General features: G+C 39.8%; 2 protein-coding genes across 5 annotated transcripts; one reads left to right on the forward strand and one right to left on the reverse strand.

Annotated features, from left to right (window-relative positions):
- Positions 1 to 11,155: 11,155 nt before the first annotated feature.
- Positions 11,156 to 111,382, reverse strand: LOC147267556 (cytosolic 10-formyltetrahydrofolate dehydrogenase-like). 2 transcript variants are annotated; one of them, XM_086198468.1, is made up of 24 exons: positions 111,282 to 111,382; positions 106,152 to 106,188; positions 105,171 to 105,316; positions 103,471 to 103,705; positions 103,201 to 103,366; positions 95,556 to 95,657; positions 94,517 to 94,606; positions 88,084 to 88,221; positions 34,789 to 34,914; positions 34,608 to 34,699; positions 34,362 to 34,509; positions 34,155 to 34,274; positions 31,507 to 31,634; positions 29,416 to 29,566; positions 29,231 to 29,301; positions 24,973 to 25,078; positions 24,766 to 24,853; positions 24,189 to 24,282; positions 24,007 to 24,106; positions 23,819 to 23,917; positions 20,227 to 20,392; positions 19,970 to 20,075; positions 19,065 to 19,264; positions 11,156 to 14,443 (listed from the first exon to the last, which is right to left on the reverse strand). In XM_086198468.1, the coding sequence occupies exons 3-24, from the start codon at positions 105,295 to 105,297 to the stop codon at positions 14,388 to 14,390; spliced, it is 2,709 nt and encodes a 902-aa protein (XP_086054594.1). In that variant the 5' UTR covers positions 105,298 to 105,316; positions 106,152 to 106,188; positions 111,282 to 111,382; the 3' UTR covers positions 11,156 to 14,387. The 2 variants fall into 2 exon arrangements, with proteins under 2 accessions (XP_086054594.1, XP_086054595.1); XM_086198469.1 differs by having other exon boundaries at positions 106,156 to 106,188; positions 111,282 to 111,299.
- On the forward strand, positions 51,393 to 78,371 carry LOC147267557 (uncharacterized). Of its 3 annotated transcripts, XR_015112047.1 has the most exons (3): positions 51,393 to 51,614; positions 60,786 to 72,481; positions 75,437 to 78,371. XR_015112047.1 is itself a non-coding variant. In XM_086198466.1 (2 exons), the coding sequence occupies exons 1-2, from the start codon at positions 51,416 to 51,418 to the stop codon at positions 76,219 to 76,221; spliced, it is 984 nt and encodes a 327-aa protein (XP_086054592.1). In that variant the 5' UTR covers positions 51,393 to 51,415; the 3' UTR covers positions 76,222 to 78,371. The 3 variants fall into 3 exon arrangements, 2 of the variants coding, with proteins under 2 accessions (XP_086054592.1, XP_086054593.1); XM_086198466.1 differs by lacking the exon at positions 60,786 to 72,481; XM_086198467.1 differs by lacking the exon at positions 75,437 to 78,371 and having other exon boundaries at positions 60,786 to 73,199.
- Positions 111,383 to 144,179: the final 32,797 nt, after the last annotated feature.

A 144,179-nucleotide genomic window follows, 5' to 3' on the forward strand; every position in this document is an offset into this window, starting at 1 on the left:
GAAATCCACTGTGCACGACATAGTCCACAGAGTCAGCAAGGCTGTCATTGCCATCCTGGGCCGCACCATCTGCTTCCCCACTCCCGACCAGCTGGAAAACAATGTACCCCTTTAGTATGTGAACATACTAGACACTAAATGAGTCACAACAAAGCTTATTTCCTGTTATTCTCATACGTTCTTCACTCATACGCGCATTTTATTGTGATGGGACATCCTATATTATGATATATAGTTAGTCTATTATAACTATGTATATTTAATGACCTTAGCACCAGCCGCCATTATTTAGAGCTCCTTACTGCTCCTTAATAACACATACCACATACGTAGACAAACACACAACGTTGTAAACATATATATATATACATATATACGTACATGCATACATATATAAATATATATATATATAAAATGAGCTCTTTTCACGTGAATAACGATTTCAACAGCCTCTTGCTGCATAGATATCTCTCGTCTTTTTTAGTTTTTTTTTTCCTCCATCTTCCAAGACAACACAAGAATTGCATGGAGGGAGCTTCCAATACTACACAAGAATTACATGGAAGCGTTCCCAAGACCACACAGGAATTACATGGGAATTGATGGTTGCGACCACACAGGAATTACACAACTTTTTTAGAGATTGATTCATAACACCGTACTTACTCATTAAAAAATAGATGGAGCGTCTGCTGTCCGCCACCCGCTCCTGACCTCAGGCGGGATCCTGTCCTCCGTTTGTCGGAGCAGAACTTTCCCTGAGTCGTATGAGACTCCTGCCGGCAGTTGACCTTCAGTCCAGGTTCAGGCATCAGTCAGCAGAGCGTCCATCCCGTCCTCGTCGCCAAATATGTAAGGGAAATTCTCCTTGTAGATCGTTGAGAGTTGCTAATTCTCTGAAGAATCACAAACTCGGTGTGATGAATCAAGTCTCTTTAATGTATGCAGCATGGAGAGAAGACTGCTGAGTGTTCTCTCCTGATCTGTAAAATGATCCAACCTTTTATACCATTCAACAGCAAAGGGGCAGATGATTTCCTCATCAAAGCAATGACTGTAGGGTATAGGAAATAACACCTGGCTCTCAAAACAGTCATGGGAAAACCCTGCTCTACAGGACGGAGAATGGGCCAGATTATGAGAAAGTGCTTTACATTCAAGCATACACATACAAGTTAGGGTCGGCTGCCAGTGACCTGGAGGCTGGTGTGGAGGTGGAGGTGGAGGTGGAGGTTGGGGTGGAGGCTTGTGTGGACGTGGAGGGCAGAGGGGAGCTGGAGGATGGGGCCAAGGGGATGACAGTGGCTGAGGGTGATGAGGGTACAGCAGCATCCTGGCCAGCTGAGGTGATGAGGCATGGTGGTGTGATGTTTGGCCTCTTCCCCAATGCCTCATCCATCAGCATGAACCATGGCCAGGATCCTGCTGTATCCTCACCACCCTCAGTGCTGACACCCATTCTGGGAGCCTTCAGTCTCTGTAGGACATTAGTACATGGATATTAACCTCAATGATTAACAGGACAGCAGAATGTTTACGATAAATGTTGGCTCAACATACCCTGTATTGTTCCCGCAGGTTGTCCCATTTTTTTCTTTGCCATCTCAGCTGTTATGTGCCCTGGTAGGCTGGGGCTGTCCTGCAAGAACTTCCTCAGGCCAGAGAAGTTATCACAATTATTGCAAGTTTGTAGCTGATGCACATGGATGTAAATTTTCATATACATGACATGATCAAGAGCAAATTGCCTGTAAAGACCCACCACTTCAGGTTGGATGGAAAAACCATGTCCAACACACCATAGATGACATCACACCAACATCACGTGACACCTCTGATGAAGGCTGCAGAAGCAAGGTAAAAACTGTAATTTCAAAAACATTTCACATTTCAGGCCTTAAGAGAAGGAAAAAAAACTGTTTTAATGCCTGTAAAGACCTTTGACCTTTGTGAGGCCAACCTAAGTGAGGGCAACAGTGCGTATTTGGGGCAGCATTTGTCTTTTTCCATTAGATATGACACTGATTGTGTGTGGTCAGTACATCTGTGATTTACACTTTCCTCCATCCAAAATACACAGGGTAGCAAGGAAGTGGAACTGAATCAGACTTTTCATCATGATACAAACAAATAGCTCGACTCACTCAATCATTAGCTTTCTGTAGTGCTATTCAAGGATGCCAAGTGGCAGTACAATTACATTTCGCATTGTTCCCTCATGTGATGATCAGTAGCAGTTGTGCTCCCAAGCACTGGCATGCACTGAGTAGGCATATATCTACCCAAGTAAGTTGACTCTTGAGTTATGCAAATATGACAACCAGTAATTGGGACATTACTGCAGATTGATGAGAGAGTGAATTCATTGTAACTTACATCTGTACTGTAGCGGTCTTGCCTGCTCCTGCTGCTCCTCCATGGCTTTAACACTGCAGCCAGCCGGTTGCATAAGAATGGGAGACTGTCGGTGGCGCAAACTTGGCTCGCGCGTCCACAGGTTTTTAGGGGACAAAGAAGAAGTCCACGGTGCATTGTGGGCCATAGGTAGCTCCGTAGGATGCACCTGAACCGACGTACAATGTGGACGTGTTTAGGCTGGAATTTAGGTTGCGAAGTAGGTCGCTACTTGTGCCAGTTGTGGTTTCGGACAGCCTACGACCTACTCTGTGACCTACGATCCGACCTACTTGGCAATTTAGACGCAGCCCCTAACTTGAGTGAGAAGGAAATATGTCGCATTTGCTGTCGCATTATTTGATTATGTACGAGGCCAGTATTCCATTAAAGCATGTATCCTCTGACAAGATCTTATTATTTCAATTTAATATTAAACTGTGAAAAAGTCATTTAAAATGCATAATATATGTATGAGATGAATGAGGGAATTGAAAGGAGCATTTAAGACCAAAATCCATTGATTTTTAATTTAAATTTTGATATTGACTTTAAACTTGTGCTTGCCAAAAATGTGTCCCAGGTTTTTGTCAACACAGTCAGATATTTATAAATAAGCATTTAAATCAGGCAACTACATGGTCAGCCATATTCCTGGGGCCCCCTTCCACTCTGCTGCATCTACTGAATGAGGCAAGATCCTACAAGCTCCTGCAAGTTTGCTATTTTTTCAATAATTTTCACATATTTATTGATATTGCTGGTGTCACAACCATGATGCATCAACACTGTCTCTTTTGTATAAGGAGAATTCTTCTAAATTAGGTCACAAATTTAAGCAGTCTAAGGAGTCACAGCTAGCTTGCAATTGCGGGAAAACAAAATGGCTCCTGTATAGAATTCATGCAGGGTATCTGAAAAAGTGTGTTTTTGTCAACACTGTCAGATGTCAATACTGTCAGATTTTCTGTCTGACAGTGGTGACACATAGTATGACAGTGTTGACAAATCATCCTCAGTGGAGGCTGAAATATAATTTATGATTACAATAAAAAGCATTAGTAGTAATTTGTGTGTAATATTGTTTATTTAACATCTTTCTTAATTTACATAAATATTTCTTCTACACATATGTCATATAGGCCACATTTCCTAGGTGTGATGTGCGTGTGTGTATGTATGTATGTATGTATGTATGTATATATATATTCCCATGCATAATGAATTAATAAATATTGTTTATTGTTCAGTTCAATTAAAGTTTACTTTGCTTATTAACTCATTCAAAATTCATATGGTTTATGTGTACATTAGCACATTCTCTTTTGCTGACCTACATAAATTATTTGATGTTTTTAACAAATCTGACTAACTCATAAAAATAATTTTGCTTTAATTGAAGATTTACTGATGAAATACTAATGTTGCATGCATTTTAGGAAGTCATGGTGATGAACAAAGGAGAAGAATTAGGGAATATCAGTGAAAGTGGAGGGAAAAAATATATACTGATCCAGAGTTAAAGGAGGAATATCTGAGAAAGGAGAAGCAAAGTTGGAAGAGGAGAGTAGAGGAAGGGAAGATAAAGATTGTTGGTGAAATAAGTGAAAGAGAAAGGAGGAGGAAGTGAAAAGCTTGGAGAAGAAGTCAGCATGTGTCAAAACAGCGTAAAAGAAAAGTAGAACACTCTGACACTCCACCAGATAGTCCAGTGGATCCAGTCAATATACAGGAGCCAGCTCACAGTCACCAGGCTATAGCAGGGGAAAGAGAAAGAAAGAATACAAGAGCAAGATACTCAAGAGAGATGAAAGCTTTGAAAAAAAAAAAACTTAAAATATAATTAAAGAGAGAGACAAAGTAAAAAAGCGTTGGCAACGAGAGAAAACTAAAAATAGGAAAACAAGAATCACCAAGAAAAAAACTGAGCAGATGCTACAAGGCAGCAAACTCCAGAACCGCTCGGTCAAGAAAACCCTGCTCTTCCACAACTGTCTGATTGAAGAATTCAATCAAAACAAATATAATTTACAGTTCCCCGACAAGTCTTCTAAAAAAAATCAAACAACTCAACTCTGTCAGGAAGGGTTCTTAAGAAGTATCACCTGATAAACCAGATAAAGCAATTAGGGCTGACATGTAACACACTGCGGAAGAGAAGAACTGCAGATAAGAAACCAACATATATTCACAAAATAACCCAGATAGTTAAGGATTTCTACCATAACGCTGCACGAATGACGACAGACAAACAGGAAACAGTAACAATAAAGAAAATGAAGCATCAGAGGATGATTTTGACTGACACAATATTCAACCTCCACAGGGAGTTCATCAGAAAGGAACCAACTGTAAAAATCAGTTATTCGTCCACCTATGCTTTACATCCATTCTATGTGACTGCACCAAAACCATCAGATTGAAAGACATGCCAATGCCAGTACCATGAAAATGCAAAACTGATGCTTGAGGTCGAATGAACTTGGATTGTTTTAATTAATTTAATGTTTATGCTTTCTAATGTTTATGTTTAAACAATAGCCTTCTGTTACAGTAGCCTACTAGTTTACATTTGGCTATTCATTATTGTTGTTAAATATAAAATGATGAATTATTTTTTGTTGTACAAAATAGTTGAAATAGTGAAAAAATGAAATTGGTTGGCAGTAATGGATTTGAATGATTAAAAAAAAAATTTTTTCTGTTGTAATCAAGCCACTGTGACAACTGTTTGGACTATGTCACCACTGTCAGACTGTCACCACTGTCAGATGAAACGTTTCTGTTGTTGTGAAGTAGTATGTTTACAACCTGTTGTTCCAAAACAGCTGAGTTATTAAAGGAATTGTTCTTTAAATCAAAGAATGTGTTCACTGATATTAAAAAATGTTATCTTTTATGTCAAATTCAAATAATAAGACTCACATGAGGCAAGAATTTTCGAAGTGCACACATCAAACTGCATAAAAAGTAATTTAAATGGAATATTCAACATTTAACAATATTATTGTGTACTTGAAGTTGAAGACACAATTTTTTTTGAATGCTCTAAATCTATATCAGACCAAATAAATAGGAATAATTAGCTTTTATTGTGTCTGACTGTGTTGACAAAAGCAGTAAAGACAAAACACATATTTTATGAAAAAATTACATAGTCAGGAGGTTTGCACTGAATCATTACTTGATTGCTGAGATCTTCTTTAAACATATAAGTATAGATTTCTTATCGTTTATTATTTTTCATTTTCAAAATTAAGACCCGTTTTATCCAAATTCTCAAGAATCAGTGAGGGGCAGCACGGTGGTGCAGTGGTTAGGACTGTTGTCTCACAGCCAGAAAGTTCTGGGTTTGAGCACGGGGTCTTACAGCATGGAGTGGGGACTAGGCTAATTGGATACTCTAAATTGACCATAGGCGTGGCTGTGAGTGTGAATGGTTATCTGTCTATATGCATTGGCCCTGCAATGGACTAGTGACACATCCAGGGTGTAACTGCCATTTCCTGCAAGGCTTCTGGGATTGGCTCCAACCCCCCCCCCCCCCCCCCACCCTGAACAGGATAAATGGTAGAAAATGGAGGGATGGATAGATGGATGGAAAAACTATTATGGGAGACAAACTCCAGGGAAAGGTGAAAAATTGCGACTATAGAGCCTCATCCTGGGTGCCTTGCAAATTTATTTAAGCAGGATGAGACATAAACAAGGTGGCACGGTGGTGGCGTAGTTAGCACTGTTGCCTCATAGCAAGAAGGTTCCAGGTTCAAGCTCTGGCTCAGGCACGGGATGTTTCTGTGTGGAGATTGCATGTTCTCCCTGTGCCCGCATGAATTCTCTCTGGGTACTCCAACTTCCTCCCACAGTCCAAGTGGTGACAGGGCTAATTGGATACTCCAAATTAACCGTGGGCGTGGCTGTGAGTGTGAATGGTTGTCTGTCTATATGTGTTGGCCCTGTGATGGACTGGCGACCAGTCCAGGTGTACCCCGCCTCATGCCCGAAAACTGCTGGGATAGGCTCCAGCCCCCCCGCAACCTTTAACAAGATAAGCAGAAGAAAATGGAAGGATGGATGGATGAATGGATGTTTTGTTTTGGCCATTCAGCTGGGAGCAGAAAAGTTTTTCTGTCTGATTGACCTCCTCTGTTTTATAGGTCTGACTGTTTCACAGCATGCTTTGGGGCCTGCATGGTCGCTCACGTGTAGTGACCATGACCTAAGTGTTTTAACACCTTTATCTATTTGTTTTCTTTGATTATGTCATTTACAAATTAGTTTGTTAAACTTTCTTTTGTATTTTGGTATCCTCCTGACCAACAGCTTTGGATTTGAACAAGAGAGTTTTTGCTGTCCAAATGTCTGACTCAGCGTTGCCACTGCTCTGAGGGAAACCCGTTGATGAGGTTTTTATCCATTTTTGTTGCAGAGCGATTATGTTGAGCCTGTCTTCAGAGTAAGTGTTGCACCATATTCACAGCCTCTAATTCAGCTTCCACTGAGTCATAGGCTGAACACAGGGAGGCCGTGATAGTGAAATGTCTCTTCCTGGAACGTAAACAACATCCAAGTCCTACTTTTGAAAGCATTCAATTCTCTGAAGTCTTTTGGGTGCACTCAGAACTGGTTTTCTCATTATGGCTATGGGTTTATGAATACTTTCCAACAGAGACTGCATTTGTAGGTGATCTTGTGGAACTTCTCCATGCTGAATACCATAGCTAAAATGGCTTCTTTCTTCCTCATGTTATGCTGTCTAGTTTCACTCACAATCTTTGTGTGTCAGCTGCCTCCACACCTCCCACTGGTCAGATGATTGGAACTTGGCGTTTTCATTTACCATACTCAGGAGCCTCTGAGTAGCTATCACATTTGTTGGAATTGGAAAGTGTTGGATGGTATTTGCCTTCTCAGGAACTATTTTTTGTTTCATCAGCTGTCAAAAAGTGTCAAATGTGCTGTATGCAGCCTCCTTTTGCCCCCATTTGAACTTGGCAACATCTAGTTTTATGTTCTTTACTTTGCATCTGTTCAGAAACAGTGCCAGCTTTTCATCATGGACACACTCAGCTGCCTGCTGTATGCCTTCTTGACCTGTGATTAGCCCCTACTAGCGATAATGTGCAGACGAGGAAGCTCCCCCAGAACCTGTGTGAGCTTTATCTGGAGGATCTAAGGAGCTGCATCACTCCCCATTGACAGAGCCATATGAAATGTCCAAAAGGAGTGTGAATGTTGTGAGGTAACTGGACGCTTCTCCCTGTGTGACACACTAGAAGCTCCGTGTGACATCCCTGTATAACTCAGAACTTAGACAGGTCTGGAAATATGTCCTCACTTGCTGGTTTAGTGACTTGGTAAGCTGATGATGCTGCCATATCATTAGAATGTTTTACACAGTTGTTACTGGGGGCACCACTCATTGTATTTCTGTTTCGTCCAACAAGAAATGATCAGTCCCAGGGTATAGCGTATAAATTAGTCCTTTGCAGACCACTGGCTTGCATGTGTATACATAAACGAGGTGGAACACTCATTGGAAATTTAAGAAGATTTAATACAATTAAGAAAACATTTAAGACAGGGTAATTATTCCAGGAAAGCAATTAAGGCACATGTGGAGTAGCAGATATGAATCAGCCTCGATTTATCTGAGCTTCAAAGGGGACGGCAAAGTGGCAGGTAAAAAAGTGTGCAGGATGAACAATAGTGACCTACAAAAACTACTGAATATGAGGCTGACCAAGCTCGGTAGAGCCAGGAAGAGTTTGGCAGTGAGAGAGGAGTCGAGGCCTGAATGGATGTAACATTGATCTTTGTTATTACAACAGTAAGAAAACCAACGTAACTGGCTTAAGTTCTCAGCTGGATTGCTCCCATCGATGTACGTTACCTCTCCAACGAACTGGTGGGAGAATGGCCTCCAAAGCCTCCGCCTAATCGACTGTGGCTCCCGCTGAGATTAGCTCAATGTAGAAGGGAAGCATGTTGATTTGCTACCGTCTGGTCTCAGGCTGCTGGCTGCCTTGACAAAGCTGCTCTTCTCAGGCACAAGGTGGCTTCTATCTGGTCTGGTCAGGATGGAGATTTAAGGCTCACGGGAGTAGTATAGCGAGCGTGAGCTGTGATTGATGATAAATTATGAAACTACAAAATCAAGAATGAGAAGCATGTTCAGCTCTGTGTACTTAAAAAACCTTTCCAAAGTAATAATTGGTGTGAAAAAAGACAAGAAGTTCTATTTAAAGTTAAAGAACAAAGAAAAAAAAGTAGAACAGAAAAGGGGAGAGATGGACCAACAACTCTAGGAGCTCACGCAAAAGAAAAAAAGAGCATGGAAGACCGTGTGAGCAAACGGATGGTGTCATGACTATTATAGTAAACTAGTCCGCCCCGGGGGAATGACCTTTGACCTGTGTGGGGTTGTTGGCCAATCAGCACACTTTGCCGTCTTCAATACTTCTCAGATATCAACATATTAAGCTGGTTGAACAGATAGCAATCATACATCACACAGACAGATCACCTAGAGAATAAGATTGCTACGAGTTATGGCAATGACAGTGAAGAGGCAAGGAAAGCTTAACAACAGACAGTGAAAAACATTCTAAACATCATGTTTATGCGGGTGGGTGTGTGTTTATACGTGTACAACTGTGTGTGTGTGTATGTGTGGACAAAGTAATGTGAGGAATTCTGTGACAGAGACTTCAGTTACATCACTTAATACACAGAGTCCAGGTTTCTCCATGGATGTCTCAGTTCGTATTCAGTGATGATAATCCCTCTGGAAGCACTACAGTCAGTTGTAGTGTTCCACAACGGTTTGTGCTTGGACCAGTCCTCTTCACCCCATACCTTCTTCCTCTAGGTCACATTATAAGGAAACACTCGATTAATTTTCACTGTTATGCAGACAATATGCAGCTGTACTCATCAATGCAAAAAAACCCTGACAAGACCGAAGTTATTGTGCTGGGCCCCAAAAAACCTCAAACACAATCTAATGAGAAAGGCACCCTGGATGGCGAGAGAGAGAGAGAGAGAGAGACAGAGGGAGAGACAGAGAGAGGGGTAAACCCCCCAAAAATGTGTATTCATACAATTGTGCAGTATTCTTGAGAATCAATAAACAACTACAAACAATCAACTTTAGTAGTTACGGCGTAATGCCGTATTATAGCGTCTGCTGTTCACAGGACTTCCGTCACAAAATAGTGCATTCGTAGACACTATATAAACACAACTAAGCTATTTCTCTGCCCAGAAAATGCATAGTTAGGGGAATCGTTACTTGGTCGGTAAGGTATTCAATCTCCGCTGGTCCGGGGCACGTGGGTCCGGCTTGGGTAGGAGGGTAGCAGAAACAGTGGTGGGCAGCCTGCACGGATCTGCTGCAGTCGACTGGTGGAGGGGTGAACAAGCTTGGCCGAGCCTTCGTTCACCAGGGATCCAATTCACGTAGGTAGCGTGGCTCAACGGTGTCTCATCTGGATATGTGGACAGGGGGTGTCCGCCTGCGGAGTTCACACCGTCCGGTGCACTGCCAGACCGAGGTGTGAAGAGAGCGAGCCTTTCTTGGTCCGGTACCTTTATTTGGTCAGGCCGGTGATGTCACTTCCCGTGGGACCATACTGGCTCTCAGCCAATGGCGGTGCGGCACGCGAACATCCGGTCAATTGGGGCGTGAGTTTGGGGGGGGGGGGGTCAATGGCCAGAGATGATCCCCTTTTTACGACCCTTTGTTTGAGATCGTGTGGTCATTCCGAATGCAGGTTTCAGAAAGGGGTGTTAGGCCTCAAAGCCTGAAAGTCCCTTCTTCAGATGCTTTAATTGTCAAATCTCTGAATTAATCTCTTCTCCTGGTTGTGTTGGCCCAACACCTGTCTCAAAAAGATGCAGAAAAACTAGTCCATGCTTTTGTCACTTCCAGGCTGGATTACCGCGATTCCCTCTTATCAGGCTGCACCTAGAAGTCCCTCCAGACTCTCCAGCTGGTCCAAAACGCTGCTGCCCACATGTTGACTAGAACTGGCAGAAGAGACCATGTCTATCCTGAAACTCTGTGTTTCCACAGATCCACCAGAGATGCTGAACCAGTCTGCCATCCAGTCCCCCATCAAGCTGGCTTGCTCTCCCTGCCTCCCCTTCCAGAAGCTTCCTTCTTTAACTGTTATGAACATTTCCATGTTTCCCACATTCCCATTGTAAACTGTTTTCTTGTCTGTAACAACATCTACATCTCTGTCCGTCCTGGGTGAGGGATCCCTCCTCTGTTGCTCACCCTGAGGTTTCTCAGATTTTTCCCTGTTAAAAGGGTTTTCTATGGAGTTTTTCCTCAGTCGATGTGAGGGTCAAAGGGCAGAGGATGTTGTTATGATTCCATGTGAAGCCCTTTGAGACAAACTGTTTGTGAAAATGGGCTATACAAATAAAATTGCCTTGCCTTGTACTGCCCTCTCTGCATTGGCTCCCTGTCCAATTTAGAATATAATTTAAAATTCTTCTAACACACAAAGTCCTCAATAATCAGACCCCTTCATATCTGACAGAGCTCATAGTCCCCTATTGTCCAGTGTTGAAGTACGCCGACTTCACCGGGTCCGTTGATGAGAAGAGATCAACTGGAGTCGTGTGCTTTAGACAAATCAACACTTTATTTCACACAACAAAGCAGACACAGATATATCTGGATACCCCACTACATGCACCTTGAGAGTGCAGCAGAGAGTCCGAATAAGATATTCACAAACAGTGAATATATGCTTGAAGCCACACCTTTTTTGCATACGTAATTTTACACTCATGCATATCACACTTCTTGATTAGTACTCCTGCCTCCTGCACAGTCAGGTCGTCTTGTCCTGTTGTTTTCGTCATTCAGCCTTGACAGTTCGGGCGCAACTAGCAGCCTGCACAACTTAACATAAACAATCACATCATGTACTTATACACAATCAACTCCTGATATAATGGTGCCATATGAACAGAACATGATCAAAAGCTCATTTTCTCACACCAGCTAGAACCATTTGCTCCCTGGATGCAGGGTTACTTGGGGTTGCTTGAGTTTCTAAAAGTATGCGATGCAGACACCCTTCTACATTTTAGAATAGTGTAGTGCACTAGCCCCCTTTTCCCTCATCACACTCCTCAGGATGTCTGGAGTAAATCCCTTCAGAACAGTCAACCTAAAAAGATAAGCTGGAACTTCCCCTCTCTGGCCTTTTATAATGACAATTAACCCTTACATAAACCAAGAACTTCTACTTCCCCTTCCTTTTTACGACATCAAGCCATTTGTAACAATCAAGATGGTGGTCATCCTTGATCATCAAGACTCTCATTCATCCTGACCAAGGAAGTCCTAACTCCAGTCAGGAGAGCTAGCCAAAGGGGGGTCTCTTACCTCTCTGCAACCTCTACCCCCGCAGGGCGTAATAAACATTTGCCTTGTGGAAGAGACCTGAGATTATGAACTGGGGATGCATTGTCTCATCATGTGAAGATGCACCCTCTTTCTTGGGATCTATGAGTTCTTAAACATTCCAGCATCCAATTAATTACGTTGATTCGAATGTTCCTGTGATTAAAAAGTTCTGTTTATCCCATTTAATACGGTAACATCAGAGGAGTATTGAGGACGGCAAAGTGTGTTGATTGGCCAGCAGCCCCACACAGGTCAAAGGTCACTCCCCCTCAGCGGACCAGTTCCCTATAATATTCCTGACACCATCAGTTGGGTTGGGTTCGGGGGCTCTCTTCAGCGCTTCTTGTTTTTGCGCGCGAGCTCCTAGAGCGGCTGGTCCGTCTCTCCCCTTTTCTTTTCTATTCTACTTAATTTTTGTTTCTTTGTTCTTTAACTTTACACAGAACCTCTTGTCTTTCCTTGCAATAACTTTTCCTTTAGAGAAGTTTTTTTCGGTACACAGAGTTGAATGTGCCTCTCATTTTTGAGCTCGTGAACGCATCGTTCTGCGTAGCATTTAAATTCTTGATTTTCTATTTTTGTAACTCATTATTGATCGTGGCTCATGGTCACATTACTATTGACCTCCCGAGAGCCTCGCATCTCCATCCTGACGAGTGGAGAGAAGCCACCTTGTGCTTGAGAAGGGCATTGCATCAAGCCAGCCAGCAGCCTGTGACCAGACGGTAGCAAATCAACGCGCTTCCCTTCTCCATCCAGCGAATCCCAGCGGGAGCCACGGTCATCGACGCAAAGGCTTTGGAGGCCGTCTTCCCACCAGTTCATTGGAGAGGTACCATATATTGACGGGAGCAATCCAGCTGAGAATGTAAGCTCCGTTGGTTTTCGCGCTGTCACAATGACAAAGGTCAGTGATGCATCTATTCAGGCCTCGATCGCTCTCTCTCTCTCTCACTTCCAACTTCGCCTGACTCCTTGGAGTCAGCTCAATGTTTATTCAATAGTTTTCTTTTATTTGTGGGTCACTATCGTTCATACCACACACCTTTTCACCTGCTACCTTTGCCGTTCACTTGAATCTCAGATAAATCTTATAACTCATGTCTGATACTCCACGTGCGCCTTAATTGCTTTGCTGGAACTATTATTCTGTTTTACGTGTTTTTGTTTTTGTATTAATATCATATAAAAGCTCTAAGAAGAGTCCCAACTTGTTTTTATATTTGTATGCAAGCCACTGATATGCAAACAACTCATTGATAAACTTTAATCTGAGACTGATCGTTTCTCGGTGTACGAAACTAAATTACGAGTGGTGCCCTGAATAACTGTGTAAAACATCCTAAAGCTACTGCACCACCGTGCCGCCTTCCATTTAATTTATTAAAGGAAATTTTAAAGAAAGCTTCAAGTGTTTTTGAAAGGACAGTGAAAGTATAATTGCCAAAAATGTGAACACCAAAACTAGTTTTTGAGAAATGCAATTTTCATTAATAACAGCCGTCTTTCTTTTTTATGTAAATCTCCAGGCTGAAGAAATTAAGAGGGGTGGAAGTAGGGAAAGATTGTTTCCGATTGTTCAATGTCCAACAATCAAAGAGGGTAAAGATGGGATTCACGTAGTTGATTAAAAAAATTCTCGTGAAGGCCATTGCCTCTTCTGGTTTAATATCAGGAACAGATACAGAAATGAATAATTTTTGGATCAAACATACACAGATATGGAAACAGATTATGATGTCTTTTTGTACCCCTACTCTGAAGAAACATTAACATTAACAGTAATGTGGATTAGTGGACAAGGAGAAGAATGCTGCGATACACAGGATTACCATGTTCTCAAGGATACACTCAATATTGCAAGTGCTTGTGTTTATTAGACAGTGTCGGAATTCTCAGTGATTAAAAGCATAATTTTGTGTTGTATTCCTGAACCCCATATATCTGAGTTACAGCATCAAACATGGATTACTTTGGGTTTGACATTGCATCTTTTAAGGAATGAAAAAATGTTTCTTATACAGACAGTTGAATCCATTTTTAACTGAAGCAGTTACAGCTACAAACCTTGTGCACTATTACTGTTACTATGGTCCTCCAAGTGAAAAGGGAAATGATTCATCAACACAGCATTGCTGTGTTGTTGATGTCACAGGATGTTGTTATGATGCCATGTAAAGCCCTTTGAGACAAACTGTTTGTGAAAACAGGCTATACAAATAAAATTGCCTTGCCTTGCCTTACCTAGCATTAATCAGCAGAGCTACTTAGTTTCTTCATTGGTTAGATAGATTTTCCTTCCTCATGTGAACATCAGGAATATTGCAAAAATTATTAAGACCCTCAATCACTGGCATCAATGGTTGATTTGAAACAATCATGAAGAAAATTAATTGTAATTCATATATTCATTAAAATATGTAATGTTATCAAGAGGACTAAACACTGGCATATTAGACGAATTACACTTTTATGATCAATAGGCAGGAGAATGACAGCAGTCTTGAATCAGTTTTACTCCATCATTCACGTCCCTCGATGGGGACCAGATGTCTCATTTGCATCAGTACTCAATAGTCACTGTCTTAGTCTTCAGGTATTCGTTGAGGGCCTCTTGTCCTGATGGAGGGAGAGACCAGCAGTTAGTGTGACTGATAGTGAACATTGTCCGCATTCTTCCTGCTGTGTATTTTGTTTGGTTTATTTTTGGAACAAGCTGAGATTGAAAACATTAGGCTACCAGTAAGGTGGAAACAAACGATAGGTTTTGATGTTCCACAAATAGCACAGAGTTGAGAAGATCTGCTTTAAAATATTTACTAAAGACATGAGGCACACTCATTCATTCATTAAAATTGCCCCCTCAAACAAATGTCTTGCCCCCTCAAATCAAAATTTTAGAACCCGCGTTGTCTCAGGTTTCCCGCGACCATCCTGTCGCATTCCGATTTTGTCATTGTGCCACCTGTCATGCTGTCATTGTGGAAGCTCCGGGGAAAAAAATAAATAAAAAAAAACGGACTGGCTGCACTGCCAATCTGCTCACTCACTCTCAGTAAAGTTTTGGCCTCTGCCTTAAGATCAGTCTTCCTGTTGATGTTCCTAAGACTATTTCACTCCTTTTCCCCCCAAACAATTTACTTGCGTATGATCTTACGTGAATGAATCTATGCTTGGGAACTCCCACCACATCTTTTTATCGATCGAGGCAGCATACTGGCAAGACTGTGAAGTCCGCGGCCTGCTCATCATCCGCGGTGAAGAGGAGATCCGGCTACAGATTTCTGGAACCATACGGGTCACGGTGACTTATGGGAACATAACCGGCATTTTGTAAGCGCGATGACGTACCAGAGAGAAAAACAGAGGTACACAGCCCTTACAGCGGGAGCTCAGACCTGCTCAGTGTCTGCTGGAGGCTTGAATGCGCCCTAATGTCGAACAAATTCAGGTACAAAAATCAGCTTTAACACGCGTGTTTCAGTGTATAACGGGTATAAGTCACTCAGCTGTGTGTGTGTGTATCTTCTCGGGCTGCGCAAAACACATGCGCGAGCACACATCCCTCCCAAGCCCTCAGCACTCAGTCAACATCCAATCACTGTTTGGAGCAAATGACCCAAGACGTAGGCTGCGTCCAAATTGCCAAGTGGCAACCTACGTCCTACTGTTACGACCTACCGCTACAGCCTACTAGTACAACCTAAATACAGCGGTACCACTCGGACACCCTAGAAGATTGGTTGTGAAGCACGACCTCTGCTGGCAGAGCACAGATACTGCAAATAGGTAGACAGCACCAACAAAAGCCCCACCTACTGGCCTGGCTGTCAGACTGCACTCCGCTCTGAACACACCTTTCACTCATTCTCTATTATTAAGCACATTAACGCACCTGCAAAAGTGTGTTCACACCGCGTCGCGTTTGGTGTGAACACACTTTTAGTCATCAACAATGACTATAAATGTTGGTGTTGCATAAGAATGGGAGACTGTTGGTGGCGCAAACTTGGCTTGCACGTCAACAAGTTTTTAGGGGATGAAGAAGTCTGCGGTGCATTGTGGGCCATAGGTAGCTCCGTAGGATGCACCTGAACAGACCTACAATGTGGCCATGTTTAGGCTGGAATTTAGGTTGCGAAATAGGTCGCTACTCGCGCCAGTTGTGGTTTCGGACAGTCTACGACCTACTCTGCGACCTATGATCCGACCTACTTGGCAATTTGGACACAGCCGTAGCCTGAGCCAGCCTTGTGTCAGGGTTCAGCGCAGACACGGACTAATGCTGCGTTCTTTTGTACTCGGATTATGACGTTTCTCTTTGTCTCTCTCCCTTAAGATAACAATAGATTACCCACAAACTGAATATGGACAAGATTTATTATAGTAGCTGAAAAATCCCCTGGAAAAGACACAAATGAGATGATTGGTTTCCCCTCTTCTCCGCTCTTTCCCTCCTGAGTCCGTGCTCTGTTTGTGTGCAGGTTCACACAGAACTTGGCAAAGGCCCCTGAAATATTCCTGGTAATGTGATCGGCACATTAATGACACGTTCGATGAGAGTTAACCAATGTTTACTGAATCCTTAGTGGGGCAGATAAAGCACAGTCCACTGCTGCGTGTTACATCAATATAGGTCCGGGTTGCGTGCTGAGCTTACATAGGATGTGTCCGAATTGCCAAGTGGCAACCAACGTCCTACTGCTACGACCTACCGCTACAGCCTACTCCTAAAAACCTAAACACGGCGGCACCAGACACCCTAGAAGATTGGTGGTGAAGCACGACCTCTGCTGGCAGAGCACAGATACCGCAAATAGGTAGACAGCACCAACAAAAGCCCCACCTACTGGCCTGGCTGTCGAACTGCACTCCGCTCTGAACACACCTTTCACTCATTCTCTATTATTAAGCACATTAACGCACCTGCAAAAGTGTGTTCACACCGCGTCGCGTTTGGTGTGAACACACTTTTAGTCATCAACAATGACTATAAATGTTGGTGTTGCATAAGAATGGGAGACTGTTGGTGGTGCAAACTTGGCTTGCACGTCAACAAGTTTTTAGGGGATGAAGAAGTCCGCGGTGCATTGTGGGCCATAGGTAGCTCCGTAGGATGCACCTGAACCGACCTACAATGTGGGTGTGTTTAGGCTGGAATTTAGGTTGCGAAGTAGGTTGCTACTCACGCCAGTTGTGGTTTCGGACAGCCTACGACCTACTTTGCAACCTATGATCCGACCTACTTGGCAATTCCGACGCAGCCATAGTTTGTACACATATTGTTGCGTATCACTCCAGCCCCCCCACTCACCCTCCCCCCAGCTAAACATCCAATCACTATGAGTATGCAAAAAACCCGGGGTCAGTTTTTTTTCAGAAGGTAGGGCAGAACAAACTGAGCAGACGACTGCCGGGGACTTTGAGGAAACAGAAAATCTCCGTTGTCAAAATCATAGCGACTCGTGAGATAATGAACAACAACTAAATCAATTTTATGTTGTTGGCTGTCAAAATCTGGATGAATATTTTATTTTATTTATTTATTTTCTATTTATGAGTTTTGTTTTTCAAGACTTGGAGAAGGGATTTTTTTTAAATAACTTGGCCTGCCCTTTTTAGTTTTGTTAATATTGGCAATAGTGAGAAATGTTATTGTTGGGTTTGAATATATTTGATATAGGCCATCCAATTAAGGTAAATGTCAAGTTTTTAGTTGTTGCATTCTGATGAGAATTTTTGTTTTGTTTTATTTTTTAATATTCCCCCTGAGGGATTGCCACCTTACTGTGGTCAGGGGGTTTGCGTGCCTCAGTGACCCTAAGAGTTACACCAGCAGAAACTTAGCCAACAGGTGGGACCAAGTTGGACAGGTCTTAGGGTAAATGTCTGATAAAGTGCAATCCAATTCCATGACAAAAACAATTGTTCAGAGCCCATCCCCCCAACACCACCATCACCACCACCACACCCTTTCCCGCCTCTGTCACCACCATGTGCCCCCTTATATATGCCTGTCTAGAACTGGCCCTGACCGTATGCATATTTTTACAATCTATTGGGTAAGAAAAAAGTTATAAAATTGTTCAAACCTCAAATCTTTTTTTGTGAATCTAATTAAATCCTACTTGTATATTTTGCTTGGAGATGTAAGGTGCTACAAGCTTTTGCTTTTACATGAATGTTACTGGAACATGATCACTGATAATAATGGGGTAGATATCTTAGTCTGAAATATCTGGTATAATTAATTTATGAGTCATAAAGAGTCAATGTGTGAATAAGAATGGTGGGCCATTGAGAAAAAGGTATATCATCTGAAAGTTAGGTGTTGTAATTGCCAGCTATTGCCGAAATCGCACTACAATGACCCTGGTATGTAATATTGATGAAATCACACATATCCTACTTATGGTATTTTGACTTATGTGTGAGACTGAATGTACAGTTTTAAGGCTATTTTATACTGTAACTTCTAATTATGTATCTAAGCGTTGCCACATACCCCACACCATGCACTCTCCTAGAAATGTAACCATGCATCCTACCAACACCAACCCCAACAGCAGTGGCCATATTGCTACATAACACTTCCTCCTGAATTTCCTCACATTCATTTCCACACCATTTCACCCTCTGGTCTGAGTTTTTTTTTGTTTTAAACATAACATTAATATCAGTCACTGAAACAATTGTTCAATGACTAATACCTATAACTCCCAACACTATTTGCTTTGTTTCAGCTGCCATAGTTAAAAGAAACCCAACCCAACACAGCAGGATAGATACCCTGCAACCAAATAACATTTAAGGTTTTTTATTGTTAGCACAGGAAGACCAATGTAGACATATGTACACTCACTATGGTGCATGGTCCATGTATATTGTGCAGAATTATAAATCAGCCTTTAGCATCCAGCCCACCTCTGGATAATGTGCCCACACACAGGTACAAAAAAACTGTGTGGTTTACTTTTAAAGTGTAGATAAGTTACAGTGACTGTTCTCATCATCTATGTGGCTGTATTGTAATTTGTTGTATTGTATTTTATTGTACTATGTTTTAGAGTTACCTGAGGGACTATAAATTAAAATTAGTCTTCTACCTCTTGGCTGACTACATGGATATAAAAGCTGAAATGTGCACTGGCCCTCTTCAATAAATGAATAAATAAATAAATAAATAAATACTAAAAGAGCAGGAGCTGTATAGCTTATAATGGAAAAAAGTTTTTCTCACCCAGGTCTTTGCCGAAGCCAGACTGTTTGAATCCTCCAAAAGGTGAGGCCACGTCAGTCTTGTTGTAAGTGTTAACAAAGACTGTGCCAGCATTTAGCCTTTCACTGATGTACAATGCTTTGCTGATGTTCTGTGTGAAAACACCTGAAGCCAAGCCGTACTCCGTAGCATTGGCCCTTTGCAGAACATCTTCGACATCTCTGAGGCATAGAGACAGAGGTGAGACAACCACAAAGAAATAAAAATAAAGAAAAAGCTAAGAAAATGTATCCAAAATTTGAATAGCTTGAAAAGGTAACATGAAATGAAAAATACATATTCCCATTTTCAGTCCTGCATGCATGTATTACTTATTCATTTATCGCTTGATATATGACAAATATTTGTCATCAGATCAGCATCAAAACATTTGTTTTAAAACAAAATCCCTGAATTTTCTCATCCTGTTAAAAAAAATCTAACATTAGAGGACTCATCCTGCCCTCAGGGCCATATACTAATTATTATTATTATATTATCATTATATCCAACAAAAACAATTTTTATGCTCTCTGCAATTTGTCCTGTCATGTACTGCCTGGCCCAAAATACTTTTATTCATTGATGGATATTGTGAAAGAGATGATGGTAAAATTGTTGATTGTTTGAATACCCCATATTCCAGCAAAAATAATTTCGCTATCACAACTTTATCTATTTGATCTAACAAGATTTTAGGTCTTGGGTTGCAAGATTAAATTATTTATCCCCATTTGTTAGCAGAGAACTCTGTAGAGCACATGCATTATCATGCAGGGGATGTTATTCACATTTGGTGCTAAAGTTTAATGTAAAAGATGAACGTATTCATGACACGTTTGCCTCTTGCTTCATGATTTAACTGGAAGTACACTTTGATTGCTTACCCGCTCTTGAACATGGAAATGATCATGACCGGGCCAAACGACTCCTCTTTAGCAATGTACATGTGATCTTGCACATTAGTGAACACCGTGGGTTCAAAGAAGAAGCCTGGTAGAGTCAGAGCAACACAGAACATCATAGACAAATTAAACAGAAGTATTCAATCTGGTTGTCCACCATATCATCAGTGAGTCACCCACACTTGCTGATATGAGACTTATGACACCAATAAGTGTCCCCTCAGGCAGTGCTGCTTTACCTGGTCGCTGCACTTGCTGGCCACCACAGATCAGGTTGGCTCCCTCCTTCACACCAATCTGACAATATTCTATCAGTTTGTCCAGGTGGGCTTTGTGGTTCTGAGGGCCATGATCTGTGGAGCGATCAAGTGGATCACCAATCTTCATCTTCTTGATCTCCTCAACCTGTGAGGCATAAGCCATTAAAAAAAAACCTATACAGTATTAGTCTACTGTGGTAACTCACACTTATATTAGTCTACTGTGGTAACTCAATCGTCATTTTAATTCATTTTCATTCTATCACTAAAGGCGACACGGTGGTGCAATGGTTAGCACTGTCGCCTCACAGCAAGAAGGTTCCAGGTTCGAGTCCCGGCTCAGGCACGGGATCTTTCTGTGTGGCGTTTGTATGTTCTCCTCGTGCCTGCGTGGGTTCTCTCCGGGTACTCCAGCTTCTTCCCACCGTCCCTTGACCATAGGTGGGAATGGTTGTCTGTCTATATGTGTTGGCACTGCAATGGACTGGCAAGGGTGTACCCCACCTCTCACCCATAGCCGCTGGGATAGGCTCCAACCCCCCCCCCCCCCCCCCCCGCGACCCTTAACCCTCACCATTGACAACACCTCCGTTTCCCCTTCCCCTCAGGTTAAGAGTCTGGGTGTCGTCCTCGACTCCACCTTATCATTCCATACCCACATCAACAACACCATCCGGTCCGCCTACTTCCACCTCCGGAATATCAACCGTCTCCGCCCATCTCTCACTCCCAACAGCGCTGCAATCCTGGTCCACTCTCTCGTCACCTCCCGTCTGGATTATTGTAACTCACTTCTTTTTGGTCTCCCACACAAACTCCTCCATAAGCTTCAATTGGTCCAGAACGCAGCTGCCCGAATCATCCCCAGAACCCCTGTCATCAGTCACATCACCCCCGTTCTACATCAACTCCACTGGCTTCCCATAAAACACCCGGTGACTACAAGATCCTCCTCCATACATTCAAAACCATCCATAACCTCGCGCCTTCATACCTGTCAGACCTTCTCCACACCAACATTCCCACCCGGTCTCTCAGGTCTTCCTCCTCCATCAGCCTCAATGTCCCCTCCTTCCGTCTAACCTCCATGGGGGCTAGAGCCTTCAGTTGCTCTGCCCCTCGCCTCTGGAACTCCCTCCCTCCTGACATCAGAAACATTGACTCCATTGACACCTTCAAAAATCATCTCAAAACTCACCTTTTTAGACAGGCATATGGCTGAATGCCCTCTCTTGTGCTCTCCTAGGGACTTCTGTTGTTGTTCTTTTAAATCGTGCATGTTTTATTTTATTTATTTATCTATTTTAAACTGTTGTACGGTGACCTTGAGTGCCTTGAAAGGCACCTTATAAATAAAATGTATTATTATTATTATTATTATTATTATTAACAGGAATAAGCAGAAGAAAATGGATATTGTGTCACTAATCATCAACTTAAGTCTCTCCAGAAACACCTTGCGAGGATGAATGTGCAATTTGTTTTGTTCCCTCCTCTAGCCCCCTTGTGAGAACTAACATGAAACCAAAGGCAAGGTGGAAATAAATACGAGAGAGTAATGACAGAACTGTGGATATTTTGGTTGTCTAAAAAGACTAAATCAGAGATGTGAACCTATAAACATTTTATGCTGAGGAAAAATCTACTGAAGATGCCTAAACTGTAGAAAATGCAAAATGCAAATATTGATGAAAGGGAGCATAAATGCAGGGGTTTTCAAATTTCTGATGTATTTATCTAAAACAGGGACAGTACATATTAATGATCAGTTGCATGTAAATATGGAGGATTATAGCCAACCCTGAATGATACTGCTGCTGGAGAAGGCTACAGACGTGAAGAGGCTCAAGTTTCCACCCCTAGCATCCATCCATCGTCATCTTCCGCTTATGCCTTACTAGTAAGGGTCGCGGGGGGGCTGGAGCCTATCCCAGCATCTATGGGCGAGAGGCGGGGTACACCCTGGACAGGTCGCCAGTCCATCGCAGGGCCACTATACAGAGACAAACAACCATTCACACTCACATTCATACCTACGGTCAATTTAGAGGATCCAATCAGCCTAGTCCCCAAATTGCATGTCTTTGGACGGTAGGAAGAAGCCGGAGTACCCGGAGAGAACCCACGCAGGCACGGGGAGAACATGCAACTCCACACAGAAAGATCCCGTGCCCGAGCCGGGACTCAAACCCGGAACCTTCTTGCTGTGAGGTCACAGTGCTAACCACTGCACCACCGTGCAGCCCACCCCTAGCATAACTATTAGTATTAGTAGTAGGAGTATTCATATTAGTATTCTCAATACTGTACTAGTATTAACATAATCATTGTGTTTGTATTGTATTTGCTAGCACATAATTGCTCATATTATACTAAAAATTGATATTGTTTGCTGTGTCCCCTGTCCCTGTCTTTCTATTTGTCTTTCTCCTTCTAGCCTGTTCATGTCTGCATCTGTCTCATTCTCTGCCTTTCCTTTCTCTCTTTCTTTATCTCTGTCCCTCTCTTTCCTTCTCTGTATCTGCATTTTTCAATTATCTGTCTTTGTCTTCCTGCTCTCTTTCCCCCAACCTGTCAAAGTAGACGGCAAGTCCCACTGAGCCTGGATCTACTCTACATTCCTGCCTCTTCAAAGGAAGGTTTTCATCACCGCTGTTGCAAGATGTGTTTCTTTATGTGTGCATGTTCTCCCTGTCCCTGTGTGGGTTCTCTCCAGGTACTCCGGCTTCCTCCCACAGTCCAAAGACATGCAAATTGGGACTAGGCTAATTGGATACTCTAAATTGACTGTAGCTGTGGCTGTGAGTGTGCATGGTTTTCTATATGTGCTGGCCCTACGATAGATTGGTGACTTGTCCAGGGTGTACCCTGTCTCACGCCTGAAAGCTGCTGGGATAGGTTCTAGCGATGGCTGATTGATGACTCGTCCCATAGAATTTTGATGATTTAACTAGCATAAGCTCAATGTATGATGTGTGGCCTTGGGAACTGGAAAGCATGTCACTGTTTTCTGTCAAACTTCCTTAAAGCTTGTGAATTATTTAAACTTAAGCTGTTAGCGGTTGCATATGTAAAAATAAAACATGCTACTGCATACACTAACATGATATGTAGGTGGAGAGGCTTGCAGCATGTGCCAACAGTTGGTTAGCTGTATGACTAGCATTCCATGCTGCTACTTGATTGCACAGGATTTCACATACCATACAAAGGTAAATCCCTTCAGAACTACAGTACATTCATTTGTCATACATCCTAACCTGCACAAATTTTCTTCCTAAGGAGAGCAAGTGAAGGTAGCATATACCTTGCAGTTTAGCTGTGTGCACAGTAGCATTAGTAGTATTAGGCAGTGCAATAATATCAAAGAGTAGAATCTGACTGTTACAACATGTTAAAATGTAACTAGCTTAGTCAGAGCAAATCTCTGAGTTGGTCAAGTTTAACATTATCATCTCCAAGTAAATGGGACAAGCCAAACACTTACAATGTGTAGTTCCATATACTGGTGCTCATTAATGTGTGATGTCCCTATCCAATCAACAAATAAGTAAAAAAACAAGTCACATACCACTTTTTTCACAAACTGGTCATGAATGCTGTCTTCTACAAAAAGTCTACCAGCTGCAATGCAGTTCTCTCCCTTGTTGAAGAACACTGAGCTCATGCCCTGAAATACAAAAGAATATAACAACCAATTATAATTATTTAAATGTGCATCAAAATTATAAAAAGACATCCTCTAATGAGTGAACCTACCATGCGCACAGCTTTATCCATTTCACAGTCGCTGAAGATGATGAGAGGAGATTTTCCTCCCAGTTCTAAAGAAACTTTCTTCACATTGCTGACTGCGCAGCTTAAGATAGAAGGCAATATACATATGAGCTGAGATGTAAAAATCTGCTCAGATAGTTCTTTAAATGTAGACTACCTCTCACCTCTTCATGATGTGTTTACCGATTTCAGTGGAACCTGTGAAGCCCATTTTACGAATGTCAGGATGGTCAGAGAGACGCTGACCCACCAGAGCGCCTACAAACAGTAATTTGGCTTTCATGACAATTCCAGTGATATTGTGCAATTGATGCTTGACAAAACTCAGAAAGAGCTGCTTGTACTGAGTGTTTATGCTTAACATGGACATAATTTCTTAATTATGTTAGAAGTGGGATTCTATGGATTCCACCTTAATCAAGTCTGAATTCTCCCAAAAACAAATTTTCTAGGAAATGTTATTTTCTATATACAGTAATTTTCCAAGAGTATATATCCTCCAAACTTCTCCCACATGTTCTTGAATGGCACAAAATTGATACAGACATAATATTAATGATCAGCTCATCCTCCCTTTTTGACTAAAGTGGACATCAATTTCGTCAGCATCCAGCTGGCTATTGACACCTTCAGCTCTGCAGTGTAAATTTCTTTGCTACTTCACTCATGCATACATATTCCAACAATGGGAGTAGTCACTAAACCAGACATGCTCAAAGATAAACAGAAAAATGTTCCTACCTGAACCAGGTAGAATGTTAATCACTCCTTTGGGCAGTCCAGCTCTAGCTGCCAACTCAGCAAACTTCAGAGCTGTCAGTGGAGTTACCTAGAAACAGACACAACTTACTTGCTTGCTTTTCAACTGAACAGTATGACTACGAACTACAAAGCCATTTCCCCACAGTCTTGTCTAAATGCAGATCAACTGCCAGTATGCATGCTGACCTGTGCAGGTTTGAGAACAACTGTGTTTCCAGCTGCCAGGCAGGCAGCTGTCTTCCAGGCCAGCATCATCAGAGGGTAGTTCCAGGGAATCACAATGGCACACACCCTAAGTAAAAAGAGGGGGAAAACATGCCATGCCAATGACCCTGCTTCACATTGGTCTATTAGCTATTACAAATATTCTTTAGAAGGTCCCTGTGGAGGTGTATAGCCAATCATATCTGATGCTAGTACTATGACAGTCAGCTTGTCAGATGACTATGGACAGTCACTAGTCAATCACAAGGTTGACTCAGATACATGGATAACACGTAGCTCACGATGAAACCCAGGAGGTGGAAAAACTCCATTGAGCAAATAAACCAAACAGATAGCTTGTAGCCACCCTGTCATGTCCAAGTAGTCTGGTTGCATTTTTTTGTTTGTTTGTCTTGTGTCTATTGTTGTGCGCTGAAGAGCGAACTGGTCAAAAATAATGATAATTGATAATTATGAATATAATTATCGATTAATAAATAAATTACTAATTAATATTAAATATTAATTATACGGGGCACCACCCTGATGAGGTCAGGGAAACTATAATACGACCAAACTTGTAACAGTTATCAGTCTTGAACAGAGTTTATCTACTAAACAGTCAATATTCTGTAACATTAACTACCTAGGGACAGCTCTGATGTTGAAGGATGAGATCCGAGCACTGGCTATTGCTTAGACACGTGACCACAAGTTCGTACACAAAAGACACTACGACTTCTCTCATATAAGAAAAATATATTTAATAACACCGTGTATCAATCAATCAGCAACACGTTGGTACAACTTTTATCTAAACGAAAGACACAAGTGATAATATGTGTGTGTGCGCGTGTGTGTGTAAACGTGTGTGTGTGTGTGAGTGAGTGAAGAAGGGGAGGGGGGAGTATGGTTGCCTAGCAACCAGTTAGCGTCACAGCAGGGCTAAAAGCTAGGCTAGTTAGCTGAGGCTAGCTAGCCGCTAGTTAGCACCTTGGAGGTAGAACTTACGGAATGTTAATAACTAAGCGGAGCGCTTAGCGAGAGAGAGAGAGAGAGAGAGAGAGAGAGGGAAGAACAAAGATGAACCCAAAAATGTGTGTGTTAACACACTTGTGCAGTATTAATAACCGGTAACGCCTTCTTGAGAGGTCACGGTTATTAATAACTAACATCAATAAATAATATATAATGCTATGTAATTTCTGCTAATTACAGGACTTCCATCACATAAACAGAACATTCATAGACATTATACAACATACAAAGCTATTTCTCTGCCCAGAAAATGCCTAGTTGAAGGAATCCTTACTTGACCCGGTGGAGCGGTAAGGGATTCAGTTTCCGTGTTCCAGAGCGTGGTTCGGCTCGACCCGGAAGGCAGCAGAGCGGCGGCGGGGCAGCCTGCAGGGTCTGCTGGAGTTACTGGTTGGAAGGATGAAGAAGCTGTTGAGTTTTCCTTCACCAGGGACCAGTTCACGCGGGTTGCGTGGCTCGACGGTGGCTTCTCTGGACGAGTGGACAGGAGGGAGAGAGTTGTCCTTGTGGGGTCTCTGTCGTCGCTGCACTGTACTCGAGGTCCGAGGTGGAGAACCGGAGGATGGGATCTTCTGAAGACTTGCAAACCACCCAAGGGAAGAAAACCACCGAGAGAAGATCACCGAGAGGCGAAAATCACCGAGAGAGAAAGAATCTTCTTCGCGCTGAAGTTTTATAAGTGGAGGCCGAAGATGTCACTTCCTGTGGGATGATACTGGCTCTCAGCCAATAGCATTTTGACAGGTTCTTGGATGTGGTCAGTGGCCAGAGTTCTCAGAGGGGGGCCAGTGGCCAGAGTCATAACCTTTTACGACCCTTTGTCTGAGAATATGTGGTCACTTGAATTCGGGCTTTGAAAAGGGGTGTTAGGCCTCCCAGGCCGAAAGCGTTTCTTCAGCTGGACTAATTGTCACATCTCTGAATTAATCTCTTGGTCTGGTTGAGTTGGCACAACACTATGTTTTCTTGTGGCTTCCTGTTTTATTTTGACATTTAACTCTCCTCTCATTTCAGGTAACTTCCTCTTCCCCTGGTGTGTTTACTGCCATCTGATTATCTTCCCTGCCCTGATTGTGTCCACCTGTTTCCCATTACCTTGTGTGTGTGTATATATAGTCTGTGTTTCCCTTTTTTGCTAGTTTATTTTGTCTGTTGTGTCAGACCTTTCTCACCTTGTTCCCTGCCATGTACCTTGCTTCATCCAAGTTTGTATTTCTTTGCTACTTTGTGCATTCACACCTGTAGTCTTGTCTTTGGTTAATACTTTGTCTTGCCAGTTTTTCCTCATCACAGTGATTGAGTTTTTGTAGTTCAGTCTTTTCCTCATAAAGTGTGTTTTTTTTTTATTTAGTTTTACTTTACATATAAACATTGTTCTTTTTGAACTTTGCCTTTGAGTCGTGCGCTTGGGTTCTTGTTCTAGTCCTAAGATTTGTAACTGCATGACTTGAGCTCCCAATCACAAGACAACTGCTGTATTTGTACAGCAAGAGCACATAGGTCCCTTGAAAAATCTATCACCCCAATCTATCATTATGGTGACATGACTGTGGAAACAGGTGAGCAGATTATTGAGGAAAACTTCTCCAGTGAACTTTCATCACTTTTTCCCATAACAGATTGGACTGTGGAGCTCTAAACTGGAGGAGCTGTGCGTCTTCATGGGACAGGCAAGAGAAGCAAGTGAGCTGGAGCGCTCCTTTAAAGGAGGCAGCTGGGATTTTGAATGTTGCTCCTGTCAATGCACCTGGCTAACATCCACTCTCTGTCTAACAAAATGGATTAGCTGCAGCTTCTCAACAGAGTAAACAAGGACCTTGGCAGATCTGCTGCTGTTTGCTTCACCAAAACCTGGCTAGGAGCACACATTCCAAGACTACAGGAGCTCTTCCATGTGAACTGCATCACACAGCTGAGCCTCAGGGAAGAGAATGTTAGTATACGGATGTCACAGTGTTAACGAAGTCATGCAGTCCTCAATAAGAAAAACACTGTTCATAAACTGCAAACCATTCTGTTCATGGTGGGAATTTTCATTCATTCTGGATGGTGTTAACATACTACCTCAGCCCTGTGTCAGTGAGGCTTTAGAACACCTGGCTTACCAGATTAAAAGGTGGAGAAAATACCCCGAGCTCACTGCTCATTGTTCTCTGGGACTTCAAAAGAGCAAACCTAAGCTATGAACTGCCAATATACAGACAGCATATTAACTGTCCCACCTAGGATAGTAATACATTGGGCTAATGCTATACAATGTTAAAGATTTCATATTGCTGATCACCAAATGGCCCATGACTTGAATGAGTTTTACCGGTGGATTGATAAGCCCCCCCCCCAACCAAGTCGTCACACCTCCAGCTCCCCGCTGGACCCCCCCCCCCCCATGCTCCTCTGATATGTAACCATGTCACTGCCACCTGCACTAAAGATCTATGAAGAGGATGTGTCTCAGCCCCTACAAAATGTGGAAGACCTCCAACTTGGATGGTGAACACATTCCAAGACTACTGAACCTCCCATTTGAAGCTTCAATAAATCACTGGGGCTGTGTGAAGTACCTTTTGCTTCAAATAATCCATCATTATCTCAGTCCCCAAAGAAAACCTCCCATCACAAGATTAAATGACTACAGGCGTGTTGCCCTGACATCTTTGGTGATAGAATCCTTGACACTCAGGGCTGCAGAGAAAATCATCAGTGTTAGCCTGCCCTCCATCCAGGACCTATACACCTCCAGAGTTAGAAAATGAGCAGGTAACATGTCTGCAGACCACATCCTGGACACAACCTCTTCCAGCTTCTCCCCCCTGATAGGTGCTACAGAGCACTTTACCTCAGAACATCTAGACACAAGAACAGTTTCTCCCTATAGGCCATCACTATGATGATCTCTTAACAATTTACATGGTGTCAGGAACCTCCCTGTGCAACAACCTGTTCACTGAGTATCTTCTGCTAACCAAATGGTGTTTTCTGATTCTTCATGAAAAACCTGATACTTCATTTTAAAAATCCTAAACTTTTCTCAATACTATTCGCAACATTTTGAAATTTCTTATGACTGTGAATACGGATGGTTTAAAGCATTTTTTAGGGATTTTTGGTAGATTTTGATATTGGAAGAAGCATAATATAAGTGTCACACTCATTTTATACAACTAATAATAATGAAAATTGAATAGAGTATATGATTTCTCACCCTATTGGTTCCCTCTTTGTGAAGGTAAGGTTCCTATTTGGTCTTGCTTGGTTGATGGGGATGGTGCTACCCTGCAAAAAGTGTATTTGTTTGTGTATTTACATTCAATTATTTCATGTCATATATCTGTATAATTTGCTGGTGTTTATTAACTATTTGAGTCACAACACTAAAGTGTCTCTTACTTGGATTTTGTCACACCAGCCAGCAAAGTAACGGAAGGTCTGTATTGACATCCCCACGTGAGTCTTGAGGGCCAGTGTGTAAACGGCTCCCGAATCAACCACTTCAATAGTGGCCAACTCCTCCTGGTGCTGTTCCATCAGGTCAGCCAGCCTGAAGCAGGAGAGACATAGGATTATCTACAGCATGGATAATGATTATGTGGCAGTAAATGATTTAATCAGCTTTGCCCAAAGACACAAAGTGGTATCGTGCTTTCAAAAGCAGTGAACTAAAGCAAAACACGTGCCCAGTAGTTTGATAATAAAATCTCTCAATATTACTACAAGGACTTCTTAGGGTCTCAGGAAAAGTGGACAGGCTTTCTGATTTCCAGCTAATCAGCTAGTGAGCAACCCATTAAGGCACCAACCCTGCCACTGTTTTCAAGAAGAATGGGTCATTCAACTAGTATCTTGAGAACTAAGGTTTTCCATGTGCAGAATCATGCACATACTTGTTGGACCACAGCCTTGCCCAGCGTGAGAGAGATATACTAAGTAAGGCTAATGTTTAAGGCTGTTTATGGCCATCTTTTAACACAACTATATCACTATGGTCACCTATGCTGCCAGCCTAGTAGCACTAGGGCGTAGCAGCTCTAGGGTCTGGCAGGGTTTTGACAGCCAAGGACTGAATAATTGACAAGACAGGACAGATAAGGCACACAAAAATATAGAACACTGGCATACAGGAAAAAATACCAAAATAAAACAGGACCTGAACTAACATAGAAATAAAAACTGGAAAACACTGGTGAACAAAAAGAAACATTCCATTTTCTGTCTTTGTCTCTGCTCCACTTTCCTGCTCTCTTTCATCCCAACCAGTTAAAGCAGATGTCTGGATCTGCTTAATGTTCCTGTATGATAAAAGGAAGATATTTGTTGCTACTGTTGCAAGATGTGCTTGATCATAGAGAATTGTTGGGTGCAAATTAAATGAGGAAGTGGGGCACTACTACTACTACTACTACTACTGCTCTACTTATAAAGTGTCATGAGATAACATTTGTTTCAATTTGGCACAATACAAACAATTGACTTGACTAAAGAAAACAGCAGCGACTAAGTCCAACTAAGTTATTTATTAATTAATTCTTAGTTAATCATTCAATCCACGTGAATGTAGTTAGGACATGTTGAGTTAGGAGTTTGTGTCAAAATTGGGTCATCATTTAAATACAGAGATTCTGAGGAAACACCCAAAGGGTCATTTAATCCTATGGTGATTGTAAGAACCTTGGTGGGTTGGTCACCTAGTTGCCTGGCATTTGTATGGGTGTTGAGACGTGGATAAAGGCCTTTGGAGATAAATAACAGACACTCTGAGGACGTAACTGTTCAACACACCACTGATAGTGGCCATGTCGGGCCTGGAGAGAAACAGACTGACAAGATGGTTTGGGAGGCTAGAGAGAACAGGTAGAATACTTCTGACCCATGATAGCTTTTTTTTAATGCTGATTTCTGGAGTGAATGATGAAAGCGTGAGTTAGCAAGTGTATATGAACTTATAACAGGAAAAGTAATAAGAGTATATATGTTGCTTGCAAGATAATATACGATTTTATTCACAAGATAATTTGGAAATGAATTTGGACAAAATTAGGTTTATGGTAGCAACAAATGCAGAACGACAAGGCCTGAAGATAAGAGAAGAAACTATCTAGACACAGGTGTAATCTGAGATCTAAAATATGAAATGAAAACTTGGTAAATTGTAATTGATTTGATGATATTCCAATGATTATTTTAAAGTAGATTCTTTAGAGTGATTCTTTATTTTCTCTTCCCACAGACAGCCTTTGAGTAACTATATATTTTTTTGTAAAATGTAACCAATGTGCATTATTAAGAGGTCACTGGCAATCACACAGCCTAAAGGGTAGCCATTGTTGATCTAAGCACACATCATACATACAGAAAACATACATACATACATCACAAAAATTCATCATACATCAGCAGAGATGAACTTGAAGCTGCAGAAAAGAAGTTAAAGCTACAGACAAGACCTTAAAGCTGCACAGTTAAGCAACATAAAATACAGACTTGTATAAGAGTCTGCCTCTGTCTCGTGGATTCATTTTGCCCCATTCCCCATCTTCAAAGGCCTCCTTAGCAGCAGCCACAGCCTTGTCTACATCACTTATCTGGGCCAGAGACACATCACAGATTGCCTGCAAGACAGATAGATACAAGCACACAATCACATTGGCAGCAGAGAAAAGCGTTACTCTGTGGAGGAAAATGCTACTCTGTGGACCCACAGCCAGTTCAAATATCTCATTTATAAATGCTGTGTACTTTCAAATTCATGCCTGAAACTGGCATACAACAGTTGTGATTTACATATCTTGACAGGAGAATGTGAACACAAGCAAACTATGACCCATCTGTACAGATATTTTGGATGTGGGAAACTGGGAGTGCAGGTAAGGAGGTGGTGGATTGATATCAGAAGCAGTAATGATGTCTCTCATTTAAGTTCACTTCATATCAAATATTGATTTACATTATCATTAACCTCCAAAACAACAGGAGTTTAAATGTAGAATACTTGTGCTTATGGTTCACTGTAACTGTTGGAGAGGCATCTTTGAATCGGAAATTATATTAAGAGATCAGATAAAGAAGGGACAACTGCACATTATCAGCACTTGGTCTTTTTTACGGTGCTGTTTTAATAGCTAACATTGTTTTGGTCAAAGACCTTCTTTGGGTGTAAAACTGAACAAGAAAAGTCAGATAGCTTCTGAAGAAAAGACTAACAAATCAGGTCAATGAGTGAAATTGTTACCATCTGTGGCAGAGCACATTCTACTTTCTAATGCTACCCATACATCAGAAGACTGAGATTTTACAAAAACTGTGGATCTTACAGGGTCACTATTTACAAGACCACAACTAGATTCTTTGAGCAATTTTTTCTTTACATATATCCATCCATCCATTTTCTACCACTTATCCTGTTAAGGGTCGCAAGGGGGCTGCAGCCTATCCCAGGAGCCTTAGGGCAAGAGGCGGGGTACACCCTGGATGGGTCACCAGTCCATCACAGGGCCAACACAGATAGGCAGACAACAATTTTCCCTCACAGGCCACCTACGGTCGATTAGAGTTTCTGAAACACAGATTCCCCTCTTGCATGTCTTTAGACTGTTGGAGGAAGCCAGAGTACCAGGAGAGAAGCCATGTAGGCACAGGGAGAACATGCAAACTCAACAAAGAAAGTCTCCATTTGCATATGCAGCATATTGGGGTTAAAAGTTTTAGGAGACATCGGGTATCTTGTCATTAAGCTATAAAAAGACAAAATAATCACAATTGAGCCTATTAACAGTCTGCTATATATTTCATCAGTGCATTTTTTTTCTTTCACATTTCTCATTAGTGGAGCCGAGAGGGGAACACTGGACAAAACTATTGTGATTTGATTCAAAGAGAGGTAGGGGAGCGGTTTCCTGAGTATGAAGCAGTAACCTGTTTTGTCTTGCAGGTAGTGAGGTGGCAATGAGCTTACAGACAGCCTACCGCCAACGCTTTCTGCATCACTGGTGCAATGCTCAGATGCTCCTTCTCTCAGCTGGTTCCCACAGCATCACATGGCGCCTACAGCTTAAGTCACGGTGGGGCTACGTCATGTCAGCTCTGCCAGTTTAGTAGCATTTCGCAGACCTTACCCCTCACCTTAGCCGGAAATTGTAATTTAAAAAACAAAGAAGAACTGGTATTTTGGCAGCCAGTGGGGAGTTTCTCATCTTTCAGTAGTGGGGGTAAACAGTTTTATTGAAAGGCTCACTACTCTTGAAGAGAGGTTCTTATAACCCAAAATTAATACATAAATAAACCCGCTGACAGTATGAGGGACCATTTCTGCTCCAAACACTGGACCATGTTGTGTGTGTTGCTGTTTGAACACATGTCCATCCATCCATTTTCTACCACTCATCCTGTTAAGAGGCATGGGGGGGGGGGGGGGGCGTGTTCCCGAAACACCCTGGATGGGGTGCCAATCAAACGCAGGGCCAAAATATATAGACAACCATTCACACTCACAGCCATGCCTACGGTCAATTTAGAGTATCCAGTGAGCCTAGTCCCCTCTTACAGTACATGTCTTTGGACTGTGGGAGGAAGCTGGATTACCCCGAGAGAACCCATGCAGGCACAGGGAGAACATGCAAACTCCACACAGAAAGACCCCATGCCCAAACCAGGGCTCGAACCCAAAACCTTCTTACTGTAAGGCAACTGTGCTTACTTCTGCACCACTGTACCACCCTGGAACACATCTCTTCAGAGATTAATATTACTGAACCACTACAGAAAAAAGATGAACATATAATGTCAAGGAATACCCACTTTGGACTGACCTGAAAACTCTTCTATGTATACATTTCTCCACATTTCAGCTATCAGATCAGGCTTCAAGCCAAATACTGAGTTATACCTATAGTCAGCCGTGGCACAGAGACAATGCAATAAGCACCAGGGTTGTGAAAAGAAGCCATTTTTGTTTTTCTCTTTTTGCTTTAGTCAGCCCCCAGCTTAACAAAAAAAACTCAAAAAAGAAAGAAACACAGGGTTTATATCAAGGTGAGTGGCAATAAATTTTGTTTGTTTGGTGGAACAATTTGATAAAACAAACTATCAAAAGATACAGATACTGCACACACACATGGTGTGGTTATGCTTACTGTGCCATCCGTAGGGTTGATGCTCTCGTAGGTTTGTCCTCCTGCTGCATCAACAAACTCTCCATTTATGAACAGCTGATGAGGTATCTTAATTGTCATGTTGTTGATATTCTTCTCCACCTGAACAAGTGAAATGGGTCATGACTTCAATGGGTCAAACAGTAATAATACAGTGACATCTGTTCTTAAAGAAAATTAAACACATACATATTCAACTTGCAGCTCCTCTTCATTGTCCTCCCCTCTGAGCTTTCTTACACACAGCTGGATGAAATCATGGAAGGTGGTGTTCATGTAGACCTCCTCATTCTGGAGCTGGCAGCTCCCAACACGTAGTTTCACCTCCTCCACAAGCCTGTAGATTTGTTACTTTTGAATGCTTGTGGCATCATTATGATGACTGAAACAAATTCTTTCCATGCAGACAATTTGATCTTTACCCCTTTTTATTACCTGACCACATCCATGGAAGCAGCCCCAGACTTGAAGAAATCAGTGGAGTCATCAATCTGACTGACATTAGTTAGAATGCTCTGCCACACTGCCTGTGAGGAGAAATTACCACAGTTTCACATGCAACTTCTGAATGAGTTTTCTGTACAGTCTCCTCCAGGTAATCCGTGAGAACCTCTACCTTCATCTCTTTGGCGAATGTTTTCTCCTCCTCTGTGAGCTCCACAACAGTGCTGCTCCTAGAGCAAAAGTACTGTGCTGCAGGTATCATCTTTCCATCCTCAAATTGCAGATTCTTTACAAGCAACTACAGGGTTAAAGAGTGAGAGAGGAATATTACATATGACATCATGAAATCATGACTGAATATTATTTCAGGATGTTTCTTGGTCCAGGGACTCGTCACACTTTGAGTGACCATTTTCGTCAATTTCTTTGGAAAGACTTAATGAAACATGAATAAAAAATGCTTTTAAAAAAAATCAGCAACTTTTTACAAAAACTTCCCAATACTACTACTGGGGAGAAGACAAACCAGCTAAATGAGAGAAAGCGATGGAGGCAGAAATAGACACATCATTAAAATAACAGTGTGGGAAGACTATGTAATTGATGGCACCAGAGAGACTAATACATTATTTGGGATTTGGGTTTGGTGCTGGAACTTGGGACAGAAGATTAATGAAAGACAGAGCTAGCCGATAGCTGTATCTAGCTCAGGAGCAAAGGAAGAACTGGACAAGATGATGGAGCACAGACAGAGACTGAAGCAATTGTGAGGAGTTGTACAAGTGTCCACCACAAAGCTGTTACGGACAGATGAGGAAAGGTAAACAGGAGAGGATAATGTGAATTGTGACTGTCTACAAGAGCTGCTATTCATGTTGTTGGTTAAGGGACAGCATCTCCTGGATTTGGATAAAGAAATTGAAAAATGAAATACTGATAGACAATCTACCGGCGAACATAATGAAAACTGTGGACTACCATGACAATTTAAGTCTCTGGAAAGCTCTTGCAACAAGCCTAATTCAAAGAGAAAAAGCAGTAGCAGCCCAACAGAGCTTGCCTTGGCTGAATGATGCAAGTACACATTCAAGCAGACTAAACAACAGACCATCAGTGAAGTTACTCAAGCTGCACATAAATAAATATTAAATAAATAAATAAATAAATAAATGAATATCTCAAGTCATACATGGTGGGTCAAGCAGCAAGAGCAGGGCTAAAAATAACAGAGCATGACACGCTGAAAGAGAGGTTTAGAAGACAAGAAATTTCATGGTACAGAGGTGCGCATACGTCAGATGTCGCAGGTATGCTCCTTGCAAAGCAAACAAAGTCATAAAACAATTAATTTAATTAAGCTAAAGTACTAATTAAACCTCACCAACCCCACAGAGGAACAACTGAAAACGAAACGAGCTTTGCAGAAATGAGAAAGTTGCTCAACAGTTTAATAAGATATGTTGCAGCTGTCCAAGTACAGCAGCAAACAATTCTGTCATTGGTGGAGGATGTGAAGACTATCAAAACAAGCATTTGACCAAGCAGAATGCAGAAATTGCCAGGAACACCTGATTACTACAAATCAGAGGAAAATACAGTCTATGTGGACATCAAACTGCAAAATCTTCATCTAACTTTATGGGTCTACATCAGAGCAAGCAAAGCTCCTGGGGCCTCATGTATCAATACTTGCGTGGATCTCATACTAAAAAAAACGGTGGTCGCAAGAATCCCGAAAGTTGCGCATGCAGAAAAAAAATCCAGATGTATCAATCTGTGCGAGCGCCGGAATCCACGTACGTTTCCTTGATACATCCCAATCAGCATGGAATTGAGCGCAGATGTCGGAGTGACTGGACCCTCCCCCGTTACGCCCACCTATAAATACTAGACCTGTCAGTCGATTAAAAAAATGAATCCGATGAATCGCATGATTGTCCATAGTTAACTCACGATTAATCACATATTTTTTATCTGCTCTGAATTTACCTTAAACTGATATTTTTCATTTTTTTAATTAACCATATCAACATGGGAGTAGGCAAATAGTTGCTTTCTGCAAATGCAGCATGTTTATTAGTGTTGGAGCAATGTAATGGCCAGAAGTACGAACAAAACATCCATCCATCCATCCATCCATCCATTCATCCATCCATCCATCCATTCAATCATCCATCTTCTCTCTCTTATACTGTTAAGGGTGGTGGGGGTGGAGACTATCCCAGCAGCCTTCACCCTGGACGGGTCACCAATCCATGGCAGGGCCAACACATATAGACAGACAACCATTGGCTCTCACAGCCACGCCTACGGTCAATCTAGAGTCTGGATTAACCTGGTCCCCTCTTGATGTCTTTGGACTGGGAAGGAAGCCGGAGTACTGGACAGAACCCACGCAGGCACAGGGAGAACATGCAGACTCCACACAGAAAGACCCCATGCTCCAGCCGGGGCTCCACCCACAACCTTCTTGCTGGGGGGCCACCATGCTGACCACTGCTCCACCGGGTTGCCCCAAAACAAAAGATGCACAGGGTAAAAAAAAAAATAATAAAAAAATTATAAACTCAAGCCCAACAAATATAATAGTAATGATTACTAGTACTAACTGAAGTACTTGAACTATTAAGCCATTAACACAAAAGGATGACCCTGATGCATTGCATCAAACTGTGATGCACAGAATAAATTAAATTAAATAAAAACAATGAATAAGTGTGCATTAAACAGGAGGCAGTGCAACACAGAACAGGACTCAAATGACATAGTGGGGATATTGCGGGTGGTGGACGCCTCCAATGGTCGTGGTTTGTTTTACGCCAGAAGGGAGCGGAGGGCTCTCTGCATCAGCTGTGTGCTTCGAGGACAAGTGAAACTGAAGACTGCTCGTGCTCCGGTACAAACTAAATTCAGCTGTTCAGTGTATGTATATCACTTTTTTCCTGTCTGCCATCTGGCATGACTTTGAAATTGAACTTTCCATGTAAAACTGACGTTTTCTTTTCCATGTTAGTCCTACTTTAATGCTCATCTGCTCTCAGTTGTTTGTTTGTTTTTTGTTTACAAGCTGCAACCGGCTGCATGTCGCGTGTGTGATGAATGGTGCGTTCACGTCTGGTTTTCCGTGAACTATGGCATGGTCAAAGGGTCAAAAAGGACTGTGCGCATTAATCACGATGAAAAAAAAATTGGCGATAAGGGGACGATGGATTAACTAGTTAATAATGCGTTAACCCTGACACCTATAATAAATACAATTTTTTTTAAAATAGGATCTCCGCTGTCCACACTCACAAAACAATGTCAAAGAAAAAGAGGTTCACGGCATGTGAGCTGGAGGTGCCCGCTCGGGGAGGTGGAGGAGAGACAGCAGACAGCAGATTTTGTTTGGCAGCCTGTCCAGTGGTGTCAGTACAAAAAAAACCAAAAATGTTGTGAGTGGTATAAGGTGTGGGAGAGGGTGAACGCAGTGGGTTCGGAGCAATGCACCCCCGCGGAGATTTTTAAAAAAATGTGGTCGGACCTGTTATTGGCTAAAGTTCCCTTCTAATCACCAGTGTTGTTTCTCATCATGTTCATACATCTTAACCACTTCTAATGACGGAAAGAACGAGTCACTACGTGTGTATGAAGTTTTATGATGATGGTAGAAAACAGTGTTCGCTCCGTCCTTAACTGAACGATCAAAGTGATACAAAGCTCAGTTTTCCTCACTAAACCTGTGTGACCATAACTACGTCATAAGCTTGCACTACTGCTAGCGCTCTGAAAGATTTCCTATCTCTATATTTAATGCATGTCTGCAATTCTAACTTCCTAAACAATGCAAGCTAAAGCAAGTGTATGACTAAATTCAACACTGCGCAATCACTAAATGCAATAACTACAATAATCAATTGGCTTAAATCTAAATTTAAACAACAATATAGAAAATGGCACTAACAGGACCTCAAGGTGGAGGTCAAGCGGCGTATAGCTGCCCTTCGGAGGAGTGCTGGCCAGACATTGTGAGGGTCAGGGAGAGGGGCACCTGATGGAATTTCAGCAGCGGGTGGCGGCAGTCATGGGCAGCACCTTTGTGTGGGGGGATTGTCGCCACCACCCACGCTGACTCCAAGAGCCTGGAGGGTAAGTGGCAACTCCATTTCTTATGCAACATTTCCACATGCTTTGCCACAGATGTAAATGCAACAAATACACAGAATCGGCCATTTAAATAAACCAGTATATTTAATGTTTAACAGAAATTGATCCGTCAGCCATGCCGCTGACATGCAGCACCCCTGCCGGCTCCCGTGCCAGCCCATCCGCAGGCTCAGTCATCCGCCAGGACCAGTGGCATGGGGGCCACCCGTTCTCTGGCCCCAGCACCAGGCCGGCAAGCGGCGGATGGTTCTCCAGCCCACCCGGACCTAGCGGCACATCCTCCAGCCCACACGGTTGGAGGGTCCTCACACAGGCGGTCCTGCAGTCGCAGGAGGACATTATTAGGGGAATAACAGGGATCAATGAGTGGCTCAACCACCTGATAAATGTTCTGGAACGTTTAGTGGACGAAAAAAATTAATCTGGCTTCATGAATCGTGTAGCAGCTTCTTACCCATTCACATTATGGAAATGAAATTCTGGTGTGTGAGGACGGCTGCCCGGCCAGGATCGGCGTCCATCCCTCCATCCTCTGTGCATCGCACATTGACTGAGTGGAAAACCTTACGATGAACATAAGCATATTGCTCATGGAGGGGAGCGCCGATTGCAGCTTTTGCAGGAGGATGGCCCGCGGTCGCCGGAACCCGCTCATCAGCCCCCTGACCCCCAGACAAACTCTGCCCCCTGGTGTCCAAACCAGCCAAGAAAAAACAACCAAGTCCATGGCTCTCTGAAGTTCTGAGAGAACAAAGAGCTGGACTCAGGGCAGCAGAAAGAAAGTGGCGTAAATCCCAAGAACCCACTGACTTGTCCTTATACAAACAGAAACTTGCTTCCTTCACCTCATGCTTACAGTCCGCTAAGAAAGCCTTCTATCAAAACAAGGTCTGTGCCACTTCTGATTCCAGAGAACTGTTTATGGCGTTTAACTCCTTGCTTTCTCCTCCAGTTGCTCAGCCTTCCACTGCACTGACTTCAGACATGTTTGCCTCCTTTTTTACTGAAAAGGTTGCTGCAATCAGCAACCAGTTCTCTGAGCCTGACCAGTCCAGTCAGCACCAACCTGCCACTGCTGCTTCACTCTTCTCCTTTGTTCCTCTGAGCGAAGATGAGGTCTCCAGACTTCTCCTAAGCTCAAAACCTACAATTTACCTGCAGTCACACACATTGTCAATTCCTCCCTGGAAACTGGCATTTTTCCTGCTACTTTTAAGCAAGCCCGTGTCACCGCACTGCTCAAAAAGCCTAATCTCAACCCCGCCAAGGTTGATAACTACAGGCCAGTATCACTTCTGCCATTCCTGTCAAAAATACTGGAGCGCTCAGTATTTAACCAGGTCTCTGAACATCTGCGGAACAACAACCTTCTTGACTCTTTTCAGTCTGGCTTCAGACTGCACTCCTGTCAGTCAGTGAGTCACTGAGACTAGCTCGAGCTGCTGGTCAGTGCTCTGTCCTACTTCTGCTGGACCTGTCTGCTGCCTTCGACACGGTGAACCATCAGATTCTCCTCTCCACACTCTCTGAGCTCGGCATATCTGGTTCTGCCTTGTTGTGGTTCAAGTCCTACCTCACAGGCAGATCCTTCAGAGTGTCATGGTGAGGAAAGGTGTCTAGGTCACATGGCCTATCGACTGGGGTTCCTCAGGGGTCAGTGCTTGGTCCCCTTGTCTTCTCTCTGTACACCATTCTCTTGGTGCAGTGATCCACTCCCATGGCTTCTCCTACCACTGTTATGCTGACGACACTCAGCTTTTCCTCTCTTTTCCACCTGATGACAGAACGGTCTCAGATCGTATATCAGCGTGTCTGGCTGATATCTCCACATGGATGAAGTAACGCCACCTTCAACTGAATCTGCCTAAGACTGAACTTATGGTCTTTCCAGCTTGTCCATCTGTTCAGCCTCAGGTCAGTGTCCAACTTGACTCGAGCCTACGTGTGCCCACAAAATCAGCCAGAAACCTGGGTGTCATGATTGATGACCAGCTGACCTTTAAGGTTCATGTGGCCTCAGTTTCTCGCTCTTGCCGTTATGCCCTCTACAACATCAGGAAGATCAGACCCTTCCTGACCCAACAGACCACACGGCTTCTGGTTCAGGCTCTTGTCATCTCATGCATTGACTACTGCAACTCTCTTCTGGCAGGCCTCCCTGCATGCTCATTCAAGCCTCTGCAGATGATCCAGAATGCAGCAGCACATCTGGTCTTCAACCAGCCCAAAAGGGCACATGTCACCCCGCTGCTGGTTTCTCTTCACTGGCTTCCAGTGGCAGCCAGAATCAAATTCAAGGCACTTCTCTTGGCTTACAAAACAATCACAAGAACGGCTCCAGCCTACCTGGAATCCGTGATCCAGGTCTACTCTCCTTCTCGCCCACTACGCTCTGCATGCGAAAGAAGCCTGGTGCTTCCAGCCCAGCACTGCTCCAAATCTCTAGCCAGACTCTTCTCTTCTGTTGTTCCCAAATGGTGGAACGAACTACCGAACTCTGTGCGTTCTGCTGAGTCCCTTTCTACTTTTAAGAGACAATTGAAGACTCAATTGTTCAGAGAGCACCTAGACACTTAACCTGACTCTTCTCCTCTTTGTCCTGTGGGGTAGAATAAGTCAGAGGGTCCAAGACCCAGCACTTAGTGATTATGTAGCACTAACTGTGTTGTGTGATGTTGTATGTTTGTCAAAAAAAAAAAAAAAGAGGGTGGGGGGGGGCGATACTTCTTCTGCCACTAGATGGCAATACCTGTGATCAAATCACAACTGAAGCACTTTTGCGCTTACTATGGGTTTCTCCTTAAGTCTGAATTCTTCCTTGTGTTGTACGTCGCTTTGGACAAAAGCGACTGCTAAATGAAATTGTAGAATCGTAGCCACTGGTTAGAACTGTGTTGCAAGTCCTCCCGCTCCCTGAAATGTCACTCCCATCTTATTGCACCGTTTGCCACGTCCTCCAACAGCGCAAGTGCTGACATTGTAGAAAATGTCACATTCAGCACAATCGTGAAGGCTCTTTTATAGCCACTTAGGTAATGCCGACTTGTGTTTGTGTTTATGGCTTTTTTGTGCCCGATGTATGTGCAGTTGTCAAATAATGTCAGTTACCAAACACTGCCACACAGTGTCGCCAACGGACCAAAGTGCAGTCAACGCAAGAATCGGCTTTCCGCCAACTTCTACGGCACCTCCAGAGTTGGTGTGAAACAGCGCAAGAATTGACAAACTTTTCGCATTTATACATCTGAATGTGAGCACCGATCCTGGCGTACGCAAGTTTTTCTTGCGTAAACAGTGTTGATACATGAGGCCCCTGGTCATGTGAAGCTTGGTGGATCTGGATAAATTCTAATGACTATTTTTTATGGTAGGATCCTTTTCTCTTCTGCATTAATACACTCTTTGCTCTTTTTTACACAAATGGAAAAGTCAAGGTTATATTTTTACCTTCTTGGACATTTTTTCCCCCTCTTTTTTGGACTGAGTTCATATGCATTACGGAATACATGGAGACTGCCATGCAGCCTATACCTCCTTGTCTCTGTGAAGTTTTTTTTTTCAACATGACTCTCTCCTTTTTGGAGCAACATCCTTTTTCCTCCTTACTGTGTGGCTGCGTGTGCACTTGTGTGCGAGTAAAGGGGTATGTGTTCTCGTGAATACATGTGGGCACAGAAGAGTTTGTGTGAGGCTGTGTGTGCGTGTGTGGACCCTTCTCCCAGCCTAATGTTGTGTGTGTATGGGTGCATGCGTATGTGTGTGTGTTTGTGTGTGGATTAGCTATCTAGTGTGAGTGTGTGCTGTTGGGTGGGTGTGTGCGAGTAAGTGTGGGTGTGTGTGCCTGTCTTTATTTGTGCAGATCCAGTGCCTTGTTCAGTGCTGCATGTGAGTGTGCATGTTTCAGGGTGGGAGTTGGCATGGTGGTGCAGCACTGTGGCCTCACAGCAAGAAGGTTTTGGGTTCAAACCTCGGCTCGAGCACAGGACCTAAGTCCCCAACCAGGAAACACCACAGTAAATATAAACATCCATCCATTTTCTACCGCTTTGCTTGCAAAGGGTCATGGGGGGCTGGAGCCTATTGCAGCAGCCTTCAGACGTGAGGGGGGTACACCCTGGATGGGTTATCAATCCATCACAGGGCCAACACTGAGGTGACAGTGCTAACCACTGCACCACCATGCTGCCCTACTTGTAAAGTGTCATGACATAACTTTTGTTGTGATTTGGTGCTATACAAATAAAATTGATTTGACTTGATTTGACTAACATATTAGAATGCATGAGGATGCAGTGGTTAGCGCTGTGGCCTCACAGAAAGAAGGTTCTGGGTTCGAGTCCCAGCTCGGGCACGGGATCTTTCTGTGTGAAGTTTGCATGTTCTCCCCGTGCCTGCGTGTGTTCCCTCCGGGTACTCTGGCTTCTTCCCACCATCCAAAGACATGCAATTGGGGACTAGGCTGATTGGACACTCTAAATTGACCATAGGTATGAATGTGAGTGTGAATGGTTGTTTGTCTCTCTAGGTTGGCCCTGCCATGGACTGGCGACCTGTCCAGGGTGTACCCCGCCTCTTGCCTGTTGACGTTGGGATAGGCTCCAGCCCCCCTGTGACCCTTAATGTAGGAATAAGTGGAAGACAATGGATGAATGGATTAGAATGCCTCACATTTGAAATTGCTTTAGAAAAATCTAAGAACATAGTCCTAAACTGCATCTACAGAACTCCTGGGCTCCAGTGTTAAGATTTTTAATGACAGCTTGGAGAACATATTCAGCAACCAAAAAAATAAGATGTTTATTGCATGTGATGATTTTAACATTGATTTACTAAATATTCACAACAAAACTAATTGAACATACTTCACAGATAACAAGTACAGTAACAGCTCATTTCCAATTATAACTAAACCAACTAGAATTACTAATGATACAGCTATGTCACAGTCTCACCTGCAGCAGTCATCCAGCCCACACCCCACCACACAGACAGACTACACTTCTCCCTGATCAGTCACACCTGCAGCCAGTGACTTGCGGTCAGGGGAGGCAAGTGAGGCCACGCCTCACCTGTCATCATGGAAAGACAAAAATGTAAATTGAAAAAAATAAATGTAATTATTGTATTCATCCTTTGATTTGTACTATAAAGTTATTTTGCCTTTAACTAAACCAGTTTTAAGTTATTTTTTATTCAAAATCACCGATTTTTCATATTTATCGTTCAAATACTGAGAAGAGACATGCGGTGAGGCACCAGGCAGCTGAGCCTCACCAGGGATTGCGCAATGACTCTGCTAATTGTGCTGCATGCTACGCAATGAGCACGTATTGCTGTCTCTTTCTATGGCGCTATTAAAATGTTCAAATACTTTTGCTATATAAACTATATTTCTATAGTTTAGCTTGTGAAAATAATGTATAGTGTTTTTGTCGAAAACTGTATGTGTGTGTAACGTGGTTCTTGTGCTGAGCGATCATAAAATGGCTGCGAAAAGGTGCCGGGTGAGGCACGCAGTTCTCCTGCCTCATGGAGGAGGCGCTAGTGAGCCCAGGGATTCTGCTTGCGCCTCCTCCGCTCCGCTGCAGAATAAGTGACAGCGAGCTACAATTTACTATAAGGAAAGTCAAGTGCAGTCATTCAGTTATTTTTTTTCCTCCTGAGTGGCCGTAATGTCACAATGGAGGATTACATTTCTAAGCTAAAACAATTTTCTAAATTGGATTGTCAGTCGAAGCAGGAGGTTAACGCTAAAATATCCAAAGTGCTGAAGAAGCTATGGCAGACAGAAGCCAAAACATGGAGAACATTTTTTGTCTGTTTTTTATTATTAAATGCAATTTTTTTTCATATGTTTACAGATCTGATTGGGATGAAGTCAGTGCCTCACCAGCCATGAACCTCACTGCACGTCACTGCCTGCAGCCACGCTCCAATCAGTGCCATATATAAACCACTGGTCCACACTCACTCATTGCCAGATTGTCCTCTGTTTTCTGCATGACTCTCCATTGTACCCTGTTCTGCCTGCCTACCCCATACCGACTTGTTTTGTCTCTAGCCTGCTTCCTGCGTCCCAGCCCATGGCGCTCATGTTCAGATGTATCAACACAAAAAGTTCATTGATTCTTGCGCTGTTTCACGCCAACTCCGGAGGTGCCGTAGAAGTTGGTGGAAACACACACACAGAAATAAATCAGTGAACAACACTCCAGCTATTTTGTTGACTCATGGAGACCCATAACCTCACTGAGGTGCTTTATGATGGAGTTTCCTTTGATTGGTCGCTAGAACATTTCTGAAAATACAGTTTTTACAAATAATTTTAGTGCTGTTATTAAAAATGCAATTTAGGGTGTAAAAACTGAAAGCCCCTCACACATGTGGTTAAGGTGACAGTCAGTTCAAGGAAGATGTGAATAGCAGATGTCTGCAACCCTGTACATCCATTCAAGACATGAAATGATTCAATTTTTCATTTCAAAGATTTAGAGGTAGATTATCTCTCATCTTATCTCTGGTAGGTACTTGACTAAAGCAGCTTTCCAGGGTCTCTGTCCTTTATTCACCCTTTGTCACAGTGATGACCAGAGTCGGGTTGTTAGGGGGCTGCGATGGCACCTCCATAAATTTTCATGGGGGGGTCGGATAGAGCCATGGGAAATCCTGAGGGAGCAAACTGAGACTAAACACCCAAGCTGAATTTCAGGAATTGAGGGTGACCTCATGCCTTTTGAGGGGTCGTCCTTGTGAACGTGTGTATGTTCACAAGAGTTCATTTTTCACTTCCTCCTCCATTGTGATGTAGATCTTTTTCTCCCTGTTTCACTCTGTTCTGTTTGTCTTTACATTAAACCATACAGAATGGACAGTTTAAGCAAAATGCATGCTTACTTATGTCTTTATTATTACGAATATCTCACAACATGTTACACTGGCCAGCATCACTCTTCTATCCGTGTCACACTCAAAAGTGTCCCTGACAACTTAAACGAGGAACAACAATCCTATTGTTAAATCTTTCCTTTTTGGTTTTTGAAGTTGTCCTTTCTTTCTTTACTTGAACATACACCACATAGGACCATCAGAATTAGTCTTATACATTAAGTGCATTTCCATCACATCAACAAGGAATATTACTTATGATTATCATTTGAAAAAAATAACACAAAATTTCTTCAGTGGATTACTGTGCAACTTAAGTTATTAATATTGTTTTGTGTAAACAAATATTTCAACAACATTATATGTTAACACTTTCTTTTCTCCTCCTCCTGGAACCGTCACCTTATCGTGGTGGAGGAGTTTGAGTGCCCTAGTGACCCTAGGAGCTATGCTGTCGGGGGCATTTTGCCCCTGGTAGGGTCACCCAAGGCAGACTGGTCCTAGGCAAAGGGCCAGACAAAGAACGGTTCAACAGACCGTTGATGGAAGGAACAGCCCAGAGGGGCACCGGGGCCCTGCCCTGGAGCCAGGCCTGGGGTAGGGGCTTGATGGCGAGTGCCTGGTGGCCGGGCCTTTGTTCATGGGGCTTGGGCACCAGTTCAAGGCGGGGACCTTGGCTGTCAGAACCCCAGGCATGGAAGCTTGCTTTTGGGATATGGAATGTCACCTCTCTGGCAGGGAAGGAGCCAGAGCTGGTGGAAGAGGTTGAGCGTTACCGGCTAGATATAGTCGGCCTCACCTCGACAAATAGCTCCAGGTTCAGAACCCAAGTCCTTGAGAGGGGTTGGACTCTCTCTTTTGCTGGAGTTGGTCCAGGTGAGAGGTGGAGGGCCAGGGTGGGATTTTTGATCGCCCTCAGGCTTTCTGCCTGTACGTTGGGGTTTACTGCGGTGGATGAAAGGGTTGCTTCCCTACGCCTTCGGGTCGTGGAACGGATCCTGACTGTGGTCTGTGCTTATGCACTGAACTCCAGTTCAGAGTACCCACCCTTTGTGGAGTCCTTGGGAAGGGTACTGGATGGTGTCCCGACTGTGGACAGCGTGACCTGGAAGGGCGTGGAGAAACGGCAGGCCCGACCTGAACCCGAGCGGTGTGCAGTTATTGGACTTTTGTGCAAGTCGCAGTTTTTCCATAACTAACACCATGTTCGAACATAAGGATGCCCACCGGTGCACATGGCACCATGACATCCTTGGCCGCAGGTCTATGATCGATCTTATAGTCGTATCATCTGACCTGCGACCGCATGTTCTGGACGCTCGAGTGAAGAGAGGAGCTGGGCTGTCAACTGATCACCATCTGGTTGTGAGTTGGATCAGGTGGCAGGGTAAGAGGCCGCACAGACCCGGCAGGCCCAAACAAGTAGTGAGGGTTTGTTGGGAATGCCTGGCGGAAGAACCTGTGAGAATGATCTTAAACTCCCACATCCGGCAGAGCTTTGACCTCACCCCGGGGGCAGGGGGGGACATTGAGTCTCTCATTGAGTCTCTCATTGAGTCGTCCAATCTCCAGGGAAGAAGTCACCGAGGTACTTAAGCAACTCCACGGTGGCAGAGCTCCGGGGATGGATGAGATCCGCCCTGGGTATCTCAAGGCTCTGAATTTTATAGGGCTGTCTTGGTTGACACGTCTCTGCAACATTGCGTGGACATCGGGGGCGGTGCCTTTGGAGTGGCAGACCAGGGTGGTGGTCCCCATCTTTAAGAAAGGGGACCAGAGGGTGTGTTCCAACTATCGAGGGATCACACTCCTCAGCCTCCCTGGAAAGGTCTACGCCAGGGTACTGGAGAGGAGGGTCAGGGCGATAGTCGAACCTCAGTTTGAGGAGGAGCAGTGTGGTTTTCGTCCCGCCCGTGGAACCATGGACCAACTCTTCACCCTCGCTAGGGTGCTGGAGGGGGCATGGGAGTTTGCCCAACCAGTCCACGTGCGTTTTTAGGATCTGGAGAAAGCTTATGATTGTGTTCCCAGGAGCACCCTGTGGGGGGTACTCTGGGAGTATGGGGCGGATGGCCGTTCAGTCTTTCTACCGGAGGAGTGAGTCTGGTTTGCGTAGCCGGCAATAAGTCGGACTTGTTCCCGGTGAGGGTTGGACTCCGCCAAGGCTGCCCTTTGGCACTGATTCTGTTCATAACCTTTATGGACAGAATTTCTAGGCGCAGCCAGGTGGTGGAGGGGGTCGAGTTTGGTGGCGGGAGGATTTCGTCTTATCTTTTTTGCGGATGACATGATCCTCTTAGCTCCGTCAAGCCGCAACCTCCAGCTCTTCCTGGGACAGTTTGCAGCCGATTGTGAAGTGGCTGGGATGAGAATCAGCACCTCCAAGTCTGAGGCCATGGTCCTCAGCCGGAAAAGGGTGGTTTGCTCACTCCAGCTCGGGGGGGGGGCGGGTTCCTGCCTCAGGTGGAGGAGTTTAAGTATCTCGGGGTCTTGTTCCCGACCCAGGGCACGCTGGAGTCATTATTGTAGGTGACTTCAATATTCATGTGGATGTTGAACAACAGTCTGGGTACTGCATTTCTTTCTCTTCTAGACTCAATTGGTTTCTATCAGTCTGTCCATGAACCCACTCACCATCACAACCACACCCTCGACCTCGTCCTAACATATGAAATTGAAGCCCAAAATCTAGTTGTGTTTCCACAGAATGCGCTTTTGTCTGACCATCAATTAATCACTTTTGAATTTGTACTAATCGACTACACTCCACTCAGGAAAAATGTAGTATCCAGATGTTTGTCTGATCAGGCTGTAGCTAGATTTAAGGAAGCGATTCCACATGTGCTAAATTCAGTGTCATGTCCCATCGTAACAGAGGACGCTGATGTCAACCTTAGTCCCTCCCAAATTGATCATTTCATCGATAGAGCAGCAGGCACCTTAAGAACAACTTTGGACTCAATTGCCCCACTAAAAAAAAAGATATCTATAAATCCAAGGAAACAAGCACCTTGGTACAATTCTGAAACCAGACAGCTGAAACAGAAAACCCAGAAACTAGAGAGAATATGGCACTCCTCCAAATTGGAGGAGTCACATATAATGTGGCAAGATAGCCTTAAAAGTTATAAGAAAGCCCTCCATATAGCTAGAGTAGCCTACTACTCGGCACTAATCGAGGAGCAGAATAACAACCCCAGGTTCCTCTTCAGTACTGTAGCCAGACTGACAGAGAGCCACAGCTCTATTGAACCAAGTATTCCTGTTTCCCTGGGTAGCAAAGACTTCATGGACTTCTTTAATGACAAAATTCTCCTTATTAGAGAGAAAGTTCATCTCCTCCTGCCATCAACTGACAACATGGCACCTATAATCCCAGAAACCTTTGAGGCAGCTGTAGGATCAGACATACACTTTGATAGTTTTTCTCCCATTTGCCTTCATGAGCTAAGTACAGTAATTTCTTCCTCTAAACCCTCCACCTGTCTTCTAGACCCCATCCCAACTAAGCTGCTTAAAGACTCTCTACCCCTCGTTGGCACCTTTCTCTTAGACATGATCAATGTGTCGCTGTTATCTGGTTACAGCCCACAGTCCAGAGGTTTTGGCCAACTACTGACCGATATCAAATCCTCCTTTTCTCTCCAAAATCCTGGAGAAAGCAGTTGCTAAACAACTCTGTGACTTTCTCCACAGCAACAGCTTATTAGAGGATTTCCAGTCAGGTTTCAGGATTCATCATAGCACAGAAACAGCACTAGTTAAAGTTACCAATGACCTCCTACTAGCATCAGATGAGGGACTCGTCTCTGTGCTGGTCCTATTAGAGCTTAGGGCAGCATTTGACACTATTGACCACCATATCCTTATCTACAGATACTGGAAAATGTCATTGGCATTAAAGGAACTACACTAAATTGGTTTAGGTCATATTTACTAGGTCGATCTCTGTTCGTACTAACTAATGATAACCCCTCTGAAACCACTGTAGTCAGTTACAGTGTTCCACAAGGCTCTGTGCTTGGACCAGTCCTCTTCACCCTATACCTTCTTCCTGTAGGTCACATTATTAGGAAATACTCGATTAATTTTCACTGCTATGCAGACGATACCCAACTGTACTTATCAATGCATCCACATGAAACAAATCAGTTGATTAAACTGGAGGCCTGTCTAAAGAAGATAAAAACTTGGATGACCCATAATTTCCTTTTATTAAACTCAGATAAAATTGAACTTATTGCGCTGGGCCCAAAACATCTTAGAGACACCTTAGAGACACCCTATCTAATGAGAAAGGTATCCTGGATGGCATTACCCTGGCCCCCAGCACTACCATAAGGAACCTAGGAGTTCTCTTCGATCAGGATCTGTCCTTTAACTCCCACATTAAGCAAATTTCTAGGACTGCTTTCTTTCATTTACGTAACATTGCTAAGATCAGACACATCCTGTTTCAAAAAGATGCAGAAAAACTTGTCCATGCTTTTGTCACTTCCAGGCTGGATTACTGCAATTCTCTCCTATTAGGTTGCACCTATAAGTCCCTTAACACTCTCCAGCTGGTCCAAAACACTGCTGCCCGTGTGTTGACTAGAACTGCTAGAAGAGTAGACTAGAAGAGACCACGTCTCTCCTGTACTGGCTTCTCTGCATTGGCTATCTGTTAAATTCAGAATAGAATTCAAAATTTTTCTTCAAACATTCAAAGTCCTCAGCAATCAGGCACCTTCATATCTGACAGAGCTCATAGTCCCCTATTAGCCAGCTCGAACCCTTCGCTCCCCTCGCAAAAAAGTTTTTAAATGTGCTGCTCCTTCGTCCTGGAAAGACTTTCAGAAGGACCAGGACTGATTCCATAAAGCGAATTTAAGTAAATCTTAAAAGGCAAGGAAACATGTTCTTTTGATCAATGCAATTGAAAACAATTTTTTTTTTTTTTTGGTACTGATGCTTTGATGGACTGGTTACTCTATGTTACTGTCGGTATAGTGTGATATGTGAGTATCTGTTTGTTTGTACTGTTTTCTGTAATGAACCTGGAACTGTCTCACCTGCACTGACCAAAAATAATAGATATGAAGAATTAAGAAAATAATTGTTAGTAGGAAAAGTGAAGAAAGCATGGTGTTAACCTGGAGACTCTTTTGAGAAAGACATAAACAAATAAACTATTTGAAAGAAAAAGGAACAACAGAGAGAATTTATTTTTTGTGGGTTTTTTTGCCTGCCAAGCTACAATCCACTCTCCAGTACACGGTAGAATAACACTTATAAACTGTTTCACCAAATGCCATTACACCAAAAAGAAAAAGAAGATGCAGCAGAAGCAGAAAGGAAAATGACATTATATCAAGGATGAGGCCCCACTTGCCTAAAGAGCACGCTTGCCTAAACAGCACATTAAAAATTCTTATCAACAATAAACATGCTTCATGTAGTTGAGAGCATAAATAGGTTATGGCAACCTGTGGAGCATGTATTTTTATATTGTCCGAGGTATCAGCAAGACAGACTTAAAATGCCTGTCAAGAACCAGATTAATCAAGGTATAAGAAAGTTGTTGCAGAAGAGTTCAAGACATGTGAGCAATAAGACTTTTTTCTGTTTCTGAGATATTATTTGGGGAATTAAACTCGTGTAATAGTATAGGAACTCTGCCGTTCCACATCCAGTCCAGAAGGTGGCGGGATTTCACCTAAAAGTTACTTGCCAACTGCTATTTAAAAAAAAATAGAAGAAGAACCAGCTAATTGTCAAGCTACACAATGGCCACCGCGACACTTCAGTCATTCAATGTATTTCTGACGGATAGATTAACCGCAGCGGCGGTAGACATCTACGGGTTCGTTGAGAGGACAATACTCGACTACCAGGAGGAGGTGAACAGGACCAAGCTGGAAAACCAGAGGCTGCAGCGGCTGCTGGATCTCGTCTACAAACCGGAGATAAGACTGCACAGGGCAGGTACGTCTCCTGACGATGGCAGAGTGATAATCGAGGCTCCACAAATATAAGCAATGTGTTTTCACTGCCTTCAGCCAAGTCATCATTTATGTCTTATCTAATGACGGATGATTGCAAAAAACGAGGGCCGTATTTCCGGTAAAATTTCAAAAATAAAACCTCTACGTTTTTGTGTGACGAAAGTTTCAAATGGAACTTGTATCATATGTTGGATCAAGAAAGAGGATCATATCACTACAATAAAGCCAATTTCATTTAATTTATGAATAAATTCAGTACTTCTTTTTTCCTACCTTGTAATTATATGTTTACATAGTAGACTTTAGGCATGTTGGTTTGAGTTTAATTTGTGTCATGATTATTACTACATATGTAACTAACTGTGGCACTGATGCTTTCTGGCTCATGGAGGATTTAATTTTTTTACATTGATTTATTTTCAAATTATGCAATTTTTTTCCCACTGTGGCATTAATACAACTATCGCAAGTATTTTAATCTCTTGTGTAGCTGTGTGTTCCAAATAATGTCAGAGAGGACATAAAATGTCTCCCTCACTGTTGTCTTAAACAACACCAGTCTTATAAATGATATATTGTTAAGTGTTAAAGGAACTATATACAAAGTCTGTTCATGCTAGATGTTGTAGTTGTGGACAGCATGCAAACCAAAGGAAACCGGCAATGGAGCCACACCTCCCCTTTCCCCACACTTTCCCACTCCCTCCAGAGTGTTCTTAGTTGCCCCCTGTGGTGTGAAGCCTTGAACACTCACTGAGCAAATGAAGATATAATGAGACCATTTTGTGGACAATGTCAAGTAATGAAGTAATTATAAAATACAGCAAGTGAGAAGGTGTCCTTTAAATTTTTAGTTTTGTTTTATTCTGTGAATTACAAGTTTGGGTATTATTTCAGTATGTCACCATTTGAATCAAACGGTATCCTTTGGCCTCTTATAGTGTTCATTTGTTGACACAATGTCACAATGTATGTGTAATATAGCAGTTGTAATAAGCTTTCTTGAAAATACTAGCTAACTGTGTGTGAAAGAGACGCTGCAGTTTAAAGTTAAAGAAATTGCTAGCTTCAGGGCTAACTGTTATTTTAACTTCCTCATTTAAGCAGGTGGCAGTAAAATGTGGCCTGGGTCTTAATGAATTTTAGCATTTACATACAGTTAACTTTAATGACAATCTGCTAGTGTATCAAGAAAAGTTAAGAGAATATTGATTGTTTTGAAATTCCTATTTCATAACTCACAACATACAATATTAAGTAGCATAGAAATGTATACATTAAAGTTGATACTGCATTGCTTTTAAAGTAATCCAATATAGGAAAATACAATAATGGCATTTCTTCAGTATGCAATGAAAGAAGCAGTGTGGCATTTCTGTAAACTTCCTAGCCTTCTCTGTTGTGGTAACAACCTTACTCTCCTCACACGAGTCCATGCAGCCAAAGCCTCCTACAGTCATTTTTTTAATAAATCTTGAGGATGGCGATATAAATTCTGCAAGGATAGCTGATAACCTCTGTTCTGTGTGCAGACCACTTCCCAAATGCCTCTATTGTTAATGATGTATATCTGCATCACGTCTTGTCACAAGTAGTTTGTTTTGAAGTCAGTGATTTTTTTTAATGTCTCCTTGAGTTTTTTTTTAATTCTATGGAGTGACTGGTAAAGTGCTTTGTTATTGTGTTGGGCTTAGGGGGCTTTCAAACTTGTCTTTAATTGTTTGGGCTTTCACTTAAATATTTTTATAATTTTCTCTCTGACGTTTTCTGGGTTGATACAGATTTATGGTGTTGCCGTGGGACATAGTGACTTAACCATTGCAAGTTTTGCACTGCAAAGCTTTCTTTGTAATGTAGCTGTTCAAGTATTGCCGTATAACATATTTGACAGATGTTTTGTTCACCACCGGTTCAGTTCTGTTATTTTTGGTCATTTTCCTGCTCATCTGCATCCATATTGACCATTCTGCGGTCTGAGACCATACACACATGCTCCATGCACATCAGGACAGCTGTTGAGCAGTATGTTAGAAGACTCTAAACACTCAGAGGATAAGTTTTCATGTTTACAATCACAAACATACTCAGTAATATAAATGAAATTGTAAATTGTAGCCTATTTCACACAGGCTGACATTGTGATTGTGATTGTTTTAACCTAATTTTCAGAACCATGGGGGTCATTTCGTTTTATTGTGCTTTGCTGGTTTGCTCCATACTGAAAGTTGAGAGGAGAATGGTTCATTAACCTTGGTTGGGTAAGGTGTTCAAATACACTGCTCTGCAATGTCTGCAGTTGGCCTATTCAATGTTTTTGCGCAGAATTGTCCCACACCTTTTCCACTTGTCTTCATGTTTACATTAGTGTTTGTCAGCCTGTAGGCAGCTGCAGTCATTGACAAGAAGATAATCATTGTAAAATAGGCTTACAGTAGCAGACCTTAGATAATGCTGTTTTGTGTCAATGTCAAATATATGGAATAAAAATGTATAAAAGTTATTTTATTTTTTGACAAACTCAGTTCACAGACGGGGCTCGTTGTACGACCTTGTGACGCTAGCTATTCAAATTTATTTAGGCAAATAAATTATCAGGGATCAGTCAGGATTTGTGAATATTCATTTAATACTACAAAAAAGGAAATTCTCTCTCTCTCTTTCTCTCTCACATTATTGAAGCCAGTTATAGAGCAAACAGGTTCAGCAAGCATATATTGGAAATCCACAGAGACTATATAAGGGTCTAAGGGCAGAGGATGTTATGATGCCATGTAAAACTCTTTTTTCTTATTATATATGTATGTATATGTATATATGTATGTATATGTATATGTATATATGTATGTATATGTATGTATATGTATGTATATGTATATATATGTATATGAATGTATATGTATGTATATGTATATATGTATATATATACATATATGTATATATACATATATATGTATGTATATATGTATATATACATACATGTATGTATATATGTATATATGTGTGTATATATACATACATATATATGTATATATGTGTGTATATATACATACATATATGTGTATATATGTGTGTATATATACATACATATATATGTATATATGTGTGTATATATACATACATATATATGTATGTATATATGTGTGTATATATACATACATATATGTATGTATATATGTATATATATACATACATATATGTATGTATATATATGTATATGTATATATACACATATATTTTTATACGTATACGTATATATACGTATACGTATATATATACACACATGTATACATATACGCATATATATACACACATGTATACATATACGTATATATACACATGTATACATATACGTATATATATACACATATGTATACATATACGCATATATATACACATATGTATACATATACGCATATATATACACATATGTATACATATACGCATGTATATACACACATATGTACACATATACGTATATATACACATGTATACATATACGTATATATACACATATGTATACATATACGCATATATATACACATATGTATACATATACGCATGTATATACACATATGTATACATATACGCATGTATATACACATATGTATACATATACGCATGTATATACACATATGTATACATATACGCATACATATACACATATGTATACATATACGCATATATACATACTGTATACATATACGCATATATATACATACTGTATATGTGTATGTGTGTTTATATGTATGTGTATACAGTATGTATATGTATGTATGTGTATACAGTATGTATATGTATGTATATATGTATGTATACATACATATATACATGTATATAAGTATATGTATATACACACATATATATGTGTATATATACGTATATATGTATATGTAAATATATATGTACGTATATATGTTTATGTACGTATATATGTATGTATATATATTTATGTATGTATATATGTACGTATATATGTATATTTACGTATATATGTACGTATATATGTATATGTACGTATATATGTGTGTATAAATGTGTGTGTGTATATATGTATATATTAAATATATGTGTATGTAGATATATATACATGTATGTGTATGTAGATATATATACATGTATGTGTATGTATATATATACATGTATGCGTATGTATATATATACATGTATGCGTATGTATATATATACATGTATGCGTATGTATATATATACATGTATGCGTATGTATATATATACACATGTATATGTATGTATTTATATATATACACATGTATATGTATGTATTTATATATACATGTATGTGTATGTATATATATACATGTATGTGTATGTATATATACATGTATGTGTATGTATATTTCTACATGTATGTGTATGTATATATATATACATGTATATGTGTATATATATATATGTGTATATATATGTGTGTGTATATATATATATATATATATATATATATATATATATATATACACATGTATATATATATGTGTATACACCTGTCAGTCAATTAAAAAATTAATCTAATTAATCGCATGATTGTCCATAGTTAACTCACGATTAATCATATATTTTTTATCTGCTCTAAATCTACCTTAAACTGATATTTTTCATTTTTGTAATTAACAATATCAACATAGGAGTAGGCAAATAGCTGCTTTTTGCAAATGCAGCATGTTTATTAGTGCTGGAACATTGTACTTTCCAGAAGTACAAACAAAACAAAAGATCCATCCATCCATCCATTTTCTCCCTCTTATCCTGTTAAGGTTCGCGGGGGGTTGGAGCCTATCCCAGCGGCTACGGGTGAGAGGCGGGGTTCACACTGGACAGGTCACCAGTCCATTGCAGGGCCAACACATATAGACAGACAACCATTCACACTCGCATTCATACCTACGGTTAATTCAGTGTATCCAATTAGCCTTGTCCCCAGTTGCATGTCTTTGGACTGTGGGAAGAAGCCGGAGTACCGGAGAGACCCCACGCAGGCACGGGGAGAACATGGAAACTCCACACAGAAAGATCCCGTGCCCGAGCCGGGACTCGAACCTGGAACCTTCTTGCTGTGAGGCGGCAGTGCTAACTACTGCACCACTGTGCTGCCCCAAAACAAATGATGCACAGGGTAAAAAGAAAAAAAAAATCAACAACTCAAGCCCAACACATATAATAGTAATGATTACTAGTACTAACTGAAGTACATGAACTATTAAGCCATTAACACAAAAGGATGACCCGTATGCATTGCGTCAAACTGTGATGCACAGAATGAATCAAATAAAAACAATGAATAAAGTGTACATTAAACAGGGGGCAGTGCAATACAGAACAGGACTCAAATGATATAGTGGGGATATTGCGGGTGGTGGACGCCTCCAATGGGCTCCGTCGTGCCAAACAATCCAGCGTGGTTTGTTTTACGGCAGAAGGGAGCGGAGGGCTCTTTGCATCAGCTGTATGCTTCGCAGAGAAGTGATACTTCAGACTGCTCGTACTCCGGTGGAAACTAAGTTCAGCTTTACAGTGTATGCATATCACTTTTTTCCTGTCTGCCATCTGGCAGGGCTTTGAAGTTGAACTTTCCATTTAAAACTGACGTATTCTTTTCCGTGTTAGTCCTACCTTAATGCTCATCTGCTCTCTGTTTTTTTATTTTGTCTACAAGCTGCAACTGGCTGCATCTCGCATGTTTGACGAGTGGTGCGTTCATTTCTGGTTTTCCGCAAACTACAGCATGGTCAAAGGGTCAAAAAGCACAGTGCGCGTTAATCACGATAAAAAAATTATTGGCGATAAAGGGAAGTGGGGTTAACTAGTTAATAATGCTTTAACACTGACACCCATTATATATATATATATATATCTATATAGATATAGATATATATAGATATAGATATAGATATATCTATATCTATATAGATATATATAGATATCTATATATATAGATATAGATATATATAGATATCTATATCTATAGATATCTATATCTATCTATATCTAGATATCTATCTATATCTATCTATCTATCTATCTATCTATCTATCTATCTATCTATCTATCTTACATTATCCAAGCCAGTGTGGCCCTCTGAGGAAAAAATTGTCCCACCCCTGCTTTAGCTGAATAGAGCTGCTACTCTGCAATATTTTTAACTTTGGTCATTGGTGATACTTTAAGCAGTTAATTTTTCCTGAGGTGGTATCTGGTAAAAAAAAGTTTGACAACCACTGATATAATTAAAGTGATGTTCAGTGCCTGTTTGTTACTCACACATTTTTGGGAATTGCTGCCAAACAGTTCAGTCTTCATTTCATCAGACTGAGGGTTTTGTTTTTCATTGTGTGAGTCGTTTAGGTGCTTTGTACAAAAGTATGGCTCACATGATTTAGGCCTTTAAGTGAGGAATGGCCTTTGTCTGCCCAGTCAGTCATAAACAGGCAAACTTGACATCGTGCTGCATTGATGGTTATGCTTCTTTAAGTCTTTCCCATCTCCACAAAGAAATTTTGGATCTCATTCATCGTGATCGTTGATGTCTTGGTTACTTGTCTGGTCAAGGACCCTGTGTCACACCATTCAGTTTGGCTTGGTAGCCAGATCAAGGAAGACAGTTCGGCGGCTCCAATTTGCTGCTGTTTGGGAATGCCAGAGGCTACCATGCTCTGGAGCATTTTTAAGCTCCAGTTAAGTTTTAGAAGCATCTCCCTGATGATTGATAGTAGTAGCATGATGCATCAGAGCGAATTGCAAATAAGGTTGAACAATTTTGCAAAAAAAAACAACTCAGTGATTTTTTTTTGACAGATATTGCAATTACAATGATGCAATGCTTGATTAGCATTTTTTCACCAAGCTCCAGTTCATAGTCACTCTGTGAGTTTTAAAACGTGATGGAGCATTACCACATAATACCACCAACTATCATATATACCACTATATTATACACTATATTCTAACAGAAGGATGAAAACTAAAAAGTGATGACCTTTTTTCAATAAAGGTAATAATAAAGTTGCAAATGTAAAAAAAAAAAACTACACACAGGAGGATGCAATGAGCTCTGTGAGAGCACTATGAGAGAGTATTTTCATGTTGTGAAATTAACCAAGAATGTCACGCTGTAACTGATTCACCTATGATATTCATTTAAGTGTGACTGTAGAATCAGACAAAACTTAACAACATTTGATGGGGAATCCTGAATACCGACTGGGCATGATCGTATCTAAGAATCTGCTGAATTGGTTGTTGTCTCTTGTTTTTTTGTGTTTCTATCACTTGTACATAGAGTGCATGGTTGTATTAAACCCCTTTCTTTCTGTTTTTTTTTATTTGGGGTTGCCTTGGAGTATGCACATGTGTTGTCTTGAACATTGTTCTCTATGCTGTTTGAGTAGGGACTTTTTGTCATGCTCAGTCTGCTCTGTGCAGCTTGATGTGCCATAAAGCTTTCTAGCGTGTGAGACAATATGTTCTTGATGAACTTCCTCGTTAGAAACTTGCTTCCTTCAGATTTTGATAAATTCTCAACCAACACACTGATGTACCTCAATTATTGTCCCTTGAAAATTCTGAGACAGATACTTTTTATTACGGTAACCCAGACATTCTGTGATACTCATTTATGGAGTTCAACAATCAAACACTTTATTGGTGTTAAATATCAGGCTGCCTTACCCTGCAGGGAGGTTGATAAGTGCAACAGATGAGTAATGATGGCTTTTATTCTGTGTGTCAGTACTAGGAAATGTTGAGTTCACAGTTTCAATAAATGTGTGCCATTAAGAAGTTTGGCCTTATTGGTTAAAAAACAACAACAAAACTCTTCATTATTCAAAATAAAGTTCAGAAAAGGGTATTGTTAGTTGGAAGTACTGTTATTGTATGAGATCAAACAAGAATATCCCCAGCGCTAAATTAATGGCAGGTCAACACATTCAGACTCATTCTGCTACAGTTGTCAAAAAATAATTTCTGCATCTGATACTAAAAAAAATTCAGAATATGAAGAATAGTTTCAAAATAAGTAACATACCTTTTATATGGATTGAATTTGTACTTAGAGTGATAGGTTTGGGAAATGGACCTATTTTTGCAGTCATACACCTCAGTAATTCAAACTGAACTCAGACTGTTGTTCCCACTTAAATTTAGCAGCACTTTTATTGTTAGTCAGATGTGTAGATAGTGAGCAAGCAGTGGAGATTATTTATTTGGGTTGAAAAGAGGGACAAGCTGTCTGCCAAAAATGCAGCATTGTATATATTTCTGTATTTAAAAAAAAAATCACACATGATGAAGTAAGCTTTGAGAGATCATTCTGACATATAAGTCCTGCTCATCTCCCCTCACAGCAGCAAATTGGAGTAAAAAAATTGCAAAATTTCTATGTTACCCAATATTCTTTTGACAACAAGCCCTGAAATGTTGTTAAAAAAAATACAATGACAAAGGTGGATCCTTGATATTTTACCATAAATAAACTTCATTATCCAAAATGACATCATTTTGTTAAAATGATTAACTTCATTTGGATATATGGTCTGCAAAACTATGTTCATATCAGCGAAAAATCTGACTACATATGCTGATAGTCATGTATCTGTAACGGGCCAATAGTGATTGATATTATCTGCCACATGGATGTATCAGCTGCACCCACTGAGCCTTTTGGAAATTTTGGTACCTTAGAAAATGAGTACTTAGGCCTCATCTGGATCCTTGTCATTTTCATTTTGTGGCTGTATCAGGCAAGAATACTTTGCTGGCAAAGATGGTAAACTGCTTCTTTGAGGTCATATGGCTTGCTGTTTAATTCTGATTTAGAACCAAAATGATCCAAAAAGGTGATTTAGGTACTGTATTTTTCACAGGCTTTTTTCATGACTGTATTCACTGAAAATGGATGATGGGGGACCCTACTGCAGCTTGCATATGCCACACAATGCACATAATTGCTGGTGGGAAAATCTGAACCCATTGCCCACTAATGCAAGTGTTTATCAATGTGTTTTGATTTTGTCTGCTACTGTTGGTGCGAGCCTCAAGGATGGGGATCGTCCAAGTTTCCCAACATCTACCTCATGTATGATCAGATAAGTACCTCTTCTAGCTGCTACCAAAAACATTTTCCTATCTGCTGTTACAGATTCAAGGCAGATCGATTTGCCCATACCGACACAGGAGGTTTCTGCTCAGCCACAGCAAATAGAGAAGGAATGTATTCCCAGTGCTGCGAAGGAGGATCCAGTCATCCTGTCCATTAAAGAGGAAAAGGCCGAACCCTGCACCAGCTCAGCTGTCCCAGTAGTAATGCATGACAACAGAGCTATCCCAGACAAGCTAACTGGAATTGTGACATTTAGAGCACATGCTAAATATGAGGCACCAGAAAGCCTAACTCAAGCTACATCAATCAAAATGCACAGAGAATATGAGATACCATCACAAGAACTATTATCATCCTTTGGAACACTTCCATATCTTTTTCTTTGTAATATTTGCAATCAACCATTTCTGACAGAAGTGGAGTTAAAATTGCATCATGCTATTCATTCAAGTCCCACGACCAACAATTTGAGAACACATTCAAATGAAAGATCATTTGTCTGTCCCATTTGTGGTAACAGATACAAACTTCAAGGTCATATGAAAGGACATATAAGGGCTCACACTGGGGAAAGACCTTACACTTGTTATATCTGTGGGAGGGGTTTCAACAGATCTACGATCATGAGTAAGCATGCCAGGATCAAACACATGGAGAATCTGCCATACAAGTGCATGCAATGCAGCCGTCACTTTCCCCTGCTAGGTCACATTAAACAGCACATGAAGCCAATCCACGATATTACCTTCTCAGTTTGAAATAAGATTATTGCAGCACTGCTGGAGCCAGTTACCACTGATGGTCAGTAATTCTCCTGTCTCCTGTTGAACTGAAAATAGATTTAATATATTTTAGGGTTGCGCTGATTATGAAATTGACTTCATAGGTACAAGGTATTGTTCGTGTTGTCAAGGCCATGTTGTTTGTGTTCAGATTAACTGGTTCATATGACCAAAAATTAAATGAATTAATTGGTCCTGCATGATTTAAGAGATTGATTGTGATTATCGTGAACGACATTGCAATATATGATAAATAGTTGCATCATGAATGTAGTTGCCCATCCAGGAAAATGCAGATATAGTTGATGGTTTAAAATGTGTTTCACAACTCACAACATACTACTGGATAATAAAAACTGCAACAAACTTGCCTGCCTGGCTTAACATTTTGAAATATCTTCAATGTAAAGAAGAATTTTTTTATTAATATTAATTTAATAAAAAAATCTTCTTTACATTGAAGATATTTCAAAATGTGAAGACAGTTGCAGTGTTATGGTTCTGTGAACTTACGAACATCATCAACAAAGGAAGCGACCTGATCTGGTTGTTATAAAACTTGGGAATAGTTGTATGAGAGAAAAGATTTCGGAAGGGTAGCTGGTACATTCTGTCCAGTGTGCACCCTCTTTCTTTGCTAATGATGTATAGATGAAGGTTGTTAGGTTGTTATGGATTCTATAATTTCATTGTCTCTTTCTTATGTCTCATTGTATTGTGTGATACTGACAAAAAGATCCTTAAATGTGCTTTATAATTGTTACTATCTGTAATTGTTTTGCTTTGGCTGGTTTTAATTTTGTGTTTTTATTTACTTGTCTACCTGGCCATCCTCTCACTGTATGGTTTCCATACTTATCTATGCCATCTTTGGTTAGAGAGTTAACTTCAGGGTCAACCTGAGATTTTCTCGACTATGTAGTTGGCTCATTTTTGCAGACCTAACCTGATCCAGAGCAAGCTAAGAGGTAAAATGCGTGGTCAAAATATATATGGGCAACCATAGGCCAGTGGTCTCATAGACAATGAGACCATTTACCATTCATCCCATTCATAATTTGACATCAGTGCATTGATTGTGGGATTATGACAGATAAAACCCTGTGTCCTGACTATGACCTCCATTATCAATACTGATTTTTCTCTTGAGAGAATTATTGACAGTTAATTTGGAACCATATTTAGCCAGATGGATGAATCACAGTTGGGCTCCTATACAGTCCCACAGTTTGTATCTACACTGTTACTTCAACTGTCAACAGTATACTCCATTGTCTCTGCCTATGATTCATTTATTTCAATCCAAGGTGATTTTGTCAGATACACGCCACACAATGATGGAGCAGAGCTATCGAAAAGTCTGTTAATTTATGCATTTACACAGTCAGCTATTTGTTGCCTTCTCTCCTTCCTGGCTGTGGCAACACCATTGAGTAGTATCAACTCCAAACAAATGTTTATGTATGTGAAAATATGCACACGTGCATGTGTCTGCTTTGGGTGGTTATAGGCTGAAGCATGCACAGTGTTGGCAGTTAGAAGTGGATCAGATCAGAAGTTGGAGCTGCCATAATGATATCTGTGTGTCTATGATTGTGGAGAGCATGACAGTTAAAATAGAGGATAACGCTGGAAATGAGGAGTTGACTTTTTCCTGATACATCATGTCCATTTTAACAAAGGTAGTGACCACACAAACTGAAAGAAGTGGCCGGAGCTGTTGAAAAATCACTGAAGTGTAGTATCTCTTTCTTGGATACAATATCTGGTTATCACCATAAAAAAAGTTCCAGTCTGTGTTACCATCATGATGGAAGTTACTCCCATTAATGCCAAGCTGATAAATACCTGTGAATACTTAAGGGTACTTTTTATTAGGATGAATCCTTCTTATAATTGTGTCCGTTGCAGATATTGTGCCTGTGAGAAATATTGGGTTGCTGAAGTGGAGGGAAAAAAAATTCAAGCTCCAGTGTTTCTAAACTAATACCAACTGAACAATGTTACAACACTGCAGCTTGAACCCAGACAGCCAAATAAAAGTTGTGGCTGAGATGACTTAGAATTGTGGAAGGTAAAAGCAGTGATAATAAGTTTTCATTCATTTCATTCCTCCATGTATATTATTGATGAGCTCCCACTGCTCAATGTAGGTCTGTTCAAAATAGGAAGCTCCTGAAACCAGATGTAAATTACTACATTCACCCCCAGTTTGTGTGTTCCCACCAATGCCAATCGGAGCAAAGCTGATAAATCGGTGTCCATTGTTCTGTTATCTGGACTGAATGCCGATAAAAATTGTTTCCTTTGCAGAAAAAAAATAGACTTGAAAGCAAGTATGAACAAGGTCCAAGCCCAATGCAAGTCCAATCCAGCGCACAGTAGACATGATGCAAGTTCCACCTTGCAGCAAATTTTGCACATTCATTAGGGCAGTCATATGTTAATGAGACCAGTTGTTTCTAAGATATGCAACACTTTTGCAACATTGTGTGTTTGTTTTGCGTTTTTCGGGATACATATTGCATAACTTTGAAAAACTTTTTATTGCCTGTGTATAACATTATGGATGCAAAGTTTTGTTAAAAATGGATTAACAATTTCGAGAAGTTTAAAAAAGTAAAAAGTAGGTTTTTCTACCATACGAGGCAACTGCTAGCTGTCTCTTACTTGCAGATATACACTTACTGACCTCTTTATTAGACACTGCAATGCAAAGCACATCAATAACAGTCCAACCATGAAATCAATAATAATTAAATGTATTAGTTTGTAAATGTTAACACTGTCAGAGAGACTTCTTTGTTCACTGACATGACAGTGAGTGTTGCTCTTCAATTTAAATCTTCATTACAAGTGTTTAGAATTATATCGAGCCATCATACGCAGGTATTTTGTCTTTTTTGATATGAAAAATGTAAAAAATTTAATTAGCCAATATATCGGTTATCAGATGTTTTTTATTCCCTCATATCAAAATTAGCATCAGCCCTAAAAAATCCATATCATTAAGGCCCTATTATCCTCATTAGGTATGTCAGCGTTGCAGTTGTAAATTGGTCATCAGTTTTTTAATCCAGGCTTGCTTGAGAGAATATAGGGAGCATTTTTTTAACTAGATGAGGTTTCCATAGTTAGTACTGGACTGCACAGTTACTTGTGGAAAGATTGTGTCCTCTGAATTGGAAGTTTCTGACTGGTTCTTCCATGAGTTTATAAAAACTGATGAATGAGCTACATTGTGCTCCTGGATCCTATCCAACATGTAGACTGGATAAAAGCAGATATGAGAACATTTTTATTGTCTCGTATTTGTCCAACCCCCAAAATTCACAGTGCTTGTCGCATTAAAGTATTAAAAATAATGCATAGTTTGATTTTCTTAACATTTAAAAGCATGCATTGCAACTGGTAATAACATGGTATGGATTATTATAAAATCCACAAACTTGGTAAATTTACTGAGTATTACCACCCTTTAAATTAAAAGAAAGCGAAATTATGACATACTAATTTCTAAATACACATATTGAGTTATTGATGGTGGCAAAGTCATGCCTCTTGTGTCTGTGTTTCAAACAAGGTTTAGCAGAAATCCTTAAAGTTTGTGTATACCTACATAATGTGACAACTTCCACTTTAGTTGATATACTTGTCAATTGCTCTTTTTGCAGTTCCGAGCATAAAACGATGCTAGTATATTACTACCCTCTCTCATCTTTATCCCTGTTATGGAGACACTAAACACTTCGTAAAAATATATGCCTGAAAACTATTAATAGAGTTTCAGTGTAAAAGAAAATGAGTGGCAAGATTAATTTTTATACACACAATAAATTTCACCTGCTTAAAGCATGTTTTTCCAAGAACTTGGCTAAACCATGTTTTGTTTGAATTCACAAATAAATAATTAAAAGGGGGTGCAGAATGTCATATTGCATAACTTTTGAGGAATACCAAATCAACATTTTTTTTTTTAATCTAAAATGCACAGCTTAGACATTTGGTGTGAAATACCTGTAAATCAAACCCTAGTTTTTCAAGTAAAATGGCCGAAATCTCACTTCAAAACCCTTCCAATAACAGAAGAACACAGAGACTATCTTTTAGTTTAAGAAGGTGATGAGGACAAACCATTACCTGCAAAAATTACTTTGAGTGACATGGATTGTTACCATGAATTTAATCAACATGCCGTGATTGTTTTATCTTACTGTAACCCTTCTTTTTTATTTCAATCAACTAGATCCTAGAGCAGTCCCAAGAATCAAAAAGTCACTTGACGGAAGTATATTGACATGAGTGTTGGGTCATTATTCAATCCAATCGCCTAAATATTACAGCTTTGCATGGAAATAAAAGAAACGATAACATCAGGTAAAGTCTGTAAGTGTTCATTTACATTCACATTCACATACAACATTTGTTTGTTCGTTTCTGTCAAAATAATGCACTAAAATGTCTTTTACACTGTCGTTAATCAATTCACACATCAAATATCTGCCTTCATGTTTTGGAATCTTACAGCTGGTGGTCTTACCTAAAAGCAACGTTTCATGCTTCCAGCTGTTTGTTTGACCTTAGACTTGATTTTAACACACAAACATGTTTTTTTGTGTGATTAATTTATATGATTTTGTTATAACAAATTAGCCTTTAACATAGAGTGTTATTTCGCATGCTCCAAAATTGTGTCTGATGACAAATATAGAAATAATTGTGGGATGAACAATGGGGCATGAAACAAGATAGGAAACAGCGTACATAATGTGTTTCATCACAACAGAAAAGACATTTTATCAAATTGCTAGATGATTATGGCATACATCATTGTGCAGAATAATGAGACTAATGGAAATTCCTGTTTTTCATCAGTTGTCTAGGTGCTCAACAAAAACTCTGTTTATATATATGTGTGTGTGTGTGTGTGTGTGTATATGTATATGTGTATATATATGTATATGTATACATATGTATATATATGTATATATATACATATAACCACACGATGACAAGGGGGCGCATCCATACAGCAAGTCTATTTTCGACAGACAGCAAATTGCTTTGCAGACAGCAGAGTACATGAGACAGAAAGCCTCATACAAATGGTGTAGTTGTTATCCAGGCAGTTTTCAATATAAAAAAAAAAAAACATGTGCAGACTCATCACCAAAACTGACAAAAAAAGGAGAAAATTCAGCCAGAAATATTAGGTTAATATGATGGGCACAAACTAACAAACAACGTCCAATACACTGTGGAAATTTCTGCTGCACTGAGTGCAGAGATAAATGACGTTGCATCCCGAAAGCGGTGGAGTCATTGCCTGTGTTAGTAAGCATGTCTTCCACTGGCAGGTTTGATGATTTGCTAGCATTTGCTTAGTATGGTTCCTGGTTAGCATAGCACCAGGTTAGCTGTGGTGCTGTTGAAGTATAACATTATGCAGTCATTATTTAATCTGACTTCTCTTAAGTGCACAAGACAGTTTGCTCACTTATCTGCTTAAATAGCTAAGCTAATGTTAGATTTTTTTCACCGTGCATTGTGAAAGTGGTATGCCATGCATCTGTAAGTGAGATCAATGATGATTCCCTAATGAAAACAGCACTGAACTTTTAACAGTTCTCGGGTTAAAAGAGTACAAGCAACCTATTGTATAAGAGCATGAAAATATACAGGTGCAAGATCTACAATTGGAGCATTTTAAATCAACGTCCAGTCCTGGGTCAAATGACCCTGCATTAGACATAGATATTCATCAGCTTGGCATCTATGGCAATATGGGTCAGTGTTAAGTCAAAAACAAGGCTAAAGCTGTTTTACTGTCACCAGAGATTGTATAAAAGTGCAAGATACTGCTACTACACTCCTGTACTGTTCTGAAAATACCAGACTCTTCTTTCCTCTGTGTGTGTGTGTGTGTTTGTGCGTGTTCTTGTACTTGCTACATATTGAGGACTCAAATACGTATTTAACTGCAGAGTGAGGACATTTTTAGAAAGTGAGGACATTTTAGTTATCTTCAAAGGGCCATTTGAAGGTCAAGACATGGTTTTAGGGTTTAGTTTATGGTTAGGTTTAGGGTCAAGGTTAGGGTCAGGCAGTTAGTTGTGATGGTCAGGTTTAGGGTAAGGGGCTGCATGGAGAATGCATGACATCAATGAAAGTCCTCACAAAGATATAAGAACAAGGATATGTGTGTGTGTGTGTGTGTGTTACTGTGTTACTTTAACCTCTTCTATGGATTTATATCCAATATGAATTCCTGATTATTTGTAAAACATCATAGTTTGCTCCTCTGGAGTGAAATATGTTGCTGTCCATTTCAGTGTTTCTAGTGCCAACGTGAACTCAATCAAAAATGAATGAATTCTACTTACGAGAGAAAAAAATTCTTCTTCTCCTGCCATCAGCTGACAAAACATCATGTATAATCTCAGAAACCTTGGAGGCAGCTGTAGGACCAGACAAACACCTGGATATTTTTTTTCCTATTTACATTCATGAACTTAGTACAATAATTTCCTCCTTAAAACCATCTACCTGTCACCTAGACCCATCCCAACAAAGCTGCTCAAATATTCTCTCCCCCAGTTAGCGCTTCTCTCTTAGATATAATTAATGTTTCACTGCTATCCGGTTATGTCCCACAGTCCCTTAAAGAAGCAGTATTTAAACCCCTTCTCAAAAAACAACTCTGGATCTAGAAGTTTTTGCCAGCTACAGACCAATATCGAATCTTCCTTTTCTCTCCAAAATTTTGGCCAAACAGCTCTTTGACTTTCTCCATAGCAACAGCTTACTGGAGGATTTCCAGTCACGTTTCAGGGTTCATCATAGCACAGAAACAGCAAGAGTCAAAGTTACCAATGACCTTCGACTGGCATCAGATGAGGGACTCGTCTCTGTGCTGATCTTATTAGATCTTAGTGCAGCTTTTGATACCATTGACCATCATTTTCTATTACAGAGACTGGACCATGCCATTGGCATGAGAAGAACTTCACCAAACTGGTTTTGGTCATATTTCCTCGGTCGATTGCAGTTTGTACTTGTAGTGATTATTCCCCTGAAACTACGACAGTCAGCTACAAGGGTCTGTGCTTGGGCCAGTCCTCTTCACTCTGTATGTGCTTCCACTAGGTCACATAATATGGAAAAACTCGATTAATTTTCACTGTTTTGCAGACAACACACAGCTGTACTGATCAATGCATCCACATGAAACAAATAAGCTGACCATACTGGAGGCCTGTCTAAAGGAATTAAAACATGGATGTCCCACAATTTCCTTTTATTAAACTCAGATAACATCTAAGTTATTGTGCTGGGCCCAAAATACATCAGAAACACCTTATCTAATGAGATAGGTACCCTGGATGGTATCACTGTGGCCCCCAGCACGACTGTAAGGAACCTAGGAGTTATCTGTGATCAGGGTCTGTCCTTCAGCTCCCACGTTAAACATTTCTCCAGGACTGCTTTCTTTCATTTATGTAACATCACTAAGATCAGACACATCCTGTCTTAAAAGATGCAGTAAGACTAGTCCATGCTTTTGTCACTTCCAAGCTGGATTACTGCAATTCTCCTATCAGGTTGCACCTATAAGTCCCTTAACACTCTCCAGCTGGTCCTAAACAGTGCTGCCCGTGTGTTGACTAGAACTGCTAGAAGAGACCATGTCTCTCCTGTACTGGCTTCTCTGCATTGGCTATCTGTTAAATTCAGAATAGAATTCAAAATTTTTCTTCTAACATTCAAAGTCCTCAGCAATCAGGCACCTTCATATTTGACAGAGCTCATAGTACCCTATTAGCCAGCTAGAACCCTTCACTCCCAGGATGCAGGGTTACTTGTGGTTCCTAGCGTTTCTTAAAGTAGAATGGGAGCCAGAGCCTTCAGCTATCAAGCTCCTCTCCCGTGGAACCGCCTCCAGTTTCAGTCCAGGAGGCAGACACCCTCTCTTCTTTTAAGAGCAGACTTAAGACCTTCCTTTTTGATCAGGCTTACAGTAAGGTCTGTCTTAGGCTAGCCCTTAGATATGCTGCTATAGGCTTAGTCTGCCGGGGATCTCTTATGTGCACTGGGCTTCTCTCTCCTCCTCTCTGTCCTCCTGTATGTGTTATACATATAACCTACTCATATGTGTTACAAACTCATCTTCTTCTCTGAAGCCTTTGCATTTCCCACATCCCAGATCCTGGGGGCTGCTGGAGGAGGCGACAGACCTGAAGAGGCTCAATCTGCCACCCTTAGCATCACCTGCTCATGTCCTCATCTGTCCATCATTCTCTTACCCCTTCTCTCCCTCCTTATCTCTGCTCCTCTCTGTCCTTCTGTATATCTGTCTACCTCCATTGTCATCGGGTCATCTGTCTTTGTCTCTGCCCCACTCTCTTGCTGGCTTTCCCCCCAACTGGTCAAAGCAGATGGCCGTTCCCATTGAGGCTGGATCTGCTTGACGTTCCTGCCTGTTAAAAGGAAGGTTTTCGTAATCACTGTTGCAGGATCTGGTTGCTCATGGACAATTGTTGGGTGCAAATTTATTGACAGACAGTGGTGCTAAACCTGCTCTACTTGTTAAGTGTCATGAGATAACTTTTGTTGTGATTTGGCGCTATACAAATAAAATGGAATTGACTCTGTTACCAAAGTTTTCAAGATTAAGGGTCCTTTTAGGATCAACCAGGTGTTTGTTCTGGAGATGTGCATCACTGTGACTAAAGGTTGCTTCACCAAGTTTAATCCTAGCACAGTACTAAACTAGTGGCCCACTCCGTCTCGACCTGAGAGGCCTAGAAAAATTGTATTCATAAACTTGTATGTAATATACTTGTACACTTACCTGCATGTTTTGATTTACAAACAAGCTGCATTGTCTTATATTCAGATCTATGGTTGACAGGAAGCCTGTGAGTTAAAGAGACCCTATTATACTCATTTCAAGGGCTTTTAATACAGTGTTGGACCCCAGTGGGGCACTATTAAAAAGATTTGATCAATAAAAAATCTCCATAAGTATCGCATACAACAGTGTGTGTACTCCTCCTTTCTGCCTCTTTGCTGCTTCCCTCTGAAAAATGCTCGGGTTCAGCACCCCCCCCCCCCCCCCCCCCACACACACACACACCCTCTCTGCCCCTACCGTGCCCACTCTGCTGAGATTGGTCAACATATCGAGGAGCCTGCTCCCTCCTGCTGCATAGTAACACGCCTCCTTTCACATGCAAAGAAATTGTCTCACCTGGTAACCAGCTTGTTTACAATTTTAGAATTTTAAAAATGCCGACTTCAGCGATACAACCATATGTCTTGGACCCAGAATCACACCCAGACAACAACAATACACAACCTGAACCAGCGTTGTAGCAACGACTTTTACAAGACGTCTCTGAATGGTAAACGCTAAATTCCACCACATCTCATATTATCATCATACGGTTGGATATAACGTAAAAAACAGCGATGCTATTTTCCAAGAGAGCTGGTTGGTCAGGAAGTTGTGCTTTTAACGTTGCGATCTAAATCTGGGACATAACCTGCCCTGGACCAGGTTAGCCATTCAGGATAAGTTACCATGGAGATGCACAAGAATTGAACCACTGTCGTAGTACAGAAAACCCAGAGTTAACCCCTAAGTTACCTCACTAAATTAGTTCTTCTTTGTAGTAACTTACAGGCCTTGTGATGATGAAACTGTAGTTTAAGATTCTGAAGATGTAACATCCTGCTACTCTGTTACTGTTTTTTTTTTTTCACCATGGCCTGACATAAAAATTCAGCAAAGAATCTAATGCTGTACTGTGTGTACCCGCTGCTTGTATTTATACTGCAGTTGAGAGCTGAAAACAGACAAGACACTGACAGAATGTTACTTATAGGTGTCCTCATGACCATGTTAAGACCGGACAGCAGTTGCCTTTGAGATTATCTTTTTCACAAATCCAGCATCAAATTTAGGTTTGTTTAGGAAACTGCTGTCCGTGTAATGCCAAGAGCACATGAGCAGTGAAGATGAAAGAGTTACTTGCTTCCCTGAAAACAAAAAATCTTCCCATTGCTGCCTTAATTCATTTACTTTGGGAAGTCCATTCAAAAAAACCAAGTGTTTGCGCCCGAAAAAACACTTTGTTAGCCATTTATATGATAACACTATAGCTCTGTAGTCTGCAACGTATACTTCCATGGCAAGGTGGGGTGGGTGGCAACACTTCTGGGCACTGAGACCAGAGTCAGGTGAGTTGCCGTATCTGGAGCTTCCCCTGAAGTTGTGATGTCACAAAATGAGACATTTGAAAAAACTCTCAAAATCTGAGCATTTTCAACACTACAAAGCTGACTGAAACTGCCGCCGGGGACCAGTTTAAGACATGCCTATCTCATGATATGACACTTCCACATCATCTTGAACAAGTAGCCAACATTTTAAACATATTTATAAGTCCAAAAAGCTGGAAAAGCACAATAGGTCCCCTTTAAAAATCTGAATGGTGTTGTCTGAAATTCTGGCCACTGTAGGAACTGAACAACTGAGTTAAAACAATAGTTTTTGATAGTCCATTGAGTTTTTCCATGTCAGCTTTTGCCACAAAGTCCCCAAGTTCAGCTATATTTGCAAGATGGTAAAAAGTTGATCTTGTAACCCTAGCTTAATTGTTAAAATAGAACATTTAGATGAGATAAGAGATTTTGGTGATTTAAGTAAGATTAAAATGTGTATAGATGAAGTCATCAATTTAAGTTGATTATTTAATGGACTTGATTAGGTTTTAATGAGCTTTAGAAGGTTTTCATCAGGAAAAAGTGCAAGCCACATTTTTTTATGTAGTGCATAAGTGATAAGTTATTACAAACTGCGGGTAAATTTATTACATTTTGTGTAATGCATCATATTTTCTGTTCACAGCAACACGATCTTCCAGGCATGTATAATGATAGAAACTCCAGGTAACTTGCTCTTTACGAGTGGAGTTGGTATAAATAAACCCCATTCTGCTCATGTTATGCGTTCCATATGTCTCCAGTATATTTCAAGGAAGATGTGCTGCTTAGACAGATGAATCATGTTTGTTTTGATTGTTTGGTGGTGTTTGAAGAGTTTTGTGAATATTACAGTTTTGAGAAAATGGTTTCAAAAAATGGGTCTTAACAGTTATATAACACTATGAACACCATTAGTGCGTGTCTTCTGCTCATGCTCACACCAGCGTCATTTCATTGGGAGCACACTTTGACTTTATTTATATAAAAAAGTTTGTTATTGGTTATGTGATTTAATGTTGAAATTAATTAACTGAAATGAAACATCAATAATTTTTTTGCTTTACATTAATTGCTATTGTGTATGTCTCCTAATACCAGTACATACTACAGATGTAGTTTTATCACTAAGGCCTTGTTCAGATGCTCCTCATGACACTGTCATTACATCCAGTCACATTTACTGAGATGTCCTTGAACAAGACTTTCATGCCCAACTGACCTGGTCAGTGATGCTGTTCAATGGCTAACAGATGACATTATGGTTGTCCTGGACACCTGGCAGGTGTAATGTCTGAGTTACAGCCAAAAGTTCCAGGAAACAATCTTAATGAACAAATTCCAGATGAGGACAAATTTCCTGGTGCTGTCATTGGTAAGGAAAAATTACTGCTTGACCATAGCAGTTGTGCAGAGCTATACATGCAAATAACATTTTGTTAACAACTGCATTTACATTAAATATTTGAGCTTCTGCCTCTAAATGACGTTTGCCAAACCAAGATCTACATTTAAAGTTGCCAGTCAGCTGAGGTTGCAGCCTCATTGACAGCAATAACTGTCTCTTCAGTGTGCTCATTGAACTGATCATGATGATTACGACAAAGTTCTGAAATTGCCAAAACCATCCATCCATCCATTTTCTACCGCTTATCCTGTTAAGGGTCAGGGGGGGGGGGGGGGGCTGAAGCCTATTCCAGCAGCTTTCGGGCAAGAGGCTGGGTACACCCTGGACAGGTCGCGAGTCCATTGCAGGGCAAACACATATAGACAGACAACCATTCACACTCACAGCTGCGCCTGTGGTCAATTTAGATTATCCAATTAGCCTAGGCCCCATTTGCATGTCTTTGGGCTGTGGGAGGAAGCTGGAGTACCCGTAGAGAACCAATGCTGGCACAGGGAGAACATGCAAACTCCACACAGAAAGATCCCTTACTCAAGCCAGGGCTCATACCTGGAACCTTCTTGCTGTGAGGCAACAGTGCTTACTACTGCACCACCGTGCCGCCCACTGCCAAAATCAACTATAAAAAAATAAAAATAAAAAATAGATGACTCAATAAATGATTTAAAATGGCAAAATACCACCATTTATTTAATTCTCATTTAATTTTCTGTTTTGAGCCTTCACTGTGCTCTCTGGGTTCTACCTGGTGATGAGCAGAGAGCTAAGTTCTTCTCGTGTGAAGGCCACTAATGACCTTTAGGCTTCAAGCCATGGAATGGGACGCATGAGGGGATCCTTTTCAAAAACACAAGAACACCAGTCACAACATACATACAGGTCCAAGCAAAAGTTTCAAAGCCATATGAATAGCAATGCTTGGTTCTCTGTACAGAATACATTAAATATGTTTAGGGAGATAAATGAGGGTGCTGGGGAAAGGGGAAAATAATATATTCATTTAAGAATAAATATATTAACATTTATAGTAGGATATTAAATCAACAGGGGAATTTTTGCTATTTTAATCTATTTATTGAGTCATTTATTTATCTATGATTTGGGAAGTTTCAGTCCCGCCTTACCCTGCAGCTCTAAATTAATCTCATTAAGCTGGTCAGTAAAATCTGGAGGGAACAATGAGTGTGAGAGTGCCACATCCATCATAGTAGATGAATAGTCATCTGGAGAGAGAAACACCCATGTGTCTCAACCACCCACATGCCTCTTGAGTTGCTCCTCCTCCATATCCACAGCCACATCCTCATATTGCGGTGTAACAGTATTCCTGGACAGTTATCCCTCTCAGACAAAGCCATGGTTGCACTGCAGAAATGACAGATGGACATTGAATTTGGGAATACAAAAAAAAAGTCCCCTTCCCACTCAGGATGATCGACAGCTACCAAGTTTCAGTCACACGCCCTGAACAGGTTAGCACTATGGCACTAGGCAACATGCACAGTGAGCCCTTGCTCAACAAGTGGCTGATTAAAAAAACAGTAATGTGTTGAAATGTATTGGAAAGGACATGCAGTGAATAGTCGCACAGTCAGACAAAAAAGTGCTGCTACCATTGTACCTATTTCCAGATACTGAACCGATACTGGTTCAAATGTAAATGATACCAAACCCTATATTCATAGCGGACAACCCTTACTAATACATATATATTCTCTATTCATACCAAAATCCCATCCTTAACAAGAACCTCAAAATGATGTCTTATCACATCAGGAGCAGTTGTAATAAGGTTAGAATTTATACCAGAAAAAGTGTCGAAGAGTGTCTAACTGCAGATGTACATACACATGGTGTGTTTGAATTTGTACTGCCCAAAGACGAAATTGTGCTTCTTTGTGTACTGTTCAAACAAGAAAGTGGTTTGGCAACAACTACTATTATTAAGGACACATGAGTGGTATCTAAATACAGTCCATGTGTCCTTAAAAAGAAATATGAATTCTCACAGGAAAGGTTTGGTGTACCATTAATAAAACACTAGCTACTTTAGTTCTGCACATTTTCAGTTATGCCTGGTTTGTCCCACAATCAAGCTGAAGAGCATCCAAGGCAGCTGATCAAAATGATCTCAAAAGTAAAAATCCTAATGGATGAAATGCTGGGAAAACTGTTTTGATGCTGATGATTTCTTTATGTGCAAATATAACATGCTTCCATTTTGATCCTTTCAGATGTCAAACAACCAACTGTGCAGACGCCCATTGAGGAGATACCCTCTAAACAGCAGGACTACAGCCAAAGTTTGTGCCAGTATGAACCAGGACCTTCCAAGATTAAAGAAGATAGTGCAGAACAGAAGGAGGAAATGTGGATTAATGGGGGGGCAGACCAAGCTTCAGGGGAGGACAGTGATGATGGCGATGCCTTGACAAAAGAACTTATCAAAACAGTACAGCAGTTAGAAGACTGTAGAGCAGCAGAGGAGAACAGAGAATTAACCCAAACCCCCATAGTGGAGCCACAGCATTCCAAGGAAAAGACAAGCACTACTTTATACCGCTGTCACATTTGCAACTACATATTTACCAAAAAAACTGTGCTTACATGGCACCTCAAGACACATGAAGGCAAGTCGCAGGACAGTAAGGGAAACTTTGACTGTCACATATGTGGAAAACATATACCCTGTCAAAGCAACCTGCAGAATCACATGAGAGTACACACAGGAGAGAGGCCTTACAGCTGCCACTTCTGTGGCAAGTGTTTCAAATTGAAAGGACACATGACAGAACATATAAGAACTCACACAGGAGAGAAGCCTTTTAGTTGCCACATTTGTGAGAAATCATTCAACAGAGGTTCAACTCTTAGGAAACATGTTTTAGCCAAACACAAAGAGGAAAGACCGTACAAATGTGGGGACTGCGATGAGTTATTTACTGAAAGGCTGCTGATGAAGAGGCATATGCAAGAAGTTCATGGTATCAAATTGTCAACCAATCAGAGTCCATCCTAACTGAATGTTCACATTGCAGGACGGGGCAGCATAATTTTCTCTTGCTGAAAAAGGCAAATTTATGATATCAGACTTAACAGCATGATTTATATTATGTATGAATGACTTTAACACTGTCGTTAGTCCTGTGTGAATGTATGGTAGGAGAACTCTAGAACAGATACATTTTTTGATGTAACCTGATTTAAATTTGCTATACCTGCTCCTAACTTGATCACATCACTCAAGCTTGCAGAGACGGAAAAGCTACTGCTTGCAATTTGTGGAAACTAAAGGAAACCCATCCAGGAGAGATGATGATGCTGAGCTTTTTGTGTATGCAGTATACTCCACCTCAGGCAGTGAAAAGTGATATACAGTTGATGTTCCACTGGGTGATGATGTACAGTAAGTCTATTGGACACTCTCTCTGCAGTATCAGGGGTATCTGGCAAATATTACCTGACATAACTCAACCGATTACAGTGAAAACCAGGAACCAAATTAAAGCTACAATCAAAGTTGAATTTAATTGTGTGAAATTGTTTAAATTAAATATGTGTTTGCATTTTTTCAAACCTGCCCTGTAAACGTGTAAACGGGAATAAAAAGGTGAGTAAAAGCTATGCTGTAGTCAGACAATTATATATAGTACCACAGGTCCTACCCATCTATCACTAAACCAAGTTTAGTTCAGCAGCACAACAAAATACTACCTTTAAAGATACCATTACAATAGATCAACTCCTCTGTAAAAGAGAGTCACTAAATATTTAACATTATCATTCTCACAAAGGAGGGATCTATTGCTGTATGTTTGGATTATACTTAATATAAAACCTGCCAATCGTGTTCATGTTTTAGCTCATCAGATCAGATTAAAATCTATCATCATCATTATTTTTTTTTAAAAAGGATTGTATGGGCATTTGCAGTCATCCATGATGGCTGGGTTGGAAACATAGTTGCCATGTGCATGCAATAACTAGTGCAGCTCTCCTCCCCAGTGGATGGAGTCCCTCTGGATGGTCAGGAGGTTATCCTGGACAGCAGGAACCACTGGGTGTTGGGCAAGCAACCTCTTTGACTTTGGCTGTGACTCAAGGCAATACTCCACTGAAGGAAGATAGATCAGCCAATTGCTCTGGCCTCATCCCTTCATGGCCACGGCAATTGTCATCATTACGTAATAATAAATTAAATGTGATAGTAATTTAGTAATTCATCACATTAGTAAATATGAAATCCCACATATATTGAAAGGTTATCATACCACTGGAGGCACACACACCTCTATTTATTAATTAAATATTAAGCTTGATGTTGTACTTTTGGACCATTTACATAAAATTTCATACATAAATGACAGTCTAATGTTATTGTACTACTGTTTCATTTACTGCATCCTCTGTATTGTATTCTGTTTTGTCATGCAATTTTAACAATAATAAAATAAAATAAAACACTGATATGGTAAAGAAGGAACAAAGCTCCAACTATTCCGGATGCAACATCATTACAGATGTGCCTGTGTAATCCTGGATGACTCTCTATTCTGACAGACAACTGTTTACAATGTTTTGTACTCTGTAAATAAAGTGACAGTGAGACAACAAATTAGATCAAATTAAAATGTGAACATTTACATCTTCTGCTCTGAGTATATTGGAACCATAGAACTGACAGTAAACTTATTTCAATTCATATCAAACCTTCCTAGATTTATGCTATAGACATATCCAAACAGGTTAAGTACATAAATTTGTGAGCTGTCGTGAAATGTTACATAAACATTGTTAAATTAAAACTCTAGAATTAATTTACTGTATGATGTTTCAAACTCAAAGCTCTCAGTGTGCTGACTGCACAAAATGTAGCTGAATTTGACTCAGAATTACAGAAGAGAACTTCAGTCATTTTGAAAACATTGTCTCATGCTATGGGTACAAGTACACTTTTAGTTTTCATGTAGTTAAAACTTGTAATATGAGCTGTCGACATTGGACAAACTGCCATAGTCCGCTCTCCCCACCCACACATGTACTTTGTAGCCTATGAGTAGAGTGTGTATAAAGTAGGGATGGGCCTGATACTCTTGAGTATCTGGTACTGATATTGCAGATGTGACAAGGTTGAGCAACTAACAAGTAACAATGTGTCATTATCATGCTCGGGTGCTTTTGGGGGGGGGGGGGGGCTCATTGGGTGTCTCTGTCCCACAACATTCTCTAACAGGCAGCTATCATCCATCATCATATAGAAGATAAACGTATTTCCTTGTTCCCGAGTGCAGACACAACTTCACTGTGTACAGGATTCACTTCTCTCATTGTTTTTGTACACTGTTTAAGATTTATTCCCCCATCAAAATAAATCAATAAGCATAAAACTGTAGGTCAATGGACCCAGTGCTTTCTTGACTGACCTTTATTCTACATCAGATCATGCTTTGGGTTGCAGAAAGTAGACCAGGATCATCCCTTGGTTCACATTCACAATGACAATTCATTTTAATATTAATAAACAAAAACCAACCATCAAATCAATGCATAAAACTCCACATTATTATTTCTGTCCTATAAATGAGAACGAATACATTATGGACAGTACATAAAAATGTGTGTTCACAACACATTTGGGTTGAAATGTGAAAAAAACGTTTATTGCATTATAATGAGCCATGTGGTAGCATAAAAGACAAGTCCAAACGAATAGAACTCAACAGTTCCTTTAAATAGTTGGGCTATAGAGGTTGCTGGAATGATGCCCTCATTGTTCAACTTCAACTGAAATAGTGGAAGCTAACCCCACCGTCATTCTCTAAGCTGCTACTCTTACTCTGCACCGAGGAAGATTGTGAAGCTGCCAAATCAGTGAGAATGAAGCAACATCTGGGCCCCAATAAGCCAAGAGCTAGTGCCCAAGTCCAGAATGTATTTATGGAAGGTGAATAGAAGGGGGCATGTACTAAGTCAACGGTGACCATCGAGCAACTTGCAAAGCAACTGGCTGACATCCAGCGACAGCTTGCAACACTAACCGCCACTCAAGCAAGTCTCAAAGAGATCTGCTGTTCCCAGGGCCACAAGTGACAGTATGACGGGTAGAGGTCCGAGGGCAGGGAAGTCAAGCACCACCTCGTAGGCATAAACCCTTCTAAACTAAAGCCTGGCTACTGTTTTCACTGTGGTGAAGATTGTCACATCAAGCCCCAGTGCAACAACCCCCCAAATCCAACACTTGTAACTTTAAAGATGCAAGAGTTCACAGAGAAACAGCAGAGATGGCAGAGATCCAACCGAATCACCCAGCATTTAAACTAGATTCGGTTCCTGTTATGGGGCGAGCAGGCACCACTGCAGACCAACAATGTCCCACTGATAAGAAAGCTGTTGAGTGTGCACAGCTTAATGAAATTACCCCTCACACATGGCGACTGCCCAAAGGCCTAGTGGGCTCACAATGTACTGCAGTTGTGACTTGTAACTGCCTCCTGGACACAGGGTCACAGGTTACCACCATTTCTGCCTCTCTCTCCAACTCCCAATTTTCAGATCACCCAATTAAATCCCTCACTGAGCTCCTCCAGGTGGTGGTCAAGCTTTTCCCTACATTGGTTACATTGAAACCACCTTAACATTCCCTAAAAATTTTCTGTGCGCAGCATTCGAGGTTCCCACTCTCACTCTCATTGTTCCTGATGTCAAGCCAGACTCCCCATTGCCTGTACTGATTGGTATGAATACACTGGAGGCATTATACATCCACTATGACAGTGATGACAGTGAGTTTTTGCCCACCTCATTTGGATATTGTGCAGTGCTGAAGGTGTTGCAAGTACGTTATCAACAGAACCAAGGGGGAATCTGCAGATTGGCCAGCAAGACCCCTGTGCTGATCCCTTTGGGCCAAACCATGGTTGTGGATGGCAAAGCTGAGTTTCCGGTGCCATTTAGAGATCAGTGTGTCCTTATTGAACATCCCTCAGCCTCTTTGCCTGGTGGCCTTTGTGTTAACAAAGGCCACAGGTAACTCTGTCTGTCTGGCCCCCTTACACAGTCCCTGTTGTCTTGTGTAACAAGTAAGAGCAAGATATTTGTATTCCACCCAGCAGTATTATTGCAGATATCAGTCCCTCTCCATGTGTGCTGTCACACCAGGTCACATCCAATGTAGCCCTGTCTGAGAGCTGTTCCGTCACTCTCCTGAATTTTGATTTTGGAGATTCTGCCTTGTCAGAGGAATGGAAAGAGCGTATAACAAATAAGCTAAGCAAGTTATCAGACGTTTTCTCCCAACATGACCTTGATTTTGGACAAGGTGAAACATTCCATCAAACTTAAGCATTCCATCAAACTTAAGCAGCGTGCTCGCCCAATTCACCCCCCTGACCTTGCCCCAAGGCGTCACAGATGCCCCCAGCACATTTCAACGTCTCATGGAAAAATGTATGGGTGATTTAAACTGGAAGGAACTACTTGTTTTCCTCAATGAGCTGATTATATTCTCTGACAACATAGAGGAGCACGAGCATCCTCCTCTCAGGAGGATCTACTTCAACAGTTTGCTTCTCAGCACTTCCTTGAGCCAAGGGATGTGAATGAGATTGCTCCAGAGGTAGTTGAGGCCGTTTGTCAGAGCTGTTTAATACAAAACTGCCCTCCATCTAACGCAAGACAGATTGCCTTACCCTGGTTGCCTTACCCTCTTTCTGCTGGTGCTGTTCCTGCTGAATTTACCACAGACACACAGCACGGACTACCAATCGTTCCATCTCTCTCCCTGCTCGTCCTCAAGGAAAAACAGAAGGCAGATCCCATCATGAGGGAGGTTATCCATCAGCTAGGGACTGGTGAAAAGGTCCCTCCGACAACAAAACATGAACTACCCAAAGTTGCTTTTCTACTGAGAGAGTGGAATCATCTTGAACTTCGTGACGGTGTTCTGTATCAGAAGAGACAAATTGGTGACCAGATTTCATTCCAGCTGGTGTTGCCACGAGAGCTGTGTCCAATGGTTTTAACATCCCTCCACAATGACATGGGTCATTTGGGAATTGAAAGAAACCTTGATCTGGTACAAACTCGATTCTTCTGGCCACGAATGGCAGTGGATGTAGAAATCAAAATAAAGACCTGTGAGAGATGTTTTTGACGAAAAACCCTACCTGAACAGGACTCGGCCTTGATTAACATCAAAACCACCCATCCACTTAAACTGCTGTGTATGGATTTTCTCTCACTTGAACCAGACGCTAGTAATACCAAGGACATCCTGGTCTTTACTGATCACTTTACTAAATATGCCATAGCCATTCCAACGCCGAAACCAAAAAGCCAAGACTGTAGCGAGGTGTTTGTGGGAACAGTTCATCGTGTACTATGGCATTCCAGGACGTCTCCATACAGATCAAGGGCCTGATTTTGAATCGCGACTGATCAAAGAACTTTGTGAATTGATTGGTATTGAAAAAACACATATCACTCCCTATCATCCTTGTGCCAACCCTGTGGAGCGGTTCAACAGATTTGCCAGATAGTGTGGAGAGCGAAGTTGCTGCTGGTGCAGCTGTCATTGTGTCTGTCGTGTTTGCAGGTTGTGGAGCGAGCTGGGCTATTTATCGCCATGATAGTGTGCTGTGTTGTATCGTTGGGGTGAGTGCCATGTCCAGGGCGTAGAGCGGAGCGAGCTGGTGAGTGTTGCTGATGGTATGCGGCATTAACTTACCTTACCTGTTCAGTCTGTTCAATCAGTGCGTGACTCTTCATCTCGTAGGGGCCGTTTGTTGCTGTGTCACCTGCCTTGGTGATTGCACAGCATGTTCCAAGCGAATTGATGAGTGCTATTAATTTTGTGTGGCATTAGTACTATTGTAGACAAGTGGGATTTTGCTGTACATGCAATGTACTGTATATATGAATTTTAGGAATTAGTTGAACGTTGATTTTATTGTGCACAATGAATGAATGAATGACTGGTCCTGTCCATACGCAGGCCAGCTTGATGGCGAGCTACCCAGAAGTATCCTGAGTTTATTGCACTAGAGCCCTGCCTCGCTCCTCCTGGTTGGTAGGGCTTCTCTAAGCCTGCGGAACTCTTTAATAAAATCAGAGACACCTTCTCCGTTTTACACACACGCACAAACACACATCATCATCATCATCATTATCATCATCACACAAGCACTATAGAATCACTGTCCAAACAATTATCTCATAAACCGGGTGTGTTGCGTTATGTGTGTACCAATTTGGGGTGAGATTTTGTGTGAGCTGTTTTTGTTTATCTGATGGACTGTGGAATATAAGTGTTGTGAACCGTAATGCTAATGCTAACAACACATTGGAATGAAGTATAGTGAATTGAATGGCCATTTGCTAAAATTAATTAATTGTGTTCAATTACTTTGGTAATTATGTTGTTGTTCTTTATTTTTATTTATTTTTGTTAATTTATGGTATTTGATTACTTGGTTTGATAATATTCTTTGGTAGATTTTGTTGCTATTTTTGTTAAACATTACATGAATACATGGTAAGATGTTACCAAACTGACGCCTTTGTGTGATTCAGCCATCATTTCCTCCCTGAGCCGAACTTTTCTTCTTTTTGCAGTCGTAGTATTCAATCAAAATTTGAATGTCTATCTAGCCTTCCCACTATTCGCATAGTAGTCATAGTCATAGTCATATATGCTACATTAGCGTAGACTTAAATATTGAAATTTCTAAATAAAGGATGGGTTCAAGAAATGTTTTTTTTACCTATACCGGAAGATTTGTCTGCGGCAGCAATCTTATTGGGTGCATGATTTTAAACTGTGTTTTTTAAAAAAAACCTTTTTTCATCTTTACATGCTCAAAATGTCACCCCAAAAGCTATGCCACATGATCTGCTACTTTATAATACAGCACTGTAGTGTGCACAACTCCAAATGAATAAAATGTGTTAAAACTGTTTGTTTGTGCAAATAGCAATTTTCTGGTTTGTTTTGCAGCCTGTTGTCCTGTAGACTTAACAAGTCAATTGTCGAGTTCTGGCTTAGTCAAGGCAAACAAGGAAGACTAAGTCAGACCTCAACAATTGACTTGTTCTGCTGTATTATAAAGTAGCGGTCATGTGGCATAGCTTTAGGGGTGACATTTACATTTATTTAGTAATTTCAATATTTAAGTCTATGCTAACATATAGACCAACTATTTAAAAGAACTGTTGAGTTCTGTTGGTTTGGACTTGTCTTTTATGCTACCACATGCCTCATTATAATGCAATAAGCATATATTTTCACATTTCAACCCAAAGGTGTTTGAGGACACATTTTTATGTACCGCCCATAATGTATTCTTTCTTATTTGGTCTTTGCAGCCCGTGGTCCTTTTGAAGTGATTAGGAGATACAAGGAAGTCCTGATGGCGTACAGTCAGAGCTTAAAATTGTCAGCTACCTGTGCATATGCAGGGGTGAATGAACTCACAGTCAGATCCACATCAAGCATTGCAGAGCTGGCAAGATCATCACCTGCTGAGTTCAAAAAGCTCCTCGATACATTGAAACATTCAAAGCAGAAAGATTTTGCCAGTATCTGTAAAAGCTTCATAAAAAGTAATGCTGAGGTTCAGACAAAAATCGACAACTTAAAAAGCTAATTGATTCCTTATTCAAATAGAGGGTTTTTTGACCAGTTTCTGTCATAGGTTGTTTAAGTTTTTCAAGTGTTTAAAAAACCTCACCTTTCTCACTTTCTGTCTGTCTGTCTCTCTCACTGCCTTTCGTGTGCTCTCTCTTTCTCACTCTTGCACTCCCTCCCTCCCTCTCTCTCTCAGTCATTCTCAAGCCCTCTCTGTCTTTCTCTCTTTCTAACACTTTGTTTTAACCCCCACTCTTTCTTTCTCTGTTTGCCTCTTTTCTTTTTTGTATATTGTGTGGTAAATTTGACATAGCCTAAATGTCATGTTCTGTTGTTTCAACAATGTAGTTGTGGAAAACCTTGGAGAGTTCTCTGTTTAGTAGTATTGAATGTGAAAGTAAAGGAAAGTCAAAGCTTGTCTGAGAAGATGATAAAGTGTTTTTCCTGTGTGGAAACAGTGTGTGCTGAAATCATTCATTTCCGATGTGAAAGACCCACTGTAAAATATTGGTAAATGTTAATAAATCCATTACATCCATCCATTGTCTTCTGCCTATTCCTATTAATGGTCGCAGGGGGGCAGCAATGGTCGCAATGGTCCCGTCAACGGGCGAGAGGTGGGGTACACCCTGGACAGGTCGCCAGTCCATCGCAGGGCCAACATACATAGACAAACAACCATTCACACTCACAGTTTACCTACGGTCAATTTAGAGTATTCAATTAGCCTAGTCCTCAATTGCATGTCTTTGGATGGTGGAAACCGGAGAGAACCCACGTAGGCACCGGGCGAACATGCAAACTTCACACAGAAAGATCCCATGCCCGAGCCGGGACTCGAACCTGGAACCTTCTTGCTGTGAGGCGACATTGCTAACCACTGCACCACCGTGCAGCATGCTAACATTTTTTAAGAAATATTTATTAATAATCAATAATTACGGTTCCAACTTTATTATAAGGGGCCCCATACTGATAACTATATATTACTAATATATTAATTAAAGCAAGGGAGTCCAATGAAGAGTGGTTCATATTGGAAAAAAACAAATCCACTGTTTAATATTTAATATAAGTGTTTTCCAGTGTGGAAACAGTGTGTGCTGAAATCATTCATTTCCTGTGTGAAAGATCCACTGTAAAATATTGGTAAATGTTAATATATGTTTTAAGAAATATTTGTTATTAATTAATAATTACTATTCCAACTTTATTATAAGGGGCCCCATACTGATAACTATATATTACTAATATTTTAATTAAGGCAAGGGGGTCCAATGAAGAGTGGTTCATATTGGAAAAAAAAGATGCACTGTTTAATATTTTGCTAAAAAATAAGATGCCATTAACTTTTACCTTAACATATAGGTTGTAAACAAACATTTAAGCTTTAAGTGACATTAAAGTAACTATTAATTTGTGCCAAAAGCCATATTGATAACTATTAACAAATATCAATATAACATCAGGTAACAGACTGTTTGATGTTAACTATGACAGTAACATGTAGGTATTATGCAAACAACTAATATTCAATTAGTGGTGAAAAAACTATTGACTGGTGCCAAATAGATACATTAGTAATAATTAACAACTACTGCCAAAAGGTTAGGTAATGGCTACTTGGCTATTTATTGTGTCAAATTATTATGGAGTGTTACCAAATAAAATAAATTGAGAAAGAGAATAAGTGAGTGAGTGAGTGAGTGAGTGAGTGTGTGTGTGTGTGTGTGTGTGTGTGTGTGTGTGTGTGTGTGTTTGTGTATGTATGTGCATTACCTTTTATTTTTATCTCATCTTCAATGTACAAGCAGTTTATACAGTGTAATTTGTCTGACTGGCACTGAACCAGCAGTCAGCTGTTCTACCTTACAAGGTAGTCTTTATCAAGCCGGTCGCACTAGAAGCTCAATCTTAGAGTGTTCTTTCAATAATTAATTTAGTCTTTTGATCAAAAACATTTGTCTCAAGTTTAATCTAAGGCTTTTGAAAATGTTTTTCAAATAAACAGTAATTGTAGCACCTTTTGATTAATCTCATTTTTTTTCTCTGAAGCAATTCAGTGAATAACACACACTTCCACGTTAAACCACACCAACGACCGGGTTAAGTTCCGCCCATTTCCACGTCTAAGCTTTGCCCCTTCCAAGTATGGACGCAGATACTGATAAAGTTAGAGATTGTACAGATACATTACAGATAAAGATAATGATGAACTTCCTCATTTCTGCCACTTAAACTGCTGCCTTGATAGAATGTTGCATACACACATGAAGCCAGTGTATCAGTTTTTACTCATCTGATGGAAGGAGATTTAAAACCAATAGTCAGTTGCTTTTCTGGGATTCCTGTCTTCAACTTCTTTAATATAAAACTGTCCGCTTTAGAGCCAGTAGTTGCAAAGGTAACTGTTAATAAGTGCATAATAAAGGATTAACCTTATTTAACTTGTTGTCTTGCGCTTTTGTGCCAATGTTTATTAACATCTTATTAACCTTGATCATCTGTCTTTAAATGCAGAACAATTATTCTATTATATGAGTATTTATCTCCTCCTGGAGCCATCAGTTTATCATGGTGGAGGAGTTTGAGGAGGACCCTAGGAGCTATGCTGTCAGGGGCATTTAGCCCTTGGTAGGGTCACCCAAGGCAGACTGGTCCTAGGCAAATGTCTAGACAAAGTATGTTTAAAAAAGAATCAGGGGCCCGTGGGCAAGTGCCTGGTGGCTGGGTCATCACAGCTCTTTGTGAAGATATAAAGGCTTACACAGTGTTGAAAGAGTTAAAGTTAAATTCATGTATAAATTCCAGCACAACAGCCGGCATAGCTCAGAGGTAGAGTGGCTGCCTAGCAAACAAAAGGTTGCTGGTTCGATCGTCACTTTCCCCAGGGACAATGTCGAAGTATCCTTGAGCAAGATTCTGAGCCCCCAATTGCTCCTGATGACCCTGTAATGCACTGGCAACCTGTACAGGGTGTACCCCACCTCTCACCCAGTGTCAGCTGGATAGGCTCCAGCCCTTCACGGATAAGTGCGATAGAAAAAGGATGGATGGATGGAATTCTGGCAAAATATATTTTCATGTTTCCTTTTGATTGTCTGATGTAACTTTATCCAAGTCAGTGTGGCACTCAAGAAAAAATGTTACCCACCTCTGTGTTGGTGATTTCAATATTCACCTAAAAAAAGTCAAGCCTTCTTGACATTTATTGACATTGTTGGCCTCCTTCAGTTTGTACATAAACCCACTTATAGCGGCAATGTGTTACTGTTACCTGGTCCTTATCTCAGCCTTTGCATCTAGGTGTCTGCCCTGACTGTCTTCTCACTCTCTTTTGCAGTGTTTGAGCACATTCTTGGGAAATCTGAAGTATAAGCAGCCTTTTCTTGTAACATTAGCACCACTTTCTTCACATCACGTCATACTGGGCCTGCAGCCTTAACTACACTTGGTGAGCAGCTCCCCATGGTCTTGGCTCCTCCTGCATTTTAGCATGACCAAATTGCTTGAAAATCACATTTGTGGTTCAAGAAGTACAGAAACCAGATGCTTAATGAGGTCTACATCCTGGTTTCCTAATGAGATGTATAACTGGCTTTTGGATGTATCGAACATTAATTGAGAAAACTAAAACTTGAGGTTTTATACTTTGAGTGTTCTGAGGTACATGAAAACTGTCTGCTGCAAAAGCCATTTATTTCTTGTTGTTAATTAGTAACAACAGGGATATTCCCAGTTTTCTTTTTGATACTGTATCTGAATTAGCTCAGAAGTCACCTTCTACTAGCTGCATAGTAAAACTGGTGTGTTTGGACTCTTAATTTCCTCCTCTCCAGCTTCTTTTGGGATTTCGAAATTGCCAGTTTATCTCAGCTCTCAAAAATTTTGAGACTATTTCTCTATAAACTTTGTCAAATATAGTGCCAGCCTCAAAACCCACACATACACAAGTAGCAGACTCTCTTCCAACTAAACTACTGAAAGACAAATCTTCTCAGATGACAATCCCCACCTCTTTCTGGGGAAGTCCTGGATGTTGGATTAGACTTTCTTCCTTTTTTTTTTAAATTTAGGTGATGTGGAAAAGTATAAACAAATTCCAAAATTAACTTTAACATAAAATTGAGTCACCAGCTTCACAGAGAGGCTTTCATGCCAAATCTCCCACAAAATCTCATAATGTCTAACAAAACTCCAAAACCTTTCTAAAGGTCCTCTAATCTAGAGTGGCCCTAGTGTAACAGATCAACTTACCATCTTGCCATCATTTCCAAACAACATCAGACCTCTCTTGGTGACGATGCCAGGCTGGCTGGCTCCAGAGATCTCAAGGGGCTGACCAGTTACTGCAGTGCTACTATTCACCAGAGTAGAGCCATAGAAAGTCACTTTCTATAAGAAAAGAGACAAAAAAAAAAACAGCATAACTTTGATGAAGACAATATCCAGTGCAACTAATCATTTGTAACTGTCTTTGGAAAAAAATAATAAAAGCTTAAGAAATCAGTATAATGTTTGTTGATGTTTCTGGCAGTTATTTCCTCAAAAGGAATACATGATTTATTTTGAAATGTTTATGAAACAAAAAAAAATGCAGTCATTGGAAGATCTTAGATTCAAACACATATTGTAATATTTGTGCAGTGACAATGCCTGTGGTGAGTTATGGGTTGATGTGAGTCTGACTTATCTGATTTAGGTCTCAATGTTATCACTTCAGTCTGTCAATTACTTGGTCTTAGAGTTCCCACTTTGATCTGACTTCCAGCTTTGTTTGACCTCATTGATCTAGGGCCTCTGACTGTGATGTCAATCTGCTATCTCAGACCCTGGACACCCGATGCTATACCATCAAAACCCAGGTTATAAACTGTGCCCACAGAATTGCAATCTATGCCCATATATTAAAAAAAAAAAAAAAAAAAAAAGAATGACTAAAGATGGCCTAAGAAAAGAAAAACCAATCCAGGCTCTCAGGGCATGTGTCAACAATAAAATGCCTTTATTTGAATTGGCTTGAGTCAGTAAAAACACACCAAAGTGTGGTCATAATTCCATTTTTTGTTTTATTTTTGATGATTATGCCCCTTCCATAAGCACCAGTAGAATGAGGCTTCCTAGGAGCAGTTCTTTTAACTCTATGCCCAATCGAATTTGCTGCAGTTGGGAAGGTATGAACACATTTTGGGACATTATCCAAGATTCAAACTTATTCAATAAATCAATATATCAGTGTAGCATTTAAAAAACAAACAAACAAACCACGCATCATTGCTATGATTAAAAAAGCTGAACTAATGTAACTTGAAACAAGCCATCCTCCCTCTAGCTATATAGAGATGAATATTATTAGCCCAGCTCAGAATTTCATCTAGTGAAACCATGCTTCCATGTCTCTTGCTTTTGAATAGTTTAACAATTACTTAAGAGAAAACACAGAGGAAATGGTCCTTACATGTCAAAATGCTGGGACTTATCAATAAATCTGTAAATCATCACCTTCTTAAAATAATTGCAAAAGTCATTTTTTGACTTTTTTTTCCCTAAATCAACTCCTCATGATGTTTTGTCTCCAGTTTTTTGTGTTTTCTGAAAAACTTGAAAAAAGGACTTGGGCAATTATTTTAAGAAGGCGACAAAATGTAAATCTGTATCGACTGTTTCCACACAGTTCTATTATATATGACAGTCTCACATTAAGAGACAGAAGAAAAACAAAGCCTGCTGAAGGGAGAAAGACATGACCACCTGGGGAAAGCACCCGGATGCTACATCCCGGGCATAGGACAGCAACTGGAACAAAGAGTGGGAGACACGTGTCCATCAACTCCAGTTTTGTCAAATAGTGGGCTACCAGGAAGGTAGCATCAGGTATATTGAACTCTTCTCTAAAGAGACTAAAGGTGAGGCCATTAATTCTGAAAGTGATGGTAATATGGATAAATCTTAATATGTGTGTGCCAAAAGTTTATCAATAAGTACTGTTAGATGAGATCTCTAAACATCATTTGACAATAAACAAGCATAAAAAACAGTATCAAATAAACAGACTCCCTTAGAGTGTGGCAAATACACCTGCAATATTTCAAGAACTCATGGTAGATGAAATAAATTTGTTATTTGGATGGCATTTTAATCCCAGGACAAGACACAGATACACACATCAGAAACCTGGAAAAAGTGCTGAAGAGACTGAAAAGCCATAACAGAGAAAATGTATGTTTTCAAGTGTGTAATATTTGGGACATGCCTGCAGAGGAGATTTCCCCGATGCAAGCAAAATTTGAAGCGACTCCTAAAGCAACAGTTCCCATTAAATACTGATATATGACTTTCATTACTAAGTTATTATGAAACATACATTAAATCTGTCCACCATAATTGCACTTATGAGAATGTTACAGCAGAATGATGCTAAATTGGAGTCATCTGTCATGTCAGATGACACTTCAGGAAGCTATTTTTCGAAGAGTAATTGTACATTACAACCCAGATCAACCACTCTGTTGTGTTTTCAGTTGCTGCTCCACAGCCCTAAGGTTTGCTGTGGCTCAGTGTTGTCTGTTGACTTAATGTGCTGCTGTGTAAAGGAGAAGTTGAACAAAAAAGCATGTGAAGCTGAGGATGACTGACTCTGCCGTTTTCATTCCTAACTAACTTGTGCCTCTTCCTGCATTGTTTTTAACATCTGCTGGGCAACCTGCAATCCTTTTCGAAATGAGGATGAAAATGTTCACAAACTACCTGCTTGTTATTCACACGGTGGGGCATAACTGGCCTGACAAGAGGAAATGTGCTATACTCATGCACTTGGGCACCAAACAACAACATATGTTTAACACACAGGAATGGAGGTACAGTAGAACCTATAAGTGAGCAGTGATTGCATTAGGTGCACACTTCAGGCCTGCGATAAACATTGTTGTGGAGAGACATTAGTTCAGACAACGAGTGCAGAGACAGCCTGAGACTGTTGTAGAGTATGTTGCCGTGCTGCAAGTTTGCTGAAAAATACTGATGAGATGATACGGCATCAACTAATTGAGCATGGTATTTGCCCAAGGATATCGACTGATGAAGTCTCACACACAAATGCAGCGAGGTTTACAAATTAAAAGTAATTTGTAAATGCAGGTCCAACAGTTTTCATATGAATGTAACAAGCTACAAATATGTACTTGATGAAGATTGCAAATACTTTCACATGCATATATTTGTGAATTTTTTTCGATTTATGTGTGCATGTGTTTATGAATCTTATTTTTATATATGAATATTTTTTACTTATAAATGGAACCACACATATTTGTGTGTGCATCAAAAATACATTTGTGAATCTTTTTTGTCCATTTAGTCCTTTCCCTGTGCCTTTATTACATATGAGACTGTTCTGAATCCATACTTATAGACCTGTACAAATGTAAGTGGGAAATGACTTTTAAGTCACAGCAAAGTAAAAGGATAAATATTAAGTTTAGTTTATTTTAGTTTAGTTTATTGGACTGCATGCACCAACAGCACCACAAAAAATTCCTTGTATGTGTATAATTGTTCTTGGCAATAAAGTCTTTTTTGATACTGATTAAGTTGCTACTGTAGAAGAGTTTGGTACTACAGAGTATTCCAGCCCGAAGACATGCAAGAGGGGACCAGGTTAATAAAACACCCTAAATTGACCGTAGGTGTGGCTGTGAGAGTGAATGGTTTTCTGTCTATATGCGTTGGCCCTGTGATGGACTGGTGACCCATCCATGGTGTACCCTGCCTCTTGCCAAAAGGCAACTTAGATAGGCTTCAATCATCCTGCGACCCTTAACAGAATAAGATGCAGAAAATGGATGGATGGATGGTTTTAATGTTCTGGCTTATTGTTGTATATTGTTGATAGTGGATAGTTGATAGTCTCTTTGAGATTGGTAACACCCAAAGCCAGCTTCCATGCCTGCGGATCAGACAGCCAAGACCCCCGCCTTGAACTGTTGCCCGAGCCACATTGCACTGGACCCTTCCAGTTCCTCCTACAGGTAGTGGGTCAACGGGAGGACGAGTCCATATATCTCTTTTGGGCTGGGCCTGGCCGGACCCCACTGACTAAGGCCCGGCCACCAGGTGTTTGCACCCCAGGCCTGGCACCAGGTCGGGGCCCCGGCTGGGTAAACAAACTCCTTGATCTATCTTCCAGGAGGGGTCTGTTGAACAGTTCTTTGTCCGGCCCTTCGCCTAGGACCAGTCTGCCTTGGGTGACCATACCAGGGGTAAAATGCCCCTGAAAGCATAGCTTGAGGAGAACGGGGGGCCGACTTCCATGGAAGCGGATATATGGAATTATTTTTATTGAACAGCTGCAGAAAACAATCACACAAACAACAACAAACAAGCGTAGCTATTTTATATTTTGATGGTAATTCCTGGGGCAATATGTTTTCTATTATTTTTATTAGTCAACAATCACACAAATATATTATCAACTCAGATAACGACGCAATGTAACGACAAAATACAATAACATAAACGCCATTTAGGTTTCCGTGGTTTTAACCATAACAACTGCAGAAAACTTGGAATGAAACTAGTCGCGTCCTTAGCAACCACCATAGCAACAGCAGAAAACGTGACACTGTAACGACTCTCTTCCGAGAGGTGAAAGATTCATCGTAATAACGAACAAACCAAAGATTATACACAAGAACTGAGCGAAGATTATGAAAACAAAATGTATATTTCTCGCTAGAAATGTCATCAGAATGCTTTATTAAATCAAAACTATCTTGGAATAAGGCACTTTCCTCTGAAAATGACAGGAGCGGCCGCCATGTTTTTTGTTTGGAGAGGCCCGCATGAAAGAGTCACATGACCTACCAGCGTTCCAATAGAAAAGAATAGGGAAAAAAAACATACACATTTCACAATTTTTAGGCCTTTATCGTAGAACTGATACGTTTTGCACTGTGGACAAACGTAGCCTTGACATGAGACTGGGTTGTCTGACGTCAACTGGGGAGATAATTGGGTGGTGGAAGGAATACTTTGAGGAACTCCTCAATCCCACCAACACATATTCCATGGAGGAAACAGAGTTTGGTGTTTGCTGGGGGGGGGGGGGGGGGGGTTGTTGTCCAATCTCCGAGGCAGAAATTGCCAAGGCAGTTAAGCAACTCCGAGGCGGCAGAGCTCGTGTGGATGAGATCTGCCCTGGGTATCTCAAGGCTCTTGATGTTGTGGGGCTGTCTTGGTTGACACGCAACATTGCGTGGACATCGGGGGCGGTGCCTTTGGAGTGACAGATGGGGGTGGTGGTCCCCATCTTCAACTCTCCAACTACCGGGGATCACACTCCTCAGGTGTGCTGAGGCTGCTGCCCCCATGACCCGGACCAACCAGATAAGCGGAAGATGACAACGATGACAACGAGATTGGTAACACCAGTCAAGTGTCAGCCAAGTTCACTAAATATCTGCGTCCACTGCCAGGCTATTTGATCCAGGAACATTTGCCAATTAAAGTTGTCACCATTGCAGACATTAATACCGGTGTATGCCAGAGGTAACGCATATAAGCAGGGAGTTTGGAGGGGAACTGCAGAGGCCTATCGGTATTCCTGAAATCACCACCTTAACTTAACTTATTGGCACAAAGTGCTCTGTGCAAACAAAAAACACCTACAGCCACTAATTTGTCCCTGTCTCTATTGTGTTTCATAAGGAGCTTCGATTTGAGAAGTGTTTTAAGTCATCAAAGTCAAAGACTAATGTCTACATTTGCAAGCACAAACTGTAGAGCAAGGTGTATTTCCGTTTCTATATTTTGGAATTTAGATGCAATTGGTGTTATTAAGTCATCCATTGGCACTCACATTTCTGAGAAAATCTCACATTTAACCACCACAGAGATAATAACTGCCAATGATGAACCGTCACAACATCAGCAGTCAGTCTCTCCACCCAGCTGTCTTTAACAGGGCAACAACTGTGCAAGCCGGGACCTTCAAACTTGGACCCACCTTGTAAATCATCCCAAAATCTATCGTTATATTTAAGATGTTTCTATGGTGGTTGAACATATCAGCTCTCGGTGTGTTGAAACTGAGCTGTGTGGAAAAAAAAACAGCTATCAACTTGTCCTCCATTGTCAAAAGGACATCACTTCTGAGAATCTTCACCCTGATTTGCTTTTGCATCACAGCTTCAAAATGCTTGAGGGTTTTCCCATTTTTTGGTGCTGCTGTTATAAAAAATTTTGGTCCTCCGTTTGTATTCCTAAACCTGTGGTTGAGAATCTGCTCCTGCTCTAACTCTGCTGGTGCTCTGACTTTGCATGAAAGGAGCCACTTTTGTCACAGTCAGAAACAATCTATTCAGAATCCCACCCCCAAAAAGGGGACTTTTGCAAATGGACAGAAAATGGCCAAAAATATTTAGCTAGATTAAATGCTTCTGACCAAGGTACGGGCAAATAACCTGGAGTTGGTCCCTGAGTGCTGCATGTTGAAGCTCACTGCTCCATAGAGGATAGGTTGAATACAGAGGACAATTTTTACAGCACCTTGTACCTATGGCAAGTAAAGACTTCTTTAAGTGCAATAATTGAGCAGGATGTTGGTATAAAATGTAAATCTGTCATCACATTAAAAAATACAGTCCAGTAGCTGTAAGAAACACAACTTGTGAGATGAACAAAAAACTGATACCTGGCCATCAACTTCTGCCCATGCTCCAGGCACTTTGTCATTTCCTCTGATCCAGTTATGGAGGGCCTCAGCAGGCTGGCTCCAGTCAATCTGGCAGCAGTCAGAAACATTTGTTAGTATCTCTTTGGATATAACTTAAGACTTATCAATTTCATCAGCATAAACCCACTGTAATACTAAATTATAAAAGGAGCTGGATAAATATTTAGGGCTGAAAGAGCAGCTAGAGAAAATGTGGGGGTTAACACCAGTTGTCATTGGAGCACTTGGGGCTTTTACCCCCAAACTGGGAGAGTTGCTCTGCCAGATTCCAGGTACAACTTATATTTAATACAATATTTAATATTTGACATACAATTTGTGTCAAACTGGGGCTTCTGACCTCTAAACTTTAAGTCTGATCACTTTTCAACAAGTCTGATCACTTTTCAACCTGTATCACTAGATTCAGGACTAACTTTCCTACTAAAATGTAAATTCTATGGTAGGATTTGGCCAAAGTCATAGGGTGTATGAAGCTATTTCACAAGAAGAGAAATTCTCATCAAACTGACAGGGCAAAGGAGGGAAGGAAGGGAGGGTTGGGTAAAGTCGGAGCTGTCAGCACAGGTCTGAAAACATCTACGTGCCCGTGACATAAGCCCTTTGACTGCACCGTGTGTGAAGGCTCATTCAACGCTGCTTGCAGCTTTTATTCAATTAAATTTTCTGTCCACAGTGGCTCTGCAGTTTACATTTATAATGAGGTTGCCACCCCAGTATGAGAATTCTTTATGTGCCTCTTGTCTCTCACCTGTCATTCACTCAATACAACTTAAACCAAATAGTAACGATATAATTTTGGATAGAATTGTCAACTCTCTCACTGCAGTGTGTGTCATCGTGCAGTGCACAGAGCTTTGACCCCAAGGGCGGACTCCCCCCCCCACTCCCACCCATATTTTGTATTTTGTGAATCATTGATTATCACTAGGGCAGCATGGTGGTGCAGTGGATATAGAAGCATAGACTGTATGTCAGTTTGTCCTTGCAATTTTACCTTGGCATTTTCTTTCCTCTGGATGCACTCGTATGTGGCTCCCTCCTGTGGCTGAGTGATCCTTGGGGCCTTCCCTGCTGCGATCAGCTTCACTGCCTCCACCTGGAATCAGAGCCAAAAAAAAACAAAGCTATTAAAGGAAAACATTTGTGCCTTATTTCATGGACATGTCATCACAGAGATTATGCTGACAAACTGCAGGGGAAGTGACAAAAAAATGATTAATGATAAACACATCACACAAAACTTAACATTGCTTGCCACTGTGATGAATGAAATGCTAAAAATGAAATCTTGATGGTCATCCCTTCAGTTCTTCTATCTTATCTAGCTGCTTGCCTCACTGCCATGTTGTTGTTGCTGGGTTTGCTTGTGCAAATAAAAGAAACTAGAATGCTGCAAGGGGTATAGAGCAGGCCTCTTCATGTGCAGGGGTGTGCTGTGTTCTGATAGAGTGTGAGGATTGTGAAACCCATTGATGTTTGAGCTGTACATAAAGGACTGGAGAATGTGCCCACTATACGATAGTATAGTATGGTATACTATAGTATAGTATACGATAGTATACTATACGACATGGGTGCACCAAGTGATGCTACCTTAAAGCAGCATAATGTACATTATGTTTGTCAATACAATGCAATTCTATTGTGAGTCAGATTATGTTTGACGCACCAGACTTTCCTCCTGTAACAAGTAAGAATTGACCTGGAGATGTCCTTAAGCTGGGATATTTATCAAACATGAAAGACAAAAAAGACTAACCGTGTGAGGAGATACAACACTTTTGTTTATCACAGAGAATCCTCACCAGACCATCTCAAAAGTGTAATTCAATTTAGAAAGTTTTGCAATTAAACATCACTGAGGTCTCCTGTGCATGCTGACCAAAATGGGAGAAAATCTGATGATTCAGGAGGGGTTTACTCTTGTTATGGGCAAAAATCAGCTATTTCAATCAAAATTGCTGACTTTCTGTAGTATAGATCTACATCTTTATTGACTTCTTTGATTTGGATTGCACTCTTTCTTCACACTTGCATTGTTTTCAGATTCATTCAGATTTAGAAAACATTATCTATCCCTGTGGGAGGCAATTAAGGGGGCAGAGAGCAGTACAGTTGGTTACATAAGTTACACAACAAAAAAAAAGTGCATAATTGAAGTAGTAGTGCACAATCATTTATAATATTATTATTGCACCAACAAGTCCATCCATCCATCGCAACATAGTCCTTGTGGAACAATGGCTGCCCCCTCTCTTCAAGTTGAGAATGCGCTGCTATGTGCTTACTATGTGGTTGTTTTTTGCATGCTGAAATTATTTTTGTCTTTGGGAGGCAGGGAAATATTGTAATGGCCATCAACCAACATAACAGATCTGTCAGCCATTTCTAGGAACCTGCAATCCTCCCTTGACATCACCAACAGTTCATCTAGGTTGTTCTCAAGGAAGTCTGTCTTAAACTGTTTATTCCAGAGCTCCTCAAATATGATGGCAGAAATTCTGTCAATGGTATCTGCTGACTAACAACCCGGACTATCAGTGCATCCACCAAGAGGTCCAATTACTGTCCAGCCCAGCATCGTTTTTGACAGCATATGCCCCATCCATCCATGATCCTAATAACCTCCAGGAGCACCAAAGCACTGGGGACACTTGTGTCTGTCAGTATCTCCACCTCTGTATCTTATTCGGGCAAGCAGACAGCAGACATGCTTTAAGTAAGGCCATCTTCCCAAATCTTGCTGTAGTGGGATGTTGCTTCTGTCGACAGATTTCTCATGTTGCTTTGGTATTTCACAATACACATCACTCTTCAATCCAGAAATTTCCAAATAAAATGCAATGCCACTATCAACAACTATCTCTTGGCCCATGGTGCGCAAAAGAATCCTTTTTTTCCTCCCAGGGAGACCAAGCTTGTCAATCAAGTTTTGTGTATTGCTTTGTCTTTGCTCCTCCAAATATGCACAGTTCTCTTCCATCCCTTTCTCCTTCACATGGCACAAAAGGCTTTGTACATAATAAGCTTCTTCTCAAAATAAGACTCCATGCCATCCAGTTTCTCAGGAGAAGCACTAATCCTACTCCATCCAGCACATCTCAAAACATTTAATTTTGCCATAGATGCAGCTATTTCTGCTTCAAGTTGAAGATGTTCCTTTTATTTCCTTATTTGCTCTTCCTGCTCTTCAAGAGCATTTCCTTGAGCAACTTTTGCCAAGCCAGTAAAGCACACTGTAAGATATTGCTGTAACTATACAGCCAATTTTCAAAAGTAAAATACTGTTCTCATGTTAAATAGTTAAGTACTGTAGTAAGCAATGCATTGTGGGAAGTTTAACCTATCAAGGCCTTAAACCGTATGATGCCATTTTAAATTACGGTACACAACAGTATTTTTTGAAAACTGTTGGGAAAATTGGGAGTGTTGGGGATTTTTGAGCACGGTCAGACATTTGTTACATCTTGAGTCTACTGCTTTTGGTCAATTTTCTTTTATAAATACAAAAATAATTAGCTATCAACTCTTGGAAGGACTTCTGCAAACAACATTTGGATAGAAGAATTTCCAGAAGAGGACGCACAATTTAGATGACATGTGCTACACAACATCGAGTGTTGTTCAACATCCATCTTGTCTAGCATCAGCAAAGTAAACGGTAATTAAATAATCTTATCTTATCATATGCTCGTATTGTCTTGCTAGTGAAAATTTAATCTATTCGTGAGGCTTAGACTTCAATATCAAAAACAATAAGTTTGGATGCACATCAGCAGATGCAGCAAATAAATAGCTTAGCATAATCAGCCTAGCATAACATAGTCTATGCCTTGCGATTATAGGGACCATATTGAAACATTGTGAGTTTTATTTTGCTTCACAGAGTTAACCAGGAAAGCTTTGAACTTTGCCTATGTAAATCTTTCACTGCATAGCTCACAAAGTCAAGTGCCCTAACTCTTTAAGAGTCTTCTTATGGTGCCAAAAGCAGCCATGTATCACAGCAAATGCATACATTGTATTATTGCATTGTATTATTGTGTTTGTGTTTCTTGTTCTTGTGACATTGGGAACACTGAAATAATTCTGCAGAGAGGAACAGCAGCTACCAAAGTGATGGTCTCCTGAATCCACAAAAAGTAAAAACACATGCCTCCCTCACAGAAACTATTTTAATGATGCATGCTATTGATGCATAATGTCAATGTGTTCAGCATTCTGTTTCAAAATGTCAATGCACATTCAATGCAGCTAAAGTTTGCTTTACCATACCCATCTATCGTCGTCTTCCGCTTATCCCTTACTAGTAAGGGTCATGGGGGGGGGGGGGGGGCTGGAGCCTATCCCAGCATCTACAGGCAAGAGGCGGGGTACACCCTGGACAGGTCGCCAGTCCATCGCAGGGCCAACATACAGAGACGAGCAACCAGTCACACTCACATTCATACCTACGGTCAATTTAGAGAATCCAATCAGCCTAGTCCCCAAATTGCATGTCTTTGGACGGTGGGAGGAAGCCGGAGTACCCGGAGAGAACCCATGCAGGCACGGGGAGAACATGCAAACTCCACACAGAAAGATCCTGCGCCCGAGCCGGGACCCGAACCCGGAACCTTCTTGCTGTGAGGCCACAGTGCTAACCACTGCACCACCGTGCGGCCCCAGTTTGCTTTACCCTTGTCGCAAATTGTTCAATATGTTTAAAGTAAAGACAGAATTTTATCTTTTTATAGTCCAAAAAGACACTATTTTGTTGTTTCTGTGTGCCAGAAATCAGTCCCTCTTTTTTGTCTTTTTTTTTTTAAAGTAGCTGGGCTTTCCAGACGTGAGTTTCCGAAAGGCCTGTCCATGAAGGTATATTGGCTATTTTAAACCATCATTTAATGTCCTTAATTCATCCTTCCTTCTGTTTATTGATTCATGAAAGGCAGTAAAACCATCAGATAATTGCATGATGGCATCAAGCTGAGATTTGACCTGCAAAATACTTTTTTCTTCCCTCATGAGGTCATTGAGAGACAAAATCAAAACATTCATTTTGTCCACTTCCCTTTTATGCTCCTTTTGAATTGATTCAGTTTCATTCATTATGGGCTTTTCCATGAATTTTTTTTGTCTATTCAGGTTTACCAAGAGTTGAATCAGCATTTGTTGCACTCATTTTGCATGCACAGATGCACAGAAAAAGATCACCAAGAGAATCCGATGCAAAACCAACAATATCAACAGCTGACAAAGCCCCTCATAACTTCAGAAAATCCAACGCTGCAAAGCAAACCACTGAATAGCCAGATGTCACAGTCCAAACACTGCATCAACAACACAGCAATTTCCATTCCGCAGCAACCACTTCAAACTGTTTCCAACAGACAAATATAACAGCAGAACTCAAATAGCTTGCATACCGCTGAAGTGGTGTTGCCTAGCTTATGCGATTTTAGGTGTCCTGACAGGGATTGATTATTAAATTTCATCCATTTGCCCCGTGTCCAAAGTGTGGCTTAATAAATCTCTTGGAGCTCCAATTCAACTCAGTTTGTTTTATTTTGCTGAAGCACTTTACCTGTCAATAAATCTTTGCTTCAAATATGTTGTGTTTACATATTACTGCAGATAAACACAAACAGCAAAAAACACTTTCCAAAGTTTAAAAAAAATTAATTTGATTGTGCTGAGCAATCAAAAAACAGACAAAAGGGGTCATCAAAAGTGAACCCCCCCCACCCTCTCAGTTTATTCATAAAAAAAAAAACGCCAAGTGAACAGCTAATTTTACTACTAGCTTCTGCTGTGGTACATGTGATTCACATCCTTGTATGTGACAATATGACATACAAAGGAACCCAACAAAAATACCACACAATAGCTGGCAGTCGGAACGGTGGTGCAGGGCTTAGCACTATCGCTTCACAGAATAAAGGTTTTGGGTTCGAGTCCTGGCTCTAGCACGGGATCTTCCTGTGTGGAGTCTGCAGGTTCTCCCTGTGTCTGCATGGGTTCTTTCCGGGTACTCTGGCTTCCTCTCTAAGTCCAAAGACCTGCAAATGGGGACGAGGCTAACTGGATACTCTAAATTGACCATAGCTATGACTGTGACTGCGAATGGTTATCTGTCTATATATGTTGGCCCTGTGATGAACTGACGACCAGTCCAAGGTGTACCATGCCTCTCGCCCAAAAGCTGCTTGGATAGGCTCCTGCCTTCACTCTGCAGTCCATCTTATCCCAAACCATATTGATTGGGTTTAGGTCAGGTGACTTTGGAAGACAGGCCATCTGGTGCAGCACTCCGTCACTCCCGTTCTTGGTCAAATAGCCCTTACACAGCCTTGAGGTGTGTTTGGGGTCATTGTCCTGTTGAAAATTAGATGCTGATCCAACTAAACACAAGCTGGATGGGATGGCATGTCGCTGCAGTGATGGAGGTGCAGAGGACAGACTGGATGATATCAGTGTAGAAGATGGTCAGCAGTTCCTGTGGTAAGTTAAACTTGCTGAGCTGTCGTAGCAAGTACATCTTCTGATAGGCCTTCTGCCAGACACTGTCTATGTGGAAAGTCCACTTCAGGTCCAGAGAGAGGGTGGTTCCAAGAAACTTGAAGGTATCCACTGTAGACACTGTGCTGTTGAGGATGGTGAGAGGGCGGAGTGTCAGGGCTTCTTCTAAAGTCCACTGTCATCTCCACAGTCTTGAGTGGGTTTAGCTCCAGGTGGTTCTGACTACACCAGTGGGCAAGCTGTTCCACCTCCCATCTGTAAACAGACTCGTCACCATCCTGGATCAGACCAATGATAGTGGTGTCATCCGCAAACTTCAGGAGTTTCACAGAAGGGTCCCCTGATGTGCAATCATCCCTCCCTTTCTTAACTGGTAAACAAATTGGCCTCATAAAAAGATTGAGGAAAAATACCTCTGGAAATACAATGTTTAATCATTCTTGATAACAAAAGGCGGCTGCACGGTGGTGCAGTGGATAGCACTGTGGCCTCACAGCAAGGAGGTTCCGGGTTCGAGTCTCGGCTCGGGCGCGGGATTTTTCTGTGTGGAGTTTGCATGTTCTCCCCGTGCCTGCGTGGGTTCTCTGCGTGTACTCCGGCTTCCTCCCACTGTCCAAAGACATGCAATTTGGGGACTAGGCTGATTGGATTCTCTAAATTGACCATAGGTATGAATGTGAGTGTGAATGGTTGTTCGTCTCTGTATGTTGGCCCTGCGATGGACTGGCGACCTGTCCAGGGTGTACCCTGCCTCTTGCCCGTAGATGCTGGGATATGCTCCAGCCCCCCCGCGACCCTTACTAGTAAGGACTAAGCGGAAGATGATGATGGACGACGATGGATAACAAAAGGGTGATGAAGTCAGTGTGGGCCACACACACACACACATCCTCCCTCTGCCACTTATATCTTTGTGAGGACTTTCATAGACACAATGCATTCCCTAGCCCAGTGGTTCTCAATTTTTTTCAGTACCTTCATGTACCCCCTGGAGTACCTCCACGTACCCCCAGGGGTATGCGTACCTCCATTTGAGAACCAGTGCTTTAGCCCTAAACCTAACCATCTCAACTGACTGCCTGACCCTAACCTTGACCCTAAACCTGACCATAACCTCGAAAATCAAGTCTTGATCCTCAAAGAGCCTTTTGAAGATGTGAGGACCGACTGAAATGTCCTCACTTTCCAAAAATGTACATCACAAGGCAGTTAAAACCAAGTCAGTGGCAGTTAATGCCCAACCTGAGGCTGTTTTGTGAATAGTTTGTTTTGGTTTTGATCTAAAACATTGGTCTAAAGCTAAATTTGAGGCTTTCAAATAAATGACAAATATTTTGACTGCTGATTAACCCCTAGTCATTTCTTGAAACCAAATCAGCAAAAAACTCACACTTCTACATCAAACTGCACCCACTTCCAGTTTGGGCCCCCTCAAAGTGAGGAAACAGATGCATACATTTTTTTGCCTAGATATAGATAATGTTATCCTGGTTATCATCGATGAGCAAGTATCTCCAATTTTGTCTTCTACAAACATTGTGATTACTGAACATGGATCCTTAAATGTGTTATCAGTTTGAGTGACTCCATCCATCCCAACCATATAACTCATCTTTTGTCTTTGTTGTCTTCTGACTCAAATTATTGTGACCTGAGTAATATTTTTTTCTGGGAAAATTTATATCCAAACACTCTCTTGTCTGCTTTTTCTAGCCAAGCTGATAGCCCTGCTTGCCATGGAGCTCCACCAATGCAACCTTAAAACCCTAGCTTCTTTTCCATCCATCCATTTTCTATACTGCTTATTATTTAAGGGGTGTGGGGGGGGGGGTCTATCTATAGACAAACAACCATTCAAACTCACATCCAGACTTACAGTCAATTTAGAGTTTCCCATTTTTCAGAGATTTGAACCTAGTCCCCTCTTGCATGTCTTTGAATTGTGGAAGGAATTCAGAGTACCTGGAGAGAACCCACACAGGCACAGGGAGAACATGCAAACTCCGCACAGAAAAACCCTTGTCTTGAAACGGGGCTCGAACCCAGAACCTTCTTGCTGTGACAGCGCTCACCACTGCACCACTGTGCCACCTCCTACCTTCTTTTGTGTGGATGAATCCGCCTTCAGTTACACTTACAGTGCCTTTGACTCCCTCTGGAAAGAGAAATCTCTTGTAGATCGTATTGACAGTGTCATTTGGTTCAACACCACATTCCCTCTGCAACAGGATTGGACCAGTGTCCAGCCCATCATCAGCCCAGAAAACTGTGAACCCAGCCTTTGTGTCCCCATGAATCAAAGTCCTGTGTGGTAAGGGACAAAGGGTAGACAATGAATGAATCACAATGCCCCTCCACACAACCAAACACCAAACCCCCACCTCAACAAGAACATGTACATTACTTACCAGTTGATAGAAGAGGCTCCCCTATGGCGAGGCAGCAGTGATGGGTGGTAGATGATGGAGCGGTGTTTGGGATGGTTGATGACCTCCATGGGGATGAATTGGGAGCAGAATGGCAGTACGTTGAGTTCAGCACCTGTAGATTTGTACTGGGCCACCACCTCAGGGATGGCCTGGCCCCTTACACGCCAGCGAGGAAACTTGAAAACGGCGACATTATCCTTCTCTGCTTCCATGGCTGTGGGAAAAAAAATTCACATATCTATCTATCTATCTATCTATCTATCTATCTATCTATCTATCTATCTATAAGAGCAAGACATTTCAGTCATCTTATCATAGTCAAACTTGATGCATTGCTGGCACTTCCTGAAACACTGAAGTGCAGTGTCGAGTTGATATGGTAATATATAATAATATCAATATGTCTGTGTAGGTTCTCATTCATCCAGGTCATCGTAGATCGAAGCGAAGTAAAATCTGGTCAACTGGACGTAAGTTTATCTTGAAGACGTTTCACCTCTCATCCGAGAGGCTTCTTCAGTTCTAGTGAAGAGTGTGGAAACTCCAGCTTATAAACCTATGTGGGAGTGGTCAGTGCTATTGTGGTGGAACCGACCCTCCCGAGACTCACCTGGCCTCCCCAAACGACAGTCGTTGTGCGGTGTCAGGGAGTTTCAGGGGTGTCAGCTGGAGTTTCCACACTCTTCACTAGAACTGAAGCAGCCTCTCGGATGAGAGGTGAAACGTCTTCAAGATAAACTTACGTCCAGTTGACCAGATTTTACTTCGCTTCGATCAATAATATCAATAGTATGTCACAGATTTAAGTCAGAACCATTATATCAATGTGAGAGCTAGATCAGTCAAGGAGGTTTTGTGATGTCACATCTGATCAAAGTCAAACTTAGTGCATTGCTGGCACTTCCTGAAACACTGAAGTACAGTGTCGAGTTGATATGGTAATATATAATAATGTCAATAGTATGTCACAGATTTAAGTCAGAACCATTATGTCAATGTGAGAGCTAGATCAGTCAAGGAGGTTTTGTGATGTCACATCTGATCGAAGTCAAACTTAGTGCATTGCTGGCACTTCCTGAAACACTGAAGTACAGTGTCAAGCTGATCTGGTAATATATAATAATGTCAAAAGTATGTCAGAGACTTAAGTCAGAACCATTATATCAATGTGAGAGCTAGATCAGTCAGGGAGGTTTTGTGATGTCACATCTGATCGAAGTCAAACTTAGTGCATTGCTGGCACTTCCTGAAACACTGAAGTACCGTGTCAAGTTGATATGGTAATATATAATAATGTCAAAAGTATGTCAGAGACTTAAGTCAGAACCATTATATCAATGTGAGAGCTAGATCAGTCAAGGAGGTTTTGTGATGTCACATCTGATCGAAGTCAAACTTAGTGCATTGCTGGCACTTCCTGAAAAAATGAAGTGCAGTGTCGAGTTGAGATCTGGTAATATATAATAATGTCAATAATATGTCAGAGATTTAATTCAGAACCATTACATCAATGTGAGAGCTAGATCAGTCAAGGAGGTTTTGTGATGTCAAATTTCATGGCCTTTCAAACAAGGGGAACTGAAGAAGAATTCTCTGATTTGACAATGTATTCTATTACTCTAAGGGTTATTTCTACTCATTATGACAAATTTGGAAGGCACTGTTTGTGATATTCTCACCCAGGGGGTCTGCCTTGCCATCTGTGTCAGGGATGGTGAAGACTCCAACAATGGTGTGGCCATTCTTCCTTAGCTCTTTATAAACCTCTTGGCCAAACATACTCTGACCAATCACAGCAATCTTCATTTTCACAGCTCACAATGTTCTGGAGCATGAATACAAAGTGAATTATTACAAGGGAAAGTGAGGGAAAGTAAGACCATCTATTCATCAAATATATTTTCTGCTTAAGTTTGCAACTGGTACATTCATTCTTTACACTTATCAGTGATTGAGGAAAAAAAAGTATTGATGAATACTTTAATTATAGATCAGACAATAAATGACTAAATGTGACTTTAGTTTGAATGTATGGGATCATTTCATTCAACCATTCTTTCTTTATGTAAACATGCCAAAGTCTTTGTTGGAGAACTAGGTCCAAAGAGCAAATTGGGCAACTGAATGCTGCTTTCATCATACATAACTTTAACATGTTTTTCTGATGAGCAGGACTGTGCTACACAGGTTATATGGGCAACAGATTTGTACATAAAGTAATAAGCAGAATCAATAGGTTTTCAGAAATATTCAGAGTTCAATATTGCCATCAGCAGTTTGGATACTTTTTAATATCATTTGGTTTTCCTGTAACAACTTCAGTGTAACGTTCTTTTTTTGTTTTTTTTACACCAGTTATGAGCTGCAACAAAGCGAAAACATTTAACTCTGTCAGTAAGAAAAGGGATCTGTTGTCCTGTAAACTTCCTCCAGCCAATTACATCAGCCAACTGAACTCTTGACTCTGATTATACCCAATCAAATGCACAGAGGAATTAGAGAATTGGAAGAGAAAACTTTGCTTCACAAACTTTATCAAGTCATGCACACATAATATGGAACTGTGACGATAATCCAAACAATAGTGTTCGTGAATTTGTGTGTGTGAACATAATGCATAATAGAAAGACTGAAGATGAAGTAAAACATTTTGTTCTTACCTACCCCTGCCTGTGGACCAAGAACTCCTCTGCCTGCCTGAAAAGAGTGATCGCACAGAGACAGTTGCTTTTATTTTCCTCCCCCAGTCACACATGCAGGCAACCCAATTGCGTAATACAGAGGTCAAGCAGAGCGATTGGACAGAGACTGCAGTGGGTAGCCTATCAGCTGCTGAAGTCTGTGAATGAACCCATTCACACTGACAGTGAGAAATTCACCAGGCAAATCGTTATAACATGTCTTTGATAGAGGATATGGTTTTATTTTTCAATACAACTTTATGAATTGTTTTGTCTATAAAAGCAAGAAATCTATGTTTTTCTGTATATATCTATTATGAATGTAATGTTAATTTCATTTGTATCGAAACAAATCAAAACAAAAGTTATTAAAGTAAATAAAATACTTTCTGGATATCTTTGGGATCATGAGAAACCCAGGATGAGCCAGAAAAAAACTAACCAACCCATGGTCTAGTGGTGGAATATGGCTACCAGATATCTACCAGTATTACCTTTAATTCACAATGTCCTCTGCAGTGGGCATACAATACGGAGCGACAGATTGAAAGTTGGGAATGGCTAGAAGAACAGTTAATATCAAAATATAGTAAGGAGCTGACTGTTACAAATTTATGTTATAATCCTTCTAAAATTAGATTGAAGAACCCGGTGCTGAAGTTTTCATGTGAAATAGTGACTGTCCTACATATCATACAAGTATCTGTCCTTCAATGGATATTCAATACCCTCATGTCCACTGTGGTATAATCCCTTGTTTGTAGCAGGTGGTGAAACTCTCACAGAATGTGGCAACAATTTAACTAACATCAGATGGAACAAACTGTAGACAATGGGAAAACGAAAACCTTCATGAACTTAAAAACACAATTTGGGTTGACAGATTTTAATTTCTTAACGTATAACTTAATCTACTCCATGATGAAATCATTATTGTCCAAGGGTATACAACTGGGGACAAATACTGGAGAGCAAACTAATAGCAGCCATAAAAAGAAAGGGCTCTATGTCTACTATGTATAAAGTACCATCTGCAATTAACCCCTGTACAAACTTACAAACTAAATGTCAATGGGAACGTGATGTGGATCTGCCCATCTATGGATTGGCAATGAAATGGGGCCCTTAGAAAGAGTACAACCATCTCAAAATGCATCAGATAAAAAATAATCCAGTCTAAAATAATTCAAAGGGCTTACATGACCCCGGAAACAATGAGCAAAACCGATCCCTTGGTGTCAAATGTGGCATGGTTGTGGTTCATGCACATTTTATGAAATTGTCCTTCTGTTAAACAATTCTGGCAAGATATTGTTAATGATTTAACCCCTATACTCAATACTGAAATTCCACTTTGTCTGATTGTATGTCTATTTGGAGTTGAGATTTATGGTATACAGTCAGGAAATATGCAATATATTCTCTCACTTGCTTTCTTGGAGGCAAAAAGGTCTATCCTTATTAAATGGAAAGAATGCAAAAACAACTGCTTCAGTATAGATCTCTGGCAAAATGAATCATGGACATTCTTGCTATGGAACAGGCTGCCTCATTTCTCAATCCACTGGAAAGGCCAAATGTCGGGCAAGGCCTCTTGGATTTCAGGAAAAATTTAATGTACACTATGTTTAACTGTAGTTGGCACGGTGGTGCAGTGGTTAGCACTGTCGCCTCACAGCAAGAAGGTTCTGGACCCAAGTCCCAGCTCGGGCACGGGATCTTTCTGTGTGGAGTTTGTATGTTCTCCACATGCCTGCTTGGATTCTCTCCGGGTACTTCGGCTTCTTCACACCGTCCAAAGACATGCAATTGGGGACTAGGCTAATTGTATACTCTAAACTGACCATAAGTATTGATATGAGTGTGAATGGTTGTTTGTCTCTATATGTTGGCCCTGCGATGGACTGGTGACCTGTACGGGGTGTACCCCGCCTCTCACTCGTAGCCGCTGGAATAGGCTCCAGCCCCCAGCGACCCTTAACAGGAATAAGTGGAAGATAATGGATGGATGGATGGATGTTTAAATGTACTTAACTGCAGCTAAACCCCCCCCCCCTTCTCTGTTGTCTTGTATTGTTATGTGATATGATTGTGAAAAAGAAAAAGAAAAAAAAAGTACACCTAATAATAGTCCATGAGCAAGCACATCCTGCAACAGTGTCGACAAAAACTTTCCTTTTGACAGGCAGGAATGTCGAGCAGATCCAGACTCAATGCTAATGAACAGGCTGCAGGAAAGCAGGGTAGAGAAAAAGACAGTTGATGGAAAAAGACATATATACAGAAGGGGAGAGAGAGCAGAGAGAGGCGGAGATAGAGAGAGAAAGAAAGGAGGGAGAGAATGACATACAGATGGGGGCTAGTGCAGTATTTCTAATATGAATACTACTAGAACTTTTATTTTACTCTATATCTCCAATACTCAGGCAACAACGAAGCATGTTTGAATCATTTGTAACAACTTTATTTATATCTGCCTAACTGTACAGTCATAATACTCTGTGTCCCACAGCACTAACCAGTGGCCTGGCTGCTAGTACTACAGAACTAACATTAATACTGATGCTAAGCATCAAGGGTGGCAGATCAAGCCACTTCAGTTCCATAGCCTGCTCAAGCACCAGGGTAAATCAGTGATCTGGGAAGAAGGGAAGCAAAAAGGTGGAGAATAAGTTATTAACAAGTATGAGTACAGGAGGAGCGAGAAGATGAGGGAGAAGCCCAGTGTATTCAAAATAATACTTCTTTCATCAAATAGGAAGGTCTTAGATTAAATCTTAATTCTTCATTGAATCTTTCTATTTTTTCAGGTTGAAATTTCAATGGAAAGTCACTTTGAACAAAAATTGTGGCTTTTTGATCACAGGTCACAAATAGCATTTTCTCAGGGAGAGAAGGCCAATATGAACACTTCATGCATAACTCCTTTATTTTGAGAAAAACTGACTGAAATCCACCTGTAACTTATTATTTATGCATTTTTCTATGTTTTCAGGTTGAAATTTCACTGAGAAGTCACTTTGAACAAAATTTATGGCTTTTTTTGATCACAGGTCACAAAAAGTTTTCTCAGCAAGAGAAGGCCAAAATGAATACTTCATGCTGAGCTCCCTTATTTTATGTAAAACTGACTGAAATTCACCTGTAACTTCAAGTTTATGCATCTCTCTAGGTTTTCAGGTTGACATTTCACTTAAAAGTCACTTTGAACAATAGTTATGGCTTTTTTTGATCACAGGTCACAAATAGCGTTTTCTCAGTGAGAGAAGGTCTAATGCAAAAAACGCTATAATGCCCAAGAGTAGATGTGCTGTGAATTTCAGCCATCTAGGAGCTAAGGGGCCCAAGCACGGTCCCGGGGCATCCACTAACCCTAAGGGGTTCCTCAAAGTCTGGCCCTGCTTCCCTGGTTTCATTTGAGCTGAAGCCAGCAAAGTCACACCAATGATTGATGTCAGTGAGAGGACTGATTCTGACATTTTCAGTCATCTAGAAGTTACAGAGCTGAAACATAGACCCCAAAGCCCCTTCAATGTTTGTTTCCAGAGATATCGTAGTAATGACAGTGCACCTCCTTTATGAAGAAAAAAAAAACTGCTGCTGTCTTTGGGGCTTGTGTTTTGGGGCATTATACTATGTGTGTAAAGTTTGGTGTATGTAGCCCAAGTAGAAATACCAGAACCCAGATTTGATCCTCAATTCTGTTCCAAAAGGCTCTCGGAGTGCAGAAGTCACAGACCCTGATTTTGCCCAGTTTCACAAGGGGATAGTTTTTTCTCTTTTAACCTAGGAAGTTGAAATTTTAGTATGTTGTTCTGTCCTCCATAAGGATAGCATCTGTGGTGGTTTGACCCCCCTAAGTCCTTTCTGCTATCTGTAAAGGGCGTGGCAAAGTCCAGTAAAGTCTATCAATTAAGCATCATAACTTGGTCAAAGTTGCTCCAAATGAGATAAGATTTCTGGGATGAGTTCACACCTCTGCCAGAAACCATCCATCCTTCGTCATCTTCCGCTTATTCCTTACTAGTAAGGGTCGCGGGGGGGGCTGGAGCCTATCCCAGCATCTACGGGCGAGAGGCGGGGTACACCCTGGACAGGTCGCCAGTCCATCGCAGGGCCAACATACAGAGACGAACAACCATTCACACTCACATTCATACCTACGGTCAATTTAGAGAATCCAATTAGCCTAGTCCCCAAATTGCATGTCTTTGGACAGTGGGAGGAAGCCGGAGTACCCGGAGAGAACCCACGCAGGAACGGGGAGAACATGCAAACTCCACACAGAAAGATCCCACCCCCGAGCCAGGACTCAAACCCGGAACCTTCTTGCTGTGAGGCCACAGTGCTAACCACTGCACCACCATGCAGCCCTCTGCCAGAAACCAATATTTAAAATTTTGAAGCCCCACCACCTTCCTGAAGCTACTTCCTGTTTGGGAGGGGGTTCTAGAATTATTCCACCAGATTATGATTTTATCAATTTTAGAGGCCTCACAGTTCAAGTTTCAGGTCTGTATCCACTGTAGAGGCCAAATGAGAGCAAAAGAGCAACAGGGTCAAAGGGTCAACAGGCCTCATGTCTCAGCCAGGCCTCAAAGGGTTAAGTGAGCCTTTTGGAGCTTCTTTGAAAAAAGGCCTGAAACCAATCTTGTTCCAAAACAAACATGAAGAAGGATCTTTGGAACATTTTCACATATTTAAGACCGCCTTGACTCCTTTTTATAGCAGGTGTCACTGAACAGCACAAAGCCTGCTGTTTCAGCCCATCAGGCCTCATTTCCTGATAAATTATTATTGTTTGAAACAAAGCTTAATATCAATTATTTATTTTTATTGTCATCATTTTGAACACTTGAGAAGAGAAACACAATAAAAACATTTGAAAAGGAAGGATCAAGGTGTTGTTGTACTGCAATACCTACTGAACAGCATCAGAGACATTCAGTTATTGATTGCCTGAATGATTGATTTACCCCAGAAGAGGAACAGCTTTGTTGGAGCAGTAAAAATACATATATCGGAACGAAAAAAAATTACATTTGAAAAGAAATGACATGACATTACCAGCACAATATATAAAGAACAGTTAGGATGAATTTAACTTACCAAATAGTTTGGATTTCTTTAATTACGTCCTTGATTAACCCAGACATAAGTGTGGTTTGTTCCACTCAATAATAAATCTGTAAATAAAGCATGAAATGATAGAACGAAAAGGCCACCTTTGAGTGAATGCGTTAGCCTATGTGACGGATGTGACGTCAGCAGACCGCGACCATTCGTTTTCATCATTGTTTATATTCTTAATGCTGATTGTTAGATCTATAATGGTGACAAATGTACTTTGTAGGTAGAATAAACATCCAGAAATTAAATGAATTTGTTGATTGTCTCATTAATCAAAAGATAAAGTATTAAAAATATTTGGGTTTTTTTTTCCTCGGATTGAGCGATAACTTCCGGATTTTGTCACGGAAGAACGAGGGGCCGACTTCCCCGGAAGCAGATGTTTGTAATTCCGGGGGCACTAAAATCTATTTCATATGATTTTTATTGAACAGCTGTTGTCAACAATCACACAAACAAATACAAACAAGCGTAGCTATTTTGTATTTTGATGGTAATTCCTGGGCCAATATGTTTTATATTATTTTTATTCGTCAACAATCACACAAATATATTATCAACTCAGATAACGACGCAATGTAACGACAAAATAAAATGACATAAAAGCCATTTAGGTTTCCGTGGTTTGAACCATAACAACTGCAGGAAACGCAACACTGTAACGAGTCTCTTCCGAGAGGTGAAAGATTCATCGTAATAACGAACAAATCAAAGATTATACACAAGAACTGAGCAAATATTATGAAAATAAAATGTATATTTCTTGCCAGAAATGTCCTTAAAATGCTTTTTTAAATCAAACCTATGTTGAAATGACGCTAATCCGTAATGGCGTCCTTAGCAACCACCATAGCAACAGCAGAAAACGTGACACTGTAATGACTCTCTTCCAAGAGGTGAAAGATTCATTGTAATAACGTACAAAACAAAGACTATACAAAAAAACTGAGTGAAGCATATGAAAACAAAATGCATATTTCTCGCTAGAAATGTCATCAGAATGTTTTATAAAATCAAAAATAACTTGGAATAAGGCACTTTCCTCCGAAAATGACAGGAGCGGCCGCCATGTTTTTGTTTGGAGAGACCCGCATGAAAGAGTCACATGACCAACCAGCATTCCAACAGAAAAGAAAAGGGGAAAAAAACGTACCAATTTTAAGATTTTTAAGGCCTTTATTGTAAAACTGATACGTTTTGACGTGTGTACAAACGTAGCCTTTTTATGTTTTGACATGAGACTGTACTGCCCACTCTCGCTGAGAAAACGCTATTTGTGACCTCTGATCCAAAACACTTTTCTTAAAAGTGAGTTTTCAGTCAAGTTTCAATCTGAAAGCATAGAAAGATGCAAAAACTTGAAGTTACAGGTGGATTTCAGTCAGTTTTCCTCAAAATACAGGAGTTAAGCATGAAATCTTCATTTTGGCCTTCTCTCGCTGAGAAACCGCGATTTGTGACCTGTGACCCAACACAGCCATAACTTTTCTTAAAAGTGAGTTTTCAGTCAAGTTTCAACCTGAAAGCATAGAAAGATGCAAAAACTTGAAGTTACAGGTGGATTTCAGTCAGTTTTCCTCAAAATACAGGAGTTATGCATGAAGTCTTTATTTTGGCCTTCTCTCGCTGAGAAAAAGCTATTGATGACTTGTGACCCAAAACAACCATACTTTTTCTTAAAAGGGAGTTTTCAGTCAAGTTTCAACATGAAAGCATAGAAGGACACATAAACTTGAAATTTCAAGGTGGATTTCAGTCAGTTTTCCTCAACATAAAGAAGTTCTGTATGAAGTCTTTATTTTGGCCTTCTCTTGCTGAGAAAAATCTATTTGTGACCTCTGATCCAAAACAGCAATAACTTTTGTTCCAAGTGAGTTTTAAGTGAAGTTTCATTCTGAAAGCAGAGAAAGATGCATATACTTGAAGTTACAGGTGGATTTCAGTAAGTTATCCTCAAAAGGTAGGAGTTCTGCATGAAGTGTTCATTTTGCCCTTCTCTCGTTGTCAAAATGTTATGAGTGACTTGCGGTCTAAAAGAGCCATAAATTTTGATCAAAGTAAGTTTTCAGTCAAGTTTCATCTGAAAGCATAGAAAGATGCATCAACTTGAAGTTAAAGCTGGATTTCAGTCAGTTTTCCTAAAAATACAGGAGTTATGCATGTAGTGTTCATTTTGGCCTTCTCTTGTTGAGAAACTGCGATTTGTGACCTATGAACCAAAACAGCCATAACTTTTCTTAAAAGTGAGTTTTTAGTCAAGTTTCAACCTGAAAGAAAAGAAAGATGCTTAAACCTGAAGTTACAGATGGATTTCACTCAGTTTTCATGAATATACAGGCGTTCTGCATGAAGTGTTCATTTTTGCCTTCTTTCACTGAGAAAACGCTATATGTGACCTATGATAAAAAAAAGCCATAACTTTTTTTCAAAGTGACTTTTAAGGAAAATTTCAACCTGAAATCATAAAAAGATGCATAAACATGAAGTTACAGGATGATTTCAGTCAGTTTTGAACAAAATTAAAGAATTATGCATGACCTGTTCACTTCGGCCTTCTCTCGCTGACAAAATGCTGTGAGTCACCTGTGATCAAAAAAGCTGTAACATTTGTTCAAAGTGAGTATTCAGTGAAGTTTTAACATGAAAACATACAAATATGCATAAACTTGAAGTAAAAGGTGAATTTTAGTAAGTTTTTTTGAAAGTATAGGAGTTATGCATGAAGTCTTTATTTTTTCCTTCTCTCGCTGAGAAAACGGTATTTGTGACCTGTGATCCAGAACAGCCATAACTTTTGTTCAAAGTGAGTGTTCATGCGGGCCTCTCAAAACAAAAAACATGGCGAAATCCAGCTGTAACTTCAAATTTATGCATCTTTCTATGCTTTCAGGATGAAACTTCACTGAAACTCACTCCGAACAAAAGTTATGGCTGTTTTGGATCAAAGGTCACGAATAATTTTTTCTCAGTGAGAGAAGGCAAAAATGAACACTTCATGCATATTTCACATATTTTGAGGAAAACTCAGTGAAATCCACCTGTAACTTCAAGTTGATGCATCTTTCTGTGCTTTCAGGTTGAAACTTGACTGAAAACTCACTTTGAACATAAGTTTTGGCTGTTTTGTATCACAGGTCGCAAATATCGTTTTCACAGCAAGAGAAGGCCAAAATTAACACTTAATGCATATCTCCTGTATTTTGAGGAAAAGTCACTAAAATCTACCTGTAACTTCAAGTTTATGCATCTTTCTATGCTTTCAGGTTGAAACTTGACTGAAAACTCACTTTGAACAAAAGTTTAGGCTGTTTTTTATCACAGGTCACAGACGGCGTTTTATCAGTGAGAGGAGGCTAAAATGAAGACTTCATGCATAAATTCTGTATTTTAAGGAAACTGAGTGAAATCCAACTATAACTTTAAGTTTATGCATCTTTCTATGCTTTCAGGTTGAAACTTGACTGAAAACTCACTTTAAACAAAAGTTATGGCTGTTTTGTATCACAGGTCACAGACGGCGTTTTATCAGTGAGAGGAGGCAAAAATGAACACTTCATGCATAACTCCTGTATTTTGAGGAAAACTGAGTGAAATTCACCTGAAACTTGAAGTTTATGCATCTTTCTATGCTTTCAGGTTGTACTGTGACTGAAAACTCACTTTGAAAAGAAGTTATGGCTGTTTTTTATCACAGGTCAAAAATAGCGTTTTCTCAGCGAGAGAAGGCCAAAATAAACACTTCATGCATAACTCCTGTATTTTGAGGAACACAGAGTGAAATCCACCTTTAACTTCAAGTTTATGCATCTTTCTATGCTTTCAGGTTGAAACTTGACTGAAAACTCACTTTGAACAAAAGCGATGGCTGTTTTTTATCACATGTCCCAAATAGCGTTTTCTCAGGAAGAGAAGGCCAAAATGAACACTTCATGCATAACTCCTGTATTTTGAGGAAAACTCAGTGAAATCTATTTGTAACTTCAAGTTTATGCATCTTTCTATGCTTTCAGTTTGAAACTTGACTGAAAACTCACTTTGAACCAAAGTGATGGCTGTTTTGTATCACATGTCACAGACTGCGTTTTATCAGTGAGAGGAGGCCAAAATGAACACTTCATGCAAAACTCCTGTATTTTGAGGAAAACTGAGTGAAATCCACCTGTAAATTCAAGTTTATGCATCTTTCTATGCTTTCAGGTTCAAACTTGAATGAAAACTCACTTTGAACAAAAGTTACGGCTGTTTTGTTTCAAATGTAACAAATAACTTTTTCTCAGCGAGAGAAGGCCAAAATGAACACTTCATGCATAACTCCTTTATTTTTAGGAAAACTGGGTGAAATCCCCCTGTAAATTCAAGTTGATGCATCTTTCTATGCTTTCAGGTTGAAACTTGACTGAAAACTCACTTTGAAAAAAAGTTACGGCTGTTTTGTTTCAAATGTACCAAAAAGCGTTTTCTCAGCGAGAGAAGGCCAAAATGAACACTTCATGCATAACTCCTGTATTTTGAGGAAAACTGAGTGAAATTCACCTGAAACTTGAAGTTTATGCATCTTTCTATGCTTTCAGGTTGAACTGTGACTGAAAACTCACTTTGAAAAAAAGTTATGGCTGTTTTTTATCACAGGTCACAAATAGCATTTTCTCAGCAAGAGAAGGCCAAAATAAACACTTCATGCATAACTCCTGTATTTTTAGGAAAACTGAGTGAAATCCACCTGTAACTTCAAGTTTATGCATCTTTCTATGCTTTCAGGTTGAAACTTGACTAAAAACTCACTTTCAACAAAAGTTCCGGCTGTTTTGTATTAAATGTACCAAATAGCGTTTTCTCAGCGATAGAAGGCCAAAATGAACACTTCATGCATAACTCCGGTATTTTGAGGAACACTGAGTGAAATCCACCTGTAACTTCAAGTTTATGCATCCCTCTATGCTTTCAGGTTCAAACTTGAAAGAAAACTCACTTTGCACAAAAGTTATGGCTGTTTTGTTTCAAATGTACCAAATAACTTTTTCTCAGCGAGAGAAGGCCAAAATGAACACTTCAAGCATAACTCCTTTATTTTTAGGAAAACTGGGTGAAATTCACCTGAAACTTGAAGTTTATGCATCTTTCTATGCTTTCAGGTTGAACTGTGACTGAAAACTGACTTTGAAAAAAAGTTATGGCTGTTTTTTTCCAAGATCACAGAATGCGTTTTATCAGTGAGAGGAGGGAAAAATGAACACTTCATGCATAATTCCTGTATTTTGAGAAAAACTGAGTGAAATCCACCTGTAACTTCACGTTTATGCATCTTTCTATGCTTTCAGGTTGAAACTTGACTGAAAACTCACTTTGAACAAAAGTGATGGCTGTTTTGTATCACAGGTAGCAAATATCGTTTTCACAGCAAGAGAAGGCCAAAATTAACACTTAATGCATATCTCCTGTATTTTGAGGAAAACTCAGTGAAATCCATTCGTAACTTCAAGTTTATGCATCTTTCTATGCTTTCAGTTTGAAACTTGAATGAAAACTCACTTTGAACAAAAGTGATAGCTGTTTTGTATCACATGTCCCAAATAGCATTTTCTCAGCGAGAGAAGGCCAAAATGAACACTTCATGCATAACTCCTGTATTTTGAGGAAAACTCACTGAAATCCACCTGTAACTTCAAGTTTATGCATCTTTCTATGCTTTCAGGTTGAAACTTGACTGAAAACTCACTTTGAACAAAAGTGATGGCTGTTTTGTATCACGTCCCAAATAGCGTTTTCTCAGGAAGAGAAGGCCAAAATGAACACTTCATGCATAACTCCTGTATTTTGAGAAAAACTGAGTTAAATCCACCTGTAACTTGAAGTTTCTGCATCTTTCTATGCTTTCAGGTTGAAACTTGACTGAAAACTCACTTTGAACATAAGTTTTGGCTGTTTTGTATCACAGGTCGCAAATATCGTTTTCACAGCAAGAGAAGGCCAAAATTAACACTTAATGCATATCTCCTGTATTTTGAGGAAAAGTCACTAAAATCCACCTGTAACTTGAAGTTTATGCATCTTTCTATGCTTTCAGGTTGAAACTTCACTGAAAACTCACTTTGAAAAAAAGTTACAGCTGTTTTGTTTTAAATGTACCATAAAAGCGTTTTCTCAGCGATAGAAGGCCAAAATGAACACTTCATGCATAACTCCTGTATTTTGAGGAAAACTCACTGAAATCCACCTGTAACTTGAAGTTTATGCATCTTTCTATGCTTTCAGGTTGAAACTTGACTTAAAACTCACTTTGAACATAAGTTTTGGCTGTTTTGTATCACAGGTCGCAAATATCGTTTTCACAGCGAGAGAAGACCAAAATGAACACTTCATGCATAACTCTTGTATTTTGAGGAAAACTGAGTGAAATCCATTCGTAACTTCAAGTCTATGCATCTTTCTATGCTTTCAGGTTGAAACTAGACTGAAAACTCACTTTGAAAAAAAGTTATGGCTGTTTTGTATCACAGGTCACAGACTGCGTTTTATCAGTGAGAGGATGCAAAAATGAACACTTCATGCAAAACTCCTTTATTTTGAGGAAAACCGAGTGAAATCCACCTGTAAATTCAAGTTTATGCATCTTTCTATGCTTTCAGGTTCAAACTTGAATGAAAACTCACTTTGAACAAAAGTTACGGCTGTTTTGTTTCAAATGTACCAAATAACTTTTTCTCAGCGAGAGAAGGCCAAAATGAACACTTCAAGCATAACTCCTTTATTTTTAGGAAAACTGGGTGAAATTCACCTGAAACTTGAAGTTTATGCATCTTTCTATGCTTTCAGGTTGAACTGTGACTGAAAACTGACTTTGAAAAAAAGTTATGGCTGTTTTTTTCCAAGATCACAGAATGCGTTTTATCAGTGAGAGGAGGGAAAAATGAACACTTCATGCATAATTCCTTTATTTTGAGAAAAACTGAGTGAAATCCACCTGTAACTTCAAGTTTATGCATCTTTCTATGCTTTCAGGTTGAAACTTGACTGAAAACTCACTTTGAACAAAAGTTACGGCTGTTTTGTTTCAAATGTAACAAATAACTTTTTCTCAGCGAGAGAAGGCCAAAATGAACACTTCATGCATAACTCCTTTATTTTTAGGAAAACTGGGTGAAATCCCCCTGTAAATTCAAGTTGATGCATCTTTCTATGCTTTCAGGTTGAAACTTGACTGAAAACTCACTTTGAAAAAAAGTTACGGCTGTTTTGTTTCAAATGTACCAAAAAGCGTTTTCTCAGCGAGAGAAGGCCAAAATGAACACTTCATGCATAACTCCTGTATTTTGAGGAAAACTGAGTGAAATTCACCTGAAACTTGAAGTTTATGCATCTTTCTATGCTTTCAGGTTGAACTGTGACTGAAAACTCACTTTGAAAAAAAGTTATGGCTGTTTTTTATCACAGGTCACAAATAGCATTTTCTCAGCAAGAGAAGGCCAAAATAAACACTTCATGCATAACTCCTGTATTTTTAGGAAAACTGAGTGAAATCCACCTGTAACTTCAAGTTTATGCATCTTTCTATGCTTTCAGGTTGAAACTTGACTAAAAACTCACTTTCAACAAAAGTTCCGGCTGTTTTGTATTAAATGTACCAAATAGCGTTTTCTCAGCGATAGAAGGCCAAAATGAACACTTCATGCATAACTCCGGTATTTTGAGGAACACTGAGTGAAATCCACCTGTAACTTCAAGTTTATGCATCCCTCTATGCTTTCAGGTTCAAACTTGAAAGAAAACTCACTTTGCACAAAAGTTATGGCTGTTTTGTTTCAAATGTACCAAATAACTTTTTCTCAGCGAGAGAAGGCCAAAATGAACACTTCAAGCATAACTCCTTTATTTTTAGGAAAACTGGGTGAAATTCACCTGAAACTTGAAGTTTATGCATCTTTCTATGCTTTCAGGTTGAACTGTGACTGAAAACTGACTTTGAAAAAAAGTTATGGCTGTTTTTTTCCAAGATCACAGAATGCGTTTTATCAGTGAGAGGAGGGAAAAATGAACACTTCATGCATAATTCCTGTATTTTGAGAAAAACTGAGTGAAATCCACCTGTAACTTCACGTTTATGCATCTTTCTATGCTTTCAGGTTGAAACTTGACTGAAAACTCACTTTGAACAAAAGTGATGGCTGTTTTGTATCACAGGTAGCAAATATCGTTTTCACAGCAAGAGAAGGCCAAAATTAACACTTAATGCATATCTCCTGTATTTTGAGGAAAACTCAGTGAAATCCATTCGTAACTTCAAGTTTATGCATCTTTCTATGCTTTCAGTTTGAAACTTGAATGAAAACTCACTTTGAACAAAAGTGATAGCTGTTTTGTATCACATGTCCCAAATAGCATTTTCTCAGCGAGAGAAGGCCAAAATGAACACTTCATGCATAACTCCTGTATTTTGAGGAAAACTCACTGAAATCCACCTGTAACTTCAAGTTTATGCATCTTTCTATGCTTTCAGGTTGAAACTTGACTGAAAACTCACTTTGAACAAAAGTGATGGCTGTTTTGTATCACGTCCCAAATAGCGTTTTCTCAGGAAGAGAAGGCCAAAATGAACACTTCATGCATAACTCCTGTATTTTGAGAAAAACTGAGTTAAATCCACCTGTAACTTGAAGTTTCTGCATCTTTCTATGCTTTCAGGTTGAAACTTGACTGAAAACTCACTTTGAACATAAGTTTTGGCTGTTTTGTATCACAGGTCGCAAATATCGTTTTCACAGCAAGAGAAGGCCAAAATTAACACTTAATGCATATCTCCTGTATTTTGAGGAAAAGTCACTAAAATCCACCTGTAACTTGAAGTTTATGCATCTTTCTATGCTTTCAGGTTGAAACTTCACTGAAAACTCACTTTGAAAAAAAGTTACAGCTGTTTTGTTTTAAATGTACCATAAAAGCGTTTTCTCAGCGATAGAAGGCCAAAATGAACACTTCATGCATAACTCCTGTATTTTGAGGAAAACTCACTGAAATCCACCTGTAACTTGAAGTTTATGCATCTTTCTATGCTTTCAGGTTGAAACTTGACTTAAAACTCACTTTGAACATAAGTTTTGGCTGTTTTGTATCACAGGTCGCAAATATCGTTTTCACAGCGAGAGAAGACCAAAATGAACACTTCATGCATAACTCTTGTATTTTGAGGAAAACTGAGTGAAATCCATTCGTAACTTCAAGTCTATGCATCTTTCTATGCTTTCAGGTTGAAACTAGACTGAAAACTCACTTTGAAAAAAAGTTATGGCTGTTTTGTATCACAGGTCACAGACTGCGTTTTATCAGTGAGAGGATGCAAAAATGAACACTTCATGCATAACTCCTTTATTTTGAGGAAAACCGAGTGAAATCCACCTGTAAATTCAAGTTTATGCATCTTTCTATGCTTTCAGGTTCAAACTTGAATGAAAACTCACTTTGAACAAAAGTTACGGCTGTTTTGTTTCAAATGTACCAAATAACTTTTTCTCAGCGAGAGAAGGCCAAAATGAACACTTCAAGCATAACTCCTTTATTTTTAGGAAAACTGGGTGAAATTCACCTGAAACTTGAAGTTTATGCATATTTCTATGCTTTCAGGTTGAACTGTGACTGAAAACTGACTTTGAAAAAAAGTTATGGCTGTTTTTTTCCAAGATCACAGAATGCGTTTTATCAGTGAGAGGAGGGAAAAATGAACACTTCATGCATAATTCCTTTATTTTGAGAAAAACTGAGTGAAATCCACCTGTAACTTCAAGTTTATGCATCTTTCTATGCTTTCAGGTTGAAATTTGACTGAAAACTCACTTTTAAAAAAAGTTATGGCATTTTTGTATCACAGGTCAAAGACTGCGTTTTATCAGTGAGAGGAGGCCAAAATGAACACTTAATGCATAACTCCTGTGTTTTGAGTAAAACTCACTGAAATCCACCTGTAACTTCAAGTTTATGCATCTTTCTATGCTTTCAGGTTGAAACTTGACTGAAAACTCACTTTTAAAAAAAGTTATGGCATTTTTGTATCACAGGTCACAAATAGCGTTTTCTCAGCGAGGGAAGGCCAAAATGAACACTTCATGCATAACTCCTGTATTTTGAAGAAAACTCACTGAAATCAACCTGTAACTTCAAGTTTATGCATCTTTCTATGCTTTCAGGGTGAAACTTGAATGAAAACTCACTTTGAACAAAAGTTATGGCATTTTTGTATCACAGGTCACAAATAGTGTTTTCTCAGCGAGAGAAGGCCAAAATGGCAGCTGAAGGTCGACCTAGGGAGACAGCTCAAGTTCCCGGAGAACATTGCAGTGACCACACTCAGGCCTGACATGGTCCTAGTGTCAGAGTCAACAAGACAGGTGGTCCTGCTGGAGTTGACTGTCCCCTGGGAAGACCGAATGGAGGAGGCCTTTGAGAGGAAGAGGGCCAAGTACGAGGAGCTGGCAGGTGAATGCCGAAGCAAGGGATGGAGGACCCAATGCAACCCCATCGAGGTCGGTTGCAGAGGATTTGCCGGCCAGTCTCTCAGCAGGGCACTCAAGATGCTGGGAATGAAGGGACTGCAGCACAGAAAAGCCATCAAGAACATCTCCGACGCAGCAGAGAAGGCGTCCAGATGGCTGTGGATCAAGCGGGGCGATCCGTGGACCACAAAAGCTACCAAGACATAAGCCGGGACTTGATCACCCCGGCTGGGTCGCCTAGGCGAGGGTGTCTGTTGTGAGACACGAAACACCCCGTGACCCCAGGATACAACACTGATGATGTGTCTAGGTTGCACCAGAAGGTGAAAATTAGAACTGAAAAAAAGTTATGGCTGTTTTGTATCACAGGTCCAAAATAGCGTTATCTCAGCGAGAGAAGGCCAAAATGAACACTTCATGCATAACTCATTTATTTTGAGGAAAACTGAGTGAAATCCAACTGTAACTTCAAGTGTATGCATCTTTCTATGCTTTCAGTTTGAAACTTGACTGAAAACTCACTTTCAACAAAAGTTCTGGCTATTTTGTATCAAATGTACCAAATAGCGTTTTCTCTGCGAGAGAAGGCCAAAATGAACACTTCATGCATAACTCCTGTATTTTTAGGAAAACTGAGTGAAATCCACCTATAAATTCAAGTTGATGCATCTTTCTATGCTTTCAGGTTGAAACTTGAATGAAAACTCACTTTGAAAAAAAGTGATGGCTGTTTTGTATCACATGTCCCAAATAGCGTTTTCTCAGCAAGAGAAGGCCAAAATGAACACTTCATGCATAACTCCTGTATTTTGAGGAAAACTGAATAAAATCCACCTGTAAATTCAAGTTTTCGCATCTTTCCATGCTTTCAGTTTGAAACTTGACTGAAAACTCACTTTGAACGAAAGTTATGGCTGTTTTGTATCACAGAAATCAAACAAAGCACAGAAAGATGCATAAACTTGAAGTTAAAGAAGTTAAAGGTGGAGTTCAGTCAGGAGTACTGTACGAAATGTTTTTTTTGTTCAAAGTGACTTTTCATTCAAGTTGCAACCTGAAAGCATAGAAAGATGCATAAACTTGAAATTAGTAATGGATTTCACCCAGTTTTCCTCAAAATACAGGAGTTATGCATTAAGTTTTCATTTTGGCCTTCTCTTGCTGAGAAAACGCTATATGGGACGTGATACAAAACAGCCATAACTTTTGTTCAAAGTGAGTTTTCAGTCAAGTTTAAAACTGAAAGAATAGAAAGATGGATAAACTTGAAGTTACATGTGGATTTCACTCAGTGTTCCTCAAAATACAGGAGTTATGCATGAAGTGTTCATTTTGGCCTTCTGTCACTGACAAAACGCTATTTGGGAACTATGACACAAAAAAGCCATAACTTTTTTTCAAACTGAGTTTTCAGTCTAGTTTCAACCCGAAAGCATAGAAAGATGCATAAACTTGATGTTACAGGTGGATTTCAGTGAGTTTACCTCAGAATACAGGAGTTCTGCATGAAGTTTTAATTTTGGCATTCTCTCACTATGAAAACACTATTTGTGACCTGTGATACAAAACAGACATAACTTTTTTTCAAAGTGTGTTTTCAGTCAAGTTTCAACCTGAAAGCATAGAAAGATGCATAAACTTGAAGTTACAGGTGGATTTCAGTGAGTTTTCCTCAAAATACAGGTGTTCTGCATGAAGTGTTCATTTTGGCCTTCTCTCACTGTGAAAACACTATTTGTGACCTGTGATACAAAACAGACGTAACTTTTTTTCAAAGTGAATTTTTAGTCAAGTTTCAACCTGAAAGCATAGAAAGATGCATAAACTTGAAGTTACAGGTGGATTTCAGTGAGTTTTCCTAAAAATACAGGACTTCTTCATGAAGTGTTCATTTTAGCCTTCTCTCGCTGTGAAAACGCTATTTGTGACCTGTGATACAAAACAGCCATACTTTTTTTCAAAGTGAGATTTCAGTCAAGTTTCAACCTGAAAGCATAGAAAGATGCATAAACTTGAAGATACAGGTTGATTTCACTCAGTTTTCCTCAAAATACAGGAGTTATGCAAGAAGTATTTATTTAGGCCTCCTCGCACTGATAAAAGAATTCTCTGACTTATGATACAAAACAGCCATTACTTTCATTTAAAGTGAGTCTTCAGTCAGTTTTCAAACTGAAAGTATAGAAAGATGCATAAACTTGAAGTTACAGGTGGATTTCAGTGAGTTTTCCTCAAAATACAGGAGTTCTGCATGAAGTTTTCATTTTGGCCTTCTCTCGCTGAGAAAACGCTATTTGTGACCTGTGATACAAAAATGCCATAACTTTTTATAAAAGTGAGTTTTCTGTCAAGTTTCAACCTGAAAGCATAGAAAGATGCATAAACTTGAAGTTACAGGTGGATTTCAGCGAGTTTTCCTCAAAATACAGGAGTTCTGCATGAAGTGTTGATTTTGGCCTTCTCTCGCTGAGAAAACACTATTTGTGACCTTTGACACAAAACAGCCATAACTTTTGTTCAAAGTGAGTTTTTAGTCAAGTTTCAACCTGAAAGCATAGAAAGATGCATAAACTTGAAGTTACAGGTGGATTTCAGTGAGTTTTCCTCAAAATACAGGAGTTATGCATGAAGTGTTCATTTTGGCCTTCTCTCGCTGAGAAAACGCTTTTTGTGACCTGTGATACAAAAATGCCATAACTTTTGTTCAAAGTGAGTTTTCTGTCAAGTTTCAACCTGAAAGCATAGAAAGATGCATAAACTTGAAGTTACAAGTGGATTTCAGCGAGTTTTCCTCAAAATACAGGAGTTCTTCATGAAGTCTTCATTTTGGCTTCTATTACTGACAAAACACTATTTGTGACCTGTGACACAAAACAGCCATAACTTTAGTTCAAAGTGAGTTTTCAGTCAAGTTTCAACCTGAAAGCATAGAAAGATGCATCAACTTGAAGTTACAGGTGGATTTCAGTGAGTTTTCCTCAAAACACAGGAGTTATGCATGAAGTGTTCATTTTGGCCTTCTCTCGCTGAGAAAACACTATTTGTGACCTGTGACACAAAACAGCCATAACTTTAGTTCAAAGTGAGTTTTCAGTCAAGTATCAACCTGAAAGCATAGAAAGATGCATAAACTTGAAGTTACAAGTTGATTTCAGTTAGTTTTCCTCAAAATACAGGAGTTATGCATGAAGTTTTCATTTTGGCCTTCTCTCGCTGAGAAAACGCTATTTGTGACCTGTGAAACAAAAATGCCATAACTTTTTTTAAAAGTGGGTTTTCTGTCAAGTTTCAACCTGAAAGCATAGAAAGATGCATAAACTTGAAGTTACAAGTTGATATCAGTTAGTTTTCCTCAAAATACAGGAGTTTTGCATGAAGTGTTCAATTTGGCCTTCTCTCGCTGAGAAAATGCTTTTTGTGACCTGTGATACGAAAATGCCATAACTTTTTATAAAAGTGAGTTTTCTGTCAAGTTTCAACCTGAAAGCATAGAAAGATGCAAAATCTTGAAGTTACAGGTGGATTTCAGTGAGATTTCCTCAAAATACAGGAGTTATGAATGAAGTGTTCATTTTGGTCTTTTCTCGCTGAGAAAACGCTATTTTTTTACCTGTCATACAAAAATGCCATAACTTTTTTTAAAAGTGAGTTTTCTGTCAAGTTTCAACCTGAAAGCATAGAAAGATGCATAATCTTGAAGTTACAGGTGGATTTCAGTGAGTTTTCTTCAAAATACAGGAGTTATGCATGAAGTGTTCATTTTGGCCTTGTCTCGCTGAGAAAACGCTTTTTGTGACCTGTGACACGAAAATGCCATAACTTTTTTTAAAAGTGAGTTTTCTGTCAAGTTTCAACCTGAAAGCATAGAAAGAGGCATAAACTTGAAGTTACAGGTGGATTTCAATGAGTTTTCCTCAAAATACAGTTCTGTGTGAAGTGTTCATTTTGGCCTTCTTACGCTGAGAAAACGCTATTTGTGACCTGTGATACAACAATGCCATAACTGTGTTTAAAAGTGAGTTTTCTGTCAAGTTTCAACCTGAAAGCACAGAAAGATGCATAAACTTGAAGTTACAGGTGGATTTCAGTTAGTTTTCCTCAAAATACAGGAGTTATGCATGAAGTGTTCAATTTGGCCTTCTCTCGCTGAGAAAACACTATTTGTGACCTGTAATACAAAAGTTCCATAACTTTTTTTAAAAGTGAGTTTGCTGTCAAGGTTCAACCTGAAAGCATAGAAAGATGCATAAACTTGAAGTTACAGGTAGATTTCAGTGAGTTTTCCTCAAAATACAGGAGTTATGCATGAAGTGTTCATTTTGGCCTTCTCTCGCTGAGAAAACGCTATTTGTGAACTGTGATACAAAAATGCCATAACTTTTTTTAAAAGTGAGTTTTCTGTCAAGTTTCAACCTGAAAGCATAGAAAGATGCATAAACTAAAAGTTACAGGTTGATTTCAGTGAGTTTTCCTCAAAATACAGGAGTTATGCATGAAGTGTTCATTTTGGCCTTCTCTCGCTGAGAAAAATCTATTTGTGACCTGTGACACAAAACAGCCATAACTTTTTTTCAAAGTGAGTTTTCTGTCAAGTTTCAACCTGAAAGCATAGAAAGACGCATAAACTTGAAGTTACAGGTGGATTTCGGTGAGTTTTCTCAAAATAAAGGAGTTCTGCATGAAGTGTTCATTTTGGCCTTCTCTCGCTGAGAAAACGCTTTTTTTGACCTGTGATACAAAAATGCCATAACTCTTTTTAAAAGTGAGTTTTCTGTCAAGTTTCAACCTGAAAGCATAGAAAGATGCATAATCTTGAAGTTACAGGTGGATTTCAATGAGTTTTCCTCAAAATACAGTTCTGTGTGAAGTGTTCATTTTGGCCTTCTTACGCTGAGAAAACGCTTTTTGTGACCTGTGATACAACAATGCCATAACTTTTTTTAAAAGTGAGTTTTCTGTCAAGTTTCAACCTGAAAGCATAGAAAGATGCATAAACTTGAAGTTACAGGTGGATTTCAGTTAGTTTTCCTCAAAATACAGGAGTTATGCATGAAGTGTTCAATTTGGCCTTCTCTCGCTGAGAAAACACTATTTGTGACCTGTAATACAAAAGTTCCATAACTTTTTTTAAAAGTGAGTTTGCTGTCAAGGTTCAACCTGAAAGCATAGAAAGATGCATAAACTTGAAGTTACAGGTAGATTTCAGTGAGTTTTCCTCAAAATACAGGAGTTATGCATGAAGTGTTCATTTTGGCCTTCTCTCGCTGTGAAAACGCTATTTGTGAACTGTGATACAAAAATGCCATAACTTTTTTGAAAAGTGAGTTTTCTGTCAAGTTTCAACCTGAAAGCATAGAAAGATGCATAAACTAAAAGTTACAGGTTGATTTCAGTGAGTTTTCCTAAAAATACAGGAGTTATGCATGAAGTGTTCATTTTGGCCTTCTCTCGCTGAGAAAAATCTATTTGTGACCTGTGACACAAAACAGCCATAACTTTTTTTCAAAGTGAGTTTTCTGTCAAGTTTCAACCTGAAAGCATAGAAAGACGCATAAACTTGAAGTTACAGGTGGATTTCGGTGAATTTTCTCAAAATAAAGGAGTTCTGCATGAAGTGTTCATTTTGGCCTTGTCTCGCTGAGAAAACGCTTTTTTTGACCTGTGATACAAAAATGCCATAACTTTTTTTAAAATTGAGTTTTCTGTCAAGTTTCAACCTGAAAGCATAGAAAGATGCCTAATCTTGAAGTTACAGGTGGATTTCAGTGAGTTTACCTCAAAATACAGGAGTTATGCATGAAGTGTTCATTTTGGCCTTCTCTCGCTGAGAAAACGCTTTTTTTGACCTGTGATACAAAAATGCCATAACTTTTTTTAAAAGTGAGTTTTCTGTCAAGTTTCAACCTGAAAGCATAGAAAGATGCATAATCTTGAAGTTACAGGTGGATTTCAGTGAGGTTTCCTCAAAATACAGGAGTTCTGCATGAAGTGTTCATTTTGGCCTTCTCTCGCTGAGAAAACACTATTTGTGACCTGTGACACAAAACAGCCATAACTTTAGTTCAAAGTGAGTTTTCTGTCAAGTTTCAAACTGAAAGCATAGAAAGATGCATAAACTTGAAGTTACAGGTGGATTTCAGTTAGTTTTCCTCAAAACACAGGAGTTATGCATGAAGTGTTCATTTTGGCCTTCTCTCGCTGAGAAAACACTATTTGTGACCTGTGACACAAAACAGCCATAACTTTAGTTCAAAGTGAGTTTTCAGCCACGTTTCCACCTGAAAGCATAGAAAGATGCATAAACTTGAAGTTACAGGTGGATTTCAGTGAGGTTTCCTCAAAATACTGGAGTTATGCATGAAGTTTTCATTTTGGCCTTCTCTCGCTGAGAAAACGCTATTTGTGACCTGTGATACAAAAATGCCATAACTTTTTTTAAAAGTGGGTTTTCTGTCAAGTTTCAACCTGAAAGCATAGAAAGATGCATAAACTTGAAGTCACAAGTTGATATCAGTTAGTTTTCCTCAAAATACAGGAGTTTTGCATGAAGTGTTCAATTTGGCCTTCTCTCGCTGAGAAAATGCTTTTTGTGACCTGTGATACGAAAATGCCATGACTTTTTATAAAAGTGAGTTTTCTGTCAAGTTTCAACCTGAAAGCATAGAAAGATGCAAAATCTTGAAGTTACAGGTGGATTTCAGTTAGTTTTCCTCAAAATACAGGAGTTATGCATGAAGTGTTCATTTTGGCCTTCTCTTGCTGAGAAAACACTATTTGTGACCTGTGACACAAAACAGCCATAACTTTAGTTCAAAGTGAGTTTTCTGTCAAGTTTCAACCTGAAAGCATAGAAAGATTCATAAACTTGAAGTTACAGGTGGATTTCAGTTAGTTTTCCTCAAAATACAGGAGTTATGCATGAAGTGTTCATTTTGGCCTTCTCTCACTGAGAAAACGCTATTTGTGACATGTGATTCAAAAATGCCAAACCTTTTTTTAAAAGTGAGATTTCTGTCAAGTTTCAACCTGAAAGCATAGAAAGATGCATAAACTTGAAGTTACAGGTGGATTTCAGTGAGTTTTACTCAAAATAAAGGAATTCTGCTTGAAGTGTTCATTTTGGCCTTCTCTCGCTGAGAAAACACTATTTGTGACCTGTGACACAAAACAGCCATAAATTTAGTTCAAAGTGAGTTTTCTGTCAAGTTTCAACCTGAAAGCATAGAAAGATGCATAAACTTGAAGTTACAGCTTGATTTCAGTGAGTTTTCCTCAAAATACAGGAGTTATGCATGAAGTGTTCATTTTGGCCTTCTCTCGCTGAGAAAACGCTATTTGTGACCTGTGATACAAAAATGCCATAACTTTTTTTAAAAGTGAGTTTTCTGTCAAGTTTCAACCTGAAAGCATAGAAAGATGCATAAACTTGAAGTTACAGGTGGATTTCAGTGAGTTTTCCTCAAAATACAGGAGTTCTGCATGAAGTGTTCATTTTGGCATTCTCTCGCTGAGAAAACGCTTTTTTTGACCTGTGATACAAAAATGCTATAACTTTTTTAAAAGTGAGTTTTCTCTCAAGTTTCAACCTGAAAGCATAGAAAGATGCATAAACTTGAAGATACAAGTTGATTTCAGTTAGTTTTCCTCAAAATACAGGAGTTATTCATGAAGTGTTCATTTTGGCCTTCTCTCGCTGAGAAAACACTTTTTTTGACCTGTGATAAAACAATGCCATAACTTTTGTTCAAAGTGAGTTTTCAGTTTAGTTTCAACCTGAAAGCATAGAAAGATGCATAAACTTGAAGTTACAGGTAGATTTCAGTGAGTTTTCCTCAAAATACAGGAGTTATGCATGAAGTGTTCATTTTGGCCTTCTCTCGCTGTGAAAACGCTATTTGTGAACTGTGATACAAAAATGCCATAACTTTTTTAAAAGTGAGTTTTCTGTCAAGTTTCACCCTGAAAGCATAGAAAGATGCATAAACTAAAAGTTACAGGTTGATTTCAGTGAGTTTTCCTCAAAATACAGGAGTTATGCATGAAGTGTTCATTTTGGCCTTCTCTCGCTGAGAAAACGCTATTTGTGAACTGTGATACAAAAATGCCATAACTTTTTTTAAAAAGTGAGTTTTCTGTCAAGTTTCAACCTGAAAGCATAGAAAGATGCATAAACTAAAAGTTACAGGTTGATTTCAGTGAGTTTTCCTCAAAATACAGGAGTTATGCATGAAGTGTTCATTTTGGCCTTCTCTCGCTGAGAAAAATCTATTTGTGACCTGTGACACAAAACAGCCATAACTTTTTTTCAAAGTGAGTTTTCTGTCAAGTTTCAACCTGAAAGCATAGAAAGACGCATAAACTTGAAGTTACAGGTGGATTTCGGTGAGTTTTCTCAAAATAAAGGAGTTCTGCATGAAGTGTTCATTTTGGCCTTCTCTCGCTGAGAAAACGCTTTTTTTGACCTGTGATACAAAAATGCCATAACTCTTTTTAAAAGTGAGTTTTCTGTCAAGTTTCAACCTGAAAGCATAGAAAGATGCATAATCTTGAAGTTACAGGTGGATTTCAATGAGTTTTCCTCAAAATACAGTTCTGTGTGAAGTGTTCATTTTGGCCTTCTTACGCTGAGAAAACGCTTTTTGTGACCTGTGATACAACAATGCCATAACTTTTTTTAAAAGTGAGTTTTCTGTCAAGTTTCAACCTGAAAGCATAGAAAGATGCATAAACTTGAAGTTACAGGTGGATTTCAGTTAGTTTTCCTCAAAATACAGGAGTTATGCATGAAGTGTTCAATTTGGCCTTCTCTCGCTGAGAAAACACTATTTGTGACCTGTAATACAAAAGTTCCATAACTTTTTTTAAAAGTGAGTTTGCTGTCAAGGTTCAACCTGAAAGCATAGAAAGATGCATAAACTTGAAGTTACAGGTAGATTTCAGTGAGTTTTCCTCAAAATACAGGAGTTATGCATGAAGTGTTCATTTTGGCCTTCTCTCGCTGTGAAAACGCTATTTGTGAACTGTGATACAAAAATGCCATAACTTTTTTGAAAAGTGAGTTTTCTGTCAAGTTTCAACCTGAAAGCATAGAAAGATGCATAAACTAAAAGTTACAGGTTGATTTCAGTGAGTTTTCCTAAAAATACAGGAGTTATGCATGAAGTGTTCATTTTGGCCTTCTCTCGCTGAGAAAAATCTATTTGTGACCTGTGACACAAAACAGCCATAACTTTTTTTCAAAGTGAGTTTTCTGTCAAGTTTCAACCTGAAAGCATAGAAAGACGCATAAACTTGAAGTTACAGGTGGATTTCGGTGAATTTTCTCAAAATAAAGGAGTTCTGCATGAAGTGTTCATTTTGGCCTTGTCTCGCTGAGAAAACGCTTTTTTTGACCTGTGATACAAAAATGCCATAACTTTTTTTAAAATTGAGTTTTCTGTCAAGTTTCAACCTGAAAGCATAGAAAGATGCCTAATCTTGAAGTTACAGGTGGATTTCAGTGAGTTTACCTCAAAATACAGGAGTTATGCATGAAGTGTTCATTTTGGCCTTCTCTCGCTGAGAAAACGCTTTTTTTGACCTGTGATACAAAAATGCCATAACTTTTTTTAAAAGTGAGTTTTCTGTCAAGTTTCAACCTGAAAGCATAGAAAGATGCATAATCTTGAAGTTACAGGTGGATTTCAGTGAGGTTTCCTCAAAATACAGGAGTTCTGCATGAAGTGTTCATTTTGGCCTTCTCTCGCTGAGAAAACACTATTTGTGACCTGTGACACAAAACAGCCATAACTTTAGTTCAAAGTGAGTTTTCTGTCAAGTTTCAAACTGAAAGCATAGAAAGATGCATAAACTTGAAGTTACAGGTGGATTTCAGTTAGTTTTCCTCAAAACACAGGAGTTATGCATGAAGTGTTCATTTTGGCCTTCTCTCGCTGAGAAAACACTATTTGTGACCTGTGACACAAAACAGCCATAACTTTAGTTCAAAGTGAGTTTTCAGCCACGTTTCCACCTGAAAGCATAGAAAGATGCATAAACTTGAAGTTACAGGTGGATTTCAGTGAGGTTTCCTCAAAATACTGGAGTTATGCATGAAGTTTTCATTTTGGCCTTCTCTCGCTGAGAAAACGCTATTTGTGACCTGTGATACAAAAATGCCATAACTTTTTTTAAAAGTGGGTTTTCTGTCAAGTTTCAACCTGAAAGCATAGAAAGATGCATAAACTTGAAGTCACAAGTTGATATCAGTTAGTTTTCCTCAAAATACAGGAGTTTTGCATGAAGTGTTCAATTTGGCCTTCTCTCGCTGAGAAAATGCTTTTTGTGACCTGTGATACGAAAATGCCATGACTTTTTATAAAAGTGAGTTTTCTGTCAAGTTTCAACCTGAAAGCATAGAAAGATGCAAAATCTTGAAGTTACAGGTGGATTTCAGTTAGTTTTCCTCAAAATACAGGAGTTATGCATGAAGTGTTCATTTTGGCCTTCTCTTGCTGAGAAAACACTATTTGTGACCTGTGACACAAAACAGCCATAACTTTAGTTCAAAGTGAGTTTTCTGTCAAGTTTCAACCTGAAAGCATAGAAAGATTCATAAACTTGAAGTTACAGGTGGATTTCAGTTAGTTTTCCTCAAAATACAGGAGTTATGCATGAAGTGTTCATTTTGGCCTTCTCTCACTGAGAAAACGCTATTTGTGACATGTGATTCAAAAATGCCAAACCTTTTTTTAAAAGTGAGATTTCTGTCAAGTTTCAACCTGAAAGCATAGAAAGATGCATAAACTTGAAGTTACAGGTGGATTTCAGTGAGTTTTACTCAAAATAAAGGAATTCTGCTTGAAGTGTTCATTTTGGCCTTCTCTCGCTGAGAAAACACTATTTGTGACCTGTGACACAAAACAGCCATAAATTTAGTTCAAAGTGAGTTTTCTGTCAAGTTTCAACCTGAAAGCATAGAAAGATGCATAAACTTGAAGTTACAGCTTGATTTCAGTGAGTTTTCCTCAAAATACAGGAGTTATGCATGAAGTGTTCATTTTGGCCTTCTCTCGCTGAGAAAACGCTATTTGTGACCTGTGATACAAAAATGCCATAACTTTTTTTAAAAGTGAGTTTTCTGTCAAGTTTCAACCTGAAAGCATAGAAAGATGCATAAACTTGAAGTTACAGGTGGATTTCAGTGAGTTTTCCTCAAAATACAGGAGTTCTGCATGAAGTGTTCATTTTGGCATTCTCTCGCTGAGAAAACGCTTTTTTTGACCTGTGATACAAAAATGCTATAACTTTTTTAAAAGTGAGTTTTCTCTCAAGTTTCAACCTGAAAGCATAGAAAGATGCATAAACTTGAAGATACAAGTTGATTTCAGTTAGTTTTCCTCAAAATACAGGAGTTATTCATGAAGTGTTCATTTTGGCCTTCTCTCGCTGAGAAAACACTTTTTTTGACCTGTGATAAAACAATGCCATAACTTTTGTTCAAAGTGAGTTTTCAGTTTAGTTTCAACCTGAAAGCATAGAAAGATGCATAAACTTGAAGTTACAGGTAGATTTCAGTGAGTTTTCCTCAAAATACAGGAGTTATGCATGAAGTGTTCATTTTGGCCTTCTCTCGCTGTGAAAACGCTATTTGTGAACTGTGATACAAAAATGCCATAACTTTTTTAAAAGTGAGTTTTCTGTCAAGTTTCACCCTGAAAGCATAGAAAGATGCATAAACTAAAAGTTACAGGTTGATTTCAGTGAGTTTTCCTCAAAATACAGGAGTTATGCATGAAGTGTTCATTTTGGCCTTCTCTCGCTGAGAAAAATCTATTTGTGACCTGTGACACAAAACAGCCATAACTTTTTTTCAAAGTGAGTTTTCTTTCAAGTTTACACCTGAAAGCATAGAAAGACGCATAAACTTGAAGTTACAGGTGGATTTCGGTGAATTTTCTCAAAATAAAGGAGTTCTGCATGAAGTGTTCATTTTGGCCTTGTCTCGCTGAGAAAACGCTTTTTTTGACCTGTGATACAAAAATGCCATAACTTTTTTTAAAATTGAGTTTTCTGTCAAGTTTCAACCTGAAAGCATAGAAAGATGCCTAATCTTGAAGTTACAGGTGGATTTCAGTGAGTTTACCTCAAAATACAGGAGTTATGCATGAAGTGTTCATTTTGGCCTTCTCTCGCTGAGAAAACGCTTTTTTTGACCTGTGATACAAAAATGCCATAACTTTTTTTAAAAGTGAGTTTTCTGTCAAGTTTCAACCTGAAAGCATAGAAAGATGCATAATCTTGAAGTTACAGGTGGATTTCAGTGAGGTTTCCTCAAAATACAGGAGTTCTGCATGAAGTGTTCATTTTGGCCTTCTCTCGCTGAGAAAACACTATTTGTGACCTGTGACACAAAACAGCCATAACTTTAGTTCAAAGTGAGTTTTCTGTCAAGTTTCAAACTGAAAGCATAGAAAGATGCATAAACTTGAAGTTACAGGTGGATTTCAGTTAGTTTTCCTCAAAACACAGGAGTTATGCATGAAGTGTTCATTTTGGCCTTCTCTCGCTGAGAAAACACTATTTGTGACCTGTGACACAAAACAGCCATAACTTTAGTTCAAAGTGAGTTTTCAGCCAAGTTTCCACCTGAAAGCATAGAAAGATGCATAAACTTGAAGTTACAGGTGGATTTCAGTGAGGTTTCCTCAAAATACTGGAGTTATGCATGAAGTTTTCATTTTGGCCTTCTCTCGCTGAGAAAACGCTATTTGTGACCTGTGATACAAAAATGCCATAACTTTTTTAAAAGTGGGTTTTCTGTCAAGTTTCAACTGAAAGCATAGAAAGATGCATAAACTTGAAGTCACAAGTTGATATCAGTTAGTTTTCCTCAAAATACAGGAGTTTTGCATGAAGTGTTCAATTTGGCCTTCTCTCGCTGAGAAAATGCTTTTTGTGACCTGTGATACGAAAATGCCATGACTTTTTATAAAAGTGAGTTTTCTGTCAAGTTTCAACCTGAAAGCATAGAAAGATGCAAAATCTTGAAGTTACAGGTGGATTTCAGTGAGTTTTCCTCAAAATACAGGAGTTCTGCATGAAGTGTTCATTTTGGCATTCTCTCGCTGAGAAAACGCTTTTTTTGACCTGTGATACAAAAATGCTATAACTTTTTTAAAAGTGAGTTTTCTCTCAAGTTTCAACCTGAAAGCATAGAAAGATGCATAAACTTGAAGATACAAGTTGATTTCAGTTAGTTTTCCTCAAAATACAGGAGTTATTCATGAAGTGTTCATTTTGGCCTTCTCTCGCTGAGAAAACACTTTTTTTGACCTGTGATAAAACAATGCCATAACTTTTGTTCAAAGTGAGTTTTCTGTCAAGTTTCAACCTGAAAGCATAGAAAGATGCATAAACTTGAAGTTACAGGTGGATTTCAGTGAGTTTTACTCAAAATACAGGAGTTCTGCATGAAGTTTTCATTTTGGCCTTCTCTCACTGAGAAAACGCTATTTGTGACATGTGATACAAAACAGACATACCTTTTGTTGAAAGTGTGTTTTCAGTCAAGTTTCAACCTGAAAGCATAGAAAGATGCATAAACTTGAAGTTACAGGTGGATTTCAGTGAGTTTTCCTCAAAATACAGGAGTTCTGCATGAAGTTTTCATTTTGGCCTTCTCTCGCTGAGAAAACGCTATTTGTGACCTGTGATACAAAAATGCCATAACTTTTTATAAAAGTGAGTTTTCTGTCAAGTTTCAACCTGAAAGCATAGAAAGATGCATAAACTTGAAGTTACAGGTGGATTTCAGTGAGTTTTCCTCAAAATACAGGAGTTATGCATGAAGTGTTCATTTTGGCCTTCTCTCGCTGAGAAAACGCTTTTTGTGACCTGTGATACAAAAATGCCATAACTTTTGTTCAAAGTGAGTTTTCTGTCAAGTTTCAACCTGAAAGCATAGAAAGATGCATAAACTTGAAGTTACAAGTGGATTTCAGCGAGTTTTCCTCAAAATACAGGAGTTCTTCATGAAGTCTTCATTTTGGCTTCTATTACTGACAAAACACTATTTGTGACCTGTGACACAAAACAGCCATAACTTTTTTTAAAAGTGAGTTTGCTGTCAAGGTTCAACCTGAAAGCATAGAAAGATGCATAAACTTGAAGTTACAGGTAGATTTCAGTGAGTTTTCCTCAAAATACAGGAGTTATGCATGAAGTGTTCATTTTGGCCTTCTCTCGCTGACAAAACGCTATTTGTGAACTGTGATACAAAAATGCCATAACTTTTTTTAAAAGTGAGTTTTCTGTCAAGTTTCAACCTGAAAGCATAGAAAGATGCATAAACTAAAAGTTACAGGTTGATTTCAGTGAGTTTTCCTCAAAATACAGGAGTTATGCATGAAGTGTTCATTTTGGCCTTCTCTCGCTGAGAAAAATCTATTTGTGACCTGTGACACAAAACAGCCATAACTTTTTTTCAAAGTGAGTTTTCTGTCAAGTTTCAGCCTGAAAGCATAGAAAGACGCATAAACTTGAAGTTACAGGTGGATTTCGGTGAGTTTTCTCAAAATAAAGGAGTTCTGCATGAAGTGTTCATTTTGGCCTTCTCTCGCTGAGAAAACGCTTTTTTTGACCTGTGATACAAAAATGCCATAACTTTTTTTAAAAATGAGTTTTCTGTCAAGTTTCAACCTGAAAGCATAGAAAGATGCATAATCTTGAAGTTACAGGTGGATTTCAGTGAGTTTACCTCAAAATACAGGAGTTATGCTTGAAGTGTTCATTTTGGCCTTCTCTCGCTGAGAAAACGCTTTTTTTGACCTGTGATACAAAAATGCCATAACTTTTTTTAAAAGTGAGTTTTCTGTCAAGTTTCAACCTGAAAGCATAGAAAGATGCATAATCTTGAAGTTACAGGTGGATTTCAGTGAGGTTTCCTCAAAATACAGGAGTTCTGCATGAAGTGTTCATTTTGGCCTTCTCTCGCTGAGAAAACACTATTTGTGACCTGTGACACAAAACAGCCATAACTTTAGTTCAAAGTGAGTTTTCTGTCAAGTTTCAACCTGAAAGCATAGAAAGATGCATAAACTTGAAGTTACAGGTGGATTTCAGTTAGTTTTCCTCAAAATACAGGAGTTATGCATGAAGTGTTCAATTTGGCCTTCTCTCGCTGAGAAAACACTATTTGTGACCTGTAATACAAAAGTTCCATAACTTTTTTTAAAAGTGAGTTTGCTGTCAAGGTTCAACCTGAAAGCATAGAAAGATGCATAAACTTGAAGTTACAGGTGGATTTCAGTGAGTTTTCCTCAAAATACTGGAGTTATGCACGAAGTGTTCATTTTGGCCTTCTCTCGCTGAGAAAACGCTTTTTTTGACCTGTGATAAAAAAATGCCATAACTTTTTTTTAAAAGTGAGTTTTCTGTCAAGTTTCAACCTGAAAGAATAGAAAGATGCATAAACTTGAAGTTACAGGTGGATTTCAGTGAGTTTTACTCAAAATAAAGGAGTTCTGCATGAAGTGTTCATTTTGGCCTTCTCTCGCTGAGAAAACACTATTTGTGACCGGTGACACAAAACAGCCATAACTTTAATTCAAAGTGAGTTTTCAGCCAAGTTTCCACCTGAAAGCATAGAAAGATGCATAAACTTGAAGTTACAGGTGGATTTCAGTGAGTTTTCCTGAAAATACAGGAGTTATGCATAAAGTGTTCATTTTGGCCTTCTCTCGCTGAGAAAACGCTTTTTTTGACCTATGATACAAAAACGCCATAACTTTTTTTTTAAAGTGAGTTTTCTGTCAAGTTTCAACCTGAAAGCATAGAAAGATGCATAAACTTGAAGTTACAGGCGGATTTCAGCGAGTATTCCTCAAAATACAGGAGTTCTGCATGAAGTGTTCATTTTGGCCTTCTCTCGCTGAGAAAACGCTATTTGTGACCTGTGATACAAAAATGCCATAAATTTTTTTAAAAGTGAGTTTTAAGTCAAGTTTCAACCTGAAAGCATAGAAAGATGCATAATCTTGAAGTTACAGGTGGATTTAAGTGAGGTTTCCTCAAAATACAGGAGTTCTGCATGAAGTGTTCATTTTGGCCTTCTCATGCTGAGAAAACACTATTTGTGACCTGTGACACAAAACAGCCATAACTTTAGTTCAAAGTGAGTTTTCTGTAAAGTTTCAACCTGAAAGCATAGAAAGATTCATAAACTTGAAGTTACAGGTGGATTTCAGATAGTTTTCCTCAAAATACAGGAGTTATGCATGAAGTGTTCATTTTGGCCTTCTCTCGCTGAGAAAACGCTATTTGTGACATGTGATTCAAAAATGCCATACCTTTTTTTAAAAGTGAGATTTCTGTCAAGTTTCAACCTGAAAGCATAGAAAGATGCATAAACTTGAAGTTACAGGTGGATTTCAGTGAGTTTTCATCAAAATAAAGGAGTTCTGCATGAAGTGTTCATTTTGGCTTTCTTTCGCTGAGAAAACACTATTTGTGACCTGTGACACAAAACAGCCATAAATTTAGTTCAAAGTGAGTTTTCTGTCAAGTTTCAACCTGAAAGCATAGAAAGATGCATAAACTTGAAGTTACAGGTGGATTTCAGTTAGTTTTCCTCAAAATACAGGAGTTATTCATGAAGTGTTCATTTTGGCCTTCTCTCGCTGAGAAAACACTTTTTTTGACCTGTGATAAAAAAATGCCATAACTTTTGTTCAAAGTGAGGTGTCAGTCTAGTTTAAACCTGAAAGCATAGAAAGATGCATAAACTTGAAGTTACAGGTGGATTTCAGTGAGTTTTACTCAAAATAAAGGAGTTTTGCATGAAGTTTTCATTTTGAACTTCTCTCGCTGAGAAAACGCTTTTTTAGACCTGTGATTCAAAAATGCCATAACTTTTTTTAAAAGTGAGATTTCTGTCAAGTTTCAACCTGAAAGCATAGAAAGATGCATAAACTTGAAGATACAAGTTTATTTCAGTTAGTTTTCCTCAAAATACAGGAGTTATTCATGAAGTGTTCATTTTGGCATTCTCTCGCTGAGAAAACGCTTTTTTTGACCTGTGATACAAAAATGCCATAACTTTTTTTAAAAGTGAGTTTTCAGTCAAGTTTCAACCTGAAAGCATAGAAAGATGCATAAACTTGAAGATACAAGTTGATTTCAGTTAGTTTTCCTCAAAATACAGGAGTTATTCATGAAGTGTTCATTTTGGCCTTCTCTCGCTGAGAAAACACTTTTTTTGACCTGTGATAAAAAAATGCCATAACTTTTGTTCAAAGTGAGTTTTCAGTCTAGTTTCAACCTGAAAGCATAGAAAGATGCTTAAACTTGAAGTTACAGGTGGATTTCAGTGAGTTTTACTCAAAATACAGGAGTTCTGCATGAAGTTTTCATTTTGGCCTTCTCTCGCTGAGAAAACGCTATTTGTGACCTGTGATAAAAAAATGCCATAACTTTTTTTAAAAGTGAGTTTTCTGTCAAGTTTCAACCTGAAAGCATAGAAAGATGCATAAACTTGAAGTTACAGGTAGATTTCAGTGAGTTTTCCTCAAAATACAGGAGTTCTGCATGAAGTGTTCATTTTGTCCTTCTCACGCTGAGAAAACACTATTTGTGACCTGTGATACAAAAATGCCACAACTTTTGTTCAAAGTGACTTTTCAGTCAAGTTTCAACCTGAAAGCATAGAAAGATGCATAAACTTGAAGTTACAGCTTGATTTCAGTGAGTTTTCATCAAAATACAGGAGTTCTGCATGAAGTGTTCATTTTGGCCTTCTCTCGCTGAGAAAACACTATTTGTGACCTGCGACACAGAACAGCCATAACTTTTTTTCAAAGTGAGTTTTCTGTCAAGTTTCAACCTGAAAGCATAGAAAGATGCATAAACTTGAAGTCACAGCTTGATTTCAGTGAGTTTTCATCAAAATACAGGAGTTCTGCATGAAGTTTTCATTTTGGCCTTCTCTCGCTGAGAAAACACTATTTGTGACCTGTGATACAAAAATGCCATAACTTTTGTTCAAAGTGAGTTTTCAGTCAAGTTTCAACCTGAAAGCATAGAAAGATGCATAAACTTGAAGTTACAGCTTGATTTCAGTGAGTTTTCATCAAAATACAGGAGTTCTGCATGAAGTGTTCATTTTGGCCTTCTCTCGCTGAGAAAACACTATTTGTGACCTGTGATACAAAAATGCCATAACTTTTGTTCAAAGTGAGTTTTCAGTCAAGTTTCAACCTGAAAGCATAGAAAGATGCATAAACTTGAAGTTACAGCTTGATTTCAGTGAGTTTTCATCAAAATACAGGAGTTCTGCATGAAGTGTTCATTTTGGCCTTCTCTCGCTGAGAAAACACTATTTGTGACCTGTGATACAAAAATGCCTTAACTTTTGTTCAAAGTGAGTTTTCAGTCAAGTTTCAACCTGAAAGCATAGAAAGATGCATAAACTTGAAGTTACAGCTTGATTTCAGTGAGTTTTCATCAAAATACAGGAGTTCTGCATGAAGTGTTCATTTTGGCCTTCTCTCGCTGAGAAAACACTATTTGTGACCTGTGATACAAAAATGCCATAACTTTTGTTCAAAGTGAGTTTTCAGTCAAGTTTCAACCTGGAAGCATAGAAAGATGCATAAACTTGAAGATACAAGTTGATTTCAGTTAGTTTTCATCAAAATACAGGAGTTCTGCATGAAGTGTTCATTTTGGCCTTCTCTCTCTGAGAAAACACTATTTGTGACCTGTTACACAAAACAGCCATAACTTTAGTTCAAAGTGAGTTTTCAGTCAAGTTTCAACCTGAAAGCATAGAAAGATGCATAAACTTGAAGTTACAGGTAGATTTCAGTGAGTTTTCCTCAAAATACAGGAGTTCTGCATGAAGTTTTCATTTTGGCCTTCTCTCGCTGAGAAAACGCTATTTGTGACCTGTGATACAAAAATGCCATAAGTTTTTTTAAAAGTGAGTTTTCTGTCAAGTTTCAACCTGAAAGCATAGAAAGATGCATAAACTTGAAGTTACAGGCGGATTTCAGTGAGTTTTCCTCAAAATACAGGAGTTCTGCATGAAGTGTTCATTTTGGCCTTCTCTCGCTGAGAAAACGCTATTTGTGACCTGTGATACAAAAATGCCAGAACTTTTTTTAAAAGTTAGTTTTCAGTCAAGTTTCAACCTGAAAGCATAGAAAGATGCATAAACTTGAAGTTACAAGTTGATTTTAGTTAGTTTTCCTCAAAATACAGGAGTTCTGCATGAAGTGTTCATTTTGGCCTTCTCTCGCTGAGAAAACGCTTTTTTAGCCCTGTGATTCAAAAATGCAATAACTTTTTTTAAAAGTGAGATTTCTGTCAAGTTTCAACCTGAAAGCATAGAAAGATGCATAAACTTGAAGATACAAGTTGATTTCAGTTAGTTTTCCTCAAAATACAGGAGTTATTCATGAAGTGTTCATTTTGGCCTTCTCTCGCTGAGAAAACACTTTTTTTGACCTGTGATAAAAAAATGCCATAACTTTTGTTCAAAGTGAGTTTTCAGTCTAGTTTCAACCTGAAAGCATAGAAAGATGCATAAACTTGAAGTTACAGGTGGATTTCAGTGAGTTTTCATCAAAATACAGGAGCTCTGCATGAAGTGTTCATTTTGGCCTTCTCTCGCTGAGAAAACACTATATGTGACCTGTGATACAAAAATGCCATAACTTTTGTTCAAAGTGAGTTTTCAGTCAAGTTTCAACCTGAAAGCATAGAAAGATGCAGAAACTTGAAGTTACAGCTTGATTTCAGTGAGTTTTCATCAAAATACAGGAGTTCTGCATGAAGTGTTCATTTTGGCCTTCTCTCGCTGAGAAAACGCTATTTGTGACCTGCGAAACAGAACAGCCATAACTTTTGTTCAAAGTGAGTTTTCAGTCAAGTTTCAACCTGAAAGCATAGAAAGATGCATAAACTTGAAGTTACAGCTTGATTTCAGTGCGTTTTCATCAAAATACAGGAGTTCTGCATGAAGTGTTCATTTTGGCCTTCTCTCGCTGAGAAAACACTATTTGTGACCTGTGATACAAAAATGCCATAACTTTTGTTCAAAGTGAGTTTTCAGTCAAGTTTCAACCTGAAAGCATAGAAAGGTGCATAAACTTGAAGTTACAGCTTGATTTCAGTGAGTTTTCATCAAAATACAGGAGTTCTGCATGAAGTGTTCATTTTGGCCTTCTCTCGCTGAGAAAACACTATTTGTGACCTGTGATACAAAAATGCCTTAACTTTTGTTCAAAGTGAGTTTTCTGTCAAGTTTCAACCTGAAAGCATAGAAAGATGCATAAACTTGAAGTTACAGCTTGATTTCAGTGAGTTTTCATCAAAATACAGGAGTTCTGCATGAAGTGTTCATTTTGGCCTTCTCTCGCTGAGAAAACACTATTTGTGACCTGTGATACAAAAATGCCATAAATTTTGTTCAAAGTGAGTTTTCAGTCAAGTTTCAACCTGAAAGCATAGAAAGATGCATAAACTTGAAGTTACAGCTTGATTTCAGTGAGTTTTCATCAAAATACAGGAGTTCTGCATGAAGTGTTCATTTTGGCCTTCTCTCGCTGAGAAAACACTATTTGTGACCTGTGATACAAAAATGCCATAACTTTTGTTCAAAGTGAGTTTTCAGTCAAGTTTCAACCTGAAAGATTAGAAAGATGCATAAACTTGAAGTTATAGCTTGATTTCAGTGAGTTTTCATCAAAATACAGGAGTTCTGCATGAAGTGTTCATTTTGGCCTTCTCTCGCTGAGAAAACACTATTTGTGACCTGCGACACGGAACAGCCATAACTTTTGTTCAAAGTGAGTTTTCAGTCAAGTTTCAACCTGAAAGCATAGAAAGATGCATAAACTTGAAGTTACAGCTTGATTTCAGTGAGTTTTCATCAAAATACAGGAGTTCTGCATGAAGTGTTCATTTTGGCCTTCTCTCGCTGAGAAAACACTATTTGTGACCTGTGATACAAAAATGCCATAACTTTTGTTCAAAGTGAGTTTTCAGTCAAGTTTCAACCTGAAAGCATAGAAAGATGCATAAACTTGAAGTTACAGCTTGATTTCAGTGAGTTTTCATCAAAATACAGGAGTTCTGCATGAAGTGTTCATTTTGTCCTTCTCACGCTGAGAAAACACTATTTGTGACCTGTGATACAAAAATGCCACAACTTTTGTTCAAAGTGACTTTTCAGTCAAGTTTCAACCTGAAAGCATAGAAAGATGCATAAACTTAAAGTTACAGCTTGATTTCAGTGAGTTTTCATCAAAATACAGGAGTTCTGCATGAAGTGTTCATTTTGGCCTTCTCTCGCTGAGAAAACACTATTTGTGACCTGCGACACAGAACAGCCATAACTTTTTTTCAAAGTGAGTTTTCTGTCAAGTTTCAACCTGAAAGCATAGAAAGATGCATAAACTTGAAGTCACAGCTTGATTTCAGTGAGTTTTCATCAAAATACAGGAGTTCTGCATGAAGTTTTCATTTTGGCCTTCTCTCGCTGAGAAAACACTATTTGTGACCTGTGATACAAAAATGCCATAACTTTTGTTCAAAGTGAGTTTTCAGTCAAGTTTCAACCTGAAAGCATAGAAAGATGCATAAACTTGAAGTTACAGCTTGATTTCAGTGAGTTTTCATCAAAATACAGGAGTTCTGCATGAAGTGTTCATTTTGGCCTTCTCTCGCTGAGAAAACACTATTTGTGACCTGTGATACAAAAATGCCATAACTTTTGTTCAAAGTGAGTTTTCAGTCAAGTTTCAACCTGAAAGCATAGAAAGATGCATAAACTTGAAGTTACAGCTTGATTTCAGTGAGTTTTCATCAAAATACAGGAGTTCTGCATGAAGTGTTCATTTTGGCCTTCTCTCGCTGAGAAAACACTATTTGTGACCTGTGATACAAAAATGCCTTAACTTTTGTTCAAAGTGAGTTTTCAGTCAAGTTTCAACCTGAAAGCATAGAAAGATGCATAAACTTGAAGTTACAGCTTGATTTCAGTGAGTTTTCATCAAAATACAGGAGTTCTGCATGAAGTGTTCATTTTGGCCTTCTCTCGCTGAGAAAACACTATTTGTGACCTGTGATACAAAAATGCCATAACTTTTGTTCAAAGTGAGTTTTCAGTCAAGTTTCAACCTGGAAGCATAGAAAGATGCATAAACTTGAAGATACAAGTTGATTTCAGTTAGTTTTCATCAAAATACAGGAGTTCTGCATGAAGTGTTCATTTTGGCCTTCTCTCTCTGAGAAAACACTATTTGTGACCTGTTACACAAAACAGCCATAACTTTAGTTCAAAGTGAGTTTTCTGTCAAGTTTCAACCTGAAAGCATAGAAAGATGCATAAACTTGAAGTTACAGGTAGATTTCA

Source organism: Aulostomus chinensis, chromosome 3 (genome assembly GCF_037954235.1).
Source record: "Aulostomus chinensis isolate RoL2024-O1b breed Wild chromosome 3, RoL_Achi_v1.0, whole genome shotgun sequence".
NCBI classification, from domain to species: domain Eukaryota; kingdom Metazoa; phylum Chordata; class Actinopteri; order Syngnathiformes; family Aulostomidae; genus Aulostomus; species Aulostomus chinensis.

Excerpts from the sequence above, each read along its gene's own strand:
- LOC147267557 (XM_086198466.1), top strand. The coding sequence starts at position 51,416 with ATGGCCACCGCGACACTTCAGTCATTCAATGTATTTCTGACGGATAGA. Across the intron at positions 51,615-75,436 it reads GATAAGACTGCACAGGGCAG|ATGTCAAACAACCAACTGTG; the intron begins GTACGTCTCCTG and ends TGATCCTTTCAG.
- LOC147267556 (XM_086198468.1), bottom strand. The coding sequence starts at position 105,297 with ATGAAGATTGCTGTGATTGGTCAGAGTATGTTTGGCCAAGAGGTTTAT. Across the intron at positions 103,706-105,170 it reads TGGCAAGGCAGACCCCCTGG|CCATGGAAGCAGAGAAGGAT; the intron begins GTGAGAATATCA and ends TTTTTCCCACAG. Across the intron at positions 29,567-31,506 it reads AGAGGCAGACTCTTATACAA|GCTGGCTGACCTGATGGAAC; the intron begins GTCTGTATTTTA and ends CTCCTGCTTCAG.